Below are 144,179 nucleotides of genomic sequence, written 5' to 3' on the forward strand. Positions count from 1 at the left end.
ATCTCCAAGTTTCCTTCACTCTTTTTCACAGACCGGGTCATTTCGGCTCTCTTGGCGTCATATCGCAGCCTCAATTCGGCTGTTTAAGACGAAGCTATGTGTACCTGACAAGCTCATATGCGACGAGGGTTCTTGGTAAATAGTCATTCCCGAAAATTTTACATTAATTAAATAGCGATTTATGACAACTTCTCCTTTACATGACAAGCTTGTCTTTACGTACAACTGCGGGAGTTTGGAGTCTTTTTTTAGCATCAGGGTTTATTGAAAAGCAGAATTCAGCGCATGTTTAATGTACATTTGTGGATACTCCAAAGGGACGCACTTAAACGAGCAAACATGATAAAAGATAAACACTAAACCTGATCAATACTTTTCCCGCATTTTTTTTTCTTTGTTGTGCCAATTTGTTTCACAGTAAATTAAACAGAAGCCTTACCCCTATTTGAAGTCGCCATTTCTTCTTGGATATGTTGTTTTCATAGATCGTAATGGAAAAAGAGGTTGTTCCTACCCTCAAACTGAGGAGACCTTAATTTACGTCAGAGGGGCATTCAAGACTTCCAAAAGCCCTCATGTACTTTCACAATCTGCAAAAAAGAAAGGAGTTTTTTTTCTGGCCTGTAACTACATAACTATCAATTCGCCCAAAGAAATCGTAATAAAAATATTTTTTTTCTTGAACCTCTATGTACTGGTGGCTACCAACTTACTGAGGAGACCCTCGCAGCTCCGCATAATGCCTTCTGCAACAGGGCACTTCTGCGTCTCCACAATTGTTGTTGTCTCTACTTCAGCTTGCGGTCGTCAACTGATCTACAGGTGAACTATGTTTTAACAACACACCAGTTAGAACTTCAAAAAGGGGCCAATGGGAAGCTGGCATTTCAAACTGACGCGACATTTTCTCAAAGATACCGTGTCTTCAACTGCAATTTGGGGCTTCAGAAATATTTAGGTTAACATATATTGTCCCCAACACGGGGAAATTATTCGCAGGTGCGCAGCTCAGAAACCGCTGCCATGTAACCAGCAAGAATCCTGCACATGCAAACAGATATTTTTCTTGAAGTATCCATGTGTTATCCAAGAAAAGGTGAAAAGTTTATACGGGTCCCGCGTTACGCAAGACTGCAAAGTCCTTTATCCTTTTACCTTGTGCCGTTACACGAAACGTGACATGCTCGCCGCAAAAAAATAACTTATTCTCCGCAATACATTTGTTTCCACTATTCAAAGCGAGAGGGAAATGAGCTTCTTGTTCTTGAAATACTAGAAAGCCGCCAGTTCAATTTTGTTTCGTCTGTATGTCTTCTTAAATGATACCGACAGGGAGGCGTGCCCGGTTGGCAGCTAATTGCCTGTAATGACGCCTAAATCACGACAGCCGCTGCTGACTTTCCCTTCAAAGAGGCGTAATGACACTTGAAACAGCCACTCTGGGTGCAGGCAAAGCCTCTGGGCTGAAATTCTTGGTTTTCTATGCCCGCGTATTCTTGAGGCGAAAGCCTCTGGGCTGAAATTCTTGGTTATTCTATGCCCGCGTATTCTTGAGGCGAAAGCCTCTGGGCTGAAATTCTTGGTTATTCTATGCCCGCGTATTCTTGAGGCGAAAGCCTCTGGGCTGAAATTCTTGGTTTTCTATGCCCGCGTATTCTTGAGGCGAAAGCCTCTGGGCTGAAATTCTTGGTTATTCTATGCCCGCGTATTCTTGAGGCGAAACCCTTAAAGGGCCCAGTCTGCGAAAATGCGCCGCAATTGTTGTCGTTGTCCGACGAAGAGAATCGCCACCGTAGTACAGGGTAAATGAAAAAAACAAGCATCACCTGTTGTGCTTCGAGGCCGACTCTGGACAGTAGAAGTACAGTGCTCGACCCAGGGCGCTACCTGACACGTTTGCAGGGTAATCAAGTGCAGAACATCCTTCGCCGTTCGATTTCGCGCCTAGCGGCCTTCAATTCTCGCTCAGAGGCGACCAGCGAGACAAACCGCCGTTCACGACACAGAACATCCCATGCCGTTGAATTATGCACTTAGCGGTGCGCTTGGACAATAAATTTTTGCATTAACCACTCGTAAGACAAGTTAGAAAATGCACATAATTCTTTCTGTAAGATTGCGTTTTTGGGATCAACATGTAACACCACAAAGTCCCAAAATGCTTCTAAAGCATTTGACTGGCCAAGTTTTTAAAGCACAGATTTCTGCCTCTACCAGCCAACGGTTAGAAACTCCCAATGCGGTTGGGGAGGGCAAGGGTGGTTTTCACTCACGAGCACAGCGTAGATGGCGTGGTGAATGGTAACCATGCGCTCGCCGCGCGTAGGGGCCTGCTAACACAGGCGGCCGCGTCGACGGGATGGCTTTGTCATGTGCTTTACCCACGGTTGCTTTTTGGGCCTGTTTTGGCGCACCTTCACGTCCATTGCGTGCTTACTTCGCATGGCTTGATTAACTTGTTCGACCTCACCCCCTGGGTAACGCGGACTACACAGAATTAAGTGATCTTACGGCAAATATACGCTAAAGATTGGAGTGCAGGGCGGGAAAACAAAATTTAGAGACCCCATACAGACATATAGCAACTAGAGCAAGGGTACGTTTTGGGACTCCTTGCCACAAAAGGGAGTGTTTTCTTAATTGGCGATTACCAACTCAGTTGTGTTATAACAGGGACTACAAAAGACGAAACGAGCAACTAATTCTGATAAATACCGATGATAAAATTTCCCTCAGCTTTCTAGCTATTCTCAAACTTACTAAATTAAATGGTTTAAATGGGTATAAAGGAGAATCACTGAGATCACATTCCGAATTGTTTCGGTGTCTGCGCTTGTGTCGCACGGTGATGTAGCTCCGAGTAAACAAACACACCAGGATGGCTAGGTTTCGCTGTCCCATCCTTCGAAAGACGCTCCTCTCTGTTTTCTTTCCGCCGGCGCACGGCCGGGTTACAGCAGCGGCATGCGCCGCTCCAGCCCCGCCGTGGCCGACGCTGCTGCGTTCGGGGTACCGCCACCGCGAATACTATATAACGGCTGCTACGATATCTGGTTTCACCCTTTGTAAAGCCACGTGGGTGAATTAAAGTGACGTCTCATGGGCAGTTGTGGGTGTCGTTTAAAGCTTTGCCTTTCAACCACCTTCACCACGTGAATTGGAGCCAATTTTGTTTTGTCTTGCATAAGTGCACTGAACCTTGAATGAGACCATGTTACCACATGCGCGCGAATCTCGCTTTTGCCGAGCGAAATATCTAATTTTACAGAAGCCGCACTCTCCTTGCAGCCAAGCACGGAAAGAAGTCATGGAAAAAGTCTGCTTGATATATCAGTACGTTTAACAGGATTCTACAAATGAGCTGCCGATTCTGACCAAAAGGCAATCTGTGGAATACCTTCAAGACAACACGAAAGTACATATTCGGGACACTTTACGCAATGTTTGCAACTCCGTGAAAAGAAGTACTTAAAAATACTGACCTACGTGAATACCAGAGGGAGTGGAGCAGTTTCCGTAGAGCAGTTGGCTTGCACGCCTTTATTGTGAGAGTCACGAGAGGCTTATTTTTCAGCTGGTGTTTTGGAGATGTAAAACGGAACAGCGACCCCTTTAAAAGCCTGCGGCGGAAGCTTTTTAAAAAAATAATTTATAGCAAAACAGCGCACCTGCACCGAAATTCTCATGTGATCAGTTTTGCTACAGCGGCAACTGACATATAAGAGCAGCGTGCGAATCATGGCATTCGAATTTCAAATTTAGACTATTCATAACTGCCAGTATGACACTGTGAGAATTTATAAATTTCACAATATGAATTGATCCCTTTTTGCTGCCTTCTTTGACGGGGACTCGAGGGTTTATTATTTGGTCTTGTAAATTGGAACCCCATATTCAGACATGATATGGTTATTTAGGACATCACTGAGAGTTACGGGTAGTCAGGAGTTTGAAAAAGTGAAACCACACATTTGACTTTTGTATCCACGCTTACGTTGCCTTTGCGCAGTTTAAAGAGAGCACCGTTGTGCATTTCTTCTGTTGCGAATTGGTGCTTATTTTGTTCGTAGATTCGCTTATCATGTCGCCCTTCCTATGGCAGAAGATAAATATTCGCTCATTTTTGGAGGGTCTTTTGCAAACAGAAATGCTACGAATACTATGCGTCTGGCCGGGACTGCTTGGAGCAATGCGTTTCTTGTGACGCTGGAAGTATGAGCAGTACTTCGGTGCCAGAGAAATGCCATATATAAATGCGAGGAGTTCTTGTTGTGGCATGTTTCTCCGAAGTAAGGCAAGTAGCCGAACGAAGACTCTCGGGATACCGACAGACACGTGGACAAACGCAGTGAGGCACTCACACTCAATTCTTTGAAGACTTTATTGAAGATGCTTGTTTTGAGAGCTGTTGGCGAAACAATTTCTACTGCCTCGAATAAATTGTAAAACCCAGGGTCGTCGAGGAAACGCTTCCCTTTATCTACTTCCGGCTAACGGGGCGTTGTAGGTCAACACTTGCCATGGTAGCTTCCATACGCCAACGCAGCAGCCCCTTCACACACGATCTCGCCGTAGCCTACAACACGTGGCGCGCCAGCTGCAGTTTGATTACTGCAGCAATGCACACTTTGTTGCAGATTTTATGAGCTTTGCATTCGGAAACGAACCACATGCTTCTAAGCAGCGAAACTTGTACTTCAATTAAACTTCAGAATAGGGACTTCGCGAAACGCCGCCAATGAGGAGCTCTGAAACTGCCATCGCTTAAGCAATGGCCGAGGACGCTGGTCGAGTTTGATTTGTGATGAGGGGTAATATAATTTGGAACTCGCTCGGTTGATTAGAATCAGTTCAGAAATGTTTCTGATAAAAAGGCTTTCTCAACGCACAATAGCGGGAGGGCAAACTATCAGGTGTCAGACGACCTACCTTACGATTAACGTACCCAGCACACCACTGAGAAAGGGTGCACTGACAACATACGCTTCTTCACCCCGTTTACCAGTATTGTAGCGCAGCTAACCGCAAGTTACCCAAAACAAATGGCCAGGGCAACTTCATCTTTCTTGCTGCAGCTATCTCCTTGAACCCAAGATTCCCCTGACTGGGTACGGTATGCAGAGTGAAGAAGATTATGCGGGTATTCATTCTATTTATGACCGATCTTACTATGCCTACCTGGGTTATTTCAGCGGCCCTCACAGTTTTAAAGAAGATTGAGATTGTGCGTTCGGACTCTTGTACAGAAAACAACAGTAACAAAGGTAAGGGACCTTTCCTGGCTTCCGCGAGGCCCAGACGGCCGTTGCTCAAGACGCCAGAGGGCAGGGTTCCGAATGCTGGGAATGTATGCGGTAACTGGTGGGTATACAGAAAGACAGCGTAGCTTCATGTTCAATCGGGAGTGCCTTCGCTCATAAAGTAGTAATGTTATTTCGTTAAAGAAGGATGAAGCAACGTTGGAGAGGGGCTACAAAATATTGGCCACTACGATTAAGGACATCAGGGCATGTTGAATGCTTTGGCAATGAGTTCTTTATTTCTACACCAGGTAGCAGCTTCTGAGCCTGCAGCGTAGCGAAAAGACATGAATGCTCCAGACTAGTCTCCATTTTTGACTAGGTTCCTTCCGCAAAGCAACAATACCACGAGAGTGAGTAATAAAGAGGAGAAGAAAACTTTAATGAGGAGCCAGGCATCGCCAATTGGCCCGAGATGGGAGGTTGCTTCATTCCAGGAAATCATGGTCCTTCGCTGCTCGTCTTGCCCTGGTTACCAGCGTAAACTCTTCGTTGAGGGCTGGACTCACCAGCTGGGCGTTCCATTCCTATTCGGCTGGCGGGAGGCCAGGGAAGTCCTTGGTTATTTTTTTGCATCTTAGTACCATTTGGTGCAAAGCGGTTGAAACTTCCACGCAGTACTTGGGGTACCAATGCTCTCCGTTGGGGTACGTCGCATGTAGCAATGTGAAATAAAAGTAAGCTTATATTTGCAGTATGCTCCGGATCACTTCTTCTCTGTGTAGGGGTTTGTAAAAACCAGCATGGTATTTTCGTTTCTTCATGTTTTTTTTTTAATTCCGGCCACGCGCGCCAAATGGAGTGAACTCTTTCCGTTTTGATTCCGCTTTTGCAGTCGGAGTTAACAACCACTACTAACGGCGAAACCAATTTTATAGAATTCTCTTGAGCTTCAAGCAGACCACAGCGTTCGCATTCATTCGCCTTAGTAATAAAATTTACCGCCTATCATAAAACTGTCTATTGCCCTCACCAGAGCCAACCAATGACTCGCTTTCAGCACCATTTTGCTAGCCCTAAACATTAGTTCTGCATCATGTACTTGCCGTCAGTTCTGTACGTTTCCTATGCTGGTGCACTACGGCAGCTTTCTTTTCTTTGTAAGCGCGTTGATCGCAGGGCTGACAAAGTAGAAGCTTTTGCACGAACAGTGACAGTGTCATAATTCCCGGCATTACACATTTCTTAACGTGACAAATAAAGTAGACCACAAACCCACTGACAATAATGCCTCCCATTAAAACAAACATGAGGCAGTCAGCACTATCAGCCACGTTCGCCACTACAATAACTAAACTTCCGGCAAAGCTGAGTGCTACAAATAAATATGGGGCCTTTATAACCCTCCTAACGTTGGTCATCGTGAACCGAAGCCTTACCAAAGATAACAAGATGAAAAGGTTAAAGAAGGCCACGAAGAACATAATGCCGTTGATTGCGACTTCGACAGAGCCCACAAAGGTAAACATGGCAGCCGTGACACCCCTGAAAATAACAGAGGTGACTGGGACAGACGACGTTACAGAGATAGACGAGAGTACCGCCGGCAGGTGACCTCTTCTTGCGGCGGCAAAGGATAGTCGGCTGCTGCTGAAGATGCCAGCAGAGAGCGCTCCGAATACGCTGACTGATACTACAACTGGTATGATGACGGCTCCTGCTGCGCCCCAGCTCTCAATTGCGAAGGTCAGGGCAACGGCGTCGCTGGCGGCTATAGCGCTATGCTCGAGAACGATGAAGTAGGCGAAGTTGGTTAACATGTAGAGGAAGGCTACGGCAAGCATGCCCAAAATAAAAGCCCATGGGAGGTTGCGTGACGGATTCTTGACTTCTTCGGCGATGGCGCAGACAGCTGCCCTGTAAGGAGGGAAGAAGAAAGTAAAACGTGCATAAATCGCCGGTATTGGTTATTTATCATTCAAGGTGTCAGTTCTTTACAGTGGAGCAGTCTCTGACAGCAAATACTATTAGAATTTGCTGAATTATTATAGCCAATTCACAGGTTGTTATAAGATCAACAACATTTTCGTTCATAAAGATAAAATATATATACAAGGTCCCTGATAATTTTTCTATTCATTGATTCCGAAGAAATCCCATAAAAGTTTAGGCTGTGAACCTGTTTTTAACGCCCGCATTGACAAGGGCCACTTGTTTATACATCAGTCTTTGAAATGAGCTCACCCATTTATTAACTCAACTCATGCGCAAGAATTCGATGCCACACTCGGCCACACTCGCGACAATTATCTTCATGGCTTCGCTCAGTGCAGCCACACACGTTAAATTCTAAATTCTAAAACAAAAGACGCTACTATCACTTTCTCTCCCTGCCTTAGTTTATGGATTTGGGTCTAGCCGTTTCTCTTTTAATGCAAACAAGGTCAGCCTAATGAAATTCTTTACAACGTACTGTACATGAGAAAACGCCCACACCTGAACGGGCTACAAAATTCGTAAAATCACTGTTAACAGTTTTTTGCGAGACGTAACTGAATTGAAAAAAAAAACAGCAGACCAAAACGTTCCGACATACCTGTTTTCATAGCAGGGGAGTAATAATTAGTAGTCTAGTGTATCGATACCATGTTGATATCTTGGCAGTGTGACGCTCAGACATTGATACCGGCAGCCGACGGCGTACACTGAAACCCAGAAGAGCCGACGCGCGTCCGACCCCGCGTTCAAGCAGTGACCGCCCTCGGGAAACATCATCATGCTGACCCCTCAGCACCCGGTGGAGGCGTCGCCTATGCGCTCGGAGCGCGCTAAGACCGGCCAGCCACCAGTACCCTAATCCAGCACCCAGCTCTGCCATCCATCCATGCACTGGCGGAAGGGATAAGGAGGCCCACACACTTCTCGATCGCTATGCCAACACTTTCCGCCATCGGAGACGCCGTAGGAGACATCTGAAAGCGCCCCCGAATCCCGGCCTAGATCGAGACGACGATTATACCTCCTACCCATATACGCAGACCAGCGAGCCCTCAGCAGCACTTTGAATTTGCCCCCACGGCTCTGCAGCTTGCGTGGACATCACCGAGCCCCGGAACGAGAGTCCCGACTTCCCCGCGCCATCAGGGCAAGCGCACCCCGTGCACCCCAGCCACAGAGCGGGAGGCCCGTACCCGAGATCCAGCGCCAGCCCCTTTCCGAACCCGCTGCTACGAGTCACATCATCTCGCCGGGTAAGCGCGTCGAATCTAGCCCAACTTCACTGCTAATTAAATTGTTTCTATAGCCAAACCGGTGTTGCCTTTTTTCCCTCAACTACGTGTGAACCCGCCTAGTTGATAGCGTGAAAGACGCTGTCCCCTTATCGGGGGCGTTACAGCAGCAACCCTAAACAGGACGTTCCCTATTAGTGGACTACAAAGTAATAACCGGTCACTTCGAGCTATTCTTTGCTTAATTTCACAAGGATAGGACACCAAGAACCTGGCACCTCAACACGGGCAAAATATCCAAGCCAGTTTAAAATCAGACTTGAGGAAAGGAAGAACTTACCCTCCATCCATTGTTAAGGAGACAACGACGTACGCGTGAGCCAAGCCCCAAGCTGTAGTTTCCTCACTGAAAAATGGACCTTTGAGGTGATTCGCCCCTGAAAAATTCAATTTCGTAAATTAGGTACCAATCAAAAACACAAAAGCATCACGGTAATCGACTTTCTCAAGACATGGTGAGACATTTACACCAAAATATTCCCTTTAAACATGCGAGCATTTGGCACACACGCACATACATACACACACTATGTCCAATTATATTAAACTGTCATTAGGCGGGCTCTGTTCACCTGAATTTCAGCATAATCTGAACAGCTGGGGACGTTCGATTGTTTTTTATAAACTAACTGCCTAAGAAACTCCCCAGAAGGCAAGCAGCTTCAGCTCTACTATTCTGTTAAGACGAACTTTCGCGGTAACCGTTGGCATGGCCGATGCTGCTCAGTGAATATGGCGCTTGAAACGCCATCAACGTGATTAGAGGACCGTACAAAATTTTAAATTCTCATTCGCAGCGATAATGTCTGGCTTAACAAGATCTGTTCTCAGCAAATACAGGTGCCTAGAAGAGGTATCTTCTGACCATGCCAAGGAAGCTGGCAGAGATGTGCACTGATAAGGTGTGAAAGCAAATGGTTGCTTAGGCTTGTTATCTTGGTTTAACATCACTAGGGCAACGGACGCTTTCAAACCTCATTAAAGAATGGTAAGAGCATGGCGATTGCAACCGCAGTGATGAACAACTAACGAAGTAGTTGAAAACAAGCGATTCTGCTTGAAGGCACATATTTCTGACCGGACAGACTGAACCATACGACATCACCCATGAACCTGAGGTGGCTCAAGCATTCCCCTTTATTCGCGCAGCATATTGAGGAGCCGGAGCCCTAAAGGCACGTCGCTGAAGGTGAGGCGTACGGCCGGGGAGCGGCATAGTCAAATGCAATAACATGCTGTTTCAGAGCTTATTGTGGCATCAGAAAGAGGTGGGGAATGTAGGGTGCGACAAAATAACAGGGGACGACCAGGTTCGTGGCTACAATGATACAGCTTTCGCATGGTTGCCGATTCTGCAAGGAAGACGCCAAGGTGAAGCGCGACTCGTCACCGGACACTGCAAACTTGCCCGTCCCACGCCGCCCCGACTGGTCCTATGACTACAGCCACAGGTTCTGGCGGAGTGGCACAATATAAATACCAACACGAGTGTTGCCCTTACGGTGTTTCTGTATACTCACTTAAAAGAGATTAAAATTTGTTTTCTTGCGATTCGTAGAGTAAGGCAGGCACATATGCGCCTGTATCCTTACAGCCCCCCACACGTTTCACGCTTCTGTCCATCTTGTGCCCATTACCAAGGAGGAGTACTCACTGGCCATTTCCGCGACACCTGGAAACCTTCGACAATGCTGATACCGAATAGGACAACGGGTATGGGAAGCAGTGTTTTCTAATAGATCAACCATCATTGTGGACGTGACGTTACGTCTGTGCTTTCTCATGTGCGTGTTCGCACACACGAACCTGTTTCACTGCCCTCGTAATCGGCATCGTCAAAATTATTTGTACATCCCGACGATGCTGATGACCATATTCCGGGGTGCACGTATACGTGTTTAGGCGTGAGTAGTTAGCAATTTTGGCTCCGATCCAGCCACACCCGTACGTACCAAAAGAAGGATATTGCCAGCTCATATTTTCGCAAACGTCGTCACAAAGTTCGTGTTCAATGCCAATGGCTGCTGCAAACAATTTAAGTTGTTTGTGGTGTGCGCCTTTGCCAGCAAATTGTGAGATTATTTGTTTATCCGCCTTATATACATGCGTGACATTTTCGAAATAACAAATTTACTAACAGCGGCCGTCTGGTCTTGTCACCATCTTTGTTGCTGCGTGCTGCGCTAAAGCCTTCCTTATACGCACGACAATTAGGAATCAGGAGTGGCACATCTATTATCACGGCTCCAACAAAGGTGTCTGCAGTTTTATTTCAGGGAAGTTCCCATTCTTGGGTATTTCTTGTTTGTCGGAAGTGGTAGCGATTATTTTTGCTTTCAAATTCCGTTACGGCGTTTACCGCCTACGTATCGCAAGTTTTGCCCAGAGTAGTTTGTAGCTCATGGATTCCGGCTAATATTATCCCCTTTGGGGCACGAATGGGTGGTTATTGAAAGACAGTGACATATTACAATTTACTTTTATTCCTGACTTCTATTACAATGCTTTGCAACAAGCTAGGTTCTTCTTACCTGTCACCCAAGCCACCACAGCACTGCAAACAATGGAAAGTAGAAGCGCCACTTTAATAACTACAAGGACGTTTTGAAGCCTTGCTGACTTTCCCACGGAAGCCGCATTCAGAGCCGTCGCCAGCGCTGAAACAAAATTGCAGATATTAGGGAAATGCAGACTTCACAAATTTTTTTTCCAAGTAAACTATCTCTCACAGGAATTATTTTAACGTAGTAGCAGCGGCGAGCAACAAAATTATAACTTCTTTTCTAACTGTATAAAAATCTGCACGAAGGTTACAAAGGGTGCTTCAGAATACAACGATACTAAACAGGATGGTCACCTCTTCCTTGTCAGAATTTTTATTGATCCCTTCTATCAAAATACAATCCGATCCTTACACCACGTGCGGAAAATTTAAAAGCGGTAGCCGAATAGTTCACCCGTTTCAAAGGCGAACACAAGGAACAGTCGCTGGACCGCATCTTTTGCAAATAAACTCGGATTATGTGAAGGAAAGTTTGACATCCACCTAAATGCAGCCATACGGCTAAAACCAGGACGAATTTTTCTTCAACTGCGAAGTTTCCGAGAAAGCTGTATAGCTTTCCTTTGTAGCCGTGTGGCTGCATTTAGGTGGATGTCAAACTTTCCTTCACAGAAACTTACTCCACCTTGGGGATTTCCCCTAAATCTGGTCGATAAACTCGGATTATTTTTCGCAACCTCTTACACGCAAGAATGAGACTGCCGGGGTACATGGGTAACCCAGAAGCTGTAACTTTGCAATGACAGATGCAGTGGAAGAAGCAAAAGAGTACACAAAGATCAGAACGTTCAGGTTAAGCATGGCGTTTGGTTTAAAAATACTTCTTTGGGCAATTTTTGATGTGCTATGCGCGACGACGTCAGTGCCTCCGGTACCACAGTGGACGCATATCTGTCTGTCTCCCTTCTTTTCGTCCGCACACATAGAAAAGACAGGAGCAGGGGTGGGGGGCATATATGTGGTTAGATAAAGAAAAGAAAGATGTAAAAAGGATATACTGGTACTCAGGGGAGAGTGCTCCCGGCATTACACAGCTACTTAGTTACACAGTTACACAGATAACACGAAAGAATATGGTCGGACAGAAAGGCAGGACGAACGTCTGCAACTGGGAGAGTGTCCGCCGTGCATAGACACATTACACACGGGACTGGTGTTGTGCTGCGTTCCAGAGAATAATCTCCATAGAAGTGATGAAGCAATGAGACGAGCTCGAAATGCAGATAAAAAAGTCTACTGCGGGCCTTCCCACTTATAGCGTGCTAGACACAGACTCAAGTAAGCCAGCGCGAAGTGGCGAGCAGCAGCATCGACCTCGATGGCCCCGTGTGGCGTAGTGTTTAACGCAAAAAATGAAATGCCCCAGACTAGCAAACGTGTGGCCAGCGGAGTATCTATTTGAAGGCCCCTACCGGGAGAGAACGAACACATTAGTTCTGCCGCCATGCTCAGCTCAGACGACCCACTTGAGAAGTGCTACATTTAGGGACAATACAAAAGTTTCAGTCAAGTTACGAAAAAGAAATGACTTAGTCGAAAATAAAACTGGTGGTCATGAAGACGGCGCATCCGGCTTTTAAGGTTCTCATGAAAGTGGACAGAACAAATTCATCTTTCAACAGCGAAGCTTTTTAGCAAATCGTTAGAGTTCGGTGTTCGTAGTTAAAAATACCACGAAAATGCCGAGCGCACGTGAACGCGTGCCTTGAGGCGACCGCTGGGCTGTAAAAAACCCAGGAAAATGCATTGCGCTCGTGTGTGCATGCCTCCCGGTGACCGCCCAATGTCCCAGGCCCACTCCTGTTAAGCCAAGCATACCAACTTAAGGAGATTGGCCAATATTGGCCACAAAACCTCCAGCGTTCGCCCTAATCGTGGCAGCCCTTGCTTAGAACGAGAAAGAAACGTCATGGCGTACTCCCCTCAAAGATGATGTCCAATAATTATCACTTCAAAACAATGAAGGACGCTCAAGCTTATACAAACAACGATGGAGTAAAGGTCGTTGCCACAGGTAAGCAGAAGCAAATCGGCTGGCTGCATTCGTAGACTAAAACCATCGTGATGTTCGTCAAGGTTGTGTAGAGCTTCTCTACCTTCAGATCTTGCACGTTAGTGTGAGCTTCCTCCATTGCTTCATTGAATGGTTGCTGCTTGTGCATCCACGGATGTACTTACAGACGAAAGATACGGCGACGAGCACGGTCACTGCGTACGGTGGCTCGCACGAGGGGTATACCAGTCGCAAGGCGTAGCTCGCGAAGCCCAGCCCTTGCAATGCCGCTGACAATGGGTCTCCCATGAGGATTCGCACCCAGACGTACAGGAAGGACACAAAATCGCCTGGACGACCCAACGTATCGCCGGCGGCGCTGAGGAATTCGTATTCTCCACCTGACGCTGGTAGCAATGTGGTTAACTCCGCCATGCATACTGCCTCTGTGATAAAGCATGAAACAAAAACACAAATAAATTACAATCATAGCCAATGATTCGAGGGTTTTAAAAATGTGAAGTAGAAAGCCTATAAGCGCGCCCTGCTGATCCGATGTTAAACTTTCTGATGAACTATGCGGCTGCGCCACATACTCCACAGTACCAGGCCTTTGTACAGCACGATCCGAAGGCCGTTTTTCTCGCTCGTCATTGCCAGAGGACGCCTGTTTTTCCCGTATTTACCTATTTACCTTTAAGGGCGGTTCATTTTTCACGTGAGGCAGCGGTTTACCTTATGAATGAAAGAAAAACTTTTGGGCGGGTGCATGACATCTGGTGGCCCGCCTTCCAAAGCCAACCTTCTCTGACGCAGCATTCTCTTCCCCTCAGACTCCTCCGGAACACTGTATCCTGGGAATTCATCTACCCACCCACGGTGGCATTTAGTGGTTCTGGCGGACTACTAGTGGCCGTTTAGCGCCGTTTAGCGCCGTTTAGCAGAGAACATCTTGGCAGCAGATAAAGCCCGATGCCCACACATTCGTTCATACGATGCAGGTCTTTAGCGTCTCCCGCTTTAATATTCAGAGCAATGCGTCATTTTTTGTACGTCATATTGAGAGCTGCTTTTCACGTACCGGCCATGATTCACGCCATTGTTATCGTCGAGCATTAGAGAGCAGAGTTGTTCGGTGCGTGTGAATCCGAACCTGCATGCGTGCTTCGCCGTGCCCGCGCTAACAGACGTTTCGACATCTGTGAACAGCAAATGCACTGGCCTATTCCTTTTTTTTTTGCGAAAAGCTGTTTTGTCGAACAGTTCCATGTGCGGGTCACCAGTGGCGTAGGTTTAGCACTGAACATTCAGGCGGGAGAGTTGCGTCAACGCAGCCAAAAATTTGAGCTTGCAGGTGTGTTTCCCTCTGTTTTTTTTTTACATTTCGACGTCAGTAGATCGGAAACGCAAACAAAGGCTTTATTTTTCGTTCTCTCGCAGTGCTAATGCCGCATACCGGGCAACTACAACGCCGTGCTCGAACTAAATAAGAATGCTCCTTCTCTATAAATCTCTCTGTATGAATTCCTGACGTAACGCTTGTTGCACAATGCACCAATTGTAGTGCTCATATAAAACAGGTGAAAGAAACATCAAATAATCACGACAACTTGGGTACTTCTTTGCAATCTGTTGGCCTCATACAAGTGAAAGATACATCAAATGTTCATAACAAGCATAACTTATTAGTAGGTGCCCTATTAAGAGTTTCCAGATGAAAGAAAAAGTAGTGGCAGCAGTCAAGAGAGATGAGGGACAGTATTGACTGTCTGCAAGGCAAGGAAGGTATCTTCGAACCATTTCGTGTACACAAGAGCAGTGTCTTTATGTATGCTTTCGTGCTTTCCAGGAATGGATTAGAAAGTTTGAAGAGTCGCAAAGTTGGCGCTCAGCAAAGAACGGGCCCCTCCTAGTCCGTTCATAGCAGCCAGCAATTCCTTGCACTAATGAAGGGCGCATCGAATAATCACAAATAAAACTCGATGCACTAGCAAGCAGGCAGAGCTACGACTATTCGTTTTTTGTAACAAATCCTGCATTCGTTAGTTTCTGCTCGTCATCACTAGAGGCCGGATGTTTGGGCATTGAAAAGCTCTTTTTACGGGCCGAAAATAGACAGGCAAAACAACGTTTTACTCATCTGACTTAGTTATATATAGACGCCATAAATTTTTACATGAAAGCAAACAATTTCAAACGGAGGCGGGCGCGACCAGTATCTGCGACATGAAAACCGAAATTGTTATTGTTAATGATGGCACAAAGGCAAGAACAGCTGAACACGACCCTTCGGTCGTCCGATAAAACTGAAAACTAATGGCGATCTATTGGCCTGATTCAAAAAGCGCAGTGCTCACATTCATATGAAATGGCCACTGTCGCTGGCTCGAGAGTCGCATATAGTTAAACAGGTATCAAAAATACTTGAGAGCTGAGAATACTGACTAAAAAAGCACCAATTTGTGTCTGCCTGACAGAATTTCAATTACGACACAAAGCAAACAGACACAAATAATAAGCGGAAGAAAGAATACTATTTAACATTAAATTCACATGTTCTTACATGAGGGTGGTTAGGTACAACTCGGGAAATTTTCGCAGATATATACGATGATATTATCCGGGTTTTTCAAGCAAGACGCGTCGGCACAACAAAGGGCACTTTTCTCATATATATATACGATGATATTATCGGGGTTTTTCAGGCAAGACGCCTCAGCACTGGCAAATACACTTACCCGCAATTGAAGGGGGTTTTTTTCAAAGGGCGCTTAGCAGCAAAACACATTTTTGATGTACAAGCGCGTTTCAGAGCCCATCGGCAGTTTTAATTTTAAAGGGCAAAGAAATGCAGCTGCGCACTGATGTTCCGCCGTTGACTGTTCAACGTGGGAGTCATCTGCTAACAAATGCATGTTCGATGCTCAACCGTTAAGTTGGAAATAGAGTTGGATTTGAGTATCCTTCCAGAAACGACAACGCGACTGCTCATGTTTGAAAAAATATGTTTGAAGACCACGAGCAACGTAGTCTAAGAATCACTTTGAAAATTGTCGAAACAATAGCAACTACCAGCATCTTAAAATTTTTTATTCAAAGTTGTGTCTCTTGTCACTGACAACGAGCGTCTCATTCGACTGGAGCTAGCGGTTCTTTTCCGGGAGTTAGCACAACTGGAGGACTAGGTTGAACACTGTAGTGTGCTGAACAGTCGATGCTGCAGGATAACGTGAATAACGATCTCAAACTGCACCATAAAGTGAAACTTGAGGCTGAAAAGTGTTCATATAGGAGCGGATATTAAAAATGGGCACTGAAAATGGGCATTTTAAGCATTGATTGGCGTTTAGGCACGAACGTCAAAACTGACATCTAAAGGCACCATAAAAACCCCATAAAAGCCCTTTTTAACCTGGAATTCGCGCTCATATATGAAAATGGCGCAATAGGAGCGCAAGGAACAAAATTGGCATTTGCTAAAATTCGCTCTCTAGCCATCACAACCGAAGGTAATCCAGGCCGAAATCATACCATGTCGTAGGCCCTGTCAGTTGACGACCTCATCGAATAAAAGACCAGAATATGCTGCTCTTCTAACAAAGGAAGAGCAGCCAAGCTATTTTTCTACCCAGTTACGGGAAAGCAACTTTACGAGAACCGCATGTCATTATTACGCCGCGGCGGATGATAGCTGCTCTGGGTTTGCTGCCTTCTGGCTTCCTTGTCAAAGTGAAAGACTGCTGAAGCATGGGTGCGGAAGGATGGCAAGTTGGGCTAGTTGGTTCGTAGTGACCATATTGAACAGGCAGCGCAAAAAGGACGGGAGAAAAGAAGAATCAATGACGACACAGCGCTGAAATCAGCGCTGTTCGGGCGCTAATTCTCCTTTTTTCCCATCCTTTTGGTCTGCCTGTTCGATATGAGGTATGGGTACCCACAAAGAGAAAGGACAGCGCCTGGCACTTCAGCTGTCCCTGTTATCTGGTGAAAATGCGCTCAAAAATGACGCGTCAACTTATTTTCTGAGGAAAAAAGAAACTCAATAAAACGTATTTTCGGTGCTCATGTATTAGTGGTAGTATTCGCACAACGTTTTTTAATTTATTTTCACATACAACATTGCAGATACTGTACCTTCAGGTGTATAAAAACTGCGCCGTGAGTGCAGGCCACGACCGTTTTCAACCCAGCATAATAGCTTTTTACAGCGAAGCGTTTATTCAGATGGCCACCACCGCTTGAAATTCCAGGCCAAAACATTACACAAGACAAACGAAAGGGTCTTGTCTAAGAAAACTGGAAAGTTTCCGTTGATACCGAAAAGTGGCGTTACACTTAGTAACATGCTTACATATCTAGCGGTGGGAGATGCAGCTGCTAAGATCGGGTCGACCAGATAAGCCCTTCTGGATAGAAAGAGCTAGGCAACGTAGGATAGATCACCACGAAGAGGTCAAGACTCCTGTCGTGTGTGTGTGAAGGTTTGTGTGAGTGGTTGTGTGTGTGTGCGTGTGTGTGTGCGCGCGCGTTTTTGGGTGTTTTTTCGTGCTACATCAGCTGTTTGTTGTAGTTATGCCAAACGTTTTTGCAAGCAGTGCCTTCCATTGATTGATTTATTGTGGGGTTTAACCCGCCGATGCTTCACAGGTGATCAGGCGCGCCGTAGTAGAGGGCTCTGGACTAATTTTGACCGCCTGGGGATGTTTAACCTGCGCCAAATTCTGGAACACACGGGTGTTTTTACTTCTCACCTTCACCAGAAAAGTGGCAGCCGCGGCCGCTGTGCTCTGTTGACAGACCCCCAACTTATCCTCGTTTTACGGCAATGCATGAAACAGTGATATTGAAGTACATCCCACGTCATCGGCGGGGAGAGTTTTCCCCGCATACCAACTTACGTATTACAGCCATGACTCCTGCAGTAAGCCATACGAGGAGATCCGCCCCAACAGAGCCGGAATGCACGAACACCAAGCTGGGCGATACGAATATTCCGGAACCTAAGAAACAAAGTCGCGTGCTTCACAGCATTAACGATTGGACATTCACTTTTAAGCACAACCGTTTTCCTATCGGTGGGTATTATGACGTCGTGTTCAACAAGAAAACAGACAAGAAGACGGAAATACAAATTGAATGGTTTAAATTTGTTTTGTATTAAAATTATAAAGACAATCACGCAGTGCTGTAAATAATACAGTCATTACATGGCCGTTCTGGCCAGCATCACGAACCACGTTCTTCCAAACACTTCACCGGTAGCGAAAATTGGCGAAACGCGCCTGTGTTTCCTTCTGCTGTCACTCAATCAAAGTAACTAACACAGATGCAAAACATTTTTGGCGCAATCGGTATCCAACAGTACTCAGCACCTAATGCAAACTGAAGCACCTTGAAAATTGCTTTGATTAAGGTTACGGTAACAGGTGTGGTGGCAATCATTTCACGTAGTATTACTTGTGACATTTTACGCACTTCTTAGGTTCCCTTTAGCTGACCTTTTGCTTGTGCGAATTTGTGTTGTCTATTTCTAAGAATAAGGGTACATGCTTTACCCCGGCGATATGAAATATCAATATCCTCGTAATGAAATTTGTTCAGAAACCTGACATAATGCCAACAAAATCGGGGCGGGTGTTGCTATTTCGGACAGAGCTGGTTTTTGTTGTTTCGTCCTAAGTAAACTCATTCTGATATCGCTGCATGATCGTTGAGCAAAAAAAGGAAATCTACCACATTTAAAATAAAATATGCACATTTATTTTGCTTACCAATAACGCTGCTGATAACAACAGCAGTGGCGCTGAACAATCCTATTTTCCTCTTGAGTCTTGCGCCAGCGACCCTCCCATCTTCATGCGTGATAGGTGAGTCCATTTCAGACAACGTTGACCATCTTCTTGAAAGTTTAATTGGCATGTACTTATCTAAGGAAGGGAGAGAGTAATAGAAGCTGGAGCGATGTCGCTGGCGATTTCTCTCCTTCATGGCGCATGCTCTCCCCGCAATGTCGCTGCGGATATCTGGCTGTGATTCTGATGTCGCGACCTCATTTATTTATTTATTTATTTATTTATTTATTTATTTATTTATTTATTTATTTATTTATTTATTTATTTATTTATTTATTTATTTATTTATTGTTGGTTGGTTGGTTTGTTTGTTCGTTTGTTTGTTTGTTTGTTTGTTTGTTTGTTGGTTTGTTTGTTAAAATACCCACATTGGCCCTAACGAATTGTTGTAGGGGGTGTGTTATACATAAATAAACACGAATATTCTTCATAGTGAATTGCGCTAAGTATGCAGACAAATGGGACGCTAACAGAGTGCGGTGGCCGCTTTTCTGATGGAGGCGAAAAGCAAAAACGCCCTTGTGTACGAGATTTCGGCGCACGTTAAATATCGCCAGCTGGTCAAAATTAATCCGGAGCCCTCCACTACGGCGCGCCTCATCGCCTGCGTTGCGTCGGCGCGTTAAACCCAACAATCAATCAAATCAGGGACGCTAACAGTAGTGGGACGAGGCGCAAACTTGCGACTGTTTGTTAAAAAAGACGGCAGAGCCTGAGCTCACCTAAACATACACACAAGAGCGACACTCTGCGCTTGCACGGTAAAACCGATGAAACCTAAAACCAAAACATCAAGGTGTACCAACTTATCTACTCAGACGACAACAGTGCACGAGAACACTGGCAGGAAAATGTGGCAATGACTGCTTGCAATATGTTATCTTTCTTATCATGGTGGCTCTCTGGATAAATTTTCGCTCGTCACTAGTAAGCAGGATTGACGGAATGCTAACAAACCCCTCCGCTTCCGTGATTATGTGATATGCGTCCACGATCTCGCGCGTTATTCTGTCTTTAGAGCGTGCCAAAATGTTCATGTTCTGAAACTCCGGTGTGCACTCACGCGGTTTGCACGTTTTGCGATGGAGTGACAGATTTCTCGTTGCCTGTGTTTGCTGACCTGCGTATCGGTGTTCTCTGAGGCGTTCAATGACGCACCTTCCGCTTTGCCCGATGTAAGCTTTCCCACACGCCAGCGGTATTTTGTATACTACCGGCGTCTGACAATCAACACGTTTTCCCCTGTGTTTTACGCCGCATTCTTCTTTGCCTTCCTGTCCCCCATTCACTTTCCCCCACATGCCTTTTAGCTTAGACGGTGCACAGAAAACCGCTTTGACGTCATTCTTTTCTGCAAGCTTTTTCAACCTGTGTGATATTCCATGGATATGGGGCACTGCTATCGGTGTCTTGTTCTCTATTACCTCCCTTTCTTTTTCCTAGTTCCTCATGTGATAGACTGGAGCATCTTATAACTGACCGATGCCAGCAGGCTGTCTGGGTATCCCTGATTACTGCGCCTAGAAGTTTGTAGAGCGTGGCGTTCTTCGTTGAGGTGGTAGCATGTTTTTCTCATTGCCTGTGGCTAGCCCACGCACATTTTCCCACGCGCTAAAGGTAGGATAGCCCGCGAGATCATATAAGGATATTATATATTCACGGAAGCGGAAGGGTGTGTTGCACTCCGCCAATTTTGCTTACTGGTGAGGAACGAAAATTCATTCAGAGAAAGCCACCATTATGAGAAAGATAGCAAATTTCAAGCAGCCCTTCCACCATTTTCGGGTCAGTGTGCTAGTGCACTGTTGTCGTCTGAGTAGATCTGCTTGTACACCATGTTTTGGTTTTAGGTTTTATCGGTTTTACCACGAAAGCACAGAGTGCCGCTCTTGTGTGTATATATAGGTGTACCCCGTTTCTGCCGTCTTTTTTAATGAACAGCTGCAAGTTTACGCGTCTTCCCAGTCCCCTTACCGTACTATTTGTCTGTATACGTAGCCAAATTCAATATGAAGTATCACTAACTTGCCCCGTTCTATGTCCTTTTGAACAAATATTCTGAAACACAAAGTAATAATAAACAAGAAATCATGCATGACTAGCAGCGAAAACAGCACACTACAGCCGCACACGCAATGGAAACAGTTACAAGTCAGGTTGCACTCGTACGCAATTGGTGCCAGAGGGCAGAGGAAAACATATCATCAGAACGGAAGCAAAATCGTCGGGCAGGGCGTTCCTATCTTAAATCATTTTTAGAAAAAGACGCTTGCAATGCGGGTGTGGGCCATGAATATTGACCAATTTTCTTGCAGGGGGAAGGTGGTATTGATGTTGGTCCTTTGCTACCTCCTCTCGTACAATACATTTTAAGATTAATCAACAAGTTTTAGACAGTTGCATCAGACATTGCGTTTTCAAATCGCAGCGATGGTATCACATCTGTACGAGTTAGTGGCAAAGCGCACAGCCGGATTTATAATTGCCTCAAATTTATTCATTAAAATTTTAGTGTTCGGGTCCCAGACCAAGGTGGCATACTGAAGAATTCAGCGTACGCGCGCAGCACGGTGCTATTCTGTAAGTGTGGTACTTAAGAATTGTATACTTCACCCAAATGAGGCGCCCCTGAATAAATAGCGCTGGAAGATTTTTCGCTACGACAGCGTCTCAATCAATCCGGGGTGCCAGGTTGACGACTGCCGGTATGTAGTTTATGAAGACGAGCGTAGAAACTTTGGAGCGTCATTTGCAGCTGCGGCATCACAAGGTGTACGACAAAGAGTGCTTAAGTGTTCTCGGATTTTTTTGTGTGCAGGAGAGTGACTCAAGGGACATTTTTACGAAAAATATTAAGCATCATCGGATCTTGTTAACATACTTTTACAAGTCTCAATGTTTGAACATAACTTTAAAAATCTCATTATTTCTTCGCGCGAACACGAACCATTACGAGTCGTTAAGAACCATTATTTTTCGCTCCCGGAGCTGAAGTGCAACGGAACTTTTATTGATGAAACAAAACAGAAAACGGAAGGAAAAAATTAGCAGTGGCATAGCTTGGCTATGCCAAGATATACGTCGCGTGAGCTAAGTTTCAGCTGGTTATTCTTAGGTTTCCTGGTTGTCTAGGATTAGCTGATTATCATACTTTCCGCTGCTAAAACGATTTTCAATCCAATCTAATCCAATCCAGTCCAGTCCAGTCCAGTCGCTGCACCTCGCGCATGCGCACCATGGCTCTCCACGGGCCACGCGAAATGACTATCAAGCGGCTCTTGGCGCACCGTCGGGCTTCGCTACTCCGCAAAGGAGGCGCACAGCTGGGCACGTGCCGGCACCAGTGCGTCTGCCGCGGCTATGACGTCACTCTGGAATGCGCAGACCCAGACCCAAATGTGCAGACCCAATTCTCTACATACCCGTACTTCATTTGGATTGGATTCACAATCCAATTCAATACAATCCATTTTATTTGTAATCCAATCCAATGCAAGCCAAGCCAAGCCAATCCAATAAAATGCAATCCAATTCAATCCAATCCAATCCAATCAATTGCTCCTCGCGCTTGCACAACACGGCCCTTCTAGGTCCACGCGAAACTGATCAACCTCGGCCATTGTAGCTTACGCTACAAAACTTTCCCTCCGACACCCTGGCGGCCCCAAGTAAGAGAGACCGTAAGAGCGCGCGCGGTAGCGTAGAGTGAGCATTTCACAACGGAGATGAACAGTTGTGTGTCACTTGGAATGAAAGCAATGAACCCATGGTTCTTCACAGTATCAATGCGATTGCAGTACCAGAGGAAAACTGTAATTTGGTCTTCTTAACCAGTACTGATAGGAAAGTAGAGTACTCATTAATAAATAGGAGGAAGTGGTTAGTTCATTTCGTTTTTAAAACACATTATCTTCATTGCACTGGCAGAATGCTAGACGTTGTTCTCTCGGTTGAACCTTTAGATAAACGTCGCCCACTCTCCTAGCCGGAGCTAATTTTCTGCCGACTCTGCACTAAAATTCCCCCCCCCATAAAAAAATGTACTCCTATAGAAACAGAACGTTCATAAAACAAAGCAACCTGTAGTCGATTAATTTGATTGATTGTTGGGTTTAAAGCGCTGAAGCTTCACTTGCGCGATGAGGCACGCCGTACTGGAGGGCTCCGGATGAAGTTTTTGACCTCCTGGGGGCCTCCATCGTGAGTCAAAATCTTGACACGCAGGCGTTTTCACTTTTCACTCCCATGAGAAAAGCAGGCACCGACGTACGTATCGAACCGCGTCATTGGGCTCAGCAGCACAACACGTCAGTCATTGAGCCGCCGCGGCGGTTCAACCACCCCTTCGACTCACGACGCAGGTCACAGGACTCATTAAAGCGGGCACAAATGTGTCCTGTGATTTTCTGGCTGAATCAAAAAGCCTTAATGAAATATCGCAGTATTATTACAAACTGTAGTCACTTAAAATGTGGGATAAATAACTGGGATCACATTGAATATGTGTGTACTCGTGCGTGCGTTTGTAGCCGCGCGATATGGCGATTCCAATGAGAAGCGGTGGGGCGATCGTCATCCCAAGAACGTCCTAAACTAGGACTACTCAGGCTACTGCGCACAGGGCAGAATATCCGCGCTACTTCCCGTTCTATGAACTACAGCAAGCTCCGAAATTGCAATTTTAGATCGCGCCACTGGCTTGTGAGTGGGCCTGCACCGATCTCTATAAACTTAATACATCAACCTTTGCACACAAATAATTTATTACGACTCCCGACAGCACATAGCATCTTGCTGACCGCTGTAGGCTGGAGAATCCCCGGCCCTCTTGTAGAAAAAATAAGTAGAAATTTTCTTTAGGCTTTAAAGCCCCTTCCTCCTTCCGCTCCACTTGCCGCCTATTTCCCCGTAAAGAGTCACGGTGAAACCCGCCACTGCAGAAAGTGAGAAGTAGGTACTATCAAGATTACCGATAAGCGAGACTGGTGTCTTATCTTGCATTTTGCCGATGTGTATATGACACGTACAACAATAAAGTCACCTGTCCAGTCTTCTTTTTTATCTGCAACTTTCCCTACGCTTTGTTGTCCCCTATCCTGACCCTATCATTTTTCTCGGTGTCTATCTAGTGTGCTCAGCTCAGCATAAGTGGGAGGACGGTGTTTAGAACGAGGCGAAATATAACGACACGCCGGAGTGGCTCAGCATGGAATGCGTTGCGCTGCCGAGCCCAAGTTTGCAGATTTATTTCCGGCTTAGGTGGCGTTTTTTTAATAAAAACGAAAAGCAAAAATGCTGGTGTGTGAAATTTTAGAGCACGTTGCAAAACCCTCTAGAAGTAAAATATTTACGTAGACCTCCACAAATGCGGTCCCAATGGCCCATGTGTAGCTCCAGCGCTGCAAACCAAACGAAAAGTGATTCTTTTGTGACAACCGGACTGGAAGAAGCTTCGCTAACCTTGCATAACTCAATACGACTGAGAGTTTCCATACTCAATGCCCCTGAAAGTGGACTTTACAGCCGCGAATGTTTTTTTCCTAAATAGAGATTTATAATACACTCTCTTCAATATATGCAAAGCATATCTTTATGACTTTTGGTAGTTTTGGATCTGTTTGTTGAGGCAGAATTCGGTGAATACGTTTTTGGACACACAGTAGCAAAAATAAAAAATGGCGCCTAAAGAATAAAACAAGTTAAAAGGGCCATTAATACTTACACAGCTGTTTTCTATTTGCAAGAACTGTAGTTTTTTACCAAAAAAATGCGAGAAATATTGAACAACTTTAAAATTTTGCGCGAAAGTGACGTGCTATGCACCGACACTAGAAGCACTTTAGTCACTGTGTTGACTGTGCGATAGCGTTCAATTCATACGGTCAAACGAAACTAGAGGGCCAGTACAACCTCCCAGCCATGGTTTTGGCGTTTGCTATAATCGGCTGTCGCCAATCGCACAAGCAGGTTTCTTTGAAGCTATCAAAAAGGGGCTAGAGAATCGCCACTGTTGAATATGGTTTCTTTAATATCTCGAATATGGGTTTGAAGTTGGCGACAAAGTTGGTATTGTTGTTATTAGGACAAAAAGCATTTTTATTGAACCCAATCTGTATTTTGTCTTTTCGGCGCCTTTAATCAAATTACGAAGGTTTCTCATCTCTTTGACTGTCTTTGTTGCACACATACGTTGTCTAATAAGCCAAACAGGATGTCTTACCGTTGCTCGAAGAGGCCATTTCTTGTAAATTATGTTTTTAGTCTCGATGCTAAGTTTGACAACGTGAGTTCTTAAACTCCCAGTACAAGGCACTTATTGTCTCGTCAGAAGTGCGGCCTCCATTCGCGAAGCTTGGCCATGTTTTTTTGCGTTCTTATTCTGCAAGAAGACAGTTTTTTCTCGTTACACGTTTGCAATAAATGTCGCTATGCTTTTCGACAAAGTAAACACATCGGAGCCTTTCTCGCTAAGCATTTACTCATAAGTAATATCGGACAATGACATCCTAATTATGTGCATTAGACTCCTCCACGAGATGCAACATTATGTTTCAAGATAGGTACAAGCAAGGCCCTTTCTGTGCACGTCCAACATCACGTACGTGATAACTTCGAACGGTCCTTGTATTCTTGTAATCAACTGCTAAAGCAACCCACCGTTAGGCGTGTGTAGCCCAGGGGTATAATCTGAGGTTACAAACAACACATCGTTAAGTAGCGCTTAACGGGACGTAAGCAGAGAAGACACACATGAATGCGCATCGTAATCCTGTCACCTTTGTGATTATCAACTTCGCACTTTCGAGGGTTTTGCTGACCTGGGCACGTGTTTATTCAGAGTATATATTTGTGTTTGTACGTAATAAAATCTGTTGCGAGTTAGCACCGTCATGTGTGTCTTCTCTGCTGTCGTGCCGTTTCAAGCTCTACCAACGATGTATCATCACCAACTAGCCTAACTGTGGATTTTACTAAACTAGAAACAATAGTTGCACTCCTAACAGTAAAATCGTAATTTGCCGTAACAAATCGGACAGAACGTTTCTGGACGCGCTCTAACTTGTCAATTGTTGTAGTAAACGGACCCCACGCTTGGAAAGCATATTCAAGCACTGGCCTGATGTTAGTCATGTACAGGCGGGGACTTAATATTCCGGACCACGCGAGCGCGTGGCAAAAGCCACCCATGCGCACTCTGGAGGCCTGGCGCCTCCTGTCGAAAACGGCGCGGCGCGCATGCGCGTCCTTGTTTACACGCAGGCACGCTGATTTTCTCGCTTCCTGCAGCGGTACTGCGATGGTCACTGAAGCACCGAAGAGCGAAGCCTTTGTAGCATTCTCCTCATCACGATGACACATTTGCGGCCTAATGTGAAGATGGCGCCGGCTTCGGCGCAAATGCACCTCGCAACCTGAAAAAGGCTTATGCGGAATATTTTGTTTGGTACTTGTATGATTCGTGCTTTATCGTTTATACACGATGAGACTGGCGGCTTCCGAACTGCTTCGCCGAATGAAGCGAGTATGAAGCACAATCGCAGGGTGCCGTGCTATCGACAACGAAATGCCCGCAAGATTATTCGCGAGCCTTTATTCATAGTCTTTATTTTCTATGCGACTTGACCACTGAAGAGCGTGCGACGTCCGGTACAGAACCCTTTTTATCTAAGAGGAAAAAAAATGCGCCTTGTTAAACGCACTTGTGGCTCGTAATAAGCAGGCACCTTTGAGCCAAATGGTAACACGCTAGAAGTGCGCCACTAAATCCAGCTAACGCTCCCGCTGCCACAGAGTGTTATCTGTAAAGAATGCTCCTCAGGTGTGTCAGCAGGCAGCTAGAGGTAGTGGGGCTATATTTTCTAGATTAGGGGCTTGGATTTACCCGCCGGAAACGTACAGCCGGTACAGACGTGTACCGTCTGCAAAAGTCGCAGCATAGACAACGTAATCCCATGCAAAAAGCATCAAACAGCGGAACAAAATTCCGTGGCTTGCGAGGAGTACTATAACTAAAATTCTACAGACAGTTTCGTTTTCACTGTGGTCTTGTTTGGCACCTAACTAGTGCAGGTGGATTACGGCTGGTTCCAAAAAAAAGTGTAAAACGAATGCGTTTTTTTTTTTAACTCAATTTCGCCCGTATGACGCCCTCCTTCTGGAGTGGAACTCTTTACCAAAACCTGCAAAGGTGTAGCTATTTTGGCGTGTTTAATTGAAATGACATCTCGATGGGAACCAGCACGATAAAGCGAAGACACAGAGGAGAAAACACGAGGACAGCCGCTGGTCTTACAATAAAACCTTGTTCGACAGAAATTAAATATAAATATAAGCAGAAGCAGAAGCAGAAAAATCGCAACATCACAAAAGCGATAAGGCATTGAAGCACCGCGCAGGGGTGAGTTAAAAGACAAGATGAGGAGGAGACTCGGCACAAACCCGAAACAATCAAGACTCCCGCAGATAGGCTATCTCCTTTGAGTGCAGCAACACACTAGCGTGGCTTACGCACGCATTCTACTTTGCCTACAGGAAAGAGACGTCCCTAACATACAAAGTCCTAGTGTACGTAAAGCACATGGGCAGAATGACGGGTCGATCCGTCCTCGTCAAACCGTTTTTTGCATTGAGCAACTACCCTACCTATACTTACCCGATCCGACTAAAATATCTTCTATACTCAGCATTCCGACTAAATGACTGTGATCAGGGGCACAAATTGTCATTAACGTTTATAACCGTTCTCACTGGACAAATCCGCATGTGTTGTCAGAAAATGTCATTCTTTGAGGAATACGCCAGATCTGAAATCAAAGTGGTGCTATGTGTTTCTGAACTTCTAAAAAAGCTACCCTTGCAAAATATGCATAATCAGTCCAGAGAGGAGAAACACACGATATTGAAATACCGTAATAGACTGGACAGGCTGGATCCCTAGAGGAGGCAAGCGTGGCAGGGGGCGGCAGAAAGTTAGATGGACAGATTAGATCAACAAGTTTGGGGAGAATTAATTGGTCGCAGTTAGCACATGACCGCGGTATTTGGAGATGAATGGGAGAGGCCTTTCCCTGCAGTGGGCGTAATTGGGCTGGTGATGATGATGATGATGAATGGACTGGAAATTCAGCACTGAATTGCAACTGTAAAGGTACAGAGATATAATTCGCCGCCTGTATTGACACACGCCACATCGTTCAAACGCAGTACAAAACACCTGCTTCGCACTTACAAGGCGCACAAGAAAATATAACTGGGTACTTAGAAGATCCGTTCCAAAAGTCCCACACATTCCGCTTCTACGGACACTCCCCTATTGAGGTTACAATTTCAATGATATCGATTTTTTTAAATAGCTTCATCACCGCTACACACTGCAGCTCAAAATTGTGATATCCTTTTAAAGCGTATGCCTGGTTAGCTACCGCCGCAAGTTCGAGAGTACTCCACCGGCAGTTACACACGTTCCCTTGATCTTGCTATCTCAACAGAAAATATGTATTTGTAAGGAAAATCTAGCTCATCTTAAGACCATGAGGGGAAAACTGACATGTGAAAAAGCATGGTAAAAAGTGTACCTGAGTTAGCCTATCATTGTTTGCTACATGTTGTTCGGATCCTACACAAAAAAATATCTGCGTACAATCTGCGACACCCAAAAACTTTGTAGCGCTTTAAACCATTTTTGTTGCACAGAAAAAGGCACATACGTGAACAAACTGACCAATAAGCAGATTCCAAGAGGCGTAGCAGTTCTTCAGATCAGTTCGTATGAAGGCAGTTAACGTATGAACACCGCAGATAGGCCTATCCTCACAATTGCATTTTGTACAGTACACGATAAGGCAATGACACCTCTGGAGGCCTGCGCCGGAAGCCGTGCAAAATATTCAAAAGCAACGAGGCGCACCTGCGCTAAAGTCCACATGTGGGGAGCTTAGGGGATCCAGGTAGTACGGCTGCAACTGTAAACACATTTACGGCAACCACTTTGCGAGAAAAAAAACGACTTGACGGACTGGAAAGCACTTCTGCGCGTGAGTTTGGTAGTTTTTTTTTTGCGAGGCCAAGACGTTACTTAAAGAAACCCTGAAACACTTTCGATAAGCGCTTTCACTGTCTCTTGCGCGTCGGGAACCACTGCGAAAGTTATAGTTATCGCCAGCACGGAGCGGCACTGCGTGATTTGTTCTTCGCACCAAATACGCCTCCCATTTCTGTTTTGTTTTCATGTCGTTTTTTTAGGTTGCTATTGAAAAGCGTTCTTTCCTGGAACTGAAGGAAAACCGGCCAACAGCCGCTACATGGCCTTAGTGACGTAATTCGATCCGTCGAAAAATGTCAATAATGAGAAAGAGAGAAAAATACTTTGATTGAGTTCACAAGTTATCTCATAGACATAGAGCAGTAATTTTTGGGTGAGGTACTTTGCGACCCCTTAATATAAGTACTGGGTGTGTTGGGTGACTACGTTCTGCAAGCAATTAAGGTCTCAAAAAAAGTTGAAAAAAGAGTTGCATGGTCCCTTTAAATGTTTTTGGTCATGTATAAAGACGATAGTTTTTCTTGAGCAACTTACACCCCAAAGCTTTGGTCTGTCTGTCTGTCTGTCTGTCTGTCTGTCTGTCTGTTCCTTGGTTGAGCTACCACGCCAAATGTTAAAAAATTTTTGAACAGACGTTTGTATAGGGTCAGCCTTTCCGGACGGTTGAACCTGGAAACAGGTTTCATAATTATCAATATTGTTGGGCCAAAACAAAACAATGGGCATATTTGGAGGAGGCATGGTTGCACAACTGGCACTCGCAGCGTTCTTTTATTTGAAACTAACTGTTCGGCTGATAGTTGCGACGGTAAAATGAAACCACGCATTTCAAACCAATATTTAGACGCAAGAACACAAACAGAGCACGCGAGAGCCTAGACCTCGTGGCAGTGTTCAAGTACAACAGTAGCAAAAAGTTCCAGTAGAGGGCGCGACAAGTGGAAAGCATGAAATTTGAATTGACTTTAGGAAACCACGAGCGTGTTTAACGTGGGAGGAGCGAGACGAGAGAGGAGGAGCATAAGAGGTGGGAGAGGACGAGAAGACAGGCATTTACGTGGCAGAGGCGGCAGAAAGCTATCGTCTTTCGCCGACATTTCCAGAGGAGTGAGCAGATATACGCGGCCACTTCTTAGTGTCACACATTCGAGGTGCCACCTGTACATAATTTCACCTAATACAGCTCTCTTGGCACTATATACAGCTCTGTGTTGGCGCACCACGACGTTGCGTCCTCTGCTGCCGCAAACAGACATTCCCAAAGTGTGATAGTGCTCGGGCTGAGTTACCGCCGATGAGTTGTGGACACGCGCGGAGAGTGCAGTGTCAACCACGAAGCGAATATAAACGGAGACAGCAGGTTTGGATTCACGGTGCGGTGACGTTCACACGTGCCGAGTGTCACCTCTTCTTGACAATCGCGACAGTCCTCCTTCTTGGAATGGATGCCGCACAAAACTTTAAAAATAGAAGTATTGTACCTGTTTCGAGCTGCAGGGGAGTATCTCACCAACTGCCTGCGTGCCAATCGGGCGTCATCTTAGAATTCATTCGGGTCGGAACACAAACAAAGGGTGTGTATCGCTGCCAGTGCAGAAGACGGCCTTAAATCACAAACTACCACCGCAACTGCGCAGGCAGAAAGCGCTGAAAACAACTGTGCGCGTAAATATCCACCAGCTGTCACGCCGAGTCGCCACCGAACCGCCCCTAGGCTTCTAGGCTCTGCAGATGCGTAGCAATGCATGTTGTGGAAATTTCCCACTCTCTCGCTGGGTGCTAAAACTTTGTGCCCGGTTTTTGGCCCGACAACCGCGCAGACCCGACGCCCGCGCATTCGTGAACCTGGGAGGGTTGGGGTACCCTCCAGCCGAGTGACGACCTGCAGCGTGCTGGTGGTGAGGGTGACTCACCGCGAGCTGCTGTACTCGGCGGTGGTTATTGTCCGGCCACACACAATGTTGCCCACCGAGCCTGGTGGGGCCACCGAACTTAGCGGCCAACTAATATCAGGGTTGGGGGAACCACACACTTGTCACACAGATGTGGTATGTTTCCTTCGGTGTTCTCTCTTAATCCTGAAACTATGCCAATCTAACCGAGACTTTAGTGATTTAAATGTTTTTTATTGTACACACGAAGTGTCATTTCAGTATGAGCCGCTACGCTAACATACATCAAAAATAGTGAGAGAGTGCAAATCAGTTGACCTGTGTGTGGAATTTAGAATGTCCGCACAATCTTACAGCAGTGCGCAGATATTGAAAATTTTGAATAGAAATTAAATATATTAGTTGAGTTTTTGTCGGACTCGATTAATTGATATTCCGTATTCCTTTCTTGCTACTAAATACAGTAGAACCCGCTCTTACGTTCCTCAGTTCTGCGCTTTCCCGGCTGCCAGGTTGTTTTTGTTTAGTCCCGGCGCAGCTCCCATAGAGCCCCATGTATTAAAATCCTCACTGTTACGACGTTGCTCAAAGTACGTTCCGGGATCGTTCGTCTCAAACTGACATTATGAACCCACCCGGGCAACATGCACAGATCGTTATTTCGAAGTTTGACGAGCCTTGAACAGGCTTCGCTACGGAACCGACTGTATGAGGCCGCACGCAGGTGCGATTAGTCACCACTAGATGGCCCTATGTTACTCTGCGCTATCACCATCATCAGTGCGGTTACAACGGACGCTTCACTTTGTTATGCGAGAAATGCGTGTTTGCCATATAAGCACCACCTCAAGAATAGCACGCGCTGTCGTCCTCATCGTGCGGTGATGAAGATGATTGATGATTGCTATTGGTTTCCCTTTGTATCGGGGTGATGACGTGTCACCTTAACAAAAAGGGCTAATATACCTATGTTTGATACTCTTGGTTTCATACTAGCTCTGCTTAGGGCATGTCCAAAAAAAAACTTATTAGGCATAAAATACTTTTTTTTCCTGTTACAGGTGGTAACTGTCCTAGGCAATATTCCCCTCTCTCCTTTTCGTCCACCAGCATTCTAATCTTCTTTTCGTCACCTCAACAGCCTTGAACTTAACTTCATCTGTGCTACCCTTAAATCCTAGGGCTTCTGGAAGCCGAATATTTTCCTCATGTAGATTTGAATGGATGGCCTCACATTCTAACACTATGTGCCGCATAGTTTCTGTTCCTTTTCCGCTGACCACGCATACCCCATCATTTTGTGAATACTTCCCCACAAAGCTCTTAGTTCGTTTTAGCTTCAATTTTTTCTCTCCATTTATCCGTTTCCCTCTGCCTTGCCTCTTTTTTGGTTACCTTCGGTGTTTTGGATTCTCCACTGTTCTTTCCGTATTTCATCGTTAGCCTTCTAGTCTTCCTCAACCATTGCGTGTCCACGCTTTTCAAGTATAAGTACCTAAACACCTCAGCTGCCAACCTACGTTGATCCATTGCTCTCAACCTCCTCTCAAAACCTATTTTACTCTGCGCTCCTCGAACGTCAAACGACGCCCACCCCATATCTCCCTGCACTGCTTCGTTAGTTGTTTTTGCATGCGCGCCTAAGGCTAAACGGCCTACGGTTCTCTGGTACACTTCAAGGTCTCATGGAACGTCTGATTTTAAGCACCGTACAGTATTCGCCAATCTGAGACCCGGAACCTTTACTCCTTTCCCAATTCCTCTCACTATTTCATATGTTATACCCCCACAGAGCTCTGTGCTTCATTATATCTGCGTTTCGCTTTCCCTTATCCTTCTTACACCCTTCGTTTATTCACATTCCCAAATATTTATATTCCTTCACTCTGGGCAATTCGTCATGCTGGATAGACACAGCGTCAGTGGTAATTGCAATGAAAAAAATTATTCCCTATTTTTCTGTGCTAACATTTAACCCGAGATCAGTGGCTTTCTGGCCGCTAATATTTACGAGCCGTTGCATATCGTTCTGGTTTAAGAACCCCGTCGAACTTGCAACCGCGAACTATGTCGTGCCTTCATGGCGTCGCGAAAACTGGAGGCGATTTCCCTTCAGGAAAAGCTTGATGTAATAAACGCAGTTGACAAGCAGCCAGAGCGGAAGATTGTCGACATCGCTAGGGAGCTTGCATTGCCATGCCTGGTGTTTTCCAGCGGTCGCAAAAAGCTGCAATGCTACATTCTAGAGTTTTTTAACGTTAGAAAGCCAAATTTGTATAAATACAGGATTGCAAGTAAATGCTATACTGTCTTCGTTCATGTTGGAAGGTTTCCTCACTGCTGCGTTTTCCAGGTTGCTACGTTTTGTTTTCCCTGTCCAGTGAAAAACCTATGAACGGGGTTCCACCGTATAGAGAAATGCAGAGTTAGCTAGCAAAACAACAACAGTCTCCGGTAGCAATGGCTGCGACAAACTCAAAGCACATGTTCTAATTGTCTATATTATTGTTGGGTATTGACTAGCCCATTTAAACAGGATGTAGCCCCAATGTTTCCTTCTGGTATGCAACATTGAAACTATTTTTCTGCACATACATGCATGAAATGGAGATCAATTTCTGCCTGCATATCGATGATTCTACGCTTTTGTGCAAGGTTGTGCAACGTTCTCGAGCAAGTGGAAATCGAGCAGTAATTCTGCGCCCAGCCTGAAAGATTCGCAATCGACGCTCAAATCATTCCAGTGTGTTCCAGGACGTCAAACAACGTCGTACTTTATTGCTGGGAGCCGTGGCGTGTCCTCCTGAAATTAAGTAACATGAACAGTGGGATGATGGCATTTCGGATGGAGAACCACACGCATATGAACACTGTTGGGATCTCGCACACTGAATTCCTAACGAAGACTTCAGTAAAGCTTTTGACGTTACAAACTCTAGGTGAAATCTAATTGTCCCTACCAAAAATAAAATGCGAAATGACAGAGTCATCTACGCAACCTAGTCGTTATCCCAGCCTACAAATTGGGGAATTTCAGGCAAACGGTGTCATGGAAGTGTTTTATACGCCAACGTCACATGTCTCTCACCCAAGGCCGTTCAGTGGCCAACCGAAGCGTCTCCTCAGGATACCTTGGAATTAGAACAGGTGACTGACACTGGCTAGACAGCTCGCGCCGTCCTTGGATTGCGCTGCAGCGGATGGTAATTGACTCAACATTTGTCTAGCATTGCGGCGTTCAAAACAAACCACATAATTTTGAGATGCTGGGTGTGCCGTACAATTCAGCTCCTGCACGTTTGCCGCTGTGCATTTTCACAATCAGTCATTTGCAACTAGAAATGTGTCCCAACACAGCCGGGTCGTTGCCTAGTTTTGTCATTCGGTGAGACAGGAGCTGTAGTTAGACCAACAGTGGCCACGGATGGCCGCTGTGTCTTGTAACTGATGCGGGGTCTCATAACTTGAAACTCGCTCTTTTGGCTAGGCTCACAGAAGAAAAGTTTCTGCACAAACGCTGTCGTGGTCGACGACAACGGCAGGGCGAGCTTCCAGATGTGAAAAACGACGTAGACCACCATTCCCGTCCCTAGCACGCTGCCGAGGACGGTTAAAAGGACGAAGTCCGCACCCTGCGCCACGTTCATAGCTATCATAGCGAGGCTAACTGTAAAGTTCAGAAAAACAAGTGTGTAAGGCACCCTTATCGTTCTCGCTGCATCCTTCATCGTGAACCGGAGCCTGACCAGGCCGCCCATGGTAAAGAGGGTAAAGAAGATAGACAGCATAGCCATGCTGTTTACTACGGGTCCAACTGACCCGACAAGGGTGAAAGCAACAGCCATCACAGTTCGAAGAAGCAGTGAGATTATGGGAACTGACGACTTTGCAGAGATGAAGGAGAGGACCGAAGGTAAGTGACCTTTCCGGGCTGCCGCGAAGCCAAGCCGGCTGTTGCTGAAGAATCCAGAGGACAGGGTCCCGAAAGTGGCGATGGATGCTACAACTGGTATAATCACTGCCCCTGCAGTCCCCCAGCTCTCTATGCCAAATTTGAGCGCGGTGGCATCGGAAGCAGCGATTGTGCTTGGTTCGAGGACGATGAAGTAAGCAACATTGGTCAGGAGGAACAGAACATTGACCACTACGACGCCGATGATCAGGGCTCGGGGTATCGTTTGCGATGGGTTCTTGATTTCTTCTCCTAGGTAGCAGATGGCGGTGCTGCAAGGGAGCAGCAAAGCATAAACATTAGAAACACCTCTACGCTTTCGTGCAACTTCCGTTCCGCAAAGCTACAATATCCTAACCGCTCAGACTTTGTGCATGCAAGTTAAAGGCAGTTTTCGTATTTGCAACTATGAGTTATTTGTATTAATTGAAATGAGGAATTTTGTTTGCGGATAATTTTTTACCCCGAAATTAAATGAAATACTCTGAATCTAAATTTTACCTCGTCTGTACCTGTGAAATCTCCGATCTTGCAGGCTAAAAAGCGGAAGGCTCTTCTTAAGGCTCATTCCCACTGGCGATTTGCCTCATCGCGCAAGGCGTGTCGCGTGATGATGCGGTGTTCGCACCTGCGATGAGCGATGATGCGTCTGCGTTTAGCGGAGCTGTTGCCCGACTTTTACGACTCTCGAGTGCATCAACAATTCGCAGTCAAAGGAAATTATGTTACGCGAGTGCGACAAAAACACGTAAAAATCACTATGATACTAATCTGTAACAATGCCGAAAGCATGGTGGGTTGCAGGAGGAGCAGAAAGTAACGAACTCAAGAAGGCTCTTTTAAACATATTATTGCACGAAGAAATACACACCCCTGCTTTCACGCCACAGCATTCGCATCACGGACCATAAATTTCGCTTTTCACAGGCACAAAGTTCTCACGCCTCCGAACTCTACGCACTCGCTGATAAAAGTACGAAAAGGCTGCAAGTTGACCTAGCGTCCGGCTATCCACCTAGCTATATACGAGGACTACTTGCTTTTACAATTCATGCACGTTTCTTCCCACTGATGAGTTCCACGCTGTTCGTTGATTACTACAAGCGTACGCAGAAGCGATTGACCAAAGAACCGAAGCGCACGGGAAGTTGCTTGCGGGCCCGACCCGACGGGCCCGGCTGCAGTGGAGCAAGCGGGCCCAGCCGCCGCCGTCTGCATTGCCGGATGTAAGCAAACGTTTTGTTTCCGAGTACGTCAGCCTACTCCATGGCCATGATTGGCTATCCGGTTATGCGGGGCCGTCGCGCGACGAGGAAATTCGGTCCGAGAGCGATCTGCTCCACCGTCGCCGAGCGATGCAAAGTGACGGCCGGCTCATCCCTTTGCGACGTCGCGCGACGTCGCGTGGCCAGGCGAATCGCCAGTGAGAACGTGCCTTTAGAAGCGCTCAGTTTCGCCAAACACTTCATACACAGTTCACTACTGATAGCAAGAAGAACGCTGGTTTAGAGTGTCACAATTCCTGCTACAATTCTATTTAACATTTACTCCATTGCTGTTTAGCAAGTCAATCCGTATATAAACTATATTTATAATCCATGGTCTCGCAAACTAATAACCGTAGATACCAGAATGGGTGCATCGGCCGTTCGCTGACTTACCCTCCATCCATTGTCATAAGGGCAGCAAAGTAGGCGACAGCCAGGCCACCGGGACTGACTTCACTGCTGAAATACGGTCCTTCGAGGTTATTTGTCCCTGAAACGAATTTTTCCGGCACTCTGGTTAAGCAGTTGAGCACCACGACCTCACTGCTTATTTCATCAGTTAAAGGGACCCTGCAACACTTTTCTCAATATTTTGAAAAATCATCAATACAATCAAAACAAATCGAAGCAAACTTTATTTTCCTTCAGCATAGAAGGAGGGGGCAGTCGCAAAAAGCTGCACTACATGACAGCTTGATGAGGCAACTGTCCCTACATTCGACAGCAGCAGGCGACACGAGTTTGCCGTGCGAAACAAAGAACGCTTTGAATGTCGATGCGCAGGTCGCAATTGAAACATACAATAGTAATTGGCAGTGTAAAAAATAAAAAAAAAAAGTGTAGGAAAAGAGGGAAAAAACGAAACAAAGAAAGACACACGTACGGTCTATAACCACAATCGTAAAGTCTGAATAGTAAATCACCATAACGTGTTAACAGGACAATCGACGTGTACGTATACATTACGGGGCGAGCGTAATGAACAACAATAACAGGCTTCATGTTTTCCTAATTATGAAAAACACATCCCATATAAACAACATCGACCTTAAAAGCCTAATGGGCATTTAAAAGAATACAACCATAAAACGAGAAAGATGCACAAATTTAAATAAAGCTCTCACTGTTATCACAGGACGTAAAGAAGACAAATTACGGGGTACACAGAAACCGCAACCGAGAATAGTTATAAAAAAACTAAAAATAAAACAAAAACTAGACGGATAAAATTGAAGCCCGAATTTCATTTTCAGAAGGAATAAAGGAATAGTGGAATAAATCATTTTCAGAACGAATAAAGAAATAATGCTTTCATAAAGCACACAACAAGCACATCCAGTACCTGTATAGGGGGTCATAAACTACCTAAGGCAGAAATTTCTGCTCTATGCCCATCAGATAACTTTGAAACTTTTTTAAAAGATTTTTCTATTTTTTCCGATCTATGCCTTCTTCGAGCGCTCGAATGACGTCATTAGAGCAAATTTTTTTCTAGCTTCCTTTCACTTGCAAAAATAAACGTTTTCGGTAGTCACTTGAAAAAATCGCCACCATAGCAAAGCAGAAACGGAAGGCGTATCTGCTGCGACTGGCGCATCACGCAGTGCCGCTCCGTGCCGGCAATAACTATATCTTCCACAGTGCTTTCAGACGCGAAGGAATTGATGAAAGTATTTATCGGATGTGTTGCAGAGTCCCTTTATGTGAGCTGTGCTTGCTAAACGTGACAAATCACTAGCGGCTCACTGGTGTGATTCTTTAGTCCTGGTTTTTGGGCCCCATCTCTCATCTTCGCACAATATATTTGGCGCATTGAAATGCCATGCGTTTGCAGTTGAACATTGAGGTGATACGATAAGCCAAAGACAGGGGTTCAGAGTGAAGGGCTCGTTTCGTTAACCATGCAGAAAGATGTGATGTGAGGAATGCTAATTTTCCACATTTGCGCCACAAAGTGGTCTAAATGGATCCATTGTTGTCTTTAGCGTACATCCATCAGATTCGTCACGTACGATTCTATTTGTACTACTTTTGGAGTTCTTTTGCGCACCCGCAGCGGTGGCTCAATGGCTCAGGCATTTTGGTCATAAGAGCAAGGACGCGGCTTGATACCAGCCGCTGTGTGGCTGCTTTTCAGGCTCGTTTTCGCGAAAAGCGAATACGCCCGTGTGTCGATGTTTCAGCACAAGTAAAGTTCCCCAGGCGGCCAAAATTAATCCCGAGTCCTCGGCTACGGCGAGCTTCTTAGGCCAGGCGTAGGTTTGGCGCGTTAAACACCCAAAATGTGAACGTTCAGTGTTAATTTTTCAGGCTCTCTCCTAATAAAATACTTCGGTGCGACTTTGTACGTGCCGCGCCCATTACGCACTATGCAGGTTCGCCTACTACTCCTCTCTGCGGTCTTAAATAAAATGGTTCTCTCTCTCTCTCTCTCTCTCTCTCTCTCTCTCTCTCTCTCTCTCTCTCTCTCTCTCTCTCTCTCTCTCTCTCTCTCTCTCTCTCTCTCTCTCTCTTTCTCTCTCTTATTTCTGCGTTTATTGCCCTTTCCTTGCATCGGCGTGCCTCATCTTCGCTCGCGCCGTTCCTCGTCACGGAGCCCGTGCACGCATACATGCAACGAAGCACCCGCGTAAAGAGCCACGCATCACTACTCTCTCCCGCTACCCCAGTGGACAGGAGTGGCGCCAGCTCATATCAGCCGTCCTCTTATCTACGGTGCTATATTTGCGCTTCCTTCTTGGTCCTCCCGCTGTACTATTTTCTGTTCCTGATACATTTTGTGACCTCAGGCGTTTCTTCAAGATTATTTATAGCACGCGCACAAGCATCAGACTCTTTCGACGCTTCGGAAAAACCCTCAATTTTATCGCGAGTTGCTGTACCTGAAAATGGGACAGCTACGTTCAGGCGCGAGAAGTCAATATGTGGCTCAAGTAGACCCTGCATTCAAGAAATACCGCAAGCATGATGGTTATGACATCTTAGGCTATGTTTCTAACCCCGCGAGTCCACTTTTAATTAGCAAGGCTTATGGGTGTGAGCGGGTCCCTCGACCTGTCGTGTATTTTTGCTGAGCTTGTTTACTGCGCAAATATTTGGAGGATTGACCACCCCCAATAATGCTGTGAGCTTGTATTGCGTTCCTTTGCGTTATGCGAGTGGAGTGGATGTGAGATTGAGTATGGCAAGCGCCTACCTTCTGGCACGTCATACTTCTATACTATTGGGAGAAATGATGGAATAAAGAAAATGACTGTTCTTTCAGTGCTGCTTCCGATAAATACTTCCGTTGCCAGGCACGTTTCGCAAGCGCCCCCATGGTACGCGATTCAGAGTAAATCAGACACAAATGCACAGTGCCACGTGGGAGAGCATGTCCTCCCTGTTGGTCCCGGTTATGTTGTCGTCACAGCCAAATGGGAATCGGCCAATCATCCCCGAGCTTTCGACGACAGCTGTCAACGTCACTGGCAAATACGCTTGAGTGGGTAACTATGCTGACATTGTGGGTGGGTGGGCTCTGCTCAGCCAATGGGACTTTTACTACCACTGTACGCAAGCATGACGCCGCAAAATGGACCATATGAGACTTTCGACTAACAAATCTGTTTTGACATAAGACGCACCATTTAAATCTGCATTTAAACGAGGACTGGTATTTTCAGGAGTAAAACATTTTACGCACATTTTACTAAAGCTACGCCTACTAGTAGACCTTGAATCGCTGGCAACCTTCGCTATTTTTGCTTACTCAACTGGTTTAAGGACTGCCCGCAACTGCTAACAGTGACCGAAGCAATGAGAGGTAGCAGCTACCATGGAGGAAAATACTTTCGCACTTGATGTCTCTAACACTGTACACTGTACACGCACCGAGGTACTCGCAAGAGAGCATCTCTTGTAATTTTCGGGCCCCTGAATCACCTACAGCTCGCTGACCAGCCGGATCCACTCGTAATAAAATAAGGCCTAAAGCAAAGAACGCTATAGTAATTAACAGACACTGTGGCAAGTCGGCGATAGCGGTAGATGCTGGCCGGTTGGGTACCCAAAAAGCCGACTGCTGTCTTGCAAAATGCGTGGCGCTGCCCAGAAAGCAGCGAATAACAAATGAGAAAAAACATCTTCATCAAACAAAAGGAGAAAAGTAACTTTTCGCACAGCATTAGCTGCCACCTCACATTCTGTGACGTTGACGCTGCCCGAACGTCGTGTTTATCTGCTAGGGCGAGATTTTGCAGCCACATTAGAGACCACCGACTTCAAATGTAATGCTGAAGAATGGATGAAAATGCCCTCGTACATGTAATCGTGCCAACTGGCATTAGCTCCAATACAGCGCTAGAACGCGCTTGGTGTTAGATAACGCACAGTTAGCAGCCGTGCTTTTATCTTTTCTGGGAATGGAAATAACAGTCGCTGGCGCAAGGTGCGTCCCCATGGACGAGTGTTTTCACTACATGGGGATGCTCTCTGTTCCCTTTTAAAGGGACACTTGAGGTGATTTGTAAACATTGCGGGTTACTAACGCAAATGGTAATCCGGAGTCGATAGGCCATGTTTCGACCACTCTGAGTGCGTTTACGCGAATTTATTTAGTAGAAAAATCAATTCGAAACTGCTGTCTTCCTCTCTGCATCTTCGCCCATTTTCTGTGGCGTTTTTGTGTGACGTGAGGAGGAAATGACTTGGCTTGACTGCGCTGCTGCACGGCTCACCGACCTTCCGACAGAGTCAGTCGGCCCAGCGTTTTGTCCGCCGGCCGCCGACGAGTCGTCGCAATTCGTTCGCTCAGTTGAAACTAAGCCATGACACATTTGTGGATGGAAGAATGTGCGTTTTTTTTAGTTTGTTAGTTTGTACACAGTATCAAGCTCCAAGTCCAGATTGCTCCTCACAAGCGCTGCAAAAGCGCACATGCGACGCTTCGCTGACTGGCACGCTAGTAGGAAAATCTAAGGCCACTTGAAGGCGGCAGAAGTCAGCGAAGTCAGTATAGGTACTAAGGTATTAAAATCAACTGACACTTTTACCGTACAGCGCAAAACTAGGGAGCAGGAAGCACTTTTTTCTGCTGGGTGAACACGCACAGCGGTAAGCAGCACAGCTACACATATGCGAACGTTTTGCTAAGACATGCATTTGCTATACGTGAGATACTGTGGAAATTTGGGGGACTTTTACTGCACAGGCGCTATACAACAAATCGTCACCTAAGCTGTTCGAAATGATAAAACTAAATAAAAGTGTAAACTGGTTATATAGGTTATATATTATATACCTCATATTTCCGACGCCGCCAGCGCTGGTCCGTGGCCGGGTGGTCTGGAGCGCTATGCTTGTTATTTTGCAAGTTGTAAGTTCGAATCCCCGAGGATACATTTTTTTGTAACTTGATTTTTTTGTTTTCGGCTGATGTTTTCGATACTCGGTTCACCATTTTTGGGCTGTAGCGTTAACTGCTCCACGAACGAGTTCGCAGAACGCGCGCAGACTGACACTGACGCGCTAGCGAGTTCTCGTTGGCGTGCTGTTGCCATAAGCACCGACTGTTAGCGGGCAGTGGGCACCGGCCAGAATCAGCAGACCCTTGGCCTGGTGCGAACACACTTTTTACGATACAGTCATGAGTGAGTGAATCTCCAAATATGGGGGAAAAGCGCATGATATTTGAGCGTCTGCGGTGACGCGGAGGGCGTTCATCCACACCGTAGGCCTCGGCTAGTGATTGCTACAATTCCAATCTGTCCTTGGAGGAGTATCTTAGGCATTTTACAGCCGAGAACATGGCAGAAGCGCGGTATGATGATTATTGAGGTATCGCGAATGCCCATCCAACAATAACGTCGGATGTCAAGCATGTTATTTTACAGAACCAAAACCGAAACTTGCTTGAGTGCTAATCTTGGACATCGTCCAATTACGGTGCACCTCCTTCCGACGCCACAGCGTTTAGTTGGTGCGGCTTTAAGGCCTTATAAAATATTGACCGACTTATCAGCCGGATAAACGATGAAAAGTGTGTATATTACAGCCAGTCTACGCAGTGCAAGCAAAAACGGGAGCTTGACAAATTCACTTCAATACCCGCCGCGGTGGCTCAGTGGCTAAGGCGTGGCGCTGCTGAGCACGAGGTCGCGGGTTCGATTCCCGGCCGCGGCGGCCGCTTTTCTGATGGAGGCGAAAAGCAAAAACGCCCGTGTGTACGAGATTTCGGCGCACGATAAAGATCCCCAGGTGGTCAAAATTAATCCGGAGCCCTCCACTACGGCGCGCCTCATCGCCTGCGTTGCGTCGGCGCGTTAAACCCCACAATCAATCAATCAATCAAATTCACTTCAGTGTCCCTTTAAGTGCAGCGCACTTTAGGGGCTCTCCTTATCGTCGTAGCTTGCTGTAACGATCGATGTCAAACAACTGGCGGATTCCGGCGGTCCCGCGAGATAACTGGTTCAAGTAGAGCCCGGCGTTCCGTCGTAGGGCCTCCCGCAGAAGCTTCGAAAACCCGGCGGTTTAAATAGTCATAACCAATCTAACCTTGCAAAACGCTGGCGCTTGTCATACATGTCCTCGTTTTTAGCGCAACAAAAACTGCAGGTACATTTGTCACGAAATATATGTAATTAACCTGCAGCATCCGCATTCATTGAGTCGGAACGCTCGTTTGAAAGGTTTTTGCAATAGTAAGCGAAGAAAAGTCGCAGTGCAACGCCGGCACGTGCGGGAGGAAAAGAAAGCAGAAAAAGAACAGAACTCCCGCTGGCGCTGTTTCAGGCAGGGGGGCGCGCGAGCACTACGGTGGCGGAAAATTTGAATTTCTTTGGGTGGTAGCAGTTAGCGGATAAGAGCGCTACAGCCCGTTATGGCGAATCACTTTTTCTACACTTCCGTCAGCTTTCACGTTGAGTGGAACTGGTTTAACTGTTTTTCGTCTTTACTCTCTATCCTTTCACAATCCATGCGAGTCGTTACGGTACATAGTTGACGCCAATAGCCATTTTAGCTGGCCACGTCTTAGGATCCGGGGTAGTTCCTGCTCGGAAGACTCGGAAGGCCATACCAAGATAACTCATAGTACATTTCACCTGCCCGGCTCTTGAGTGGACACGCCAGGTGGGACGTCCTTAATGATTTTCACTACCATACAACGCACCTTTGTAGCCACAACCCCAATGCAAATACCATTCACACAGATTGGTCTCAGAAGTTGACTGCAGAATCCGACATATTAAAAAGTTTGCTTAAACTCGCTTTCAGAAAAATTTCACATTTTAATAGGTGTCACATCGATGTCGCACATATATGGTTGTTATTGCACTAAGGAATGAATCATGAAAGTCAGTGATAGCTATACATGAAAGTAACTTGACACGCGCTGTTTTTTGAGGCATTGTGAAATGTTAGCATAATTAGAGCCAGTAGCGAAGCAATGATATAAACCTCCTCAAGGGCTAGTGGTGGTCCTTCCAACGCGAATAAAATCTCAGGCCTCACCTAACAATGACAATGTTTTACCCGTCTGGCGTGACTCAGTCCTATGCCCCTTCAAAAGGTATCATGTCGCAAACACATTTTTACTTAGGCGTGGCCTACAGTCGAGTCAATGATAAAGACCAGAGGCTATATTGCTCGGCGTACCTGTGCTTGCCGCCACAATCCCTGTGAAGATGATCGATACGAGCATGGTCAACTTGATCACTACGAGGACGTTCTGCACTTTTGTCGACACTCCAACCGAGAAGGCATTGAGAGCAGACGCCAGTGCTGCAACGAAACATACATAGAGATTTGAAATTGTGCCATAGATCCAAAGAAGTGATTCTTGCATCCAACATTTGAAGTTTAAGCTGTGTGAGTGGCTGCCTCAGCACCATAGAAAAATACGGTGTTAATGTCAACCTGCTGATGAGTGAGCTTGGTAGCGACATATATAAACGTTTGTTTATTTCAAAGGCTATGAACTATTAAAGATTATCGACTAATATCGCACGAGCAATATGTATTCCACGTCGGCATAAATTTGTGCCGTCCATCCGCAGACACAAAGCGGTAACAGAACAAATAACAATAGAACATCTGCGCAAGGGTTGAAACGTGCGCTGATAATTAGATGCGTTGCCGCTACTGCCGACCTTACTAAGGGTTACGTGAGATCAAAACGATGGCCGACGGGCAGTTTGCACAGCGTGTGAACGCGCCCATCACCACTTGTAAGCGTCGAAAAGGAGAGTCGGAACGAGTGGAGAGCAGAGTAGTCGTCCCGAGAGGGTGTAACGTAAATAACGGCGACGAAATGTCGATACTGGTGGACACAAGGGGCGGTATTCTCGTGTTTTGTTCATTTTGTGTCCGTTTCAAAAGTGTCCGTTTTGAGAAAGCCCTAAGTAGCTAAAAGCCAACACCCGGATGTGATGCAATGCAAGCACGGCGCAGCTGTGAGCCGCGGCTTCTCGGAACCACTCCGAGCAGACGATTTTGAGCAGACGATTTTTCGTCGCGTTGTTGTTCGTTCGCTGGCGGAAGAATAAACACATAAATGATACCTTAGATACCTTAAGAAGAGTTGCGCAAAAGTCAACCCAAAGCCCGCCTACAACTGGAAGTACGTCATAATAAAACGGATGCAGAACGAACGTTTTAAAAAAAAACAGGCAATTACGAGAATACCACCCCAGAAGAATCTACAGGCAGCCAGGGTTGATGCTAAAATCACGAAACGTGATCACTGAGATTCCTACAACGCAATTCACGGTTGGCGTGCTGTGTGATGGTGATTATGATGATGCTGTAATGGTGTGGTGTTTCACAGCGACCTTATTGCTAACGCCACTCGGCAGTCACGTGTGACCCCCACGTGAGCAACGCTGTGCGGCGGATTTAAAGAGGGAACAACACGTGAACATCTCGTACAGACTCAAGCAATGACATCGGAGGATAAGAGGGCCACGCATTCATAAAGATCCACGAATAGATCTTCCATTCGCTTTTTAGAGGGTTGTTTCTGCCACAGTAGACACAGAATATCAGGGCAACTTTCTTAAATAGGCCATCTGCCACAGCGTCAACTTACTGGTAAATGCTACTGCCACTAGCGAGGTCACCAAATAAGGTGGCGTGCAGTCAGGGTAGACGAGTCGTAAGATGTAGCTTGCAAAGGTGAGACCCTGAAGGGCCGAGTTCATGGGATCTGCTATGAGTATGCGACCCCACGCGTACATAAACGCCACGAGGTCACCCGGTCGGCCGAGGGTGTCTCCTGCAGCACAGAGGTACGCGTACTCGCCACCAGACGCCGGAAGAAGCGCTCCTAATTCGGCCATGCACAACGCACCTGCAAATGAAACAAGTGCACAACATTTGTGAAGCACCCTCGCTGCAGCAATTTCCCCGTGCGCAGAGTGGCATGAAAGGACATTCGTATTATAGCATTCCGTGTATAAATAAGTCAAAAACGCAGTGTCAGGTTCCTTCCATGTGTAAGTATTGGTATTTTACCTAAGTGCAGGGTGGGTGTCAGTGCGTGCACAGTAATGTGCCACCTCTAGTAACTTCTGAGTGAGTGAGTGAGTGAGTGAGTGAGTGAGTGAGTGAGTGAGTGAGTGAGTGAGTGAGTGAGTGAGTGAGTGAGTGAGTGAGTGAGTGAGTGAGTGAGTGAGTGAGTGAGTGAGTGAGTGAGTGAGTGAGTGAGTGAGTGAGTGAGTGAGTGATGAGTGAGTGAGTGAGTGAGTGAGTGAGTAAGTGAGTGAGTGAGTGAGTGAGTGAGTGAGTGAGTGAGCTTGCGAGGGGGCACTGAGTAGCTTCGCGGCTACGGGCTGGAAGCAGGATGCCGTGAAATTAGGCCAATAAGCATAATCGCTCGAAGCGTCATAAATACAAACGAACGGTTCGAGTGCATATCATACAACTCAGTCACTTTTTGATTGCCACAATTGAGGCGTGGTTGCCACGACACCTATTAGCTACAAAATACAACCGAGTTCATACAGCGTACAGCGTAGCATTAGGGAGACAAAGGGATATGGCGGAGCAACTTTGATTACCAATTCTATTAGGAACGAAGAGCTACATATTTAAATGCCTACGGGAGTGTTCTGCACTCATCTCTCCTTCATGTGCCGGCAGTAATGTTAGGCGCGATCGATAGGCCTCTAGGAAGCCCGGTTCAATATTTACCTCCTAAGGGAACTCAAGTCTCCTCGCAGGTTTTGAAAGCAAAAGCATTATATCATCCTGTTTCAATCCTATCAAAAACATCTTTACAAGTTGGTACATCATGTTTCTGTCCTTTTTTTGCCGATCGCTTCATTTTCTTTTTGCGGGAATTACCTCGGGAGGCCAACTGGCTACACCTCATGCCACACCTTCCCCAGAATCACATTTATGAGTTACTGCGGTGCAGCTAGTCCACTTGCGTGGCGTCACGTTCCTTTCTCACGTGACATTACGGAAGCACCGCGTTCACTTGGCCAAATCGCTTTCCTTCCCTGGGAACGTCCTCATACAATGGGGTGGTGATGCGTGTGGCTCCTTCTCTAGACAGCCGGGTTCGATTACCATACAAACCGCCATTCATGCAACCTTCTCGGGGGAAGCAATTGATTTCATATTATCAAAATTATTTTATATGCACGTTACGGCACCAGCTCTTATATGTGTGTAAGTGTTTTGCTGTTTATACAGCCATATTATGTTCCGCACAAGAACGCATTTTTACGGCACAATAGCGCACTGGAGGCCCTCGCCTTCAAATATTACATGGTTCATGCGGGAGGAGACAGTCCCGCTCGTTAATTACGGAGCAAACAAAGTGAACATCCTTCTTGCCCAATTTCAGAAAAGGGGAACTGTGACGGATGTACAATGCGAAGCGCAGAAATAGAAACAGAGAAATAGAAAAAGAAAAGCACCCTCCAGCAAAGAGATAAGGATATTCAGGGGACAAAATGATACGCCAGATGATCAATGGAAGAATGTATAATTATTTTAGGTGGCTTTGTCGTGTTACGAGCAAGTAGAACGTCATTTCAATGCCCATGATTATTCCGCTGATAAGCATAATTATAATGATGCAATAGTAGTGGTATTAGCAGCGGCAGCGGTAGCAGGTATTGCCAATTGCTGTTTTACGAACGAGAAATTCTGTTTTATCAGCCATGGCCAATTCATGTTGCGCCTAGAGTAGACACAGTCGTTTGCTTCAAGTTAAGTCTGTGCAAATGACAACAACTTGCATTATTTCAACACAAGAACAGCTTGGCTTTGCCAATTGCTCATACCCTTCACAATCTTTGAATGTAACACACATGAATCCAAACAAGGTAGTTCCGCTGCGTTTTGTCGCCATAACAAACTGTATGTGGCAGTGCTTGTTTAAAACACTCCAATATACTTACGAATTATAGTCATGAGTCCAGCACAAACCCATATCACCAGATCAACGCCGACAGAGCCGGCGTGCCGGTACACCAGGCTTGGCGAGACAAATATTCCCGATCCTAAAAAGTAAACAGGAGTAATTTTACCAATCGGGGAGTTATCTTGGTGTCGGGTACATAAGCGGGGTTTTTAAAACACAAGTGAATACTATTACAGGGACGTGAAGGAAAACGTGAAGCGAAGAGGCAGCCACGTAGTGTATTTACAAGCCTGAGACTAACGCGCGGGCAAAGCGCAAGATCCTTTTCTACTTCTACTTCTAGCTCTGATCCTGAGTCCGAGCGTGCTAGCGTTAGCTTCTTTCGGCTACTACCCGTCCTAATGTTATACATAGGCTACGAACTAGGTATTGTGGTTCTCACGCATAGAGAGGGAGAGAGAATAAGCGTTTATTTAAATCAACAGGTGGGATTTTACTTAAGCTTAAAGGAAGCGTCCTCAGTCCAAGATTCCCTTTGAGCGGGCAGGATCGACAGCCCTGTGAGCCAGCCGAAGCTTGTCGTCCAGGCCTGTTCTCACCAACGCCCTCTCCCAAAGCTCGGCAGTAGAAAGTTTCAGGTTGGGGGGAATCAGTGGGTATTGGTCACACCCGCCTACCATATGTCGTAAAGTTCCGGGTTCTCCGCAAAATCGACAAAGCTGAGGCACTGCAGCATAACCCCCGCGGCCGAACGGGCCGACTCGGGGCTAATCATAGCGAAGCCCGGTGGGGGACGCGGTACGGTTCCTGGAGGGTAACAAGAGCAATGTCCATGGTTAAACGGTGGGGAGTGGTCGATGTTACGGCAGGCGATGTTTCGTACGTGACATCTGTCGCTTGATGGATGGCACGGTAAGGTCCATGATAGGGGAAGATGGGTTTTTTTTTCAGAAAGTCCCACACGATGCGACGGCGAACACACCAGCACAAGTGATCCCCGCGAAAACTGAAGGTTTTTGTGTCGGCAGTCGTAACGCGCCTTCTGGTAGGCCTGTGGTGAGAGGAGGCTAGAACGGGCAACTTGACGAGCCTGGTCGGCCCGAGCGATGGCTGCTACGGCATATTCAGTTGCGGGCTGAGAATCCGGTAGAAGGGTGTCAAGCGGCAAAGCTGGCTTGCGGCCGTAGAGCAAGTAGAACCTGGATGAGCCTGCAGTGTCGTCACGGGAAGAATGGTAAGCGAACGTGACGTAAGGTAACGCCCCGTTCCAGTGGCCTTGGTCGTGGAAGACGTACATTGACAACATGTCTGTAAGCGTCTTTTTTAGTCTCTCTGTGAGGCCATTAGTCTGCACATTTGAAGCAGTTGCGACCTTTTGTTGTGTTGCACACGCACGGGGAACGTCTTCAACAACTAGAGGCAAGAAATAGCGGCCCCGATCAGTCAGAAGCTTGCGAGGTGCTCCATGACATCGCGTAGAAGGAAGTCACTAATGTTGGGTGCGCCGTGGTGGGAAGAGCATGAGTAATGGCGTACTGTGTAAGGGTCAAGAGATCGACTGATTACCAAATAGGGAAGGAACGAAGGACATCGACACAAACACGAAAAAATTAGCAATGGCTTAGCTCGGCTATGGAAGGATATACGTAGCGTGAGCTAAGGTTCATCTGGTTATTCTTAGGTTTCGTGGCTGTCTAGGATTAGCTGATTATCATCCTTACTGCTGCAAGACGACTTCCAATCCAATCTAATGCAGTCCAGTCCAGTCCAGTCGAATCCAATCCAATTCAGTCCAGTCCAGTCCAGTCCAGTCCAGTCCAGTCCAGTCCACTCCAGTGCAGTACAGTCCAGTCCAGTCCAGTCCAGTTACTGCTCGCGCGTGCGGAGCATGGCTCTCCAGGAGCCACGCGAAACTGATATCAAGCGGCTCCGGCGCACCGTCAGACTTGGTAACTACACACCGGAAGCGCGCAGCTGGGCATGCGCCGGCACCAGTGCGTCTGCCGCGGCTATGACGTCACTCCTCTGGTACGCGCAGACCCAATTCTCTAAACACCCACACTCCAATTGTATTGCATGTCCAATCCAATTCAATACAATCCAATTTATTCCAATCCAATACAATACGATAAAAATCAATCCAATCCAATGCTCCTCGCGCTTGCACAGCACGGCCCATCAAGGTCCACGCGAAACTGCTCAACCTCGGGCAGTGTAGCTTACGCTACACAAATGGTTCCGTGGGGATGTCTAACGGTTGTACGATACCTGGCGGTGTCGCAGTACGCACAGGTCGCAGTACGCACACATGGCCACATAACCTTGGACAGAACGGTAAACGCAAGGCCATAAATGATGACTCACATGGTCGTAAGTGCGGGAAACACCGAGGTGACAAGCGGTAGGTGGGTCGTGAAGCTGTTTGAGGATGTCTAAACGGAGATGGTCAGGAACAACAAAGCGGAGCCCAGAGCCATCTGGACGGAAATTACGGCGGTAAAGGATGTCATCCTGTAGTCGAAGCAGCTGCGTGGTAGGTGCCGGGGAGTCGGTAGTAAGGCTATAGATAATGGATTTCAAAGAGGGGTTGCGACTCCGCTCAACAGGGGAGTTTGGCCTCGGTCGTCGTGGGGTGCGGATGTGTTTTTCGTTCGCTCCTGCGTGGCCGAAGCGGTATCGCGATTATGCAGGCCACGCGTCGCGAGCCATGGGTGATTTTTTCCGTCGACGCGCGCGCTCTGCTGCGTGGGGCCGTCGAGCGCCTGCTCCCGCTCGCCAGTAATCGCTCGTCTGCCTGTATCTTCACCCAGCAAACTCCCCTCACTTCGGACCGCCGTGCACGACTCATCGCAGCACAGCCTCGCCTCTACGCTTCACCGCTCCCGTAGAAAACTTCTCCCGGACGCAGCATGACGCCAGGACCTGTGTTTGTGGTGTGTACAATGCTCGGCGGCCCCCAGTGACTGTGGAAACGCTTCTTTTCTTCGTGACGCCTTAACTTTTTCATTTTTCTCTCTTTACCTATCTCCTTTTTCTCTACCCTATCCTATTCACCCCCTTCTATATTCCCTACCCCCCGGACTGGGTTGTATGCCGGTGAGCCCCCAGATGGGGTCAAAATTATCCCCAGTCCATTTCTTTTCCTTTTCCAACGAACCACTACCTACCTACCTACCTCCGCTCAACACCGATGTGGAGCAACCTTGATATGAAGAGCAAACAGGATTCGGCAAGAGGTTCGGTAGGGTCCACCGGATAAAGTTAGAGACAGTCGGCGTCATGATGACGGCAACCACACTTGTAGACGACAGAGAAAGAATAGTCTTGAAATATAGTACCCAGCGACCCAAGCGTCCAGTAGGATCTTTCGACTCAAAAAACCATCATAACGAACGATGATAAGCGACAACAGTCAACAGCCGTCCATATAAGTAGGGGAGAAACTTTCCAACGGCCCACACAAGTTCAAGGCATTCCCGCTCGGTGATGGAGTAGGTGATGGAGTATTACATGTCCCAGTGGTTGTCTCCCATAAATCTTTCAACTACGTTCTTATTCACTTTAATGAACGTTTGTGGTTTAACCAAATTCTATGATTGATAACTGAAGTGCCCGCACTATTTTTTATTTTTTCTTTGTATTAAGCTTTCACAAAGTTAATTGTGACTGTCGATTTTCAGTCTACATTTTCTGCCGGGATGTCGTAGGAAGGAGACGGTATTATAGGCAGCATAAAAAGATGAACGTGTACCAAAGCATTACCAGCCACAGTTCCACATTACAAGCTACAGACCCACATTCCTCACTAATCCTGCGGACTACATTGTTCGGGCACTGTCCAGGCAGTAGGTCTCATTGGGCACAATAATATGTATCCTGCGTGTACTTTGTTGCTTTATCCACAAGATTTTGTACAAAAACCTGGATGCAGAACAAGATTATAGTGGGTGCTGCGTGTATAAGTGCTTCACCAGAGCTACGCCGGGTAGGGTTGTCTAGCCAGGGCTCCATGATATGTTGGCATAGCTACTGCTATTTAACGGACTGACAATTTTATGGGCTCGGGTGTTTGTACTTGTGTTCCAGCAGGTAAGCGAGAGCCCTCGCTTCACTCAACCCTACGCCGTCAGGTTTAAGCGCCTTAGTGTTAAACTTAAACTTCACTGACTTCCTCGTGTAGCGCGTTGTTCCTAAAGCAGCTGTACAGCAACAATTGTGTACGGGAGTCTCTTCCCAGGATGAGGTGTTTCCCATAAACGCCGCCTTTTGATCTTAGAATAACTGTTTTCTATCGCGTAATACTGACTTACTTGTGCGGAGCATATTTACACCAATTCCACGCTCCCTCCCTTCCCCCAAAAAAAGAAGAAAAAATGTGGGGAACGTGACCTGCTGTAGCTAGGCTATGACAGGTTGTTGAAGAGTGGGGTTGAAACTGATTGACAGTTCTGCTTTACACTCTTTTGTTTCGAAGCGCTGAAAGCCTAGTGTGCAAGTGCCGATTTCTCAACAGCCCCTTAACTTTTGTCCTCACTGTGACACAAATATGTCAGCAAGCCAGTATTTGTCGAGTAGCGGCAGATGAGTGAAACGACACGCCCGCGGTTAACGCCGTTCTCGCAAGTATAGGAGCTGTGCATGCGAGAAGGGCGTTTGCCGCGGGCGTGTTCTTCATCGTGTTCTCTTCTCTTTATCTCTAACTTAACACGTTCACTGCGTCGTGGGTCACCGGTGGGTCATGGCCTGTGCTCCACCTGTGCGGCTGCGAAGTTGCGTGCATCTGTCTGCTTGCGGCTGCGATATTTTTATGACACTTGAACGCAGACGTGTGATTTTTGTGCATGAGGATACACACGCCCAAAAGAATACTTGTCCGATGTTAAAAGCTATGACCCACCGCTGACCCACGACGCACTCGATAGAAATGTTTTTGTGCTGTGTGCGGCGTGACCCACCATTGACCCACGCTTGAGCGCTCTCCATCTTGTGCTGCTGTCTGAAGTTCGAAATTACAACTAATATATGCATTGTCTATTGCAATGGACGTGAGGTGGCGCGATCGTTTCTAAATAAAAATGTTTTTGTGCTGTGTGCGCGTGCCCCACCGGGGACCCAACCGCGAGAGCTCTCCACCTTCCGCGGTCGTCTGAAGTTCGAAATTGCAACTAATATGTACATTTTCTATTGCAATGGGCGTGAGGTGACGCGATTGTTTCTAAGGAGCCTAGTGCCGGAACGTTCCTCCATCGTGTTGCTTGCAAATTTTTCCCGCAGTTTGTGAAATACGTGCCGTTGGACTAAGTGCATGAGTTTTTCCTGCTGCTGCAAAACTTTTCAGCGCGCCCTAATGGAGCCTCGTGACAAACATACTGAGTGGCGCAAATACACAACACACAAGAAAGAAGACACGGACAAGCGCCTTCCCGTGTCTTCTTTCTTGTGTGTTGTGTATTTGCGCCACTCAGTATGTTTGTAGATCTCAACCAACACGCCCAGCAACACGTCCTCTTGGGGCCTCGTGACTTTCACGGGTGCAACAGAAAGCGCATCACCGAGGAAAAAAACTTCAGAACATGGCTAATATTCCTACTCAATTTTACCTTTCATCTACCTAATAGATATTTATATCACAGAAACTGACTTTATGCCTTTTCTTGTTGGAAGCATTTTGTATTAAACATAGATTTACGCGAAAAAAGCGGAAAACAGCTTTGAATCTTTCAAATAAACGCTCCAAACGCCCGCGGCAACGGTGGCTGCGCCATCTCGTTGGAGAGAAAAAAGAGGCATAGGCGCGTGTCCCACTGGTGTGTCACGGCGCACCTGGGGGATATACATAATGGACCACTGGTGGGTCACTGGGCACCTAAAACCACACCCAAAAACATTATGCCGCAGTGAAGGTGTTCTCTATCGTGTAATACTGATTCACCTTTACAGAGCATATTTATTTTCAACACAGAGCTCTTTAAATGCCCAGTAACCGCACTCTATGCTTATTCCTCAAAAACATCATTCTCTATGGGTACTAATTATTTGATCCTATGATAACATTCTTAGAAGTTATAACGGTCACGCATGTATTCCGCCGCAATCTTCCTCCTACCACTTCTGACCTCACACGCCGCCAAGGCACTTACTTCCGCCAGGCTCAGACTCTCTCCCTTCCTTGTGACCTCGTTCTCTCCTATATAATAACCCGAGATTTCACGCCCCACTGTCAGGTGTGTGGTGCCTATCCCGACGTTAAACACACCTGCTGGAGTTGCCCTCGCTCCAGGCGATCACCTCACTTTCTTCATCCACACCTTTTACCATCCCGCATTCTATACTCATGGGAAAGCTGGGCCGCTCCTCCGCAGATCTTCGCCCCATGCTTTGGCCTCACCTCGCCCGGCACATTACCCACGTGCGGGGCCCTGACACCTGCGGAATTCCCGCCTGAACGCATTCCAGGCCCACCAGAACCACATTTTCGGCAGCCCGGACATGGGCAGCTTTAAATAAAGTTTGATCTCTCTCACTCCCGACATGGCATAGCAGCTTCCGATCACTCTAGAAAACGCGAGCGGGTTTGCCAAAATAGGCTTCCCTGTGTCTCGTACGTCCATGGCTCGCAATCCTATTTAGATAACTGTACAACTACGATTCCGTGAACAAACAAAGCCTTACTGTTATAATTGGTACATTGTTGAGTAACTCTGCCTGATAGCATACATAGATTGCGTGCTCTAGCACATAGTAACGAATTTAACGAAAATTATAGTGATTTGTTGTTCATCGAAAGAGTATTACATGGTGTGGAGGTAAATAAAGAGGCTTTTCTGCCGTTCGAATGACTTACCAATGATACTGGTAATCACAACAGCTATCGCGCTGAGTAGGCCAACTTTCCTCTTGAGCTTGCCGCGGGTATTTGCGTTGGCTTCACGGCACTCTCTTGAAAGTTTTGCTGGCGATATAAACTGATCGCTTCTAGAGCGTGCAGACACGTGACAGCCTTTTAAAGAAGAAAAAAAACAGGATCTGCAATGCTCAACAAATGGAACTAATTTATTCAACAAGCAATCAGTTTTAAACTAGGCTAAGACCAGTATTTCATTTGCCACAACATTGCTTGCTTGAATGCAATGACATATACAAAACGTGATCATGTTTGGTGTGCACTACAAAGCACCAGGCAGCCAACGTCATTCCGACGGCATCATAAAAATTCATGCGGCTGATGTCGTACGGGAAACACCAATTCGATTCCCTTTTTTCGAAGCACTACAAGCATCTCGCCGTCCACAATAGCTTTCAATATGCAGGGGAGCAGAAAGGCAGCAAAAATGTTCACTTCTCACTAGCAGACAAACATTTTGGTCATTACACAATGAACGTGTACGGGAAGGTGCATCGTATATGGGCAGTGAAAATTAACCATACCGTTTCCGTCCATATCCTTGTTCTAGATGACAGCTTCGTAACTTGTGAATGCCCAGCGACATCGTGTGCGCTCTCAGGCATCTGGAGCTGCAATATTGTATGTTCGGCAGCACCCAAACACGTGCCACTTGCTCACCTCTATTGTCTTCCAACCTATTTGTAAGCTGAGCGATAAAGTAAGTACAGATAAACAGCCAGCCCTACCCACAGCATGCCCCGACCCGGCCAGCGAGTATTTTCTTGCGATAAGGGGTGACGGGAAAGGTATTTTATCCTAAAGCAAAGCATTAAGAATCTAAAAAGTTTGCATCAAACAAATTAGCATCACTATAAAAGTAGGCCTGCTCCACTTCCATTAAGTATGGAAAAATGTTCCAACTCAGGTTGTTTTCGTATTGCCCGGTGGGAATGCAGTGCGATCTCAAACAATTGCCTGCCTCTTGAGGACACTACTAAAGCAGTTCCCGGATGCTATTGGCGTGTGAACTTGCACAACATGCAAACGTAATCGACGTGCCGGGCGCAAGACCCATCTCGCCAGACAACACACCAATACTTTTAGTAACTCAAATAAAACTTTCGTGAAAAAATTCAATTACTCCCTCACTACGGCAATAAGATGGAAATGATATCAACGTTTGTTTTGGGACCAGAGTTGCGTTATATAGATCCATTTCTCTTTATCTCGCTTTCGTCATCAACGCCTGTCTCATGCTTGGAACGTAAGTTGTATTTACTACGAAAAAGCGAAGTGTTTCTTCACTAACAACTGAACCCAGACCACCAAGGAAGATTTATTAGCTAAGCTAGGGCTGTACACGGCAATTAAGCGTGCGACAATAAAAAGAAGACTCCATCCTAAGAACCCTTACGAGCTGCCTCAGTTGACTTGCGTCCAGGCATTGGTTGGTTTCCCTACCTGGAATCAAGTTGACGTCGAGCCAGTGTATAGAGTGACAAGCGCAAAGCAAGAACACAGGCTGTCGACGAGATGCGATGAATAAGTCGACGCTGGGAGATGAGATTTATACGTTTTGTTGTGGCTGGCCGGGCTCAGGTGTACGAAAGCTGATTGCTTCGCACAGTAGAATGGCGGGTACACAGGACACGGCACAGGTTGTGCTTGTAGGCTTACCTGGAGCAGCAACTCAGAGTCTGCACGATGGGACCAGGAATAGTGTCAGCCTCATGATGCGGCTGTCAGTAATTCCCTCTGTCGAATTCGTACAGGACGGGTCGCTTCGGATGAGATGGAGTATTAGGGCAGGAGTTACAGTAAAATATGCGTGGCTCAACTTCAAGGTATGCTCTGAATCTCTTTAAACTGGAGCGCTAGCTCAAAATGGGCAGATTGAGGGCCTTTAGCAGAAGAAGGGATCATTGCTGAATCAAACCGACATGCCCAGCGGCACGAAGAGAAAAACCCATCTCCGAAAAACGTGTTGAATCTCGTCTGGCTAGAATTTTCCATCTTGGATTTCGGTTAAACATTATTTAGACCGGCACTTCTGTACTTCGTTTTCTGTTCACCGGCTGTTCCCTGGTTGCGAATCAACGGAGAACAATTTTTCCTAAGTGGTCTGCTTCTCACGTAATAATAATACCGCCCGTCCAATCCACCAGTGGATCGGTCTGATAGCCAGTCAGCCATCCAGTGAGTCGTAGCCACTTCCTTCTGGAGAAACATCAATCTGATGGGCATTGCGGTATTACCCACTTGTCAAACCCATGGTTACGGTTTCTAAAGTAAACAGCAATGTCGTTGTGCTCGGGACTCAGTAACGCACAAGGCACGATTGAATGCAAAAAAATTCTTCCCTAAAATTGTGCCAGGACTTTTTCGAATCTGTGCATAGAAGAAGCCTTTGCCTGAGGCGGTGCGGTAACTCCCAACATGGGGTAATTTCCTATTTCTTTTTTTTTTTGCTTTGCAAGGTCGCCCGGGGACATATATTGTTCAAATATGTAAGTGTCAGTCAAACTAAGCTAAGCGTGTAAAAAATAAATACTGATAAGGTATATGCAGCCAACTGTCAAGTCTGGTGGGTTTCGCAGCAACCGCCCCAGCATAGCCTACGGGTGACGACGTTTGAATGTTAGAATTCTCTCACGATGGAACCAAACAAAACCGCTCGAGGTGTTACGCAACGCTAGCAGACTTAAATATTGCGGAACAACACTGGATGGCTCTAGCAAGTGTTCAAACCGACTTGTTAAGCAACGAAAAAATAACAATATAGTCATGCTTCGTTATTAATATAATTTTATAAGGGCGTCATCAAATCACGCAGAGTTTCCTAGGAGCAACATTAAAATGAAAGCTCATCTCATCATTCTCATCATTCTTTAAACTTGTGGTTCGAAATATGTACCCATTAACATCGCTCTTGTGGGTCTATGTATTTTTTTCTGGCTAACAAAAACAGCCCGCATTGCATGAACGCAAAATCAATAAAGACGTTCTTGTTCGCCGAAAACCTTATAGCAGTCCCGCAGCAGTTCAACGCCCCATCGTCTAGAGTATTTGTTCCCTAGTTTCCATTCTTTCACGTGTATTTGAAAATGAAATAATTTAACTACACCCATTTTGGTATTTAAGAGATAGACAGCAAGGTAGAATGGTTTATCGAAAGAGAAAGAGGTCGAGCTTAGACACAAGGCGTAGACCTGAAACTTCCGACTAGGGCTAGTGCAGGAGGGTGAAAAAAAAAAATAAGGATAATTAAAAGACATCAAGAATAACAACGAATGCAAGCGATTAACTATAGTACACTCAACTCAGGCCCAACGATCAACGTGTAAAAAAGCGGCTGCCACTGTCCACTAAACAATCGTGAGCGGCTTCAATATTAATTAAATAAAATAAACAATTATCCTCACTATCTATGCCCTTGACTCAGAGCCTGCAACGCCATCAAGTTTTTCTGGGATGATCTAGTACCGCCTTTAATGCACAATTTTGCTTCCGAGCGTCATTGGTGAAACTAGAGGAGCCAAGAGTTTCTTCGCTTCCAATCGCACCCACACCATCAACGAGGATTATGGCATGATTGTGACAAAGTGATGGGGAACCCTGCTTTGAAGCCGACCAGTGTAGGGGTTATCAGCGCAAATGGACCTTGCGGAGATATTCCGGACAATTTTTTTTAACTGCGCATTTCCCAAGAAAGCTGTATAGCTTTCCTTTCCAGTTGTACGGTTGCAATTCAGTGTGGCGGTGTAGATGTCTAACATTACTTCACAAAAACTCATTCCACGATGGGAATTTCTCCTATATATGGTCAAATATGCCGAACAGGTGCCGAATTCGTGAAACACTTGCCTTGCGCACTCATTACCTTAGCAACGTGCCTACTCAACATCTTAGTGCCCGTGCCGATAAAAGCTAGTTGTGGGACCTAGTTTTGTTTTTCATTCATTGTTTTTCAGTTTATTTTGGGGTATTGTTTTCGTTTGTTTACAGCGTAAATAAAGATCACTGGTACGTAAGTGCTTTGTTCGTCCTATTTATTTCGCCAGGGTCTCAGTAACTTGTACTGTGATTCAATTCACTCATTATCCGTCGCTAATCTCGTGCTGAACGGGTTGAGCACTCAAATGGGCTCCTTACTCGGGCGTTGAAGAAGGCGGTATTGGCGGCTGCTACAGCGATGAGCAAAATTGTCGCTTTTACAGCTTCCGTCAGCAAAGGTTTCGATGACATCACAGAGCAGCCCATCGAGTAAACGCTATGGAGGAAGTTGTGGTATTCATAAGACTCCCGCTAGCATTCTGGAACCAAATAATTTTCCTCGCTTTTCATGCTTATAAAAAACCTTTTACTCCCCACTTTTAACAATGTGATCACGTGACCATTCCTTCAATGACGAACAGATCAGGCCATTGACTCTCTGATTATTTGGAATCCTACTGGCCTAAGTTTAGCTCTGATGCCAAATCACAAACGAGAAAAAAACCGCTGTTTCGGAAACGAGTTGTTTTCAGTCAGTGAACCATCAGGATACGTTGGCACCTAAATGGTGGCCGTTTTGAGCACACACTGCTTAGCTGTGGTAACGCAACACTTTTCAAGCACTGCCAAGGAACCCAATTGAAGGTTTCCGTGAATTTAGGCTGCAGCGCTGAGGCTTCATTCACAGTGGGCACAAATGAATCAGTGCATTATACACCAACACTTTCGATTCTTTTCTCCAGAAATCCCTGATCCTGTAGTAAAACGCCAAACCCCCCAAGAATTGGCGCTTAAAAAAACTAGCAGGCAACAACAATCGTTATTTCTTCGCGATGCAAATATGTGTTGTCCTGCCACCAAAGCAGGTCGCTGTCCAGTTCAAGTTGGTTTCAAAAACCACGTGTTTAATGAAAGCAAGCGAAATGTTTTTAAGCTTTCCGCATACGCACCACTATAATGTGAAATATTCAACTAAGCAGACATCTTACATTTCCAATAATAACACCTATTCACGGTGGTGAAGCATGAAAAAAAACTTATGGTGCCTAATAAACCAACAGGTAATATTTCATGGCTTCTGAAAATAAGGATAAATACCTAAATTAAAGTTCCCCTTAATGTATGTCCGCATTTTACACCACCGCCATATTGTTGAGCTACAATTTATTTGTTAATATTGGGAGGTATTTGAGGCCACCTTTATGAATTCGAACAGTTATGGTGCCAAGGGCGTTTATAAAATAAAACGACTAGTACGAACTCACCAACACCGCACCTTTCTAAACGTTCTGGAGATCTCCCGCCTTACTAATACCTACACATCTCTGACTGCCAGCGTACGTTCTCGCGTGTATACAATAAATCGATACATAACAAACTGCGGTTTTGTATCTAAAGCCGTCCGGTTTAAAAGGATTTATAAAATGGGGTGTTTTATTTGACAGTGTTTCTTCTTGGTATGAGTTTCCAGTTGATAGTTGCATTTTAAACGCTTAGACTTACCATGTTGAGTTAGTAAAGTAAAGTAGCCTTATGCTGACCAACTATGTTTTCTAAAACAGAGAGGCAAGGACACGTGACGATTAAACAACATAATTTATTCTTCAAAACGTCAATGTGGGTGTTCATTGGTAAGGCATTTTAGTGCCCTACATAGGAAATATTTTCATGTGAAGGGTTGTTCACTTTATATATCCCAACAAGAACGAGGAGCGCGTAAGCTATAGCTTAATAACTTAGATGGTGTGGTTTACATCTCACTTCCGCGGTGCAAGTGGGGCTTTCTTGGCAACCACTGGAAGCTTGTCGCCCTGAAGGTATGGGTTCTCTGCCTGCAATGAGAAGAAAAATTCAAGGCATTTATTAAGCGTTTGTGCGACAAGCGATAATTGCATTTCGTCTAAGCACGTCTTGCCTAAATCTAAATGTGTTATTAGTATAGACATATACATCATCCAAATTTCTAATTACAGCAGTATGGTTAATCTTAGCGGGCGCATAGCTCGTGTCCTGTTTTACTTTTGAGACTAGGTACCAATTTTTTTAATATCAGCAGCTGCTAAGTGGTACTCTTAAATATTCGAATAGCTTGGCAATCCCCCGCTTGTTTCATGTCATTTTTCGTGTAACTTTTTCGAGTCTTTTCACTGTAGCCAATTTTCCCCCATGAGGACTACTGCATTTCCGAAAGCACTTCTACCATAACAATGAGCATGAGCCCAAAGGCTCTATATGCAACGGTCTTCCCGTAACTATTAACCCTGGCGGCATAGTTAGTTAGGCATCATGCACAGAAGGAAAACCTCGGGAACGTATGCGGCAAAACGTATGCATACATCACTGAAGAAAGTAGTCTTTTTTGTTTAAAATATGCGCTAACATGGCTTTTTCACCGCATATAGTAGAAAACTGCGGCGAAAATGAGTAAACATTACCACAGAAAATCTGGCCACACAGAAACTGCGTGCCACCTGTAGCTGGCACAGCCGATGCCATTACTACGATGTTCAAGTAAATACGGCTTTTTGCATACCGACACTTCCAATTGATGGTTAGGTGTGCTAAAAGGAGATATCCTCTCCCACGCTCGCCGTATCAGTCCCTCCCACCTAACTTTTTTCTCGCGCCTATGGCTGTTTTCTGCTTCCCGTGCGTTATTATTCCCTTCGAGCGGTTGCACAGGCGTAATTTGACACTCGTACTAACATTCTTTCTAGCGGTTATACAGAGCCGTTTTAACAAACAAGATTAAAAATCTTTTACAGCGAGTCTCTTTACGCTATTGATTAGATATGGGCATCATATCAGCTGAGCAAACCTTGATTGATTGATTGATTGTGGGGTTTAACGCGCCGACGCAACGCAGGCGATGAGGCGCGCCGTAGTGGAGGGCTCCGGATTAATTTTGACCACCTGGGGATCTTTATCGTGCGCCGAAATCTCGTACACACGGGCGTTTTTGCTTTTCGCCTCCATCAGAAAAGCGGCCGCCGCGGCCGGGAATCGAACCCGCGACCTCGTGCTCAGCAGCGCAACGCCTTAGCCACTGAGCCACCGCGGCGGGTGAGCAAACCTTGAGGGGAACTTTTTATTATCATTGCGCTTGATCATAAGCCAAGGATGCCACATGTCAGAGGTTTGAACAAATGATTGACTTTTCACTATCACCATTTCTTTGTTGCATGCATTGGTAACAATATCACATTTTAACACAAAACACATCAAAATCTGAATGCATGGTCTAATCGTTAATATCAGGAGGAAAAGTAATTATTGTATTTGTATTCACTTATACCCAATTGTATTCACCGATCTTTTAAACAGCTTAAATTTCCTGGTCGTTTCTTTGCCTAGTTACAAATAACCGATGTCGGTATTATAAAGCGATAAAATGTCTCCACCACGCCTTTGTTGACATTTATTAATTGAACAGGGCATTTGTTCGTATCTACCGTTTTAAACTCAGGGTAACACACAGTATACACCAGCCGAGCTACGCCGACAAAGTGTAGTAGCACTGCTGCACCTTTGTAGCATGCATTCCTCCATGTGCACACAAATTGTGCATACTTCATTGTTCAACTATAATATCACCTTATGTTTTGCTTTGAGTTGCAACATAGGCTCCTTTATAGCGACCATTTTTTATTTGTTAGTATTACAAAGACCAGTGTATCAAAGACGAACCATCTGCGAAATATTTATGTTGTCTAGTAAAGACTGAAATAGAAAGGAGTATGAACAAATCCCCGTCAAAGCAACTGAAATAGCAGCCCTTTTATCACTACCGGCATAGAGTAGATGCTTAACACAAACGCCAGGCATCGAAGATGGTTATCAGCTAAATTGTTTCTTGGTTGACACATTTTTTACGGGTACTCTTGTACGCAGCTGATTAAGGTTAATCAAGTAAGTCGTGATCCATTTTTGTAAAGAGGGCTTACGGGTGTAGTCTTCGGCTTCTTCACCGACTTCTTGGACTTTCCATGGAACCTTTTTGCATAGGATGCTTGATTCTGGAAAGCAGAAGGCAAAACAGTTGATAATTCACTTTAAACGCACAAGTGTGGACCATGTAACCAGAACAGCAAAGTAGACCAGAAGCAGTGGTCAAATAATAGCAAACAACAAAAGCGAATCCGTGTGACACGAGATCGTCACTATAGACTTGTGAGTAGCACATATTCCTCAACATTGTGGAGGGATAAAACATGACAATAAAGAGTATAAAACACAACTAATCATAAAAACCGTTAATTTCAGGGAACGCGAAAAATTAGCGTAACAATTTAAAACACAAAATGCTCCAGCACATTTGTCAAGCGTGGAAGCATTTCAAGCCTCAATAACATCTGCGGAAATCAGAAAACCCGACAAGAGGGCTGCTGACGCTCGCAGTCCCCAGTCTACGCTTTCGTCTCCACCTCTATCAATTATCGAGTCTGTTTGTCCTCGTTCATCTCAATGGTGAAGTACTTTCGAAATACTGGCCTGCAGCTCACATCCTATAAACTCGAGCCGTAAAACCATTTTGTCAATTTCTGACACTGCATACGTGTTTTCGGAGTGCGTCCAACGTACTGTTTTTCAGACGGGATAAGGTTATATCTTCTCCGTACAAGGAATGTAGGAAGGTGTGCTTTGTTGCTTGCACGCAGTTTTCCTTCGTTTCTGCGCAGGTAATATTTTTTTCTTCAGGGCAGACAAGAATACTTTCCCTCTGCTACCCTCGTCCATATTTACCAGTTATTTACTCAAGGTATTTCTTCCGGTATTTCCAAACTGTGCAGAAAAAATTATATTTCTTCCCATAAACAGCCTCGTTTGTGAAGCATATTTACTAAATTCTCTACCACTGACTTTTCTTCGTGCAATGGCTAACTGGCCGTCAAAGCAGCTAAGATATTTTTTAGAATCCAGCGGTCATTAGGTGGAGGCGGTGTTTGGTAACGCATTACGGATGCGATGATAAAAATGCCCACCTTTATGAGTTGATAGAAAGCAGAGTGTTTTTGAAGAAGAGGTTTATTGTCTGCTTTTTGGGAGACCCAGTACGTCCGTTCGCGGAGGAAAGAGAAACCAATGCCTACAAATTTTAGTCCATTGTAAATGGGCAACTCGTGTGCCAGAGAACGGGTTTCTCAAAAGCGGGTGATTTTGTGTCAACATGGTCTTCTCTGCTCCCCTCAAACTTTCTGGTCTGCGCCCCCAAATCTGTGGTGGGAAGAAGCAAGCTGACACTTGCAAAACTAGCCACCAGACGAGGTTCACCATGTGCGCAGTGGGGGTGGTTTATTCTATCCCGTTGTCCTGTGGAAAAATATACATTGGGCAGACTGACGGGTGCCTAAATGAACGCCTGAGGCAGCACCGAGGAACCTTAGGATCGGGCACGGGAAGCAATTTAGCTTTGCATGTAAAAGATTGCCAGAATTGTACCCCATGGTTTCACCTCGCTAGCACTACCGGTCGTGGGAAAACGAGACGTGAGCGCGAACTGCTAGAAGCGTATTTAATAAGAAAAAATAAACAGAGTTGCGTTAGTGATCCTTCGGTTGTTATCACGGAAAAGGAACTTGAATTCTTATCTTTATAGTTCAGCTCTTCACGTTGTTCAAAAGTGTGCACGCGAGCAGGTTTTGGCATATAAATGTGATGTGTTTCTGCCGAATAAACCAGTTGTTAGTCCAGCGGTGTTGTGTGTGTGCCTCCTCCTCTTGTCCTGCGTTCTGCTCGCTAGTTTCCCCTTTTCTGAACATTATGAACCAACTAGACGAGCAATTCACTCTCTTGTGGAGCAACATTTACAGTCTGAAAACATTATATTGTTGTCTAAAGACCTAAACCTTCCCATCACATTCATGTCAATTGGACTATGGGAAATATTTTTCCAATGCTTAGCCAAGAATGCTACATTAAAAAAATGGAAACGTATGAATTGCGTCATCCGACCTTCTTTTAAAGCTACGGTTTTTAGTTCCATAACATGAACGTCTCTCTCAAGTAAACAGGATAACGTCCTACGACAGTACCGGCTGATAGGTAGGCCCAAGTTTGAAAGCAATTCAGTGCAGCACGTATTTTTGTTCTTCAAGGAAGCTAAAACGCAAACGAGACAGACGGGACAATTTTGTGACTGTGATTGATTCCACTGTGAGCCAAATATTTGACATTTCTTCACCATTGCCAAGAACAAAAAACGGGTTAAGTGGAAAATTATCTATGTGACGATATGAAGAATGGGGCGTGCATGTGTCGGCAACCTTTCGGCAGGGCTTTCTGATAAGCAGCTCGAAATGTGGAGAGCACTTGAGGGCATGAATGTGTTCACCATTCTTGAGCTAATGTTGTGTCCATCCTCTTGTTTTGTCATTTTTTTGGTTGCGGAGCACCTTAGGACCTCACAGTGTCCGTCCGCGTCCGTGGGCATAGAATTTACAATCTCAAAGTATCACGCAGGCACCGGCAAAATTCGAGCCTCTCTCTGGTAGACCAGACAGAGTTAGTGCCAGTCGTCTTACCCACTGGGTTACAACCGTGAGTTAGTAACAGAGTCAAACGGCTTATTTCCTCGCCTGTAACGGCGCGGGGTACATTAGGACCTGCCAATTTTTGTCCGCGTCCATCCGTGAAAAGACCACCCGATTTGCGTCCCAACCATCATTTCATTTGAGCCGTGAGTTGCAGTTTTATATAAGGAATAATCAAGCTGCAACTCACGGCTCAAACCGAGTGACGGTTGGGGCGCAAATCGGATGACACTCGGGGCGCAACTAAGATGTCACTTCGAGTCCCCGTACTCCGCACCCTCGCCATTATTCACGGAGTGGAGATGCTGCCACTTTTTGTTTTATGCCTGTGATTTTAAATTAGTTTACCATGAACCGTGAAGCAGTTGGCACTGAAGCATAGCTACAAGAAGCCATAACTTACGTAAAAAGCCCGGACACATCAAACAAGTTCGCAGTAATTGCTATTACTTCTCACTGAGTGTGGTGCTCTACGCACACACGAAAATTGTTAGGTCTAGGAGAAATAAAAATTTGCATCGAAATTTGACAAAAGGCACCATTACAGTAATGAAATAGTGCACCTTTTTTGTTTGAAAAATGTTATGTCGTCTTTCGTGAGAATTCATGCCATCAAGTGTTTAGGCACTCATTTTTAAACTATGATTGTACGTGCCTCTTCATCAATTTCGTGCATGACAAAAATCGTACCATCCTGAAGTCCCCAGGTAAAAATGTCGCAGCAAATTCTGTGGAGCTGCTGGTAAATCCAACCATTTCCCTGACGAACAACGAAATTATTCAAATCAATACATACCTTCGCAGTCATGACGCTGTATTTAAAAAGCCACGACATTTTAAGTAAACCACTGACGTGCGATAAGACAAGATTGCAAAATGCTTGCATTTTTCTACAAGCTTAGTCGCCTGCCCATGGCAAGCGGTGAGTGCTACTTTGAATCGGTTAATTACAAGGATATCTTTTAACTCGCTTGCTTGCATGATGCACCGTTTCCTAGCCCACCTCAGCAATAAAAACATTAATATAAGTTCGACCACAACCGCAGTGTACCTCCCAATCTTAGTTAAAATTTCCGCCAGAAGTAACACAATTTCGGCGCTCCTTGTCGCGCACTTTTCGAAATCGACCTGAGGTAAGCATAGCACAGCCGGTGTGAAAGTTATTTGTCATAGAGATGTATGTGCAGTGAAGCGACGTATATTAAGAAAAGATCTTTCCCATCTACCAGCAGATCTGGGCCGGTTCATACGCGTCAGGGTTGTTAAATGCAAACAATAAAGCGGGCAAATCGTATGCAAAACAAACGTACACAATTGCACTAAGCTGTTTATAGCCAATGAACTGCAGCGGCCTTGTTTTAAGCATAGAAATTAAAATCTTGCGTCTAGGTTAAAGAAATGTCGCAAAACGCCACATAACTCTCCAGAACTGGGAAAGAAGGCACTACCAAAATCTCGTCCTGCCCAGAACTATGCAAAAATGAAAAAGCGCTGCCATACCGCCCTTGAGGATGTGGCGTGGGTGCAGTTCTATTTTCCCACTGATTATTTCATGACAAATCCACTCAACCCCGAGACAACTTTCAGGGGTTTCAGACACATGGCCTCCGGTTCCCTCCACCCACTTGACCGTTTTTCTACTTGCCCACTATGTTAATTTTTTTGTCCCATGATGCCACAACGCAAATTGGCGCTCTTTTCTTCACCATTGGATAGAACAAAAATAGGCTCAGGCAGAAAATTATCTATGTGAAGATATGAAGAATGGGCCCTGCCTGCGTCGGCAACCGTTCCATAGGGATTTCTGATAAACCGCTGAAAATGTGAAGAACACTTGAGGCCGTGATTCTGATTTTTTTATAAAAGAGGTAAAACCATCATCCATTTCGTGCATCTAAGTGAGGTCAAGAAAGTAATGTGCACGGCTACTGGGCATCCATCGCTAATATCTCTTCCTTAATCACGAAATCCTTCCATAACTAAAAGACTACCGCTATCGCAAGTTTTCAAAACCCCATACTAAACACCACGTCACGGTACTTGATTAGGGGAAATACTTTTCAAACTACATGTGAAATTTTTCCTCCTAGACAAGGTGACGTAGAGCTCCAGTTCTTTGTGCAATTTATGAAAATAGCATGCTCGACTTTATGGGGAAAAAAGTATACTATGAAGCTTCTTCCAGTATGAGCTTCGAAGAGCAGTGTACAGCACACAAATGGAGCATGCCATTGTATCAAAGGTTGAGTGAGGACTTACTCGTGCAAGTTATTCACAGCGTTCCCTGGTTTGCTTCCTCACGTGAAGTATACACTATTTTTATTCTTTTTCTTTTATTTTCATGAATATTTTACACATAGCATGCGTCACTGACAAGCAATTCCACGTGATTCCTTCTTGCCGTTTAACATTGCTTACAATCGTTCTCGCTTAGATGTCTGCTTATCGACGCTTACAAAGGATGTCTGTAGGAACTATTGCTTTCCGTATTGTCTGGCCGAGGAATTTTCACTGGCACGCTTATTGCGATTTTAAAGTGTTAAATATGCCCAGCATTTATCGATATGAGTTTTCCCTACCTAACAAGAACGTAATCTCGTTGTCTGTAATGCAATAATTCTTGCACTGAAATACACACCTCCTTCTTGAAGAACTTCTTCGCCATCACAGTCTTGTGCTGTCCCTCGACCTGTAAACAATAGGGTTCATCACCATCAAAGAAAACGTAGCAAACTGTTTCAAACAACGTGGTATGTATTTGCCGTTTAACACCTGAAATCTCGCACAATCGGCAATTTTTCTCCTTAAAAAAATGCGTACACTGAGCAGAAAAATTCATTAAACTAATTAGTCCAGTCTGAGAAACACGCACTTTATTCTGTATCCGCTCACCCAATGAATCAAACTATTCGTATCAAATCTCTTGTCTTTAAGCTTCAGAAACGACTCTAGCGGCGACACTTATAGACAGTTAAATTAGGTTGTCCATGTATGGCTCAAGGTTACGCTCACCTACGTATCGGAACCATGCTGAATGATCTTACGGGAGCTTTCGCGTGATCCAGAGTTGGGACACAGACTTTCTCTTTTTTAGTTGCCTACCTTCATTGAAAGGGGGCCTTGATGAAAGCATAAAACGTACAAAATGCTCGTTGGTGTCACCATTTGCTGTCCTTCCGTAGAAAGCCTGACCAAAACCGTAAAATGGCAAATTTCGCACGCATGCACGTGTAGTTGTCATTGTGTGTTCCAGGTATAAATATATACACCAAAGACCACATGAGAAATCCTTATGAGCGCTACCGGGAAAACGGTTTGGAATTTTTCAGTTTGTGTTCATTTTATTTGTACTGCATATTTTACTGGCATGCGTTTAGAGACTATGCTTATGCACTATTCAACTACTGGACTACAACATCCGGGATGCAAGAGGATGCGGGCCTATGGCGTACCGGCACGGTGGGATCGATGTGCTGCACGATCCGATCGAGCGTAGACTCCATCAGACCCTCGTTCTGAATGGAACGTGCCAGGGCGTCGATCTCGTTCTCCTGTGTGGCCCCCGGGCAGTCGAACATGTGCTCCGAGTCGCACATGCAGTCTTGAGCCGCTTGGTAGTCGCGGCTGAACGCAGCAGTGTTTTCGAACTCCTCCAGGCAACCATCTTCAGCTGCAAGCGACATTACCGAGATGGGCAGGTCTAACTTGCACGCATTGACACGTAACTGCTCGTCAATCACACGGACCAAACCACATAGATTAAATTGTAACCTTAGGTTTCCTTAAATGCGCCGGCATTTAAATAATCCCTAATTTAGCATCTTATTTGTTCCAATATCGTTCTATTCGTTCCCATTACGAAACAAGAAATACTTACCAGAATGTAAATACTTGTTCGGTATTATGTTTTCATGCATTGAGTAGTGCTAATAGGTGCTTTCGTTTCAGTTGTGTGATATTTGTAAATATTAGGCATATCACGTGAAACAGCAGGTCAAGAAACAAATTCTTGTAAATTACGAAAGCTTGCTACAGCATCAAGACATCAGCTTTCACGCTCTCTTGCCTTTATGCATTTTGGCATAAATTCTTCTCTTTGCACTGTCAAAAGTGCCCCGCTGTCGCAACAAGCGATAGAGTGAGTCACCCCACGACGCGAGCATGTACCATTTGTATCGCGCCTCCCACAGGTGGCGGCACGAGAGCCGCCGCTTCAGAAGGATTTCCTGCGCGTGTTGGCCGGCACAACCACCAACATAAAAACATGGCGGTTACAAAGTTCCTCCAGCTTACCAGTGTATCCCTTGGGACAGGGGTTGGGCGGATTGCAGTAGGCCGGAAGAACGGCGTCGGTTTTAACTACTTGAACGTTTTTGCCGCTCCCGTCGGGCTTCAGTCGCTGGTAACCCTCGCCGGCACCTCCTGCAATTTGATGATTCCTCTCCTGAGTTTGCTCAGAATAGCGACATGCAGGTTAAACCGCCGAAACCACTTTAGTTCAAATGACTCCGCACTCACCTAGTAACACCATCATAAATCATTCATTAGGCTAATAAGAACTTATACGAGGACTAACAATTCAAGTGTGAAGCATGTTAGCTTTCTCACTGTAGTCCCAGTATCAATAAACCAACATGAGGTGCAAATGGGCGGATTAGTACGCGCCATTCGCAAGAAATTGCGACAACTTTAAAAAGACAAGTGGGTACAGGTGCATCATAGTGTATGATTTCGCAAGAGCTGCTTGGGTGACGCCTTTGAACAAAAATGTTGGTACTGTATAATAAAAAATAAACGTCTCTTTTCTAAATCAAAACGTAAAACACGCCAAGCTTGGTGGTAAACCCGCAATGCAAAACGACAAATGAGGCTGAGCTTCACCCAAGGCACCTTATAGCCACACCTATGTTCGATGTTGCTTCTGTACAGGGTGTTTCAGGGAAGACTTTCAGTAGCTTTATAAAATAGGCTATCACAGGTGCAATTATTTTGTCATAACGGGTTCCAAGTGCTATTTAAAGGAATAAATAACTAGAATTGGCTAAATTACTTTAATTATTTCAGTTTGAGGCTGGGTTGCAATGTGGAAATTGTAGAACATCATTAGTCCAACCTGCATTGGTTATTACATTGTCGAAATCGTAATTGCGTGCAGAGCTACAGCACGCCACGCCTCAGCGCTCCAGATGAGCGCAACCGGCTCCGTGCGGCAGCTGAGCGCCGCAAAGCCACGACCACGCGTTCATGTCTCTCGGAGCTGTATACGTGACGCGCACGCCACGATTTATCTGAAAAGGCGAAAGGCATCTGATATCTGGATTTGTAGATTAAAAAGTTTTCAGTTTCTTTTATTTTTATTTTCTTTTATTTTACATTTATTTTACATTATTTTCGCGTGCATCGTGGCCACCAGGTCGCGGCCTCACTCGGCAGTCTTGATGACAACCCGCATTTTGGCGGTCGGAGATGTTTCAGCGGATGATAAACACGACGCCGCTTGCCTCAATTCGGGCCGATGATAAAGCGCGGAATGCGTGTGTGGGGTACAGCTACAAGTGACATGAAGGCGTGGGCGTAACTTTGCGACGCTCAACTGCCGCACGAAGCCCCTTGTGCTCAACTGGAAAGCTGAGGCTTTATTTCATTTTATTTCTTTTATTTGTCAAATCATATAACGCTAAGCGCTGTAGCTCTTCATGCCACTACAATTTCGCAAATCTAATAATCGATACGGGTAGTACTCGTGCTCCTCTACAATTTGCTCATCACAACTAAGAACATTTATAATTGAAAGATAATTTTCATTTTTTTATTTTAAATTCAATCTAAATATATATTGTTGCTTCCAACAATACAACCTTCCTTTTGTATTTTTTACTTTTTGTCTTTTTGTTTTTATTTTTATTTCTGCTCATGATCACGTCGCCGCATAACTGCCTGCTCATCGATCCAGCGATTCACACGTGGCCTACCCATACGCCACACCATCGTCATCAACAACAGTCGACGCCGGTCTACTGGAGGGCGAAGGCCTCTCCCGTTGACCTCCAACAGCTTTTGTCCGGCGCTGCTCGAGTACGTTCTATTTCCCGGAATTTCCGTATTTCGTCTCTCCATTCAGTTAATAGCCTTGTCCTTCTTGTAAACCTATCTCAAGGTATCCACTCTTTTACACTGGTACGTGCTCCGTCGGTCGTCATATCCTCTTACTACAAGGCCAGCCCAAGTTCATTCCTTTTTCTTTACTTGAAGTGTGACATCACCTATCCCAGTTTGCTTTCGGATTCACGAAGTTCGTTTCCTGTTTCTAATTGTTACTCCAATCACTATTCGCTCTATGGCTCGTTAAGCCGACATAAGTTTGTTTTCTATTTTTTTAGTGAGGCCTCACTTTTCCGTTCGATATGTCATCACAGGCAGGATGCATTTGTTGCATATTTTTTTAGTGATCGAGGTACGTTACTTTTCATTACTTGGGAGACTTTCCCGAAAGCACTTCAGCCCATACGTATTGTGTTGCAAATTTCTCTGTCGTGATTGGGGTCAGCTCTAGATATACCCTTTATATGTTCTAGCGTTTTGTTACATAGGCTTTTGGCATGTTTATTCATCATAACTTTAGATTTATTCATACTTATCCTTAGTCCCACGGCCTTGGTTTCTGATTGTATTTCCTCAAGAATTTGGGCAGGTGGTGTTCCGCAGACTCACATAGCAAGACGATGTCGTCTGTGCACGTCAAATGGCTCAAGTATTCTCGGTTTATTCGTAATCGTGTGTTTTCCCAGTCAAGGTTCCTGAATACAATCTCCAGACATGCTGTGAACAGTTTTCGCGAGACGTCGTACGCCCTTTTAAATCGGGAATTGGTCGCTTTGTCAAGAATATTTCGGGCCGTGGATCCTTTATATATGTCGTTAAATGTCTTATGTACAGCCGGTAAAAGGCTTGTCTATAACACAGCGTTCTTACTCTCAGCCCTATCCTGCCCCGCCGGAGCGGGATTTGAATAAAACTACTGCGGAATTCTGAAGTCTTAGCCCTTCGCTTTTGCCTCCGACATGTTAGGAACGAGTATGTTTTGGCAGTTTTCGGATGTAGCTGGTTAAAGTTGAAATAGCTGTTATAGACAAGCGTTTTACCGGCTGTTCGTTCTATCCCTTGTATCTTTACTGCTTCGAGAACTGCTGCTCTGTGTACTGAATGAAACGCTTTTCCATGGTCTGTGAGTGCTATGCAAAGGGGTTTGTTATACACTGCGGATATTGCCATTACTTTATAGACGAGATGGATGGGATCCATTTATGAGTATCGTTTCGCAAGCCCAACCTGCTCTCATCTACGCTGTGACTTATGCGGTTAACTATTAATTTGGTAAACAGCTTTCATGCAACTTGAAGTAGTCTGATGGGTCTGTAATTCTCGATGTCTTTGTTATATTATTTCTTGGAAATGACAGCTATTTTGGCGTTTGCTGAGGCTGTGGGCACCTTTACAGTCCATAAGCACTCTGAAAATAGCGCAGCAAGCTTTTCTATTACATTATCTCATCCCTCCTTTAAACGATCCACGGTTATCCTACCGCCACCTCCAGCTTTTACTCTTTTCATGCTCCTGAGAGCTTTTTATACTTCCCCTTTAACTCTTCAAGCTAAGGTTTTGCGCTCAGTAGTTTGCCATGGCCTTGCGTCGCTGTCGTATAGCCTGGTGTATAATCACTCTCCTACTTTTGTTGACTCATCCATGTTGTGCGTTGTTACCCTGCTCGTCTATGAGCGCCCACATTCTGTCTTTGCCGATAGCTAGCTTCTTCTTGGTTGCTATAAAGCTTCCTCCTGCGAAGGAAAGTTTGACATACACCTAAATGCAGCCATACGGATACAAAGGAAAGCTATACAGCTTTCTCAGAAACCTCGCAGATGAAAACAAATTCGCCCGGTCGACCTGATTTAGAGACGAATCGTCTCTAAATCCGGTCGATTAAGCTTCCTCCTATTCCCAGCGTTTCCTCGATAACGGCCATGTTTTATGTACAAAAATCCTTTGATTTTGTTCTGTTAATTTATATAGCTTTGCTAATTCGATTTGATCCGCCATACTCGATACTTTCATGATCGTGCGTGTCACAATTAGTGCCTTTGTTTTCTGATTTAGTTTTAGTTTGATTTTTGCATATTTCTTCTCCTGCGGATACTGCTGATTCTGTGATTTCAGTTGTTAGGTTGTCATTTAGCCTGCCAACACTATTCTCGTTTTGCTCATTTACAAGCTTTAACATCTCTTCTTTATTATTACATGACAAAAAAACCAAGAGGTTGACGCCATATGGGAGCGCCGGCTAGCCTTCTTCCGTTAGAGTAATGTTTCTTATAAAGTCATTGCAATGCGCTCATTTTTTTAAATTGAGCGTGCATTTGTTATCAATGGTTACTTTGTGTTCCAGCGTCCTGTTACTGATTGACTTCAAGCTGTGTTTCTTACTTCTCATCAGTTTCTTTTTTTTCTTTTTTGAGATGAAGCCTTTCTTTGCTTCTAACCATCTTATCATCGCTGCTCTTAATCTTGCCTAGCACCTACACGTCCTGCACAAACCAGGGTTGTCAGTTAAATCAATTCAATTTTATTTTTAGTGGAACAGCTGGGACTTTTTCATTTCCAGTTCCTATTTTTTCGCTTGCGGAAGGACGTGTTCATTATCCTCAGGTAATTCCTCTATGCGAATCGCACCATCGTATGTCCTCGACTGTTGCGACTGCCTATTTCTCGCGGTCTTTAATGCGTAATCTTAGGAACAGCAATTAAACGTTGCAGTTCGATATCTGTGAGTATGGATGCGCTAGGAGAATTCTGCCAAATGAAACAGTGTAGAAACACGCTTGCATCCAAATTTTAATACAAAACATGCCTGATTGCTACAACCACAAAACAGTGAATTATTCAATTTTAAATAATTAGGCCACCTACATCAACAATTACCGCCTCATTATGTGTCCTCAAGGGGGCATAACCTTACTGTAGGGGTAGCCTTTATGTAGCTCTAACCGCATAATTTTTAAAAAACCTGTTAACTTAGATCTCCCTGTATATCCAAATTGCTTCGATTCCTGAGATTGATTCCATGGCAAATTTTCCGGTAAATTTCATCGCATGTTTTCCCGAGCAAAGCATTTATAAATCCACCCTACCATTTTAGAGAGAAAGGGGGCAGCGACCAAGTAATAAAAAAAACTTGAAAGACGTTTCGGCTCCCGTGCCGAAGCCAAAACGTCTTTAAGTTTTTTTTTTTATTATTATTACGTGGTCCGTGCCCTCTTTCTCTCTCAAATATACCCTGCCAACCAGACGGGCGTCCGTCAAGCCCCTGACTTCATCCACCCGATAAGTTGACTTATTTTTGTGCCAGAAAGCAATCAGCCGACACTTTCACTTGCCGTCAGCTCAACACCCACCAGCGACATACTGATGACCCCAAAGCGAGCTATGCTGCAGATACTCCTGGTCCCGGATGGACGGCCCTCCGAGAATGTCGACCTGGGGCTGGGGTGGCTGGCCCTCCTTTCTGTATCGCCCCAGGTGGCGAGCGCTGAAGCTGGGATCTCGCTGATACACGTCCGGGAGCGGCGACTCCTGCTTGGCACGTTGGTCGGCGGCGTACTCGAGCGAGCTGTCCGACAGGTCCAGTCCCGCACCCTGGATCCTGGACATAACCTGCAATCAAGTGTCAGTGTCCGATGTACGCGCGGAAATGTGGCTGCTCTGGGGAGTGCACTTTCTGAGGACAAAAACATAAAATCAAATGCCTTTATTTAAGAGAGATATAGTTAACACGCGAAGCTGTATCCCATAAAACCTGAACGATACTCAAAACCCAAAATCTAAACTCCTTTTATCGCGTCGGAATAGCTCATTCGGTTAAAATTCGGCTTCATGGCGCGAGGTACCTAGGTACTATTGCGACCATGGAAAGCATTTTATTCCTTTGGGGCGCTTCGAGCACACTTGTGGAAACCCATATCCATCATATGTCCTCCCATTGTTTAGACTTGGCTTTCCTGCAGTCCTTTCTTGCGTACGGTCGCCATTAGTGAGGCAAAAAAAGCTCCTCTCTAAAAATTAGCTAGCCATTCGGGCCTGCTCAGATGGGTGACCGACGAAGAATTTTAGCACACGGCAAAGAGGTGACACAGAATTCGGGTGACACGTTCGAGAAAATTTCGTTTCTTCTTGGAGTTGACTGCTGTCATCTCTAAAAAGACCTACTACCATGCTACGCATTTTCTTACTGAACTGACATTACAAATTGGGCCTATTAATAACACGTAATCCCTTCTGACATCCCTAGCAAAGTGTTAAGGCGTATAAGCTTGAGGCCCACAGCATATTTTGCATGACGTGAGACTTTGGTGGTCATTACGTTCTAAAATAGCACTTACCGGGACGTTCGTTTACCAATGCCGCGGGCTTGGTCGCCTTATCCAGCGCATACTACGCCACGCACTGCATCATACGTGCATCGAGACTCAGCTCCGTCGTGATTGGTACATGCATTGGCTTTTGTTGTTGGCTCTTTCACTCTGACTACTTAAGGGACGGTTTCTTCTCCGACATGAACTTTATAGAGAAGCTGAGTTTTTGTAAGCTGACTTTTCCGCATTGGTCTTTGTATTTTGGCTTTACCACATAATAGTTTTCCATATAAGCGAGCGGAAACCATTAAAGGGACCCTGCAACAACTTTGATAATGGCTTTTACTCTTTCCTTCGCGCATGGAACCACTGCGAAAGCTATAGTTATCACCAGCACGGAGCGGCACTGCGTGATTTGCTCGCCGCACCAGATACGGCTTCCATTTCTGCTTCGTTTTTGTGGCTTTTTTTTAAGTTTCTGTCGAAAAGCGTTCATTGCTGCAACTGAAGGAAAACCGCCCAACAGCCGCTACATGGCCTTAGTGACGTAATTCGAGCCGTCGCAGAACGTCAAGACCAGGAAAGACAGAAAAATCTTTTGAGCGAGTTTCCAAGTTATCTGATGGGCACATAGTAATTTTTGGCTGAGGTACTTTGCGACCCCTAATCCAAGTACTGGGTGGGGTGGGTGACTACTCTCTTCAAGTACTTCAGATTTTAAAGAAAGTTGAAAAAGGTGTTGAGGGTCCCTTTAAACATCGAACCTAACAATAGAAATTTCGCACAAACTTTTAACAAAAGTAAATTACAAAGGAAGATGGCGACGTGAAATGGTCGAAAGTGCTAATGAAGCCAGCGCAACAGACGTATGAAAGTCACGTTACTGGGAATTCTATTGGGAACTTTAAGGGGCAGCTCCTCGACCGAAGGGCTATGCTTCGAGCATGTAGCTATAGCGATCGGCGACGTACAAAAAGTGACGCTACAGTGTCAAATGCTTCATTGAGGGCAGTTTCTGAAGAAAATGCCTTATTAGGATAGGTAGGTTTTTATTGGGCTAGGAAAATACTAAAATTTGGTCTGTCTGTCTATCTGTCTGTCTGTCTGTCTGTCTGTCCGTCCGTCCGTCCGTCCGTCCGTCCGTCCGTCCGTCTGCCTGTCTGCCTGTCTGTCTGTCTGTCTGTCCGTCTGTCCGTCTGTCTGTCTGTCTGTCTGTCTGTCTGCCTGTCTGTCTGTCTGTCCGTCCGTCCGTCCGTCCGTCCGTCCGTCTGTCTGTCTGTCTGTCTGTCTGTCTGTCTGTCTGTCTGTCTGTCTGTCTGTCTGTCTGTCTGTCTGTCTGTCCATCTGTCTGTGTCTGTCTGTCGCAGAAATTAAAAACAAATTTACCAGTGAGAATAAAATTTTAGCAAAGTGACTTCTCAAATATACAGTTTATTCCTGGATTAAAAGCCCCTGCCGATTGGTCCACGCACAGTAGATAACTGTGAGGCATTCGGACCCTGCACAAAGGCTTGTGTTGGACACCAAAACGCTGAAAAGGTCCAAGAAATGGGGCGGAAAGTAGTGTCTCTTATCATTTATCTGCAGTTGATGACCCATTCAGGCAATAAAGAAATGCGCAACTATCCCGTGCACTCGGGGAAAACAATGCCCCTGGGCCAGCTTAAGCATATTCGTGGGTCACATTCAAAACCCCGCTCTTGGAACTTCTTGTAAGATAGTCGAAAGCGTTAATGAAGCCAGTGCAAGAGACGTATTAAGGTCTCGTTACCTTGCTTTGAGCATGTCACTATAGCCCCTTACCTGTTCAAGAGGCGTTTGGTGCGATAGATGGCAACACATGCAAGCACTCGGCGACGCTGTATTTCTTACCTGCTTGAGGAAGCCATCTGTGAGTCCCTCGAGCTCATGGTCGTACGACACCGGGTTGAAAGTGAAACTTCGCGTTGCCGCGTTTAGCAGAACGGCAGTGAAGAATAGCCTGCCGTTGATCATGGCTGCTGTTTCTGAAATACAAATGGCATCAATATTGGCTTTTTATCAATGGCTGAATAGACACATTTCCTGACAACTGCCGTTAGTGTGACCTGGGTGACTTCTTGCTAGAACCTTGACCCGGCATAGGGCTACACTAGTGGAAATCGCTTATCAAAAGGTCATGTTTTTTGTTAGAAACCAATATGTAGAGCAGTAATTATTCACTCATCCGTATCTCTCCCTACCGGCAGTTACATGTTGGTGACTAAGGCCAGAAAGCATGCATAGCAACAGCGCAACTTCGCAGCAGTCGTGAAAGCTTTCAACCAAAACGGGATTACACGAACTGCTTAATCATTCGAAAGATGCACGATTATCCGCTTATTCTAGCCGTCTAACCCCCTTAGTCTGCCTACTACATGACCTACATCACAAATGCGAGTGACTGCATCAAATTACTGTTAGTGTTGCAAAGCTACACGCGGCCTATCAGGCCCCCAATAAAGCAACGGTGCAGATTAATTTGGAAAAACGGGGATAATTACTCTGAACCAACATCATGGGACACCGGCGTTTTCATTTTCGCCTTCATGCGGAAAACAGCACCGCGGCCGCAATCCATCCCAGCCCTCGCGCTAAAGTAAAACGCACACTGAGCAGCCACGACGGGTAGAGTGGCTAAATGGCCTCGGAAGACAGGGACTGTCTTTATATTTGTGGTCGTTTTTCTACTTTATTAAAAAGATATTCCCGAGCGTGCTTGTGCATTAAGGTATGCCAGTTTTACAGTTTAGCCAAGCTTGTTTTTCGCGTTTAGTTTTCCTCCGTACGTTGTCTGCTTCGTCGGAGGAAAAATGAAAAACAGGATATTTTGTAGCCGAAAGAATATTACAGCGTTCATTGATTTCAAACGATAGACTGTGCGCGAGTTCAGTACAATCCCAAAGTGAATTGACCTTCACTGAACAAAAAGTTTCGTCTTTCTGTTCAGGCAACAGTCATTCCAAATAATGCAAGGTAATTGGTAGCAATAAAGAATACGCACGTAAGTATTTAGAACTTCCCTATCAATGACATCTAATGGTCGTTTTTGTACAAGGACCTGCTCGGTGATGCCAATTTCTGAAATATTCGGACAGAATTCGGGACAAAAATTGTCCAGTGCTTAATTTTTTTCGCATTCTTTGATACCACAAGCCTAACATCTCTGTAAATCTGGCGATGTTCGCTCTCCACTAAATTAATGTTTGCCCATTAGGCTACACTCATCGCAGAGCAGTATTAGTTTTAATTTGACCTGTCTGGTAGTATTTCCTTGTACAGCATGTGGCACCTGTATACTCCAGCATACCAGCTCATCTTTCAGCTGTTGCCTCATCCGGCAGCCATTTTTATGTCTTGAAGATTGAGAGATTCTATGCCATGACAACAACGTTGTCTTTAACGTCTCGCTTGCTTTTATCGCTGGCGGTGCTTCGCAACACACCTAGAAGCAAATTATTGTCTGCGAGGGCTATTACGTAAGGCTGTAGATGTTTTGTCGAAGTTCGTGCTCCAGCATATTGGCCGTCCAAGGATCTCGTTTATGTTCCCTCTCGCATTCAACTAAATTTTTCCGCCGTAAATTCATGCAAACGTCAGGAGAACAGGAATACGACTTACATTAGTGGCGTCTTCTTCAAACAGTGTAATGCGTATTAGTGTTTGATGCTGAAAGCGGGCTTCAGAGAGTTGTCCAGCCGAGCCCGTGTCTTTGTCACCCCCCGTCGATCAGAGCTTCGGCGTTCAAGATGGCGACGCAGCAGACGGGAGCAATCCCGGCGTGCCCCGCAGCAGCCGCCAACTCCTCTCTCTCCGTCTCGATGCCGGCGAAAAATCGATATGGCGATTCGCTAGCAGACAGATGGCGTGGCGGGTCCTCTTTCGAAGAGGCTCTCTCGTTCTGATTTCAAGCCTCCGCACAAGCAGTTAATGCTACTCGATAAGGTGGCAAACGGGATTGCCGTACACCGTTTTCACAATTTCAGAAGTTTAGCCTGTACAAGCCGCTTAAAAAGCCGTGAGGCAGCCATTGAATCAAGTGTCATCTTGACAAACCATGCATGCAAGCGCGCGATTAGTGCAGGGATGTTTTTGAACTGTCGGTTCAGTAGTGCTCGCTGCTGTTCAAACACCTTCTTTGGAAGGCCAGGCTAGTTCGCTTGTTACTTAGAGCCGTCGCGGTTCGGAACACCTGTGCAAAGCAAAAGTAGCCTAACTAGCGTGGCAGAATTGATGCTGCACCATAGAATTGTTCGTAAAATAAATGAGATAGCGCTGCTCTTTTTTACGAAACACCTTTGGTATAAAACTTTGCGTTCGCCAATTGGAAGAGAAAATAAAAATGAGATTGTCGATAAAGTAAAAACTGTACGAGTACTACAGTTCAAATTAGACTCTGGAAATTGCATCTTTTGATTTTGGTCACTCAGAAAAAATTCCTAAACAATTACGTGTGTCTGTATGTGTGTGCGTGCGTGTGTGTATATATATATATATATATAAACATATATATATATATATATATATATATATATAAACATATATATATATATAGATATATATATATATATATATATATATACACAGTAGAATCTCGATAAACGGAAATCGCTTAAACGGAATGGCCGCTTAAACGGAACAGTTGCCTGGAATTTGGTTGGTTTTGTATTCAGATAACGTAAAAAAACTCTCGGTAATTGGAACTAAAATTTCCACATCACCGTGTAAACGGAACCAGAAATAGAAAAATCCACTGTCATGAGAATCAGCTTTTTACGGTTCCGGTGGTTTCGTTCTTGTTTTTTTTTTTTTTGTTCCTCAATGCTTTTTTAGCCTTGTTGGTCTCGTAAGCCTCGTCTCGTAAGTGGTTAGCCATGTTAGCGCAACGAATGCAACATCGCAGTTCTTGTTCCAGCCGTTCGGTCTCGATTCTAGACGCCGAGGCTACAGGGCTCACCTCCTGTCACCTCGTTCGTGCCATCGGTGTGCTATTCGTCCTTTATTACCACGTTGCCGTCTTCTAAATTCGGTGGCTCGTAAGCACTCGCGAAGTTGAGGCCTCTGGCCTCCGTGAAGACGCAGTTGCAAGGACTCAAACAAAAATAATTGGCGCATTTTGTAGTGCACAGCGACTCATTGTTGCCAAATCAACTTTGTGAATGCTGTGCCTACGCTTCTTGTAGTTTTCTTGCTTTCTGAAAACTATCAGCTACAGTCACTTTCCAGTGGTTAGAGTTCCATGAAATGCCCTTAGAAATGTGTACGCACATAAATTTGCACCTTAGAACATCTCTCTCAGTAAACGGAACTCCTGTTAAACGGAACTAATTTTCCCTGTCCCTTGAAGTTCCGTTTATCGAGAGTCTACTGTATATATAACTAATCTTTTCAACGCAAAGGGGAGGGCGTGGGTGAGGCAAGTGCACCCAAATGTCACCAACTTAGTTTTTGTAACTTTTCTTTGCGAACATTATTTTGTAACTGAAAACAGCAAATCACCTGTCATTGCGCAAAACAAGATATAACCCACACTTACCAACACAAACTTGATGCTGCGCAACCTAATCTTTGTTCACAGAAATACAATCACAGCTCGTACACAGCTTAGCGAAAACTTTTTTTGTTCCGAAAGTACATCAAATTTGGTATGGTAAAAAGACGCGTTCTGTGTGGGTAAACAAGCCAAAGCGTTAAAAGAATAATATATACCAGGTTCCTACATCCTTTAGCCGGAAGCACCAGTGGAAAATGCGGCCGTACTCCAATTTCTCTTATGAGTAAGGGCCCCAGGGTCTTCACCTGTTACCCACCCTTTCGAAATCCCGAGTCGCAAGAGCATTTTGTTGGACGTGTGCAGAAAACAGGTAGTCGTGGTGATTGCAGCTGACGCAAAGGTTACCTTCTCTAGAATTCCGAAAATACTCATGCAGTTTCGCTTAGTTGAATGAAAGGCGAAACTTGGCCGCACCTGTTCTTCCGAAACATCAATTGGGCGGTAAGGTCAAGGACGCATAACGCTCGCGAGAAGCCCGCATGAATTTTGTAGAAATATTATTTCAGAGAAATGAGACGAACGGCGTTTTCTTGGAGGCACCGGGTATTAAAATTTCATTTCCCGCAGATGCCACCCAAAGTAAACATGAAGCGCAGCCAGAAAGAGTTCTTCAATTTACCGCAACTGTACTTAGACATTATTTTTAATGTTCGTAGGGGACGTTGCAGAAAGAGTACTTGTTGAAAACTTTAACATTTTAGAATAATGTCAGCCCGCAGGAGAGTTAGAAAAAAAATGTTTAAAATTCTGGAGCAATAAAAAGTTATAAAGGAAAGATGTACTTGGCAAGCCATCGCCAGTCTGAAATACCGCAACCCAGCTGTGACACCCTAAGTAATTCATAACAGCTGAACAGCTTTCCAACCCCAGTCCTGCTTAAAGCCGCAGCTTCTGGGAAGATGCAAATATTTTGTGGAAAGACGACTTGCATGCAGGTCCCAGTATACTTATACATGCAACCACAAAATACTTCTTTAAAGAAAAGCAAAATGCTGTATGGCGTGAGGGCTGAAAACCTTTGGCAACCTCAAATGAGCCCTTCTTACAAGAGATGTAAATATATGTCGTTTCGGAACTCTAGAATAACTTGCCAGATCCGCAGTGGTGATGCTGTTGGTACAACACCTTATTATTGCGTACATGTCGTAGAATGTAATACTGAAGTGATTTTTTTGGTGTTGACTTCGCTCTGAACGACGGAGTAGATTCTAAAACCTACGCAGTCATTCCACACGAACTCAACGTTTGAAGGATGTCTTGTGGCCCTAAGTAGATAAATGCTTTTTTTGCTTTTATGTACACTTGTTTGTTTCTTACCCTGGACGTTTTGTGGCTTCAGTGAAGTCATTTTCAACTTTTTTTGTCTGACTGCTTGTTTCAATGATTCAACGGCGTCAAATGAAGCTCTAACATTAAAATATGAATCATAACGCGCAAATAGCGTGATTTCTTTCGGTACAAGTCAAAATGACGCGCGGCTTAGTTGCAAAAACAATGTCCGGAAATATGGCTTTCCAAATACGGCAATAGCGCGCCGTTATTAGACCTCAACGAACAGTATTTTTCAATTTTGCGTATTCTCATTGATATTTTCGTGTTCGCGTTTCATTTGACGCCGATAGAACGTAGGTGTCCTCAGCAATTTAGCTCACATGGTATATTTAGCATTGTTTCTTACATGTACGGCCCTAAGGGCCGTGAAGACCCGGGTCGGCTCTCTTGCTTGCTTGCTTCCTTTTTTTTGCGTTTTGTTTGCTTGTTCGTTTGTTTGTTTGTTTGTTTGTTTGTTTGTTTTTTTGTTTGTTTGTTGTTTGTTGGTTTGTTTGTTTGTTTTTTAAGAGTAGTACTCCCTTTCTTGTTAACTACAGAGTGGCTAGTTCTCCTCAAAATACTAGCTGCTGCGGACTGCGCTGGAGCAAGGCAATTACGCAGAGCGACCAGCTCTCTTTTTCTTTGGCCAAACCACTGTCTATTTTATTTGTTGTACGATGACTCACGAATGCCTTTTTGTACTGGATGGCTTTGCGAGGGAATCGTTGCGGGGCCGGACCTTTTTACATCCGTTATCTGTGCAAGCTACCGTTGCTGGATTTGAAACTTATGCCAGATATCACCCTGTGTCTAAAGCAACTTGAACCATAGCCAACGACTGCTATTTATAAAAATATGGTCGCATGCATTGACTTAGAACATTTGTACCAAAAATCTACTCGACCTAAAAAGCACGTGAGATCGCCGGGACTTAGACAGGGGCTGTTACAGTGATAATCGTGGGCGCTAACTCAAAGTCACAAAGTTTGAGCAGCGTGACCCTTTAGCAGATGGTCAAAAAAGGACACTAGTGTTGAGCTCGAAGTAGTACATGGCGCTAGGTGCTTTGACGTGTGTATCGTACACGTTATATTCAAGTATTTGTGTATGTAATTTATATGTATGGAATATAATGCATTTATTGTATCTATGTATGTAATGATATTCGTCTATTTGTGTATACCCCCTGCTGTAATACCTTGTCGGTGCTACAGGTAATGTGTATAAAAATAAATAAAATAAGTAAAATGGACTAACGTGACCATGTCAAGCAAAAAGAACCACTTTCGCACACAGTCCCCATGATGACCAACAGCACACAAACTCGACAGTCCGAGAACACCTAAAACGACCCAATAAGCGCTATTAGTTTTGTCTATTGCAACCCTCTGAACTCTTTACGCTTTACAATTAGTCTGGTCATGAACCTTTGTCAGAGCATTCAGGCTAAGCAGAGACGTGGACATCGCAGGGTTGTGCAGTAATGCTAACAAGAGCAACAACTGAAGACTGAATCCCAGTTCTTGCGACATCTACCAAATACCAAATCAAAAACAGGATTGTGCAACTGAACCAATGCCTGGCATCTAGAACAGTGCTATTGTCTTCCGCCCTAATTTCCTAAGCAGCAAATTGAGGGCCATTTTTTCCTCCTGAAATAAACTCTAAAGATTCAGAACTTGAGCCAGCTTCAACTGTTTCAGCAGAATCATAGCTACCTGACCAAGCCCATTTACTTTAAAAAAAAACCGCTACTTGTAACGTTGCTTACCAAAAATTATCCCACTTCAATACTTATCGTACGGCAAATGTGCTTTCTTTTAAACATATGTCTGGCTTTGAGTATCACGCTTTTATGGGCATAGGCTTATTTTTCCAAGCGTAGTACAAGCCCTTAGCAGCGTATTGGCAACTTGAATTGTCCTTTTGAAGATTTCATCTCCAGCCAGAGGCAAGCATTCACTTCGCAAGGTTGATTTGACAGGGTCTATAGAAATTCAACAAAGAAATTTCAAATGACCCCACGCTGAGTGACCACCACTTCAGAAAACAGAGGGGCGGCAGACCTATCTAGCAGTATTGTGTACTCCGCATTCGGTACATAGAACAATCGAGACGAGAAAGTATTTTTGCCTACACGTATTACAACTCAGCAAAGCCTTTGAAAACCAAATACTCCCTCTTGAAATTCCCTTAAATCACCGACGTAGACGACACGAGTACCAACTGTTGGTAACTTCAAGCAATAATGCGACGTTTGTCTAATCTCGCTAATCCTACGTTGCACGTTATTTCAAGCCATCGAAAACAGGTTTCAGGCCAAGTGTGGCTACTCGCTTCACCAACCTGAACTGCGAAAGCTAACCCATGGCCTCTATGTGACGAAGGCATAGAACGATTTTTTTAAAGCAAAGCTTTTTACCTCCTCCACCCCCCCCCCCCCCCCCCACCAATGGTTCTTTCGCGACCGTTGGTGTCAACAGAAAACTCCCGCGAACAAATAAAAGACTTCACTGGCACCGCCAGGAATCGAACCTGAAACTAATAGAGTAACAACGCCAGAGCCACTTGTCTTACCGATTTAGCTACGAACCTACGCGGAGACGGAGAAGACAAGTGGTGCACTCACCAAGCACATCTACGGGTTTAACCCCTGCATTCTCGCTGAATGCCACGCGACAGCGATTAAGGGAAGCTCACACCAACCCATGGCATCTCACTTCTAGTACGCCAGTGTGCTAAAGCCTGTGGCTTCCACTGTTCACGTAAAAAATTTCAGCTCCTTGTCGTCCGCCCTCACGCCAAACGACACCCCAAGGAACACATTCAAGTACTCCTTGATGGCCAGGCCATCACTCCAAGCCCCAGCATCAAGATCGTGGGCCTACTTCTTCAGGCCAACACCAAGAGTGACGTATCCTTACAGCACCTCAAACACAGCATCAATAAAATCATACACATGATCAGGCGAGTTGCCACCAAGAAGCGAGGCCTCAAAGAATCCAATACATTTCGATTAGTTGAAGATTTTGTCCTGTCGAGAATCACTTACGTCAACTTCCTGTCTTCTTCTCGGCAAGGAGTACATAAAGCTGCTCTATATTATGATTAGAAAAGAGGTTGAGCAAGCCATTGTTCTTCCCATGAGTGCGTCCACAGCGAGGCTGCTTAGCACGGGGCTCTACAACACGGTGGAAGATCTGATAGTGGGCCATCTTTCTATCCAGAAGCTCCGACAGAAAAGTACTGGACTACACTTTAACGGCAACTGAACACAATGACAAATATTGAGTAATTCCGAGGACAACCAAGCACCTCTTAAGGGTTGTGAATTCAAAAGCATCAATGTCAGTTCAACGCCTTAAAAGACTTGGTTCTGCCTTGCTTTGTCGAAAGGCTTTCTAATCTTGCCGCTTGGGACGCTTTGCTTTGCGATCCGCCAAAATGCCTTAAAGGCCAACTGCACTCAAATTTCACCTCGGCCAAATTTGTTTTTAATGCGTAGTAAGTACCCCCAAATAAGCTGAGACACAAGTGGTAGCCCCGTGAAACGCCTCGTTAATCAGTCAGAAGCGTTTAAAAAGGCTCCGCCGCAGACCACTCTGCACCTGCCGGCGGATCGCGTAAACAGCCATGACGCGTCTGTGACGTTCCAGCCGACGGTGGCTTTTTCCTCTGGCCAGCCACGCAGCGGGAGAACCGGTCGAGCTCTGCTGCCCCGTGCGCGCGTAGAGCTTGCGCGCAGACATTCTCCCGAACTGGTGACCGTCCGGCCGCTTGCTGGACGGCTGCAACGTCACTGCAATGGCCGCGCTCTCCTCGGTTTCGGTTTCAAAATCGCCGATTTTTGCTGGCCGCTTGCGGCGTCCACGTGCGTATTTCAGCTGTTGTATTTTGCATGTTGCTTTCTTTTTAGCAGACTATACGGAAATAGGGTTTTCAAGAAGTCGAAATTTTGAGTGCAGTTGGCCTTTAAAATGCCTTTGAGCTGTCTCGTACGCGTTGCGCCGCTGCTCGATCCTGCAGGTTGCAATGACACAACTGAAGGCAACGGTAAATTTCGCTGCGTGTCTCTGAGCTGACTTGGCCAGTTTTATAGCGAAAGCTTTATTAGTGGTACCAACGCATTCCTGTCTAAAAACTAATGTATTTGCCCATAGACCTGTTGGTCGACCGAAAGGCTCTGATAAGATTTTGAGACACACAGGGTGTGCGGGAAACCGGACTTCCATGGCCTCATAACGGCTACTCGAAAATCACGAAAAGAAGTTGTTCTAGGTAAGACAAATCGCGCGTCGATAAGGAAAAACGAGTACCATAGAACACCTTTATCTCATAAACCACGTTTCGGCTTATATTTAAATCGTTCGTAGATGCGTTTACTTAGTGCGCCAACAATCGTCGCATGGATTCGTACTTTGCGGTTTGAGATATTGAAGGTTTGACCATCGATTGGACGCACTTTCAGTGAAGGTTGCACGCACTTTGAGCTTTAGGGCTTCTGCCAAATTTCTTTACGAAGGATGGTAATTTTTTTCAATCCCTCTCTTCAGCTGCCGGGAACTGGCGTAAGCGGTATCCTCTTGCTACTGGCCAGCCTAAGCTCGCAATTTCGAATGTCTTGCGTTATGAGACGCCTCGTTGTATGGAATGCTTCCGAGAGGACGTGTTTACCTCGTTAGCGTTAATGGGCTCATTTTGCGATTTTTCCGTGGGTGCTAGCGATTCGCTATCAGCCCTATCAGCACGCACGTAATCGCTGCCAGCCGGAAAGTAAGACTGCGACAGACACATTAGAAGGCTCTACTGAATATTAAATCCGCCAACTGGAGTGTGGAAAGGATGAAAATGGTGCTACAATAGAAACAAAACAAAGGATACCTGGTTCCAGCTGGTACCGTGCCTCCGCGGGGAAGTTCGTTCTACGCCCCGCCGGCAGTCGCGTGGTCACAACCTATGCAAGGCCCGCCACCTATGCAGCCACACAAAAGCGCCTCTCCCACTGAAAACGGTGCCAGCGCAAACACTGGGTCACTTAACTGAACAGGGGGCGCCATGTAGTAACGCCAGGCCCCCAAAATATTACGAAGGCCTAAATTATGACCATAAACGAACTAAAATGTGTCATAATGAGAAACGAAAACAAATACATCGCGTCTAGTTACACACATATATAAATTTATTTTCCCATTTTTCGAGGGCCTGTCACCGCCGCAACCGCTGTCTTCAAAACTACGAATGACCTCACGCAGCCACGTTAAACATAAGACCAAAAATTGGTTAGGACCTAATTCAAAGAAATGATACCGAACATTTCTTTGGCATGGCATTACAGACAGGCGGCAGAGTCAATTTCTCATTCGCCAAAATGCACAACAGTTTTTCTCTATATAGACGGCATGAAGAGGCCTGACTCGGATAAGATCAGGAATTACAGAAGAAACGACCAGACTTGTGCAGACACTGATCCTGATTCGGTTATTGTACAACCTTCCCTACCACATACTTACCCACCCTGAAGAAAACCAAGTAAACATCATCGTTGAGACAGAATATTTTCACGAAAAACCAAAATGTCCTAAAATTTTGTCCTGAACAATCACAATGAACAAATCAGACAGACCAATCCCCCAAGACCAAAGGGCCACTTCTAAAAAATGGCCGCGTATCTGCTCCTTTCGTTGCAAATGTACACGCAAGACAATAGTCGACTGGCGCACCTGGCAAGTAAATGCATCCCTTCTCTTTCCCGCTCACCTCTCACGTTTTTCCTCTCCTGTCTCCTTCCTTCCAAGATTACACGCTAGAAGTTTGCTCAAGTGAATTTAAATTTACCGCGTTCCACTGCTCACAGACGGGTGCCTCCATGCCAGCACTGCCGAACGCCGGAGGTGCGCGTGAATCAATGCACCCTTCTAAACATTTACCAAACCACGTTGCCTCACTCCACGATCGTTCCAAGCGGAACACGGAACTTATCTAGGGGAACCGTTCGTTGCTGTTGCCGGTTGATTTTTTAGGATTCCGCAGGGTAACGCGGGCAACAGCAGGCAACCGTTTTCTGCAGTTGATGCAGTATTTTATCTGCTATCGTAAAAAGCAAGCATCCGTAATTTTTGAAATAAAGGAATACTGCAAATAACACTCAGGTGTTCATTTTCGGGCTTATACTTTCTTAATGTCTTGTTCTTGTTCAGCAATGTTGACAAGTACGAAAATTAACACCGGACTTAGACGCTTACATTTGGCGGTGAGTATATAAGACTATTGCGCAGATAACGTTTCACTTCGGCCGGCTGGCTGAATCGAGTGACAGACGGACAGACTGACATACAGACAGACAGACCAAAATTTTCCCGTTCAAGTAGCCCAAGAAAGACATCGTCTTTAAAAAAAATCTGGATTGGCCATTCTATAAAAGGTCTACCCCTAAGGAGAACGAACGACTGGACGCCATGATAGAAATGAAAGAGATATAGTGAATGTCCATAAAATTGGGTAATATTTAACATTTGTAACCCTAGCTATAACGAGCAAAAGGTCTGTTTGGGGTGGTTTTTCAGCGATGGTGCACGCAGTGTTTTGTGAAGCCTGGGCTTCCTACATATGTTCAACTTTCGGATACTCTGCTAAACTGAGCCTGCCGATGCGCTGGTGGTGTGGTGAAGGCGTTTCATCCGGCCTGCAGTACAGTGACTGGCTCCGACTCCCAGAAATATCCTTCTTGTTCGTTCCAGGCATGTTTAAGAAACTCGTTCTGTCCGCTACACTTTGACGGCAACTGAACACAATGACATGACTTGATTCAGCCTGTCATGATCTGCCTGTCATGATCAATGACATGACTTGATTCAGCCTGCCTCCTGCGCTTAAGTGGGCGCACATATGGTCCAGCCGGCGTGCCATCTCTTGCGAGACTGAGCGACAAAGCGCTGGCCGAGCAATCGTTAAACTGTCGCCTGGTCACATCGTACCGCAACGACGAGGCTCCAAGTGACTGCAGCTGCGAGATTTCTCCACAGCAGATCACGTGGCGTGACGTCACACCTGCCACACTTTCGCTCCTCAGGTTCATTGCGACGCAACGAGCAATCTTGCCAGACATGAAGTATCACAGCTTCCGGAATCTCTCCCTCAACAAACTTAGATCCAAACCTACAAAACGGCAGGTGGCAAGTCAGAACCAAATTTCTTCGGGGAAAGATGTAATCATATAAACACAGTCCGCACCGACGCCGCAAAGTTCAAAAGTGCAAAAGTAACCATTGTGGTAGTGAACTACCGCGGAAACTGTTGTTACGTCCTGACCGTTTTACACACAGGAACCGAAGAAGAGGAAATTGTCGTCATCTTTTTTTGCGATCCGCCTGTTAAAACTTAAACGTAAATACCCACACTCAAAATCCCATTGGAATGGTGGCTGTATGCTGATCATCTAAATGGTTGAGAAAGTTTCCCCTATCCCCAATTGTACACGGTCATTGGTTGGTTGGTTGGTGGTGGTAAACGTTGGTTGGGGGTACTAAAGGATAATGTACTATTAAAAACCTATCAAACGACGTTAACTTGGCGTGTAGGCTGCAAGCGGTACCTTGTGTTTTTCCTTGTGCCGCCACCGTGGAATACACCCAAAAATACTAATTCATCGAATTTGCTTCTGTGCTCTTTAATTTTAAGACCCTTCTGGTGGTTTTATTGTATACGCTGGAATTGCTCTGCCGCGGTTATGGTCGGAACCGTGTTCCATTGCACTAAGATCTACCTCCGTTCAACATGTTATACAAAACGTGAATATGGGCAACTACTAACTGTGCAGGCTAGAATGTACACTCCATTGTCACGACCACACCTGTTACCACTTTTAAAAATCTCTTGAGGCTTGATTAAAAAATACATGTGGTTACATTTGGGAGGTGCGGTGCACCATTGCAAAGGGCGCGTTCTAAAATGTATCAGAATATTTTGTAGGTGTAGCCGATGGCCAGCTGGACCCCGTTGACGCCGCCTGCAGCATTTCTCGTGAAATGAGCAATATATTGTACCAGCGGAAATTTTCTCAAGGTGGGCACACCCACTTACAACGGGAGTTTCTGAAAGCAATAACAGCAAAAACGTTTTACTCTACTTAGCCAGGATTCTCAAAGGAAAAGGTGGATAAAACCGAATGCACATCATTGCGCAGTTTCAAAAGACCATGCCATGAAACGTCTTCTGTGAAGAAACATCTCCCCGCTTTGCAGCTGACCACGTAAAAAAAAAGTTTATTTCAATTAGGACACTTATAAGCAAAAAAACAAGCCGATAAATCCAAAGATACAAGGGACAATATAAGTTGCCAGAACATGTCCAGCCCTTTTACTGCACATAGGTGTACGACTTCAAATAAAATATATGCTTACAAAGTCAGTGCAACCCTGGAGGAATGCACTCTCTGAATTCCAAGCTTCGGTGTAGAGCAGTGCGGGTTGGACGTTGGTTATACCTTACAAAGGGCTTCAAAGTTTAGATGTTTTCAAATTTGATTTTAATCATTCGCATGGCGCATGGATTGCCTGACACGCGAACGATACGTTTCCCTTTCTGGCGTTACAGATATTGTAGTATCTTTTAGATGGGTTAAGCGGAATATGCCCACGCAAAGCATATAAAGTGAATTCGGGGGCTATCTAATTGCACGTATTTGTTCGAAACACTACTTGCTCCCTCAGACACCCTTAAAAATATTTTGTTACATTTCAAGTTAAAATTACGAGACAAGCATCCTGAATACAGCGCAGCATTCATTTCCTAATTTCCCTCTGAGCCCAATTCAATCTGAATCCGGAACCCCCGTATAGAGACCAGTAACACAGTTTTTAATTTTGCATCCTTCTTAAGCCGTGGAAAACGCTCAGGACTAGGATATCACCTTTAAAACTTCTCTAGCGCTTCGCATTTGACAGTCTTCCGCCAACGGAAGAGGGCACGCAGAATTTCAATTATCGCATGCTATAAACCGCATGCTATAAACCGCATGCTATAAATTACCGCATGCTATAAAGCCAACAAAATATTGCTTGCTTCTTGCGGTGCAGCTTTACAAAAAAGGTCTTACGAAATGCTTTTTCTCCATAAATACGCCCAACCAACCATAAGTACGGATATTCATTTTCGCGTGCGCTCCCATGCGCGCTGACTGATGAAATCTTTCAGACAAGTAATAAGATCATGCGCCTTCGTAGGCCCAAGTGCACAGAACGTTTTGCAGCATGCATTTTACTTCGCGGAAACCTTCCAGTCTCACAACCAATCTCATGGCAATCAACAAGAAAAATGCTTCGTGTAATGATTGTTGCAACACACATTTTCGCAACATTGGCTTTTATTGGTTAATCTTTTTATTTTTCTTTGCGGGTACGCTTGATGTCGGCGAAAGCAATTAATCTTGGGAAGAAATGCTACCCGGTTTTCATTCCATTTCTCTTTTTTTGTTGTTAATGCCAATACATTTAAATAATGAAAACGTCCAGAGGGATTTTTAAAAATCATCGCATAGTATTTTGAGGGTTTATGCAAAAAAAGCGAAGTTGCGGCACTCACGGCTTCAGTTTAAAAAGCTCGAGAGACGGAAAATAAAATCACATAACTTCAAATCAAAGCGGCTGTGTAAGTGACGACGAACTTTAAAACTGTATAGCACGGCAGCACAAATTTTTAAGAAGGAATAGAAGAACTCGCGTTTGCCTGCAAATTCTGGGATATGCAGTTGCGACACACGGCTGTCCAATATTAAGCTGTTGGGTAGAATGTATGGTATTGATGCGCTGTAGTGACTGCCAGAATAATAAGCCCTGAACCTTGGCAGTGAAAATGTAAGTTACACGTCACTGGCAGTCTTTTTGTCGGAGTTTGAATTTTTGCCAAAGACGATGTACCCCAGATGTTTCGTTGTGACACTTTTACAGAACAAATGCTGGGGATTTGCGGGTGTGTTCGAGGATGTTACCCTGAAATAAAATAACTTGAATCGCCAGTCTCGATCGCCTTTTTTCTGCGTGCTGTCTGTTCAGCACAAATTTATTTTAGGTTAAATGGGAACTAACCACCCCAACAGCAAGTTTTATAAAAACAGTTGTATATTCGTAGTATACATCTTCGGTACCGAAACCAGATCCTAATGAACAAATAAACAAACAAGAACAATATCGAAATAAAACAAGTTAGCGCCGAAACGGCACTGCCTACGTACACGAACAATTACGGGCCCGTAGGAATTACGTAACCATTCGCCCGGACGTAGACACCTTGCCTGTACTAACCTTTCGCACAGTAATTAAATGGTTTTACTTACGTCTGGTGATGCTCTTATCTACGATGATACCTCGGATACCTCGAATATCACTGCCATCTCAACAAGCCGAGCATAACAAACTCCGTGGAAGCAACAGTTGAGTGCAAGACAAGTAGGCTTGACCGATTACTATCGTTCATCATCGGGTCATTCATTGAAGCCTGCGTTTGTACTGCACTGCTTCCACAGATGGCATGCGAAGAGTTCGAGTGTTTGAAAAATGAATTGAATTCAAGTGGTTAAACTTCATTGCAAAAATAATTTTCTGTACCCAAAGGCTCTCAAGGGACAGTGGGATCAGAGTGTGTATGCCCATGGAGGAGTAAAAAGGCGCCACGAAAAAATGATGGTAGTTTCTTGGGCCTGTTAAATGCGAATATTTAGGTCTCTCTGTCTATCTTTCCATCCTTCCGTCCATCCGTCCGTCCGTCCGTCCGTCTGTGTGTCTGTCTGTCCCTCAATTCAGAATTCGGACCAAAAGTGAAAGAATTCACCAAAGATAAGTTTATATAAGCAGAACCGTTCTTAACTACTCAAACTTCTGGCGTAACTCATACATCTCCCTAGTATGTAGCGCAAAGAAAAACCTCAGGAATATTTACGGCAAAATGTAAGTACATGACGAGCAGTACTGGCGTTTTTTAAGGTAAGAGGACACGTTGGGTTGGTTTAACGATAACACGTGCGAACCAACAACGGATTAAAAAAATGCCATGAAAAGACTTCAGATTTTGGGATACAAAAACAAGAACAAAAAGAACAGAATCCCCGCTGGTGCTATTCCAGACAGAACAAGAAACAAAAGAGAAACAAAAAGATGCATGCTCTCTCAACAGATGGCGTGTGAGCAGTGTTGAGGCGGGAAAACTTAATTACATTGAGCAGATGAGGCGAACTATTGTCATTTGCTGCGACAAAACCTCCATTAAAGTAACCACGAGAGAAGTGGGAGGAAAGGGGAAGAGCGGGATTGCTGGGAGAGGACAGCGGATAAGGAGTGAAGCAAGCAGATCCACTGGCAATCTGGCATCCCTCACAAGCTTATCTCGCTGGTGGTTTGGAAGCCGTTCAAAACTGCGCAGCTCGTTTCATTACGTCAGAATATTCAATACGCATCAGTGTAACCCTACTAAAACACACTCTGTCACTCGCATGGCTCGCTTCACGTCGCATAACTTCTTGTGTCTGCCTCCTTCACACTTTCGTTTACTTCAGCAGATCGGGACACCCTCTCCGAAAACGCCCCTTAAGAGCATCATCTCGCCTGTCTCATACACACCCCTTGGTGGCCATAAAATGCCCGACGACGGCGATGAGCAGCTCATTTTGCCTCCATGCCATCATACTTTGCAATGCACTGCCAGATAATATTGTTTCTTTCAGAGACCGCAAAACATATCGCGAATATTAACCCGTTTCCAAAATCCAAATGAAAGGTCCTAACAACGTATTTACCTCTTGCGTTTATAGTTGTGTTTCTACTGTACTCGCAGAATTTATTTATCACACGTCATGTATGTTTATGTTTTGTTATGCGTGTTCTTTTAGTTTGTTTTCTTTATTTATAATTTTCTTGTAATCAGTGTGTACCTTCATATTGTTACATTGCCCCGCTACATTGCTTCTTGTTACATTCCAACTTCGATGCAATGCCTTCGGGCCCTTAAATGTGAACAAATTAAATCAAATGAAATTATTTGGTTGTAGTTTAGTTGACTTTGAGAGTCGGGATGGTGAGCTAATTTCTTACCCGCGATAAATGTTGTTGCCATTCTAGCTGCCATCTACTAACGCGTAGTCTTGTTAAGCGTTCCGCTAAATATATCAAAACCATCGTGTCCCAAATTTCCCTATGTCCATGTGTGCTTTCTCATAGAAAGCTCACTGTGAACCTTTCGAATTAGGTTCCTGGGAAATGCTTAACACACACATAATAATCTCAGCTTCACTTACTTAATCTTCTATTTTCTTTAAGCAGTTGCCCTCAAAAGGGTTCTACAGGCCAGCTCTTAACTAACATGCCCGAACAAAATTCGATACCTTGACGGTTGTATAGTGGCTCTTTTTTATATTTGCCTCGCTCCGTCTCTTCAAAGACATGCTGAGCTTAATATGACAATGACTAACAGCACTCCATCTACGCTGCCTTGCACTTAGCTCTGAACGACCAGCCGTCAACCTCATTCGCAGAGAACGCGCTCTATCATTTCCATGCAACACTAGCAAGCAAAAGTCCCGCTGGCTTGCTTGTTTTATACGCGGTAAAGTTCGCGAAACTCAATACGTGAACCCCCAGGCAAGGCTTCTTCATCTCACTAAATTATAAACAGAAGGCTTTTAAAGTAACGCGCTTGAGACGTGAAATATAGTGGCCGATTGAACGAAGTAGGAGAAATCCACCGTTGAGGTAATTTGTATAGACAATTGAGGTGTCGCTTTCTCTAATTGACATCCTTAACTTTGTCGCTACATTACCCTGAGTTCAAATACCACCAACCGTCACCCTGACAGCCACACTTACTTACAGAACTAGGTTATGTGAAGCGTTAGGCCCTTTCGCAATAATTTACACGAAACAAATTTCTGTTCTGGCCAGCTCGTTTTTTTATTATTTTCGCGGATTTAACTTTATCGGCTTAGATGCCGCACCATGATCCAACGCCGCTCATTTGTAATTCTCTCAGGGACAAACTGTGCAAGTAACTGCCCTAGTTCCATGCTTTTTTAGGGATTTTGTATCCGATGAAACTGTTCAAAGTGTCAGCACTCATCAAGGCGCTGAAAGGACGGTGATTGTTTCAATAGTGGGTGCTATAAAGCAGCAATAAAAGGTCAGTCGTGCTTTGAAACGCGACTCACCGACGGTACCGTTCGATTTCGGCAACCGTTGACATCATCTGTTTCCCACTAACGCACCGTATTTCAAGTTACTCATCACTACGGCAACTACGAAAAAAAATCTTTTGAGGGAGCTTTTTTTACGTTTCGTTTCCTAGAAAGTAAACCGTGGGACGATTGGTAAAATGGCAAAGTACACTAAATAACTTGTCACCGTCATCCGACAAAGAATCGATGAACCCCGCTTTCTCGCTAAAGTGTCTCTTCCAGGAAATTGGTCAATGCGCTTCCTACGCTCGCGAACTGGCCCCTGCTGCCCCAACCTCGATTCGGTGAAGTCAACATTTCGCTGGCTCCGTGTTACTACTCTTCCACAGCATGAGTAAAGCGTCTCCACTTGTATTCGCAGCGGGGCGTTGTTGGTGTTCACAGATTAGGTTCTATGACCGTTGGGTACACGGAGGAAAGAATACTCAGGAGAGGCCCCTAGCATTCCAAGGCATTGCAAGAAGTGTGAAGGAAGTGACGTCATTTTTAATGAGCCAACAGACAGTGTTGCCTAGTTTTTTACGGCTGCGGCGGTTAATTCTGGCCAAATGCCACGTATAATTTTTTACGGCGCTTTGACTGTGGCTGCCTCGCTACGCTGGAAACACAGCGCAGTCGCTACGGCAAACGTTTTTATATTATGTTAGTTTGAAAACTCCGCCGTCGGAGGCGGCCCCAACTCGTATCCCGGCCGCAGCGGCGCTGACGCCGTGTTGAGATCGGCAAAGCAAGCAGCCGCCGCCGCCGGCTGCAGCCGGCCAAAACCTCCCCACTCAGCGTTGGCGAGATCCACATTCACTGCTTTGCTCGCTGTGCGTTTCTTCATTGTCAAGTGAAGTGAAATTCATCGCAGATGAGACGTAGCGCACAAAGACCGCCGTGCGGTACGGAACGAAACAGTGCTCCCATCGTCTGCGTTGCCTTTCACGTACCGCCCATACCGGGAACCTGTTATCAAACCGGAAACAGCACAGCAGAATGGGGAAGAGTGCTGGGCTCAGTGGGCTCATCGACATGGCGGATGCGGCTTCACAAACGTGATGTCAAAGCCTCTTCTAACCTTTTCTTTCCTCCATGGTTGGATATGACCTGGTGTACACATACATACATGCATACGTACATACATACATACATACATACATACATACATACATACATACATACATACATACATACATACATACATACATACATACATACATACATACATACATACATACATACATACATACATACGTACATACATCATTATCATCATCAACCCATCTAAGAACACTGCCGGGCAAAGGCCTCTCAGATAGGTCTCCATTTATCCCGATGCTGTTCTAACTGCGACCAATTTATCCACGCAAACTTCTTGATCTCATCTGCCCATCTAACTTTCTACCGGCCCCTGCATGCTTGCCTTCTCCAGGGATCCACTCTGTTACCCTTAATGACCAACGGTTACCTTGCCTTCGCATTACATGCCCAGCCCCCGTTCATTTCTTCTTAATTTCTACTAATATGTCCTTAACACGCATTTTCTCCATGTCCTACTCCGCTCTCTCCTTGTCTGTTAATGTTACACCTATCATCTTCCCGTTCCATCGCTCGCTGAGTCGTCCTCAATATAAGTTGAACCCTTTTAGTGAGCCTCCAAGTTTCTGCCCCGTAGGTGAGTACCGGTAATATGCAGCTGTCATATAATTTCTTCTTCGGGGACAATGGCAAGCTGTCATTCATTATCTGAGAATTCAATTTTCATATTCAAATTTATTCAGAAAAGTACAAGAGTGAATTAACATTGGGGGAATTCACAGGAGGAGGTCCCAAGGTTTCAGAACCGCAGGCGGGACCTCCTATTCTAGATGTTTTGAAGATAACAAGTTGTGAGCCCAATACAACCAGTATGTATTGCATACGTTATACAAATCTTATAAAACATCGTGTACGAATGGGATATTAAAGAAAATACAACACATTGTGGAAAAAAAGAAAAATTGTAATCAATTGTACATGTCACACAAGAAAGATATCACACAAGAAAATATTTCTAGGGGTTACTGGTGAGTATCTAAGAACATTTTCAATTTTCTTTTAAAGGGTTGAAGCGAGCTATCTTTATTTCAAGTGGTACGTCATTCCAAAAAGAAACAGCAGAAAAAAGTAGACTAAATTTGCCATAATTAGTTCTTACCTTGGGCAATAACAAGTTCTGACGGGAGGAAAATCTAGTGCAATTAGAGTTGGTTAACATGTGGCGAAGAAAAATGTCAAGATCTAGGAGGATATGCAGCACTTCAAAAAACAGAAACTCCAACGCTATACAAATACATCTTTGGCAAAGTTAATATATTAAGTTGAGTAAAGATAGGAAGAGATGGTGACATTTTTGGGGAAAACGTTATTATACGCATTGCTTGTTTTTGAAGTTTTTCTAATGTTGAAAGGTAATTTTTATACGATCGACCCCACAATGTGATGCAGTAGTTCAAGTGGCTATGAATAAATGCATAATATAAATCCAACATAGTTTTCGTACTGAAGTACAGTCTAGCTCTAAGAAGCGCTCGAATGCCAAATGATATCTTTTTGCAAATGGAGGAGATATGGCATTGGAACCTTAGGTGAGTGTAAACAATAACATTTAAAAAGGGTGTTTGGTTCCGCAGTAGAATGGGATTGTGACCTATATGGAGGCAAGGATTTATTTGCAACTTTTTATTCAGGGAGTGAAATACCATTAGGGACGATTTGGTCGTGTTAATAGATAGTTTGTTATTAGCACACCAAGTTTCAAGGGAACATAAGTCTTTTTGCAAATCAGAAATTAATATTTGTGCATCAGGATTGTCTGAAAAGATGGCGGTATCGTCGGCGTATAGAATGCATTTCGAGCGCGTGAGGCACTCCGGTAAATCATTTACGTAAGTAAGGAATAAAAGCGGCCCTAAAACAGAGCCCTGGGGGACGCCTTTCCAGTTAAAAGCAGAGGAAGAAAAAGTGCCATCGACGCAAACAATTTGTTGCCTATCTGACAAGAAGCTTTTCAACAGTTGAAGGGGCGGTCCAGCTATTCCGTATAACTGAAGTTTAGTGAGGAGGATATCATGATCAATAATGTCGAATGCCTTTGATAAGTCAACGAATACCGAGCCAGCGTAATTCCCTTTGTCAATGAATAATTTAATGCTATCTACAAAACATGCCGAAGCTTTATCTGTTGAAAGGCCAGGTCGAAAGCCGAATTGACTATGATTTTGTATGTTAAACTTTTTAAAGTAGTTAGACAGCCTCTTTTCGATTATTTTTCAAGCACTTTGGCAAGAAATGGAAGGACTGAAATTCGGATCGCCTTTTTTGAAGACCGTAACAACTTCAGCCAATTTAAATACGCTTGGGAAGACGTCGGTTTTGAAGACAAGATTGAAAACAGAACTTAAGATTGGGAGAATGAATGGACAAATCAATTTGATGTGTTTCCCCTGAATTCTATCTACGCCAGGACCAGTCGCTTTCAGCCCTGAAATGACGGCTTCAATTTCCGGATGGTTGGTAGGAATAAGAAAGAATAATTGTGGTTGGCGAGTAAATGTGGACGTATACACCAAAGAAGAAGGGCCAGAAGATTCTGTAGAAAAATGTTGATTAAAACCGTTCCCGATATCACGCGGTGCTGTGACGAGCGAGTCGTTCATTTTAATTGATGTGACCGAGTCACGTTGAAGCGGTGTGTTAAGGAATTCGCGAATCAGCTGCCATTTTCTTTTTGTATTGCTTCCGCTCTCCCGAATTTGGTTTTCATAATAGCTTCGTTTGGCCTTTTTTTAGCAATACGGATAACATATTGCCATGTCGTGTATACCTTGTTTTTATGCGCGTGTTAAATGGTTGGCGCTTAGTTTTTTTATACAAGTTGTCTTTTTTTCGTAAAGAACATAACAAGCCGTTCAACAGCCAAGGACAACGAGGGGCGTGGTAACGTCGATTGGACACCTGAACAGTAGTGGACGAATCAATGGCTGAGGTAACTGTTTCACAAAGCATTTGAACGGAAATTTCAGGATCTGGTGTATCGAGTATCGCAGACCAGATCTGATAAAATCCGTGTGTATTCATCCGCATCAAAAATAGTTCTAAAGCATGGCTTGAGGATAGCAGGAACCGACAGGTTAGTGGTCATAAAGACAGGGTAATGATCAGTAATTTCAGTTTCAATTACGCCTGCTTCAGAGATGCAATTGGAATTTGTCAGGATGTGGTCAATCAAGGATTGAGTGCCATGATTAGGACATCTGGTAGGAACGATAATAAGACACGGAAACCCATAGCTGTACATGCACGTGAGGTATTCCAGGGTATCAAGGTTTGAATCATCGAGAAGATTAATGTTAATGTCACCGAAAATAAAGGCGGTTTTTTTTTTACAAGAAAGTTGGTGAAGTATGTCCGAGAGCATGCTTAAAAAAATTGCAGGATCAGAGGAGGGAGATCGATATATAGCGCCACAGACTACATTAGAATCATCATCATCATCATCATCATCATCATCATCATTTATTGTACCCTTAAAGGCCCCTTGCGGGGTATTACATAAGGGGGGGGGGGCGAAATAATAGTACACACATAGCAAGAATACAGACAGTAATACAGGAATAATTCCGACATACATTCGTGTAAAGAAAGTGAAGACCTACAGGCATAAAAAGAGATTTGTGTACCAGGGCCTTCCCATTTCACCACGGATGCAAACGAGGGGTACGTAATTACTAATTAGGCAGAGTAGTTTTTGCTTGTACAAACGCCAGTTTTCGTCTACAGACCTTGTATAAGCAGTTTCTTTTAGATATTCAAAGAAGGTGTTAAGTTCACTGTTAATTCTAGAAGTGTCAGCTTTACTGTAGTCTCGAATTAATTTTATTGAACGCTGTCTAATTAAGCGGAAATATTCAAATTAAATAGAATGATTATCCTTTAAAGATGACGCTTCAAATTTGACCCATGCAGATTCACAAGAAGGTACATTGAAATTTATATCAAAACGCCGTTTATATGACATGCCATTCAAAACGTAAATAGCTGAGCCTCCGTACGCGCTACCATCACGATGACCGTATTCACTTTTGTAGCATGGAAAATTAAAAATATCGTTATCATGGACAGAAAGCCAAGTTTCGGAGAAGCAGATAACAGAAAATCGCGGATCAAACGAGTGGACGAAAGTTGAAATGTTGTCGTAGTTCCTGCGCAGGCTTCGGGCGTTGAAGTGAATTCCGGAAAAGCAAGACGTATTGTTCAAATTGGTGTTGACGTCACTCATTAAAACGGAAGCCATGGGCATGGACGAAAGGAAAGCCGCTTAGCTCATGTTATTTTTATGCCTACCGAATGCACTCCACCTCATTCTTATCCTTCTAATTTTCTCTGACTCACGGTCTCTAATTCTAATTATCTCTAACGGTCTCTAACGGTCTGACTCTTCTAATTAGCTCTGACTTAGCCTAAGTAGATATATTCGTTTACCACTTCAACTGCATCGCCACCTATCTCAAAAAGCTGTGCTTTCCCGAGGTTTTTAAGAATTACTTTATTTTCTGCATATTAAGTTTCAGGCCCACGATTTTACTCTGGTTGTCTAGTGCGGTAATCATGCTTTGGAATTCGTCCCACCAATGTACTTCATTGCATTGTAGAATGTAATGCAGTATTATCCATTACAATGGAGAATGCTCCAGGTATTCTCCATTAACCCTTATGCCCACCTGATCCCAATCTAATGTTCTAAATACTTCTTGTAAACATGCTGTGAATAACATTGAAAGATTTATCTCCTTATCTGACGCACCTCCTTATAGGTATTTTACTGATCTCCTTATGTAGGACGATGATAGCAGTAGACCCATTGTAGATATCCTCTAGTATTCTTACGTAATGCTCGTCTACACCCTGATTCCGCATGCCTGAATGAGTGCTGAAGTGTCGACCAAGTCAAATGCTTCCTCACAATCTACGAAGGCTATATATACGGGTTGAGTATACTCCGCGCGTTTCTCTATCAATGGATTGATCATGTGAATATGGTACATTGTTAAATAGCCTTTACGAAACCCTGCTTGTTCATTAGGTTTACTGAAATCTAAGTTGGAAAAAATTCTGTTAGCGATTACCTTGGTAAGTACCTTGTACACGACTGACTGTAAGCTGATCGGCCTGTAATTTTTCAAGTCCTTCATGTCCCCTTTCTTATGGGTTAGGATGATGTTCGCGCTCTTCCAAGAATCCGGTACACTCGCGGTAATTAGACATTGCGTATTATGTTTGCCAGTTTTTCTAGTACAATTTGCCCGCCATCCTTCAAGTGGTCCGCTGTTACCTGATCCTCACCAGATACTTCGCTCCTGGCATTTCTTTCAAAGCCTTCTTTACCTCTTCTGCCGTTACTGCTGGGATGAACTACTTCCTCGCTAGGTATTATCCGCGATGTTCCGGCCACTGTACAAATCTCTATAGAACTCCTACGCTACTATAACTATGTTATCCCTATTTGTCATGACATTGCCTTGCTGGTCTTTACGCGCATGCATCTGAATTTCCCCCCGCCTAGACGTCTCTTCGCTACTTTCAGGCTGTCTCCGTTATTTACAGGGTGCTGAATCCTCTCCGTTAAACAATACACAGCTCCGATCAGACACACCCACATCACGGACTGGGACAAATGTTGCAGAATCAGAGATCAGGAAACATCCGAAGACCCCTCAGAGCAGATGGATTTAGAGAGCTGGACGCAACAGTTAATTAAGGATGCTAAAGCAGCCATTAGTAAAATTGATCCCGAAGTACCGTCAGAAAGAATGGACTCTCGCCTGCAGCATCTATGGATGGCCTACCGCAGCATGCAAAAGAGATGGCGGCGAAACAAACGCAACAGAATCATCGCCGAAAGATCGCTGAATTGGAAATTACCATACAAAATTACATTAAACAGTTGGCCAGAGAGCAATGGCAACACATCTGTGACCAGCTCAAGGGCGCGCTAAGTATGAGGAAAACATGGACTTTCCTGCGACACCTCCTCAACCCCCAAAACAATAAAACAGATCAGACCCACAACATACAAAAACTCGTCCATCAAACCCCCGGCACAATCTCTCAACTCATGGATCGCCTTAGGTCAATCTACATCCCAGATGGTGCACGAGTGGTTCTCCCGGACTACAAGGGATATGAAAACGAAGCCCTAGATGCGGACATAACCGAAGCGGAAGGCAGAAGCGCCCTACAAAATGTCAAAACAGGCTCGGCCCCCGGTCCAGATTCTGTCACTAACAAAATGCTGAGGAACCTAGACGATAAATCCGTCACCAAATTAACTGAGTATTACAATCACTATTGGCGAATGGGCACCCTACCTAAGCAGTGGCGCACAGCCAAAATACCGTTCATTCCCAAGCCGGGTAAGCCCATGGCTCTAGGACATCTCAGACCAATATCCCTTACGTCCTGCGTTGGCAAAGTCCTCGAACATATCATTCTAGCTCGGCTTACCCGGCACATCAACAAGACGGATGCAATACCATGTGAAATGGTAGGTTTTCGCCCTAAGTTGTCGACGCAAGACCTGTTGCTGCAATTCTCGAATGAAGTCATACAGGCAACCAGTCAAGTTGATAGCACAGCACTGCTTGCACTAGACTTACAAAAGGCCTTTGATACGGTAGACCACACGGCCATTATGATCGGTCTAACCTCCATCAACCCGGGTCGCAGGGTCTACAATTATGTAAGGGCGTTTCTGACCGACCGCACCACTACTATCCGAATGGGCCAAAATGAGGGTGGACCGTATGACTTGGCTAGTAGGGGCACTCCTCAAGGGGCGGTCATTTCCCCCCTTCTCTTTAAAGGAGCCATGAAGAGAAAACACAAGTTTGGTTCATTCGAAAGATTGCCTCGTTAGAACCATAACGACACCACTTATAACGCAAACTTCGCTCAAATAAGCTACATAATTAGGAAAAAAGGAAATGACCATGCAACCCACCAGCTCATTTTCCGCAACAGAACCTGTGATGTCACTTGGGAATGCTCTGCGATTGGCGGAGGCCGGCAAAAGCAAACGCATGTTAGGCAGGGCTTACAGTTTGCATAGCGAGCTAAATGCCCGTGAAACATACTGCACATTCTTTTTATGACAAAGAACGGTGGAGTAAACGGTTGAAGTTCCGAACGAACACGCAAGCGTGTGCGCCAATGCGTACGAAACAACCGCCTGACCGAGCTCGACATCTCGCCGTCGCGCAGACGAATTTTCGGGTTCGAGGCGCTCTGACCTTGGGGGAAAAATGCCGTAAACACCGCGCATTGACGCTCGTATCTTTCTGGTCGAAGCAGAGAGCTCGCGCGAACGGCTTTCCATACACGACACCGGCCAACTGGAATAAGCGATACTGCTACTGAAGTTCAACTATTATTAACCGTAATAAAAATACGGCACATACGTACCAGTCTGTATTCGTCCGTCGCGACGGGGCTGACGAGGCAGCGGTGCCGACGGCAGGGCGTTCGTCTGTTGTGGCTATCGCGGAATGGTCGCTTTCCCGTCCACCGCGTATCCCACAACTCTTGCCGCTCGTGCACTTAGAAGCATTGAGCGTTCAAGTGGTGTGAGGTTGTTAAATGCAAGCCCGAGCTCCTCGGCGAGAGTTTTGTTCTCCGGATCAGGCGATTCCATGACTAGGGCTGCGGGTGCACTAGGTTTTACTAGCATTTTTAAAATGGCTGCCGTCTCGGTCGACTCCCGCGTGTGGGTGCTATATGGAGTCGACATACTAAGTATCTGTTTCATGGACCGGCCCGTGTGACGCCATTGCTCACGTCACCAAATGTGCAATTTTAGCGGGAGATTTAAAATTTTGGCTTAAATTGCCTTATTTCTCAGTGAATAAAGCATCATTTGCTTCCAGGAAAGCGCTTGGGGTACAATAAAACACCTAATCTTTCGAATAAAACAAACTTTTGTTTTCTCTTCATGGCTCCTTTAATTTGGCCCTCCTGCCGGTCGCGCATGCACTAAGGCGGATCCCGCATCTCCGTTTTGGTATATACGCGGACGACATCACCCTATGGGTGGCTGGGGGAAGCGATGGACACATTGAGAGCACCCTCCAAGCAGGAGCAGATGTGGTATCACAACAGGCAGCCCTGGCTGGCCTTAAGTGCTCACCCACCAAATCCGAGTTACTGGTGCTTCCACCAAAGAAAAGAACGGCTACGACACCCCAAATCACCATCCAGGTGCAGGGCCAGATGGTCCCGCAGGTCCCCAAAATTAAAGTCTTGGACCTTACCATGCAGCAGAACAGGTCTAACTCGGAGCTCATTAAGCAGCTGAGCTCCCACGTGGACCAGCTCATTGCTCTCCTCAAAAGGATCACAAATCGAAATCGTGGGATGGACGAAAGTGACCGACTTCGGCTTATCCAAGCCTTCTTTATTAGCCGACTTCTCTACACTTTACCTTACATTAGAGCCAGTAAAAGTGAACTGGATAAAATTAATGGCCTCATTAGGAAAGCATACAGGGCTGCCCTTCAACTTCCCCCCAACGCGTCCACCGACAAGCTTAACAAACTCGGAGTGTATAATACCGCTGAAGAGCTCATTGAAGCTCACCTGTGCTCTCAGAGAACACGCTTAGAGCTCGACCGGGACAACAGATTCTCTCGCGGCAAAGCATTGCGGTCTCGCAACAGACTCAGGAGTCATTACCTATCCCTGCTGATATAATCCAGCAAATATTCGTAAAGCCTCTACCTAGGCACATGCATCCTATTCACAATTCGGCACGACGCAAAGCAAGAGCCCGGTCTCTCGCCAGGCAGCTCAGAAATATTTTGAAAGTAGTATACTCTGACGCAGCGGAGTACAGGCATCACGGGGCATACGCTATAGCGATCACCGGTCAAGAAAGCACTGCTCCACTCGACGCCCTCACAGTCATAACCACCTCCCCTACTGTGGCGGAAGAGGCGGCAGTTGCCTTAGCCCTCACACATAGGCCACATCCGGTAATTATAATCACAGATTCAAAAATGGCCGTTAAAAATTTTGCCCGGGGACATATCTCTCCCACGGCGCTCAAAATTCTCAAGCAAAATCCACCAGAAGACTCAGTGGAGCTCATATGGACCCCAGCCCACACTGGCATGGAGGGGAATGAAACCATGCTATGTCTCGCGAACTCACACACCGAGCCGACATGAGTATCGTTCCGCCAGAGACCGACTGATCACACTTAATGACATAACAGAGCACTACCGCCTCTCGCGTCGACAATTTTCCCCGCCTCATCCATCCCTTACGATAAGCCAGGCGCGTATTTGGCGGCTCTTGCAAACGGACACCTTCCCAAGCAGAGCTCGCCTCCACCACATCCATCCGACAGAATTCCCTTCGTCAGCATGCCCCCTGTGCGGGGAGCACGCCTCACTAAGTCATTCCATATGGCAGTGCCCCCAAGACCCCTTCCCCTCTAATCACCAGCAGCGAGCAGTGGAGGGAGGCGTTGGGTAGCTCCGACCGGGCTACACAAGAAGTCCTGGTCAAAAGAGCCACCGAAGTCGCTACCAGTCTTAGGCCGGTGGCCACCGCGCTTCTCTGACCACTTGCTGCAATAAAGTTTTCTCCTCCTCCTCCTCCTCTCCATACTATACTTCCGTATGTCAGCTGTCTTACGCTTATTGATCAACTTCGAAAGCTCCGCTAGTTTAATTCTGTCAGCTGCGGTCGATATTTTCATGATTTCATAGTAATGAAACCAAGCGATTACAGTCAATCACAAAAACTCGGAACACCAGTTGCAAATAAATCAGTTTTATTCAGCCAACACTTTCGAAACGGTTCACCAGACGCCGAGACGCACGCATCTGTAATCTTCCCTTAAATATATCCACAGGATAGAACACACCACACAGGTGAACTAGACAAGTTTGAGGGAACAGACATCAAACAAATGCGCTAAATTTGCTAATTTAACCAACAGAGAGAGAGAAATATTTAATGGACACTGAAGAGGTTAGCCCCACAAACGGCGAGGCTTGCTACTTCAGATGGGGGTGAACATAGTGAAGCCAAAGAATAAAAAAAAACAGGAGGAGAAGTACACAGCACCAATGAATAATGGGGAGAAGAAAATAAGATCAGTTCGGAACGTAGAAAAACTTACAGCACTAGGAGATAAAAGCTGAAGATCCCAAGGTGAAAGAACCTCGATTATTCCCGAGTCATACAAGACAGTTAACAGAGCCTTTGTCCCTCGCTCTGCGTCAGCGTCATTGTGCCACGGACCAAGAAAGTGATGCAGCTCTAAAGATTTTCCGCGTAGCAGCCGCACAATAGTTCTTTTCGCTGTTTCGCGATGAGTTGTATGCTGCGGGCAGTAACACAAGGCGTCCCGTATGTCTTCCCTCACAGAACACACAGAGCACAATGGCGAGTCCACCCAGCCTATTTTAAAAAGAAAGCTACCAGTGAAGGCAACATTCAGGCATAGTCGGTGAAGAACACCCTCTGTTTGCTTTTGCAGGCCTCGCGGAAACTGGAAATTTCGCTGAGGGCCAATTGCGTGCAGAGGCAACAGTATACTAAGAGGGTCCTGCGAAGCTGGCAACTGCAGTTTCTGTCCCAATGCGTTCACGGCCGTACTTCCGTTTTGTCTGGAATACGGGATTCCAATAGACACAAGCAGACTGTGGGCCTCTTTCGCTGCTGCGTCAGAGACGACACTCCCCTTGATGGCGGAATGACCTGACAGCCATTGAAGGGAGATGCAGTGCCCGTCTCGTAGTCCAAGTGTGTGCAATGCGTGAAGATTACGCACAAGTTGGCTGCAGTGGTGGGATGGCTTCATCAGTGCTTGCAGGGCAGGCCGCGAGTCGGTGAAGATCCCCCATTGCCGAGCGGGACTATTGGTGATGTGAACGAGCGCTGCCCTGATGCAGTCAACTCAGTGAAGGTGGACGACGTCTTGTGACTGAGTTTCTCTTTCACTGTTAGTTTCACCGGCGGAATCCACACTACTATAGCTGATGACTCCGTCCTCATGGGCCCGTCTGCATACACGTGAACGTGGCCAAGATAACGGGAGCTGATATGCTCTAGCGTGAAGTATCGCAAGGCTGGCTCAGGTAGAGATGATTTCTTGGCTATACCTGGTATGTTGAGGCATATATTCCATGCTGCAACTTTCCATGGCGGAAAGGCAGGCTTGCTTGGGCGTTAGAAGTTGGCCGGTAGGTCGCTCCGCACATGAGGGGAAGATACCTGTGTTAGAGGATGGTCAGCACACCGGGTTACGTGACAGAGGCTGGTGCGAAGAAACTCTTGAGCTTGGAGTGTCTGGGCTGACATGCACCTCGCCTGAGAGCAACACCAAGACAAGCTCATCCGTAATTTACCCAAAATTTAAATCTAGCTGACGCTGAAATTCACAAAGCTTCTTTTTTACCGTCCCTCATTTCTTCATTTCTCTTCCCCTCACCAGGTGCACTATTCACAAGTAATGTGGTAGTTGATATTACCTTAACAGAGTCTTGGAATGCATAAAATGTAAACTAAACTACGTTACTTAAAGGGACCCCGAATTTTTTAAATATTAAATGCTTGCAGAACGTGGTCAACCAACACATCCAGAATTTAGATTAGGGGGTCGCCGAGTACCTAAGCCAAAAACCACGACTGTATGTCCATCAGATACCTTCCGAACTTGCTCAAAAAATTTCCCTGTTTCCCATGTCTTGGCCTTCTTCGACCGATTACAGCGGTGTAGTGGAAATTGGGCGGCTTTCGTTCAGGGGCAGCAAAGAACGAATTAGATTGCCACTTTAAAAAGAAAGCCAGAAAAGCAAAACAGAATGTGAAGGCGTATCTGCTGGGACGAAAACATCACGCAGTGCCGTTCCGGATTGGCGATAAATACAGCTTTGGCAGTGCTTCCAGCCCCAAAGGAAACCGTAAAAGCGTTTATCTGAAGTGTTGCGGAGTCCCTTAAAAATTCAACCAAGTTATATACCACAAATCAAGCAGGCACTCCTGGCAATGCCCGTGGTGCCTTTACAGATTCTTGGCCGACCCCCTCCGTGAATATTGCGCGAACCGTGCATTGGATTTGTTTTTGCATTTACGGCCCGGCTGCACCGGCCTGTGTTATCTATGTCCCGAGTGAACCACCTTTTCCATTCTTTCTTTCTTATGCCGCACGGATTATCTCATTTGATAGCGAGAATGTTTAGGGCTAACGCCACTAGCCTATAATAGTCTTCTTTTATATACAGTGTTTTTCGATGCAATTCGACGGTTCGAGAAACACCCGTGCCGAAAGATAAATGCCCGAAGAGCAAACTCAGCGGCATTCTATTCCCCGACACTCGCCTGCGCACGTCACTTTGTTGACTACTGCTTCGCCGCCTGTGTATATTTGAGTTGTTAGGGGAGCACAAGTTCACTCCAATAAACTTGTTTTTCCTTCAATCCAACTGCGTCATATTTGGCTTCTTGACAACACATCGGCCATGTTTGGTAAGAAGGAGCCTCGCTTTTTCACTGCAGACGGCACCGTTAATTCGTAAAATGACCGGACACAAGTTTCTCCACTTTGCCGCTTAAGTGGAGAGCCTTAGACCCTCAGACACATAGTGGGTGGCTGCGACTAATGTATACCGTAGGCATCCTCAACCCCCATCTTTCCATATAGCTTTGGGAGAGAGCATTGGCCAGCTTCGGCTTTGACGATCCGCTATGCTTCAGAGGAAGGGCTGTGGACGCGGTCCGAGCTTAAGGTGTCTTGGAATGAGGAAGCCTCTGTAAAGCCTCTCCTCGATTTTATTAACATTTAATCTCTCTCTCTCTCTCTCTCTCTCTCTCTCTCTCTCTCTCTCTCTCTCTCTCTCTCTCTCTCTCTGACCAGTCCCCAGCATATTAAACGTCAAGCGGCGTTCCCGCGTTGGTAAATGCCTGAGGTAGTTGGTTTCGTTCAGCATAAATTATCCTCCATCTGGAAGCCAATTTACCTATACGTTTGTGAGTAAGCACAACCATGGCATAACCCTGCGGGACTCAGGAATTTACGTTTGCCTATAAGGTCTGCTCTCCAAACAGTAGGCAATATTTCGCCAGGGGCTCACAACCATCCGGTCGTAGCCGAAGCTACTTTACAAAGACATATGTGACGACTGGATGCAGATTTCATCTGTGCAAGTAACCCTCACTCAGCTTATTTCTTTGATTAGGCCGATGGATTCTAAACCTTGCTTTTTGTGAATAGGGTGTGTGTCCAACTGAGAACCAATCCTTTTTTACAAACCGTTTTCTAACAAACTTGTGATGGATACGGACTATTCTGGGTAGATAGCTCTGCGCTAGCCTTCAAAATATGCACACATATGGTTTTCCAAGCTATTTCACAAGCCGTAGGCTGACAACCACTACCTTCAGGTTACCATCAGGGGATTCGTGCCCACTGTATCAATTGTGACATGCCCCCAAGCAGGCAAATGAATAAATTGTCTCTTAGGTCGAGCGTACAGGTACATCCTGTCGATGTTTGTTCCTCATCTGGCTCAGCCCCCCCCCCTTTCCCTATCATTTGCCGTCCTCGCTTCCATCGTGCCACTGCGCAAACTTCCGAGAAAAGCAAAGCGCGAGTTTCGAACCCTGGGGCTACTTTTATCGTGGGGTTCGGGTTCTCGGAAAGAAGACATTATCTCTTTGCCGCCCCCAGGCGTAACAACAAGCAGTGGCCGCGCCGCCATCAAACTAGGGCTCCCTGGGTACTTTCAGCGTCGGATTACACCAATTCACAGCCTGTCGCCCGACCCACTTTCTCCGGTCGACCCAGTTTCGAAGGACGACCTGCTTTTCTGTTTCTTCTCCTTTCGTGTTTGTACGTGGGGAGCCACCCCGGGTGCCAGGAGCGGCGCTCCAACACCCGACCATTGTTTGCGGAACGAGCGAAACACAGTCTGGCTCATTCTCGTGGCTTGTAAACAACTTTCCTCTCTCCGGATGGGCGAGAGAGAAAAAAGCGGGCCACCGGGAACGGGCCTGAGTAAAAGCAGCGAGGAATCGTTATTGTATTCTTCTTTTTGCGTGTGTGTGCGCGTGGCAAGAATGCAGGAGATTGGAAATAGTTAAACTTTCTGTAGAATAAAAGAGCGGAGCGTGGGGCGCATAATTGTTTTCTCGTGCATCCCACATATTTTCGTGCTCCGTGCATGATATTGCAGCCCAAGTGACGACAAGTAAGGGCTGGTTTTTTTATCATCGGTTTTTTTGTTTACCACCCGCTCATTTTTTCAACCAACGCCATGTAGGGGAACTAATTTCCGCATTCCACTGCACAGGAACGGCGAAAACTGCAATCCACCTAGTTATTCCACCAAGTGAAAACTAACCGAATAACGAAGGAGCACAAAATTCACGTATTTTATTCATTGCAAATACAGACAAAAACTAATGCACTTTGTGTTTTTACCAAGTGAAGACCAACCAACCAATAACGAGCAAGAAATTTCCATATTACATCAAGTGCAGGTTAACAACGGAAACTTTAATCAACTTATCAATTCTACCAAGTGAAGAGCATCGTCAAAGTTCAGGGGTCGTATATATATCAACGCTTTTCGACTGACACTAACCCGGGTAGTCGACAACTATCCTCCACTCGAGGAGATCATTGAAATCGATTTTTGCATGTAAAAGCATTGCGAGGCGAGTCGCGGCAACACATGGAGTCGAGGAAAGACTGAGAATGCGGCCACATTAACATATTACAATAGAATTAGCCACTTTATATGGAAATAAGAATTAGGTAAAGACGCCCTGAGGAGCAACGACCACTGCAAACAATTGCATGCGCCACTCAGTACTCCTATCCGCATATTTTTTAAATGCTTAATGTTTAATTAAATGCTCTGTGGACTCGACGAGAAAGTCCGTCTAAGCGTGTGTAACGCTTTTTTTTTGTCCTGCTTTTGGCGTATATTAAAGGGCTATTAATGAAAGCCCCAGGGAAGCTCTCATACTTTGAATTCAGACTCCTTATATTGCATTCGGAAAGGCGGCTTTCTAGCTTTGCATCTGTGTGTACTAATGAAACCAATTTTAATCCAATTTTGTATGAGTTCTGTGTATGACGACGTGTAGGGGTACACGAAATTCATGGGGATATTTTTATCCGCTACTATGGCTTTCATATTTTCATATAGAGCCTCTTAAACTCCCCTTGAAGCAAATTTCTCCCCTGCAAAACATCATACAGCGCTTCATAGCGATGCACAGGTTCTTACGAAAGAGGTTTAATAAAAAATTAGCAGTGGCTTAGCTCGGCTATGCCACCATATGCGTAGCGTGAGTTAAGGTTTAGCTGGTTATTCTTAGGTTTCCTGGTTGTCTAGTATTAGCGTATACTGCTGCTGCAATGAAACACGCACGGTATCCGCATTATGTGACACGTGTATATTATCAAGCGGCTCCGGCGCAGCCTCACCAATCGCCCCAGAGCTAAGCTGGTTCTACAGGCGCACGCCGGTGTTGCTGCGACGCACGAGCCATCGGTTGCACACCCGGCCACCCCTCGCATGATCATCAAGTGAACCAGGCCGCCACGTGCAGAACGAAGGTCGGCGAAGACGCTGGGCGCAGTAGGGGGGGGGGGGCGGGGGGGGGGGTGAGAGGCGCAGAGAAGCGAGCAACGTGCTGTGCGCCGTGTGACGTCACTGGTCCTCGCGCATGCGCCGTACGGATCTCCAGGAGCCACGCCAAACTGCTCAACCTCGGCCAGTGTAGCTCACGCTACAAAAACCTTCGGGCACTTCTTACTTATGTATCAGACTAGTTATATAGGAGCTGAAAAAATCTTTTGCCGAAAATGCACCTGTGTAAAGTAGTGAAAGTAACTTTAAAGGAGATCGGTGTATAGCAGATGGGCTTAAGTATTTATTGGCATCACCCGCTGCGGATCTTATCTAGTCATTTTTATTTTCTTTTTTGCAGTAATCCACAAGGACATGGAGATTCAAATTAACCGATGTAAATTTGGTAGCCTTCGAAATTTACGCGTGTTGAAAATTAGAGCATTTATAGACAGTATTTTTTACATTAAAGCGCGAAACATGTATTTCTTTGTTACAAAAGGTGTTTAGCGCGTCCCGATCTTTATGTAGCCAAGTGCAACAGAAGCGTCATCTCGATAAGCTCAGTTCTTACTGAAAGAAATATCATCATCCCTCTTCGCCTTGTACTCCCCATTTATGCCAGGAGCGAGACATTGATTGATTGATTGATTGATTGATTGATTGATTGATTGATTGATTGATTGATTGATTGATTGATTGATTGATTGATTGATTGATTGATTGATTGATTGATTGATTGATTGATTGATTGATTGATTGATTGATTGATTGATTGATTGATTGTAGGGTTTAACGCGCCGACGCAACACAGGCGATGAGGCGCGCCGTAGTGGAGGGCTCCGGATTAATTTTGGCCACCTGGGGATCATTAAAGTGCGCCGAAATCTCGCGCACACGGGCGTTTTTGCTTTTCGCCTCCATCAGAAAAGCGGGCGCCGCGGCCGGGAATCAAGCCCGCGTCCTCGTGCTCAGCAGCACAACGCCTTAGTCACTGGGCCGCTGCGGCGGATAGAAATTGTTTGCTCGCATCCAGGCGAATTTCCTTGATCTATGTACTGTTTGCTTGCCAGCTGGCCCTCCGTGTTCTGTCGTTTTTGAAGCTTACGAGCCGCTCTTTCGCAGCGAAAGCACTCTTGCCCAAAGTTTGTTCTGCCATTTGTAAAACCTTCCCAAAAATAACGCTCAAGAGTTTATCTTGTTGTTGTGGTTGGTGCTGCATCTTTGAAGTATAAGACAGCGCGAAAAAGTCCAGACTAATATTAGGATTGCACCCCTCTTGTCTCTTTCGTCTTGGCCCTGTCTTGTGGGTGCACTTTTTCTGATTAAATCACCTTTGCAGAAATATCCTTTTCCTGTTCCTGACGGAGGAGCCCCGTCAATAAGGCCTCCTCCAATCGGCTTCCCGACGGAAGGGAACCGGTTTTGAGGACTTTCAAGCAAACCAGGAGTAAGTAGGAATACAGCGCATGCTTTAAAAACTTCCAAATACGATTGCGATGATAATAGCGTAAGGTTAGAAGATTTTCAGCGCGCATGCGCGTTTCTTAGCGGCAACTTTCTTCGCAATGCTGTGCCTCCGTAACATGGGTGAAGTGGTCAGCAATACCAACAAATTCTTGCCCTCTTTAAAACAAGTGTGTAATAGGGAAGAAACTGCGGTGTCTGTTATAGATGTCGGTTTCTAGGGGTTCTCTAAAGCTCTCGCTGTGATTACGTTTGGTTTAGAAAAAATCCCGGGCCACCTCCACTAACGTGAAACTTAAGGAGGGGCGAAGCATGCAGTGTATAAGTGGGTTCTTAGCACCTTGGCGTTTTTGCCAACGCAGATGAAACCGTTACGACGTACAGGTATACAGCTTTTCTGTAGAAGTATCTTGTCTTTGAAGCACGAAGCGCTCCATTGGTAGGCGTAAGCGAGTGTCCTGGTGTTTTTTTTAGCATGCGTTACGTTCTAGCGCTATGCGTAAACGAGTTTCCCGGCGTTTTATTGCCGTGACTACGTGAAACGATCAGTATGATGACGACGAAAGGAGATGCCAACAGCCCCAGCCCCTAAAGGGCTTCTCCCCTAAAACAGAGTTAATAAGGAAAAACGCTAATAATGAATAAACGTGCACCCCCAAGCTCCTGATCGGAACCACTTCACCTAATCATTCCAAAAACGTTATGCATACTAACTAAGAAAACATGAGCGAAAACAGAAAAGCCGTGCTCGAAATAACAAAAAATACTGATCCCTAACTCATTTATGCGGCTTCTCTAGCGAAAATTCCTGCCATATAAAACTGCTAAAATAATAGCCGCTGTGCCTTACGTCACGCTTTATTTACATTTTGCTTATAGCGGGAGATTGACAAAACGTTAACCTTAACAGTGCATGGTCAGGTTACTGCGCATCTTTATTCCATTTATTCCTACTACAGTGGATTCCCAAAGCCACTCGAAGCCTTCAGGAGCTCTTAGCATCAAAGGAAACCAGCCGCCTACTATACTACGTGAATAAAAAGTAAGAATATACTAGAAACTGCAAGCCAAATTGCAGGGACTCAGGCCATTGATCTTCGGGTTCTTTCTCCTTTTTTTCTGTATTGTAGAATATAATTCTCAAGCGTGAAGCTGCTACCACCGAACGTTAAATCGATTCACTACCCCACGGACCGAAATACTCCCGTGACCTCATCTCGCCAGCGCTTGCATTTCAAAGTTCTTTAAAAGCGTGGAGCTGCTTTTCGATTAACCGCATATTGATGGCTTCTTCTGTGGAGTGGACCGAACTTCCAAAAAAAAAGGGGGGGAAGGATGGTGAATTGATCCATATTACACGACCTTATACGTCCTTTTCATTTATCGACTTCAAAGAGGATAAGATCACTGCCCTGAATATTTCCCTGCACTCTAAATACCTCTATTGGCCTTTTCTTCGGCTGACAGCTCGTGAATAGGTCATACGTCTTAATCCGAGTTGCCTGTGAGGTCGCCATGCTGTCATAGCCTAGAAGAGTAATTCTTGCTCTGTAGGTTACGAAAAAGTTCCTCGCTTTTGAGTGGGGTGCTCCAGAAAAACTTTCGAAGGCCGTCAATCCCTTGCGCCCGTTCAAGATCGGTATAATTACCGTAGGGAATTTAGAGTTGGGAAGCGTAACAAAGTAAATAGAGGACCACACCAAAGTTTCGGTCGGCGCAAAGAATAATTAAACACCCATTTTTATCGCTTTGTAGCTTGCCTCCACCCGACTAGACATCTATATTTAGTAGAGCAGCATCCTTTTTTTTTTGCTAGACTTCTTTGTTAAGGCGTTGTCTTCTACGGGCAGATCAAGAAAACTAAATGAATGTCTTCGCTTCGAAGTTGCGTGCTCAAAATAGCAAACTATACCGTGTTCCCTGGCAGGTTTAACTCCTCTAATTGTGGAATTAACTCCTAACATATACAGTGAGTACCGCCCGTTAAAATCTCAGCGCATCAAGTTTCAAATCACTGTTTTTATTTGAAAGTAGTACGGTGTCTTTAACTTAGCATGCGAAAAATTGAATCGCAATTTCAGAATTTCACCTCTACTTAGCTTGACTTTTCTTCCCTACATACCCGCTTTGAGTAGTTAAGTAGTTCGTAATTATCTGATCAATAATACGCGGGGGTTCGTGAAGAGTGCATTGAGTAAAAACATCATAATTGACGGGTTACATCTTTAGTTTTTTGCTATAGTTAATCATTCCCAAACCATTACAAAACAGAGCAACACTCGAGTACTCGTCTGGTGTACCAGCATCAAAAAAACTTTTTACTCGTCAGTTTTTTTTTTTTTTTTCATTTATACATTACCTCAATTTTTCGTCTGCCTCTGGTTCTTCTCCCGGGCCTCGCAATCTCGTGTTGAATTTTTCTTCCTCTTATTGCCCGTTCTAATTACCTCAAGTTATGCCCAACCGCCCTTTTTGCATTAAAAACGAAGCTAATGGCGAACGTCCTAAATTTCGCTAGCTTCCAGAATGGCTCCACCGTTCCTTGCTTCAGGCATGCTCGTAACTTTTATTTTTATGTTTCTTCTGATTATTGTCAATTTCCGTTAATGCTTCATATGGCCTTCAAGAGGCCATGAAGACAAAATACAATTTTTTTCAGTTTGAAAGAACAAGCATGTGATGACTTACTCTGCTTCACTCTACGCACAAATTACGTTTTCTTAACCGAAAAACACAAGAAATATCAAAATACTTTTAAATTTCGCCACACAGTGAAAAGATTTTGGAGCGTCATCAACCCTACCAGGTGCCAATCACTAGCGTTGTTTGATAATCGTAACCTCTAGATCCCCGTCAATGAAGCAATCGAAAACATTACTCATTTTTTCTATTCCATGTTCACCATTCAACCTCACGACAACTTACCTTCCTTGCATCATCGCCATTATGACATAATGCCCGACACCACATTTTCTCCAAACGAACTTGCCAAATTCACTCATTAAAGCTTACATTTTCCTGTGGAGCCGATGGCATCAACGCTAAATTAGTAAAAAACACAAAACCCATCGTCAGTGCGATATTATGCCATATTTTTCAGCAGTCACTATCGTCAGGACTGGTGCCGGAAGACTACAAAGTTGGTAAGATTGTTCCAGTCCCTAAGAAGGGCCCTCCATCCCTGCGTAGCAGCTATTGTCCAATCTCATTTGCTAGCATTTGCTCTAAACTAATGAAACATGTCATTTACTCTAACTTCGTCGAGTTCTTAAACCGTATCAACTTCTTTCGCCATATAGTCAGCCTGGCTTTAGCAGGATTAGCAGTCGACACGCGAAAGTTTTATCCTTGACTTACATATACCCAAGTATGCCCTTTTTTTAGGCTTCGGAACAGCATTTGACAAAGTTCCGCATCAAGATACTCCTCAAACTTTTTTGCTAAACATTAATACATCGACTTTCAATTGGATTCCTAGTTTTCTCACGTATCGGCAACAATTTGTACAGGCTAACAACCATTCATCTAACGACCCTCCTGTAATCTCTAGTATGCCACAAGGCACAGTACTCGGGCCTGTGCACTTCCTCATGTGGATAAATTACCTTCCAGAATATATCACCTAATAATCGCCTGTTCGAAGGTTATTACGTCGCGTATCCTCCTATTAAAAATGTCAATGATATCAGTATACTTCAAGCGTAAATGAAACATCGTAATACCTTACCATGGAGGGCTACTTACATCATTTCTGGCTTCTGTGGAATCCTAGAAATGCCTCAGTGTAAAATTCTTAAGCAACCTGACCTGAACAACGTAGCATCCTCCGCTAATAGTGCGCTGGGTTTAGTTCGTAGGAATTTAACACATGCGTCCTCGTAAGCAAAGCTATTAGCTTATACCACATTTTTTTGCCCTAAATAAGAGTACGCATGCTCGGTTTGGAATCCCCATCAATCTTACCTAAACTTATTCGAATCTGTTCAGAATAGCGTGGCCCCGTTCATCTGCTCTGAGTACTCTTATCATTCTATCGCTTTCGAACATAAAGGTCCTGGTTCACAAATTTTATCACGCTCCTTTTAACGTTCCAGCTATGGTGCCTGTTAATCGACTGCCAAGCAGTACAAATCATCACCGAGCCCTTCGCGCACCACTGATTGATTGATGGGTTGATTGGTTGATTGATTGGGTAATTAATTTATTATGAATTATAATTATTAATTTATAGTTCATCGTTGTTAATTAATAATTAATTATTAATACTAATAATTACTAATTAATTGTTGTGATTGATTGATTGATTGATTGATTGATTGATTGATTGATTGATTGATTGATTGATTGATTGATTGATTGATTGATTGATTGATTGATTGATTGATTGATTGATTGATTGATTGATTGATTGATTGTCGGGTTTAACGCGCCGATGCAACGCAAGACGATGAGGCACGCCGTAGTGGAGGGCTCGTGAATAATTTTGACCACCTGGGGATCTTTAAAGGGACGGACAACCGATTTTTGTCACGTATATGTTCTCTAGCTCATATGAAAGCCAGCGTTTTATATAGCCCGATAACCACAAGCAATTTCTAAACAAACTGGCGGAAATAATTTTAATTTGGCAGCAAACTTCCTGAAAACGGAAGGGTGGCGGTTCGTAGTGTCGAAACTTGGCACTGCAATATGTGTCCCTGTCACGTGACCTGCAAACCTAGCAGCTACTGTAACTGCCTAAATGTTTATTTACTTATTGGAAACCTTTTAACACATGTATTTGTACAAACTTAAATTGTATATGTATTTTTTAGTATTATTTTGAAACTTTTTTAGACACGCCGCCCACCGCCGCTGGGTTGCTCTCAGTGTGGCTAACTGAGCCTCCATGCCCAGAATCAACGGCAGCGTTCAGTAAACAAACCAAGTGAAGGAGCTTTGACGATTCTGCCTGGGGCAGAGGCGTTTGTTCTGCCAAAATATTTGATTTCAGTTTCCAAATACGCCAACGGCAGCTTTAAAAAAAAAAAAAAACGTCGCGCCCGCGGAGAATCGAACTTCCCGCCTCCACAACGTGAAGCCAGATTCTACCTATCGTCTATCCCAACAGATGGCGCATTCGTGCAAAATAGACTTTTGTATTAAAAAAACACATAAAGGAACAGGAAAGCCTGCGATTCAAACTTTTTTAGCTGGGGACAAGTTTTTAAATATTGTTTTTTATTTCGCATACAGACAGAAGTATGCTGCCGAGCTACTCTATGTCATCGTTGCCAGCATTAGTTTTGGGAGGGACACATACGGCTCGTGGATCAAAAAATTCGATTTAAAAAGTTCTAGGGTGTTATCAGCAAAACCGTTTCTCGTCAAGGTGCTTTAAGTGATGCCCTTTCATTTGGCATAGAGAATATATACTCGACAAAAATCGGTTGTCTGTCCCTTTAACGTTCGCCGAAATCTCGTACACACGGGCGTATTGCTTTTCACCTCCATTAGTAAAACGGCCGCCGCGGCCTGGAATCTAACCTGCGTCCTCGTACTCAGCAGCACAAGTTCACCCACCACTAGAACAAGCTACTGCTCATATTCGCTTCTTTTTTTCTTGCAACCGCACGGGACTAAAACAACTTGCCTGCATTTGCAGTGCACCACTCCGACCCACATCAATTCAAGACTATCGTTTATTGTTTATGAGTTCCTATTTATGCCCATACCTCATGTAATACTCATGCTGGGGCCTTTGTGGTAACATACATTAATTAAATAAATAATTAATATAATTAATATTAGGCAGGAGTGACGTAATATGACCCAACACTAAAGCATAGATATCAGTACGTTAAACGGACTCTGCAACACTTTCGATAAATGCTTTCACTCTTTCCATTGCGTCTGGAAGCCCTGCGAAAGCTACAGTTATCGCCAGCACGGAGCGGCACTGCGTGATTTGCTCGTCACAACCGATACGCCTTCCGTATTGCTTTGTTTTTGTGGCCTTATTTTTAAAGTTTTTATCGAAAAGCTTTTATTTCTGCAACTGAAGGAAAACCGGGAACACCTGCTCCATGGCCTTAGTGACGTAATTCGAGCCGCCGTAGAAGAACGCCCAGACAGGGAAAGAGAGAAAAATCTTTTGAGAGAGTTTACAAGTTATCTGATGGGGTGAGAGCAGTACTTTTTGCCTGAGGTACTTTGCGACCCCCTAGTCAAAGTACTGGGTCTCTTGGGTGACTACGTTCTACAAGGATTAATTATTTAAAAAGAATTTTAAGAAAGTGCTGCAGGGTCCCTTACACTGCACGCTAGCGGCTCAATGGAACACATTCGTCATGCTATATGCGTGTTCCCAAAGTACACCGCGCACAGACAGAAACTATAATCTTTTTGTGTAGGCAGCTTTGTGCGGGATTTGAAATGAGGATGGTTTTGGGACCTTGGTCGGGTCTCAGGAAGTCTGCACGTGCAAACAAAGCTCTCTTGCAGTTTCTTCGGAGCACAGAACTGTGCAGAGTTTTGTGATTGAAGATTTTGGGCACGTCAAATGACATCTTTTCATTTTTATAGGGTTTTTGTTTTTGTTTTGTTTCTTTCTTTCTTTTTTTTGCTTTCTTTCTATTTCTGCAATTATCCAGCGTAGCAAGCCAGCGCAACGGCTCGGCTAACCTCGCTGGTTTTCATTAATTTTCTCTCTCTCTCTCTCTCTCTCTCTCTCTCTCTCTCTCTCTCTCTCTCAACTGATAGTACCAGATGAAAATGAAGGCCCCACTACAATCGCCCAGTTGTGTAATTCTTCACGGTTGCTTAGATCGGCGGCCGCCACTACAACAAAGCGAATTCTGTGACATCAAATAGAAATCGCCAGAAAGTGTCCGGGGAGTCACCAGCGGGATGAACAATACGGCAGCTCACTCACCACGTTTGCCATTGAGGCGTGTTTAAGAATCAAATTGCTGTTGCGATAAATTTTTATTTCAAAATGATTTTTTGGTTATCTTTTCTTGCCGCCATTATTGCGTTCTAGCCAATAAATGTGAGGGAGAGTGAGAATAATTTTAATGAAGACTAGGGATGTTAGCCGAGCTTCCGGGCTCACTTGCTACGCTAGATGAGAAAAGCAAAACAAAAAGAAAAGAAGAAAAATATACTAAAACGAAAAGATGTCATTTGATGCGCCCAAAATTCTCAATTACAAAACTCTGTCTAGTTCTGTGCTCCGAAGAAACTCCACGAGAGCCTTAATTGTTCGTATAGCCTGACTGGGACCCACCCAAGGACCCAGAACAGCCCTCAGCTCAAGTCCCGCACCACGCTGCCTGTACAAAGATAATATAAGTTTCTGTCTGTGAACGGTGTACTTTGGACACACGCATATAACATGGCGAATGTCCTCTCTTGAGTCACATGTGGAACAAAGAGGTGAGTATGCCTGCTTAATTTTGTACAGGTCATGTCCCGTGTAGGCCACATTCAAGCGCAGCCTATGCAGAATGGCTTCCTCGCGCTTGCTAAATCCAGGTGGCATTCCGACGGTGCACTTGGGATAAACCGCAAGAAGATGCGGCTATTGCTGCCTTGCATCAGTTCAGATAGACATGTGCGATTTCCATGCGGTTGATGAGGCGAGTACTGCCGCATCCTCGCTTCTCAATGGGATCAGCAGAGCTTGATGGCAGAGACTGTTGGCAGATGAGGCGGCTTTGTTAGCTGCGTCGTTGCCGGCAACTCCGCAGTGGGCAGGAAGCCACTGCAGACCTACGCTGTTTCCCATTTGTATGGCTTGTAAGTGCAAAACATTTGATTTCCGAAGCTAGCTGTTCTTTTGGAAACGACTTTAAGCTCTCGAGTGCTGACCTGGAGTGTGTAAAAACAGCCCATTGATTGGCTGGCAGCGTCAACCACTGACACGCCGCTTTTAGCGGTCGCCGTGGGAACTCTGTTTTGAGCAGACGATCAGAGGCGTCAGTAATTTGACAATGCGTAAATAAATTTATTCAGACCCGACCACGCTGAAAAGATGTAATAATGACCGAAATACCCATCAAAACAACTATAACGTTTTAGGGAGATGTGTCAGTAGCGAAAAGGGACAGTACTGAGGGGGCGCTGCAGTCGGCCAGTGTGCCGTCGTCCCGACGCCTTTATCACCAAAAGAATCCCGCTGAAGGCCTCGGACAGCGCAGACAAGCCAAATTTTCAGAGACTAAACCACCACCCTCAAGCAGAGACAACGTGATACACGCATGAACTGGAGCTTCCCGGCCACCAGTCCTTTCCTGGCCCCGTGGGCTCCGCACGTAGATGTCAGCGTTATCTAGTGTGAGACGAAACTGAGGGCGCACCCGCACTGAATGCAGCAGAAGCAGCAGCAGCATCAGCCCCCTATAAAACTGGGAGAGTTGACGAAGAAAGCTTCGCTTTGAAACCAATTTCAACCTCGCAGCGTTGCGCGAAACAGCCTATCTTCTTCCGCGACAATTCACGGAGCCCTGAAAATGCTCTTGAGCTCTTCCCTTAGCGCTCGAGCAGGGTTGCCAAGTCCTCAGAAGGAAAAATCACGCCCAAAATTTCCTAAAGTAGCCAGAAAAGTCCCCAAGTTAAAGTGAATGTTTCAAAAGGAGTCAGAAAAGTCACCATTTTCATCAAGCCGATACTAGTAAGTAGATTTTGGTTACCTTCGCGGAAAAAAATCAGCAATTTCGAGGAGTAGAAAACCTTATTTTAATTTTTATTCGTTTGCTGGGCAGCAGGAAAGCGACCCAAGTTGACTACTCCCCCGAAAAAAGTTAAAATCTGCATTTCTAGGCAAAGCATTCTAGGAGTGCGGATGGCTTCAAATGGAAGTTTGCTACACGCAATATTTTACCACTTTCGCTGCCTATTTACATACCCGGTCCTACACACTTCCCACCACTCTGCATGACATCTCAATCTCCCGTAACCTACTCAAGTAATACACTTTAGATCGACGGCGTTACTTAAAGTGCTTCATATGACATCAGGTGCAGGATATTAAAAAGAGCAAGATAAACATCAATTTTTGGCGGTAAGTAGCGCCGTACGGTGGCCCTCACTACGAAGGCCTCCTATCAATTCAGGAATCAATTATTTCCATCGTTTTATTTTTATTTTACTCTATTTTGTTTTCAAACCAAAGGCTTAGCATTTACACTTGGTCGAAGATCTTAACGACGTCTTATGGAGCCCATAAAACCTCCTCGCTCGCTGAAATGCCCCCTTTTTTGTAGATATTACAGCGTGTAATATCTAGATTTACGGCGCTTTAGATATTTACAGCGTCTAAAGAGTCCTCATCGGCCTCGTAACAATATCTTTACATTAAGAAACACAATTAACAAACTCAAAAAAGATGTTGATGTTCGTTCCGTTTTACAAATTTATACGGTCGTTTTCTGGAAAAAGCATTACTTTTTGTGCGACCAACGCTTACCAAGGGTTTTAAGTAGTGCCAGTTTGCCCTTTCTTTCCTACTACGTTTCATTCTTTAGTTGCCTATTTTTATAGTCTACATTTCATGCCAGAGATTACTAGAAGGAACGCATAATTAAGCATCCCAGCATCATCACCATGTTGACTGGGTTTCGCTGTCCAAAATTTAGAAAAAATGTTTGCTAACGAGAAAAAGAAAGGACCCAGAAATAGTGGTGGGAATCCCAACTAACGACTTCAAAGCGTGCGCTGACTTACACTAAAACGGCGAGTAAACCGCTAAAGCCTTCTAGTTCCGATGGGAATTCTTCCAAGGCAGTAAAGTGAGTTCACGCGTAAAACTTCTTCCTCCTGGCTGCACCGCGGATCCTATCGTTCTCCTTAGCCTCAAGTCAGCCTGCGCGACGATGTCCAAGAGCTGCAGCCATAAACATCCTGAGCTTCTTTTTGTTTAGCTACTGAAAGCACCCGAAGCGTAAGGGTACACCACGGGCACTTGGGGTAAGCCAGTGCTGCAGCCAAGTCGGCGTCCGCTTTTACGGTTGTTGGGCGCTTCAAAGAGCCTAACCTTTGAATATATAGATGTATATATATATATATATATATATATATATATATATATATATATATATATATATATATATATATATATATATATATATATATATATATATATATATATATATATATATATATATATATATATATATATATATATATATATATATATACATATATATATATATATATATATATATATATATATATATATATATATAAAGGTGAAACTCACAACGTGGGCGTGGAAACAGAATAGGTAAAATACTAGACACACGGCAAGAATAATAACAAGGACGTTTACTCACGTATCGGCAAAGGCACTTGCCTTCATGAGAGTGAGGTTTGAATCAAATTACTGCCATAAAGACTTAGATTACATTCATTATATACCTTCACGTCAAACGGGGAGAAATAACAATTTTTCGAAATTTAGGTAAATGCACACACCCGCCTTATAGCGGGGGGGGGAGGGCAATATTAGGTCAAGGTTCACAGGTACAAGTCATTGCACCACAGAGCACGCCGTGTTCATGTAGTTTTTCTCAGCTTTCACTGCAGATTGGAGGTCTCCCTCTGGGAAGTTGACGTCAATGCCTCGAAAAAACACAAGAAACTGTGGCTCCAAGGAAGGGAAGGATGGTCACCGGTGGGCGTTTGACATTTGGCAAGCGACGCCGCGAACGAAACACCGGCTCTTACGCAACCAACTTGACCCTGTGCACCTTGAAAAAAGTGTGGCACGTGCCTTTCTAGTCTGCTTGCCTGTTGGGTATAAATAGGGGCATGGGAATGAGGATTCCTGAGAAGGGCCTCGGGACATTCATCTATGAAATGCGAGACGAGATTACGAGGGCGATATCTCGAACCCAGCTTTTGATTCGCGTTCGCATTGTCCAATAGCGCAAGATCAATTACATTCCTTTTAGGTCGGATGCCTAAGATCTGTATTTCTCAGACAAGGGCGATATGAAGTAGCAAAACCGACAGCCCAAAAAACTTTGGCTCAGGTTTAACACCTGCAAACCCACTTAGCAAGGGCGAAGGAAGATTATGCACACCGTGTTTGGTGAAAGCTTGGTTTGCTTCAGCATTAGCAGCCTGCTGTCCATCTGTATCAACTGGATAATTTTGCTCATCTTTTCACTAATAGTTTCACTTATTCTTGCACCGCCAGCTCATCCGGCACGCCATTTATGGCAAAAGAAGGAATTAAACGTTTATTTTCTGCAAAAATTACTAAGGACTTTGTCCTTGCCGGTCTGACATGATAGGTCTCCTCAATCCAGGAAGCCTCTGGCTGAGGCTGCCGTCTTCGTCCGGTTCATCAGATTTGTTAGGTTTTCCGGGTCCTCGTTGACTAGCAGCGCCTCACAGTTTTCAGCGGTGACGTGTTCACCGATTGTATGAGCGCCTGACAGCTGTTGTTCTTTCAATTAGAGGCATTATCGCGAGACCGAACCTAATCGCCGGCGAAGAAGCCGTTTCACCCTCGCCTACTCACATGATACAACAGCAGCGGAGCTCCGAGCGAGAGAAGCCATTACAAAGAAAGGCACAGATTGCACGCAGGCGGCTGAAGGTCACTTGCCATGCTATGAATGACCTCGAAAGATGTACCGTAATAGAGCTCTCGCTCGAAAAATTTCACATGGTGTCGCAGCGAGGGTGAACCGGTGAACACGCGCCGGGAAACAAACGCAGAAGCGCCTAAGGAAGATCGGAGGAAGTCTGGTAAGAAAAGACATAGAGTTTGCCAGAAAAAGGAAACAGCTGCACCAAATAAGTGTAGGTAGCTTCCGCGTGTGCAGTATGAGCCGCCTTGAGGGGCGTAGGTACCGATGGGGGCGAAGAAGAAGCCCCTGATGGCTAGAGAGCGGAACAATCTTCTGAGGGGGCTGTCCGAGGGGCTGGCCAAGTGGTGACGGGTGCGGCAGCGAAGTTCAGCAGAAACTTCTACAGCCGATACACAGAACGTTCAACAAGGCTTTAACCTTCACATTCTGAAGTGGTTCTAAGTATCCCCGTTGTTTTTTTATGTCTCTGATGCCTTGCGTTTTGTGTAACTGACCAAAAACCTGTGTGGAAAACTGGTCGCTTTCATGGTGACAAGGGCGCAACAGACGACGAAAAAATATATAAATGGGGTGAACTGAAACACGGTGTGCTTGTATGCAAGTCCTATTAGCGGCGCCCTTTTACCCAAGCGCCCTGACAAACTTACATGAGGGATCATTTAGGCTCATGCCATTACCAAGCGACCAGATCAGTGCATTACTGTCACTTCTGTCGCTCTGTCTCCGCATACGCGTGCTGAGTCTCGTATAACGTAGGATTTTGCGTACTGAAGTTTTGTTTTTTGATATGCTCAGTTTATCTTGACCCACCAGTATGACTATACGCTTATTCATAACTATAAAAATTAGTTTCGGTGAAGGCCATTTGTGTTTCCACCCCCTTTTTTGTTTAGGTCTTGTCTTCGGCTGTGCTGTTGTTAGTATGAAATGAGAAAGCACCCACCTTGGTGCTGCCATCTTCTAAGGCGGTCTACCCGTGCTTTTTACAGCTTCATAAAGTTCAAAGCTAACGACTTCATTCAAACAAAGATGTTCCCCAAATATATTACATGATAGAATAAGCAAATTACAAACTGAACGAGTATACATGAAATGCGACAGCCTAGCCGGCGTACCGGCATTATCTTGAACCCCGAAGCAGGAATCTTGGCGCTGCAGCAAAAGGAATGTGTAATGTATTGCATTATGCTGACTACATCACGCATCATGTGCGCGCCCTTACGTCATGGCACATGAGGAAGGTCACTCAGCGCACCTAAGTGCTTTTGACGTGTCTTTTAACAAATCTCGCGAGCAGACTTGGTAGGATAACAGTTTAAGCAGCAGTGTGCCGCGACGTTTAACGCAGTGCACTCAAGGACTCTTCTTCAATAGTTCCTCGCTGGAGCCAGCAGTTTCTGAGACCGACAAAGAGTCCAGGAGCTTCCTGTTGGCCAGAAAATAAGATATTTCGTGCAATTTACAAATACAAACGATTTCTCCACTTCCATGGCGTGAAATTCTTCGGTTACACTCGGTAGGTGACGTTGTGTCCGGAATTGCTGTGTCCTTATTTCCGCTTGTCGATACTTCGGCATTTTAACAAAAGCTACAAGATTCGTTTTTTTTTCTTTCTTTCGTCTTGCAATTTTGCACGTACGTGCCAGCACAGGGGCACCTGGACGCACAAAACAATTTCTTGATCAATGAATCTTTCGCTCACGTGTTTCCCCCTCATCTTGAACCCCCTTTTTTAGAGTTTCAAGTGCGGTGAAAGAACATGACCGGTCCCTTATCATAGCGTCTTGGTTGTTCATATTTATAACATCAACTTCCAGAATCCAGGAGTATGCGATTTGTTAGCAGGAATCGCGGGAAGGGAATGGACGATGGGGAGGGCATAAGGTGAGGGCATATTGAAAGGTAGAAATGCAAGAGAAAGAGAAGTAAAGGAGTAGATAGGGAGGGGAAAGCAGGAATGGGAGCAAAAGAGAGGGAGAAAGAAGGGATTGCCCGTTGGGGAAATGGGTGAGTGAGGAAAGGTGTAGGTTTAGAAAATAGGGGTGGAGAAGGGATCGGAGCCGGAGAAAATGCAGGAATACGGCTGAGCAAGGAAGAAAGGCCGCATAGGAAGGTCGCGTACCCGTTGGGCCGCTTAACTGTTGTGGAGATGGGGGAGCGAGGACAGGTGTTGGATTAGAGAATAGGGGTGGAGAGGGAATTGGGACCAGAGACAATGCAGAAATGAGATAAGGCTGAGCAAGGGAGAAAGGCCGCATAGGAAGGCCGCGTACCCGTTTGGCCGCATAACTGTTGTGGAGATGGGGGAGCGAGGAAAGGTGTAGGATTAGAGAATAGGGGTGGAGAGGGAATTGGGACCAGAGACAATGCAGAAATGAGATAAGGTTGAGCAAGGGAGAAAGGCCGCATAGGAAGGCCGCGTACCCGTTTGGCCGCATAACTGTTGGGGAGATAGGGGAGCGAGGAAATTTGTAGGATTAAAGAATCGGGGTAGAAAGAGGGGGAAAAGAGACAGTGAAGAAATGAGATAAGGCTGAGCAAGGGAGAAAGGTCACATAGGAAGACAATAAGAGGGGAAAGACAGATGGAGGGGAGTGGGCACACGGAGAAAGGGAACAAGAAAAAGAAAAGGCATAGTTGAGTCACATGTAGCAAAGGCAGCAGGAGAGAGCGACTGACGGGAGGTGGATCATATGGAGAGAAAGGCAGGGGGAGGAGCGTGAGGATTATGAGGTAGAGAGCAGGAGGCAGTACGTGGCAGTGGCGCCGAAATTGTAACGTCTTTGCACATCGTTTGCAGAGAAGCAAACTTACACGCGGCCGACTTTTAATTTTTTTATGAACACTACAGGCTAGCGTGCACATTTGTTTGCGAAATATACCTGCTTGTGCATGAATGCTTACATGTGCGTTTTGTGAAGCCTTTAGAATGCTTTAAGCATATTTATTGTCGTATTTCCGAGGTTCAAGTAGGTCTGTTTCTTATTTTGAAAGGAGGGTACAGGAAAATCTCTAATCAATGCTGGCACCTTTCGGTCTCTAAAATGAATGCGATATGGCTTGCCTTATTACATGCACATAGTGTAATGTTCAGCCAAGGCAGTTTGTGAAACTTCGAAAACGCGATGAGAACAATTCTGAGATGTTCTCTCATTATTCACCTGAACAATGCACCCACCGCCGACCTCGAAATAGTCGCAATTCTACAAATTCTACACTACGCATTTTAAATTGTCCTTCTACTTTTTTTATGGTTTTGGGGCGCAGTAAACTACCAATAATTGCAAATAAATAAAAAAACCCTCTGTAATGCAATTTGGCCCTGAGGGTATTCCAAATAAATAAATAATAATAAATGACTTTCCGAGCACGAGACGAGGCTGATAAACCTCCAGGCTCGTAAATTATGTGCGGATTATAACTAACAACGCGTTACAAAATGAGTTATTTTCTCACCACCTCACTTTATTCCCAGATAAAAAAACTAGTGTTATGAGACATGGTGTAATGGCAGAAGCCGTCTCCAACCTGCCCAGCTATAAGTTATTTAATATAGAGGTAAAACGAATGCGTGGATCGAAGCTTTTCAAAACGTTTTTACTTAAATTTCTGCAATGAAACGTTTTATCTCGCCCTCCACGTTTTCTAAATAGGTGCACTTAATTTATGTCAAATTTTATGGACTTCGTTAAGGTATTTAAAAATAATGTGGTGCAAATAATCACTTCAGGGGGGGCACTGAAACTTTTTGTCTCGCACTCCAAGCTCTCTTAACAGTTGTTGTTTATCTAAGCCAGATTCTATAGACTTTGTTAAGGTTTTTTATCAACTTGATTAGTGTACATAAAACATAATTGAGTAATGAGTAAGGTAAATATTCAATTTACAATTAATTGTGATAACATATTTTTGATGTATTTTAGTATTAATTATTTTAAGCATCCGGTCTTGTTTTTCTGGCTGCCAAACTTTCGTAGACCTACCCTTCCAACTGAGCAAGCCGGGTAGCGTACTGTTGGCATGGTTTAGCTCACGCGTGATTCGTTTCGGTACCCAGAATAGCGAGTTAGCAAGGCGAGATGGGCATACTCGGTGACAACTTATGAACGGCACCAGAAGTTGCCGCTGTGCCTTATCACCGTAGCCGGATGTTTCTCCGCGCGGCGCAAGTAGGGCGTTACTGGGAATATTTTGAACATGGCGTGAGCCGTTCCCGTGATTTTTTGGACTTAATATGCTTATAAACGACTCCAGTGACGACAAACAAACTGCGTGAGACAAGGCAGACCTTATCACGCATGCATAGCAAACCCCTCTTAAAACGCGCGCGCACTGACGTCACGGGCCCGGCGCTTTTGCGAAGTGATACACTACATGAGGTGGTGCCGTTCTTGAGTTGTAACCGAGTATAGTTGGTGCATTTGCATCTTGGGGTACAGTGCTAAATAACGGGGACGCACAGAAGGAAGTGAACAGGACGAGCGATGACTTTCAACTTATTTTAATGGAAGGACTTCCAACTACATATACATACACATAATATCCCTCCCCCCCACCAAGCGCCCACATCACCCAATGACGTACCAGCACTACCGAAATACTCCACACTTAACAACGCACCCTTCTTGTCCCTAGAACACCTTATCGCAACGACTGCTCCAAAAAAACGTATTCGTTCTCATGCAAGACCACTGACGATTCACTCATGCAAGCGCTCCCCCAATTCCTCATATAGAACGATTCCAACAACTTTGTAGTGGGCCTTTCTTCATTCCAATACAGGATATCCGTCTCGCGAAATAACGGATAACACCTGTGCTCACACGTGCGACAATGCTCGGTTAGACGTCTGTATTTTTCTTTGTTAACCGTGTCCCGATGCTCCATTAGTCGAATGTTTACGCAGCGACCCGTCTGACCAACATACCCTTTTATGCGAGCTAAAAAAATCTTATAAACAACCGTAACAGAGCACGGTACAAACGGTGATACATGTTTTTACTATGCACCCTCCCTTCTTTTTCTTCTTTTCTTTTTTTCTATTGCTTTTTATAGTGGACTGCGCTGACGTCAGCCCAAACGCTGACGGAGCTGAAGAGACACGCATGCCCAGTAGAGTGCGGACGGCGCAAAACAACAATGCAGGGAGGGACACAGCCCCGAGCATGAGATGCTTCGCATCTAAAAACTCTATCGGCGGGCGACGCCACTCACGACCTTCGCGCTATAGCTTTAGCAAAAAGAAATACCGACCGAGTGCACGTGGGCGTGAACCCTGTGAGGAGTTCCAGGCGTCGTCCAGGCATGCGCGTGGGCTTTCGCCACGTGAGGAGCTCCCGCCTTCGTCGTCGTCGTCTTCCGCGCGGCGCAGCAGGGGCGTGCCGGTCGCTCTAGGGCTCCCCCCACAGAGCCAGAGGCCGTTGTGTTGCAAACGGGACGTTTTTTTTTTTTTTTTTTTTTTTGTCGGTTGAGCTAGGGAATTCCGAGGCGGGGTTGTTTAGGCGGTTAAGCCCTGGTTGGGTCCGAGGGAGGAGACGTAAGCGAGCTGTTTGACTCGGTCGGCCGCGGTGACCTCTTGGCAGCCGTTAATACAGTTTTAGCATAGCGGCTAGCGGAGGCTCACGCTGCGGCGGTGGGTTACCGGAACACGACTGCGCATGCGCGTGCGGGGAGGGCGAGGAAGTCGCCCCTAAGCAGAACAAATGTGCGGTAATGGCGAGGGCCGGCCCACGGAACTAATACTTCCTACCCGAACGAATCCGCAAGTGCCCTGTCAAGTCCTGGCACCCGCCGCCGTAGCGTTATCGGACGCTATCCGTTATGCTAAGACTCTCTAATGTCGATGCTGACAATCTTCCGTTGCCGCTCACCGTACGAGGAACGTACATAGACTTGCTCTGTATACTCCCTCTCTCCCGGGATCAGCTGTCAGTATTGGGAGAAGCTGGCTCGACCTCCAGCTCTTCTGTTTTTCTAGCTTGCACCACTGGGGCAAGCCGCACCAATTTTTCGTTACCGCTTTCGTGGCTGTGCGTTAGCATATTTATACACTGTCAGTAAATTTAAATGTGATTCGCAAAAACAAAATTTCTCTCAGGAACACCACTCAGTTTTCACCGGCACTCTACACAAATCCGGCGCTTATGACAGAAAGCGAGCTTTAGTTTAGATCTAAGCAACGGGAAAAATCACCCGTCAGATTTTGCCAACGCTTAAGAGTCTCAGAATACAAGCATGCGTTGAATTACAATATATTCTGTTAGAACTTATTATCTGCCCACATACAATCTTTGTCTGCGGCATCAAGCTCCCACGCCTGCTCGTGAACAACTACTTAAATGATCGCCTTAGGAGAGAGCAACTACTGCGGTGTTAAGCGCTTCGAAAGGGTCTGTGCCCTTAACGCCTGAGCGACAAGCAAGCAAGTAACCGCTCTTTGCAGCTTGGCAAGATTAGGGGCGATGCACCTTGGGACCTTGCTCTTTCCGGGGCTTGGCGTCCGTGAAAAGCAGTGTTCGCATGCGCGGGGAGCATTGGATTCGAGGGGAATGGATTGGATTGAAAGAAATTGGTTTGGATTAATTTGAATTGAATTGGATTGGATTGGATTGGATTGGATTGGATTGGAATTGTATATACTGTACACACGCGTTGTCACTCATTTACATGCGCAAGTGGGCAATGCGGCGGGTGATTTACGGTAAGAACAATCCCGAGTGTTTCGCCCACTTGTCATGATTCACTTCATGGAGATGCGTGAATTTTTCTTTTTTGAATTGCTTTGCGAAATGTAAATCAAAGATTAGCTGAAAATTGAACCACTTGTCATCTTCTCAAATCATCACCATCACCAGCCTATCTACGCCCACTGCAGGGCAAAGGCCTCTCCCTTTATTCTCCAATTACCTCGGTCCTGTGCCAACTGTGACCAATTTATCCCCGCAAACTTCTTGATCTCATCTGCCCATCTAACTTTCTGCCGCCCCCTGCAAATACTTCGCCTCTATTTGAACCTGCGGCCCAGACTCGCTTGCCCTCGGTTGAGCTCTTCAAAACGATCCGCGTCTGAAATGCAAATTCTCTTGCGAAACCAATCTGCTTGAGCAGAGCGATGAAAAACATGTTTAGATCTTTATCGTTCCTATCCGTCGCTTGGCTTCTACAAATCCTCCTAAATGTCCCTTATTGCTTTTAGTCGTAGAGTACAAAATACTTATACCCAGACATTACCGCCATACTTACATTTCTGTAAGTAGAATAATTTTTGTCGTTTCTAGATAGGAGAAACATCGTTTTTTGTTGTTCATTTTTATTATTTGCCATTTTCTTTCTTAATTTTTATAGTCTCTGTATAACTTTGTACGAAAATGGTCCGAATTATGGTCCAAAAAATTGTCCGAAAATAGTACGAAATGGTCCGACAATGGTCCGAAATAATGTTTAGAAATTTTATAGTCACCGTATAAGAAAATGGGCCGAAATATCGCCAATATTTGGTATTTCTCATCAACACAAAATGCTTTCCCAAAGCATAACATTATCGAAGTAAACTACTTGTACAAGTTTCGTATTTGTACTTGTACTTCTACTTGTACTTCTACATGTACGTATTCGCAATTGTACACGTTTCTGCGTCAAACTCACTAAAAAAAATTACACCATCTTCCGGTGGGGGAACCCTGAGGAGTATGCGAAGCAGCCTTGGGGTCGATTCAAGTGCCCATTAGTTTTCAGTTCGTCGTTTCCGTTAGGTTGAGGTACGTAGCTGCCGTTATATTTACAGTTTGGTTTTCATGGTAACTACCACACTTTTCACTTACCGGAACTACGAAATGGGAAATTGCGTTGAGCCCATGGCTGCTTCCCATACTACTCAGGGTTCCCCTACGGTAAGATGGTGTAATTTTATTAGATGCGACGGGGCTATGTCCCTCCCTTGTCGTTGCGCCGTCCACACCCTCACTGCGCATGCTCGGCTTGCTGAACGCCCGGTGGTGTCTTACCCTTTAATGGCTCCTGGAGCGACACTGTTACCGGTGTCTTCTTGGGCCGGCCCGAGATGAGCCGAGCATGCGCAGTGGGGGTATGGACGGCGCCACAACAAGAGAGGGACATAGCCCCGACCATGAGATGCTGGAGCGACAGTGTTGCCGGTGTCTTCCTGCGTCGGCACGAGACGAGCACGCTACCCCTTAAAGGGCTCCTGGAGCGGCATTGTTGCCGGTGTCTTCCTCGGCCGGTGGATGGATGTACGACGGACGACGGACGACAGAGCCGAGAGCAAGAGATGCTTTGCATCTAAAACGTTTTAGTATCACTCTCATTTTAACAGCAAGGGGTGCTGATTCACGTACGCGCAGCACAGGACAATGGGTGGTGCCGCGATTCCGCACTAATTATAAATATCAGGCTCTACCCAACACCATTCCCACCAGCCTAAACGAACACAGACATACAAGTTACTTTTCCCACAAACCGTTGCGGCAGTACTTCGTAAACGTGTAGTTTCTATCACTGTTGCAATAATTTGCTGGTATTTTGTATTAATGTGGTATTCCTGTTGTTTCATGTCTTCCAGAACTATCCTTTTCTGTTAATTTGTACCAACTGTGAATTTCGAATCGGGAATTCTTGTATAACGTTTCCACTTCAGCTTATAGTTTTTTGTTACTACGTGTCAAGGATGTACTCTTTCATTTTCTTTTGCTATGAGTGATGTTTTTTTATTTGTTCTCGAACCCTGCCAAGTGAGGGTTTCCGAGCTATTGCCAAGCTGTCTTGAGCAGCTTTTAGCCCGGAGGACCTTGCCGTTTTTGTGGAGAGACTAAAGATTACCTCATCTTTATTTTCAGCAATTACATCGGCTCTAACAATTTTCAATTTCAGTGATTTTTCGTTTCAATTTTTATCAAAGATTTCTTGAAATTGTGTTTATGCTTACAGCCTCACTTTGCCTAAATTTGCTACCGAGTATGCAAGGGTCCTGTGCTACTCATACAATGTTGAACACAAAATCATCTCCGCCCCCCCCCCTTCCCTGCCACCTATTCAACCAAAAAAATACCGAACGATTTTCGCGATGGACCACGGAAAAATCGCCTTTCATAATGGTATGGCGTTTTGTCCACCAAGCGAAATTGAAAAACCCTAAAGCTACCTGTGTAAACAAATCCAATTCCATTTGGCGTTCTTGTCTCTAAGCAATTTGAAGCGTCCACTTCCGGGAAAACCAAAGCTGTTTTTTCGAGTTGAACCGAGCTTCCTGTAAACAGACTTTTCATTCTCTTTGTCTAAGCTTGCGTCACTTTTTTCGCAGTTGTGAAAGGATAAGACGTCATCAAAAGCTTCGGTACTTCCCAAGAAATGTTGGAATGATGTTGTTTCCTTTAATCTGTCATATTCGTTCTGCTGTTGTGGCTCCTCCTGGATGATTTCCGAGATAAATCGGCCTTGTTTTTTTTTTAATTTCATCTTCACTTTTTAGTGGAGCTTCGTGTTTGTTTCTTGCAATTATTTTCATTGTTCTGCTTTTTCAATATTTTTTGTCCTGGCTTGTTTTTACGTGCTAAAGTTATTATTGCTTAGTTTCTAAGCTTTTTGTTTTTGTGATCCTTTTTGTTGTCCGGTAAATGTGCTTTTTGTCTGCTTTACTTTATTGTTTGCTGTATATTTGAAGGTTCGATCGTTCGTTTTTCCATCCAGTGTTTAGGGCCTCCTCTCTCGCAGAACCTGGCGCCATTGTTGGCATTGACCGTAAAAGAAAAATCAGCGTGAGGTAAAAATTTCCGCAGCGCCACTTTACAGCGTCCACTGGAACCCCTGGGGTCGTAAGGTGCTGCCTCAACCGACGGCGCCTGGGCAGGAGCGGAAACTTATCACCGCTCAGAAAGTTGCATGCGATTAGGACGGGACTCTATAACGCCATCGCATTCCACGCTACAACGCGAAGCCTACGTGTCATCCAAATTTTTATTGCGTTATTTTTTTACGTATGCCTCCTTCTCCCCTTTTTTGTTTATTTATTTATTTATTTATTTATTTATTTATTTATTTATTTATTTATTTATTTATTTATTTATTTATTTATTTATTTATTTATTTATTTATTTATTTATTGGTGGAATGCGCCAAAGCTACACCTGGACTATAAGCTGCAATGTAGTGGAGGGCTCCGGATTAATTTTCACCACCTGGGGAGCAGCTTACTTCTTCCTTCGTAGCTGCATCGCTTTCTGCTTGTTTGTCTTCCACATGTCTTCTTAATTTGTTCCGTCGTGCAGAAATCGATCTAAGCTATTTGACGCTGTGGTAATTGTGTCATTTTTGTGAAAAATTGTAAAAGTACAAACATCAACACAGCCAAACATCAACACAGTGTAATTCTATATAGCGTGACCTTTCGGCCGCAGTTACAAACATCGGCTTTAAACTCTGCTTACCAACACGACAAAGCAGAGCTCCTGTTACCGTAATTCCTTCGTTCACTGTACAGAAATAAAACGATAACCCCGCTCCCCAAAAGCAAACGGTTGCCATGCCGAACGTGTTGCCAGGGAGGAAAACCTGGAGCGACGTTTGCTTGGAAACTGTCCACGGCGGTGCGCAGCGACCGGCCAATGCGTGGGTGGACGCGTGGGTTTGGGCTAAGCCATTGGAAGAAGCTGTTCTCATCGCAAATGGACAGCCGGAGAGTAGAGTGCAGATAGGGCGAACGAGGTAAATAAAGTGCTCTCCTTGGCGAAATGTCAAGGTTCAGTGGGTCTTGAAATGTTAGCGTTTTTTTTTTCTGTCTCCTTGTCTTCTCCTGTTTGGACGACCGCGCACAGCGTAGGTGTTTGTGCTTCCGCCGGCACTTATAAACCGTTTTTTTTGCCGGCTTCACCAGAGCCGGTTGTTCCTTGATGGAATTTTTATCCTTCTGCTGCTGCTGCGTGTATTGTTGTCATACACAATTGCGTATACGTGTGCTGTGTGGGTGGTGTGTGTATGTGTGTGTGTGTGTGTGTTGTTGTCGTTGTTGTTCTAGTTGTTGCTTCTGTCTGCGCATTTGCATGCATATTTATACACGCCCGCCCGCATGTGCCAAGCACATGGGATTATTGGATAGCCTGTTAGGCAGCACGACCAATTTCCGAGCGCAAATGTTTGATTCTCAGTTATCCTTCGATTTTTTTTTCTTTTTAGTAACGATCTGTGGGTCAGCCTATGCTAGCACAAGCGAATTAGCCTATTTTCACGTCAAAAAAAGTTCGTATTTTACAAACCAATTCAATATTCAGATAGAAAAAGCATGTCTTGGCCAACCACGGCAGGTCTTCTAGACGATCTATATAATCATTTTTGTAACACGTTTAGTGCGGAAGCTTTACTACTCTACATCTTTCAAGGTCACCCATCGCGTTGCCAGTGTCCTTCAGCGGTCGGAGCTCAAACCACGAGCTTTTCTTTCTCATGGCTTCGCTCACTCGGAGCCTCACCGCTGCGGTACCACGGGACTGGGCAATGGTGCAACGACTGCTTCGCCTGCGCTTGATCGCTCAACGAGGTGATTAGGTGACAGTTTCACAGCTGCTTCCCGGCGCTTGGTCCCTCAGTCGGAACGCCCATCGATGGCGTGTCAGCTGAGCTGTCGGTACCTGCCTTTCAGCGCAAACAAAAGAATGAATCCTATCATCCAGTACATTTACTTAGATGGCAGGACGCTAAATATCAAGCGAAGTCAAATTCACAAATCCCTTGTTATCGCTCCTCAAAACTAGTTTCGGGTGTGTTAAACGCTGAGCCGTTTGTTTTCAATAAGTTCCATCTCTTCTCTAGTCCGTCTTTTTCTCTTTTCAAGTAGACGAGGGCCCAACCCACGCAGATTATCGTAGTACACTATATAAAAAAACATCAACAGCTAAATCTGGCAGAAAACATGGGACCTATCGGTTCATTCCAGACACGCCCTCACTGCCGCGCACACCCGCGCACCCCTTGTTGTAGCCCGCCTTCCTCTTTCCCACTCTCGTAACCGTCAGACTTGTATTAGCCTGGTGAAGAAAGGTTAATGCGGTGTGGGAATGCGACGCATTTCGTCGGGGATTGCGCTGTCTCGTACTTCTCTTTCTATGCGCGCAGTCGCCCACGCCTCGCATTTCAGTGGATTTCTTTCAGGGGCGCCGAGCCAGGCCGCCTGATTCGACAGTGGTTTGAATAGCCCGCGTGGGCAGGCTTCCCCAGAAGAACGCACGTGAATGAGCGTAGGGCTAGAGTGACGACAGCTGATATCTTCGCCATGCAGGACTTGCGAAACGTGGTTGGAGTAGGGCGAGTTTGGCTGAGAACTACGAAGAGGAATGGAGTTTGGCGGCAACTGAGGGAGATATTTGCAAAGCACTCGCAAATAACGAACAGCAGCTGAACTCTTACCCTGACAGGGAAATTAAGCCATATTTATTCAACGCAGTCGTCCAATATGCGGCAGAAAGTTGGCAGTTTTGGAAGTCACTTTAATAAAACACTTATATTAGCTCAATACTGAAAAAAACGAGGTTCTTGGCTTGCCACTTACATTTAAAGCGTATGGTAAGACTTGTAAGCAGCAAAACTGTCTGGAGCTTCACCTTTGTATATGAATGGGGTTATTTTAACTGTAAATACGACATAAGCAATGAGTCACAAGCTAATTATAGAAGCAACTTCCTAAGCCTAGAGAATCACGCATCGGAGACAAGCATAACAAATGCAAAAAACAGTAGCACAGGCGCGAAGTGATGTTTCTTGGGCGGAAGAAAGGAGTGCACGAAGGAAAGGTAAATTATTGTTTTCCAAAAAATATATTGTAGAACATCGAAAACGTCTGGTTAAAAACTGCGCCTAGCAATGTCAACTAAAGCTCGTTCGGGCGTCCGCCTGTGTTGGGAAATCTTTATTTACTAATTTATTTATTTATTTATTTTTATTTATTTATTTATTTTTATATTTTTTCAACACCTTCAATGCCCGGATGGGGATACAGAAGGGAGGGGTTGTGTTGCAAATACAAAAAAAAATTGTACATGGAGAGATTATTTAAGTTACACAAGAAATGCGGTTTAGATAAAGCAAACAATAAGGTTTCCAGAAGTTATACAGTCCTAGCAGTAATATACAGGTTCAAACAAAGAAGTACATACAAAGCGAGCATATGAACCAATGCAATTAAATCCACCTATCAAAAAATCTGCATGGAAGACCGAAAGAAAGTACAATTGAAAGTACAAGCAAAAGATGATGCAAGGCGAACATAAGAACACATGAAAAATAATATTCTCTTTCTCTTCATTTACTTTGAACTAAGCACAACTTCACACTTGAATTCCGAAGCTATTGAAAACTTTTCTTCGTGTTGGTAAAATTAAGTTCCACTGGTTCCTTCCCTCCTTCAGCGTTCCATCCGTACATAGCTGCTGACGATGACGCAGATTATTATTACTAGGGCAGTGATGATCCCGAGGTCGAAGGATGTGCAAATGAGTCTGGCAGCACTTTAGTCAAAGCACTTAAATTACATTAAGCTCACTTAGCTTAGTAAGCGTGCTGCAGTAGAAAGTCATGTAAAATTAAAATAGAATCATCATGAGACGTAAAATAACCATGAATTATAAACATCAGATATTGTAAAGAGGACACTAGAACACTTTTTCAAACATTTGCCACACTTGAAACGGTTTCAGAACATACCCAATAGGCGTGTCGAGTCCTTAGATTAGATGTTACGAAATATCCGATTCAAACATTGCTGCTTTTGCGCATGGGATAACTTCAAACTGGCTCAAAACGTTTATTTTTCTTTCCAACGTTATTCAGTCTCTGGGACCTCTTGCGTGTTGATAGGGTGTCGCACAACCAGTATCGAAACTATTTATCAACTTCGTTTCATTTGCAGCAACAGGAGCTTCCACTGAATGATTTATTGAAAATAACCAAGAAAGCAGATCAGATACTGAACACAGGGGTCTGCTGCTGCGAGCAAATCGTCGAGTTCCAATGCTTCCACAATATAGACTGAATATGATATGGTCTGACTTGATTAGAAGTTTGATTCTCTGTTATAAATGGAGGTTATTTTTGTGGTGGTTTCATGCACGAGCAAGGTAATGATAGGGTCAGGGCCTCAAGAAACAGCAGGGCCTCGTCAAACAACTAAAAAGGCGAAATGCAAGTTTGGTTGATTTCAAAGATGCATGCCAGAAGAGCAATTAGGCCACTTTAAAGAAAATTTTGGAACAGCTTACTAAGGTGTTTGCAAACATGCGTGGAAAAGGGGCGACCACGCATCCGCTTTCGTTCATTGATCTTATGACGTCACAGGGCACGATTGGTCGCCGCGAACAAAAGGTGCGGTAAGTAACACAAACTTGAGAATGTAGTACTAGTCCACCTGGTTTTGTTTGATGCTACTAGTTGAGCGCTAGCGTAGAGTTAACCCACCGCTTATTCTTTTAGAGCGAAGCTGCCTATTTGTAGCGTCCTGGTGACACAAGCCACACGCTGGAAGACTTCCTGTTCCTCACGGGATCGCACGCCTTACGACGGGAGGTCTTCCAGCACCTCCTCAACTTCTTAGTTGTGACAGGACTAGTGCAGCGTTTGTAGCCGTCGAGCCTTGAACGAGACGAACGCTGCATAGACTGTGGCCCACTCTCTTTCCTCTTTCTCTCCTCCTATCCTTTGAACCCCCCCCCTTCCCTTCCCTGGACTGGGTTGTATGAGGGTAAACTCCCCGACTGAGTTCAACAATACCCCCAGTTATTTTCTCTTCCCTGCTTCCTTAATAAATCACCACCATCACAACCCCGGTCCAAGGCGGCTAGGGCAACGCATGGATTCCCGGACTAAAGTTCCACTCTCAAATTTCAGCTCACTAAAATGTTCTCTCTCTCTCTCTCTCTCTCTCTCTCTCTCTCTCTCTCTCTCTCTCTCTCTCTCTCTCTCTCTCTCTCTCTCTCTCTCTCTCTCTCGAGCCGATCGTATCGGGCAAGAGACCGAGCACAGTCCAACAATTTTCAGCGCATGGAAAGGAATTTATGAAAATGTTGAGGTCCTAGAGCCTCCATATTTCGACACTAGGGTACACAGCCACTGAAAAATGCTTTCCCTTAATGCCTTTTTGTTTAAAGGTGAAGCCGACTTTATGGTGGTCAATGTGTGCTTGGCCTTCGTAACCTGGCGTTCCCCCATTGTGTGTCGCACAGCAAAGCATGGCCATCTACAGAGCGAGTATGGATACAGCGCCGCCTTACGTGAGTCCTTTCCGTAGCCGCCTCTTCCCCGAGTCAGGTATACATCTCGCCACGCGTGAGTATCTTCCCCTCTGACATTGCCCAATGAACCTTCATGAACCTTCTGCAGTTTTATTGTTGCTTTTTTGCAGCCAGAGCCAACTTTTCAGCCTGTTCATGAGCCATGCCAAGGACAAAAGGAACGTGCCTGCCCGGTACATAATGGAATGCTCGCTAAAGCGCGTCTCCCCTCGACAGTGGCGCTAGATTTCCCTTTAGTATATATTAGTATGAAACTTTATGCCCAATATATCTCAACACCAACATAGCAAATCTCACCTGGGCGCCACCTTCAATGAACTCCCCTCTGCACTGTGTGGAAGGTATCTTATTTATTTTCTAGGTACCCAGTCACGTCACTGCAGATGAGCATAAAGAAATTTGTAACATTTACATGATTTCTGGTTTATTTTAGGTGAGAAACAACATAATTGTTGCATGTTGTAAATAAGAATTTCAATTTCGTATTCGCACTGCAGACGTTACTGTACCCCTCACGGCAGAACCCCAAACTCCTCTTCCACGAGGACAATGTAGCTACCTAGCAGCCTAGTGACATGGAAATAGCAGTATCGTAGACATCCGCATTGGAAGTTGAGTGGTTTTCCACTACTCAGCGGGCGACCTGAACTTCAGCTGTTAGAGAAACAAACCATGCTATAGCCACAAAATGGCGCCATGCCTTGAATGGGCCCCACTCTCCCAACAGGGGCGACTCGAGTGATGATGTAAAGGGCGCCGCAACGCCCCCGCACCGCTCCGCAGAAAGGCGAGCGGCAAAAAAGGCGGGCGAATCAATCGAAGGCTGCTTTTACTCCGGCCGCCCACGCAGGTCCGCGGTAACCTACTGTGCTGAGCACATACTCCGCGTTGTCGGCAGCAGTGCCTGCGTTTCTTCACCAAACCCACCCACGCGGCGCCCGCGTACTGTTACAGCGCTGCTCTTTTGTGTAAACAATTCTGTGCACAATGAACTCCCACCGTACGCTTCCAAAACCGTACCTTTGAGTGAATTGGGCCTACGGTTATGGGCTGCCGGAAGCGCCACTCTTGCTCCCTTTCTATTTGTCAAATCCTTTGTTTGGGGACACAGTTGGTGGCGCTGACACCGCCATGTGCCTCTGTGAAATCAAAGTGGCTTTGGACAGTTCTAGTGACCCGGTTGCCAATTCGTTTTAGCCCATGGCAGCTTTTTATCCATAAAAACGTATTTTAGTCAGTTCAATCATCTCTGTTGAATAGGTTGTAATCCTTTAGCAGGAGCTGGAAGCTATCTTTAGCCTAAGACTCTATTTTTGTCGAACAGCTCATCTCTCACAAACGTTTTCTGTATATTAGGTTCTGATATGCCCTTATCATCTCTATTGAATAGGTTGTAATTCTTCTGCAGGAGCTGGAAGCTTACTTTTGCCTAAGACTTTATTTTTGTCGAAAGGCTCATCTCTCTCGGACGTTATGTGTACATAGGTTCTTATATGTCCTAATCTCTATTTATTAGGTTGTAATTCTCTTGAAGGAGCTGTAAGCTTCCTTTTTCCTAAGACTTTATTTTTGTCGAAAAGCACATCTCTGTCACACTCTTTTCGTATATAGGTTCTGATATGTCCTTATCATCTCTATTGAATAGGTTGTAATTCTCCTGCAGGAGCTGTAAGCTTTCTTTTGCCCAAGACTGTTTTTGTGGAAGAGCCCATCTCTCTTAAACCTTTTGTGTTTATAGGTTCTGAAATGTCCTAGTGATGAAGCGTACACATACGTCCAGTTCCTTAGTCTTTATTGCACGGAAGATAACCATCCTTGCGGCACTTCTTCCTGCATTAGCTATTGGTGATTGTAGGCCCAAAACTTTCTCCGCTAGGTACTTGCAAATCCGCTTGCCTACAAGACCACTTTCTCCCACAACAACACTGCTAGCGCGAAAGTGACCCATTTTTTGACTCTACAAAGAACTATGGACTGATAACCGGCGTCACCATGTCACGTTCCAGCTTTTTGAGTACCCCTTTGCTCTTTCTATGCTACTTTCTTTGTGTTCCCCAGCTACCACAAATAGACAGTCACTCGTTCTTGGAGCAGAACAGAACTACGCCTCATTTACCCACATCGTACTCAAACGCCACACCAGTCGGTCACAGGAAGTGGGTTTTGATTTCATCTTGATTCCAATTTCGCTTTCCAAGACTCCTGAGCAATGAAATACACGTTCTGTACAGCGTCCCACTTGGGACGCTGTACTTGCCTTGGGCACGTTTTAAGACACGCAGTGAGGGAAATAGTTAGGAACAAGAGTAAAATGGAACCATGGGAGATGCCTACGCCCTGCAGTGGACCTGAAGGTTGACGACGACGATGATGATTATGATGACGACGACGATGATGACGATGATGATGACGATGATGACAAGATCCAGCTGGACAGTCCTTCCCGCTTCTCGCCGTCGCGGTGCGCATTCTTCGCCGAACTCCTTCACAAACATGGAGAGGGCATTCTGTAATCACGTGGTTACTGACGTCTGAAACAGTAGGAGCACACTGTTCAGCATTTGTACGCCCGTCTCTGCATCTGTTCAGTTCGTTAAAGTGAAGCAATGCACCACATGAAAAGTTAGTGAGCAGGCCCACTACCTTGTGATCTCCCGACAAAGAGGAGCATCTTGTTTTTAAAAAGTGATGAGTCTTCTATGCTATTCGTACAGTGAGTTTGATAAAATTCACTAATGATAAGATGATAATGAATATCTATGATGTCGGCCAATCCCCTCCGTCGGCGAGTAAGATGACCACAATGGCAGTGTCTTATTCAGTTCACAGACTAAGCTAGTGAGCGAGGTACGCTGTTATCTTTCGACAACGCGGGCGGCGTAAGCGGCTGCGCTTGGGTATTCGCTTATCTTTGTCGGCTTCGTTCGAGTAGCAATTTGCTTTCAACCATGTATCAGCGTTGAAAGTACACATTTCGAAACAACGTCATTTCTATCATCGTTATCTCGACCATTCCCTACTTACGTTGCACCCTCACACAATCCGATAAGGACAGCTATACACTATGCGTAGCGGTTCTGCGTGGGCGAGTAGGCGCGTTACTCAACCCTTTAAAAGCCCCGCAAATATTCAAAGCTTCTTGTTTCTATGGTGGTACATGCACTGGAAAGTTCTTCCTACCTACGCAACAATTTCCACATCCACACATAATGGCTGTCTTTTTTTCTCTTCTCTTTTCTAACTTCGCGTATATGAGCAAAGCGAGGTTTCCTTTCCTCTCGTTCTTTTTTCTGTTTCTCGTTCCTGTTTCGGAAGCCCCACTAATGCCTTGCACTTTTATCTTTTCGGTCATTAGATACTACCTTTGGAAATCCATGCAAGATATTCAAATTAAAAAACCCTTCGGATAGGGCAATAAGCGCCATAGTAACCCATCAATCTACCCTTCTTGTGAAAAAAATTCTCAGAATAGTGTTGACAGGCGTCCGCTTTCTGACATGCTGTAGAAACACTCACTTGAAAAACGTCCGTAAAGGGCCCATTGGGACCGCTTACAGCCTTGCTTTTGTTAGTGCCCTTTTTATAACACTCTAAACTCAAATTCCGGCTTCGAATGGCATCTTTTTGCAAAAAAGGATATCGCAAATATGATAACACTTTCAAATATTGCACTGCACAGCGTCCTTCCCAATGATTCAATAGTTTACAGGAATGCGGCATGAATAACAGCCCCGTCGACACCTAAGTATTTTGCAATACTTGCGATTTTGAAATCCTTCATGTCCAGTCAGCAAGTCAAGAGGCCACTATT

At 45.1% G+C, this 144,179-nt stretch overlaps 3 protein-coding genes across 3 annotated transcripts; all 3 read right to left on the reverse strand.

Moving 5' to 3' along the window:
- Nucleotides 1-5,526: 5,526 nt before the first annotated feature.
- LOC144142560 (Y+L amino acid transporter 2-like) lies at nt 5,527-29,383 on the reverse strand. The gene is made up of 8 exons (XM_077674151.1): nt 28,646-29,383; nt 25,159-25,317; nt 18,858-19,013; nt 17,985-18,086; nt 13,272-13,532; nt 11,062-11,187; nt 8,811-8,907; nt 5,527-7,157 (listed from the first exon to the last, which is right to left on the reverse strand). Exons 2-8 carry the CDS (start codon nt 25,175-25,177, stop codon nt 6,335-6,337), a joined length of 1,584 nt encoding a protein of 527 aa, XP_077530277.1. The 5' UTR covers nt 25,178-25,317; nt 28,646-29,383; the 3' UTR covers nt 5,527-6,334.
- A 211-nt stretch (nt 29,384-29,594) lies between these two features.
- On the reverse strand, nt 29,595-55,016 carry LOC144142558 (Y+L amino acid transporter 2-like). The gene is made up of 7 exons (XM_077674150.1): nt 54,877-55,016; nt 54,293-54,448; nt 47,486-47,587; nt 45,163-45,423; nt 43,731-43,856; nt 36,486-36,582; nt 29,595-35,096 (listed from the first exon to the last, which is right to left on the reverse strand). The coding sequence occupies exons 1-7, from the start codon at nt 54,887-54,889 to the stop codon at nt 34,208-34,210; spliced, it is 1,644 nt and encodes a 547-aa protein (XP_077530276.1). The 5' UTR covers nt 54,890-55,016; the 3' UTR covers nt 29,595-34,207.
- Nucleotides 55,017-59,908: 4,892 nt separating this feature from the next.
- Nucleotides 59,909-79,060, reverse strand: 7b2 (Secretogranin_V domain-containing protein 7B2). The gene is made up of 8 exons (XM_077674152.1): nt 78,903-79,060; nt 77,136-77,269; nt 74,307-74,565; nt 69,151-69,279; nt 68,310-68,527; nt 67,496-67,546; nt 62,272-62,343; nt 59,909-60,159 (listed from the first exon to the last, which is right to left on the reverse strand). The coding sequence occupies exons 2-8, from the start codon at nt 77,256-77,258 to the stop codon at nt 60,085-60,087; spliced, it is 927 nt and encodes a 308-aa protein (XP_077530278.1). The 5' UTR covers nt 77,259-77,269; nt 78,903-79,060; the 3' UTR covers nt 59,909-60,084.
- Nucleotides 79,061-144,179: the final 65,119 nt, after the last annotated feature.

This window comes from Haemaphysalis longicornis, unplaced genomic scaffold (assembly GCF_048455015.1).
Source record: "Haemaphysalis longicornis isolate Haplotype H1 unplaced genomic scaffold, Haemaphysalis longicornis Haplotype H1 scaffold_6, whole genome shotgun sequence".
Lineage (NCBI taxonomy): Eukaryota > Metazoa > Arthropoda > Arachnida > Ixodida > Ixodidae > Haemaphysalis > Haemaphysalis longicornis.

What these genes read in the sequence shown, in the direction of transcription:
- LOC144142560 (XM_077674151.1), bottom strand. An exon ending in AGGAGTCATGGCTGTAATAC is followed by an intron (nt 13,533 to 17,984) that starts GTAAGTTGGTAT and finishes GCTTTATCACAG; the next exon opens with AGGCAGTATGCATGGCGGAG. An exon ending in TCCTTAACAATGGATGGAGG is followed by an intron (nt 7,158 to 8,810) that starts GTAAGTTCTTCC and finishes CCCTCCTTACAG; the next exon opens with GGCAGCTGTCTGCGCCATCG.
- LOC144142558 (XM_077674150.1), bottom strand. An exon ending in TGTGATTACCAGTATCATTG is followed by an intron (nt 47,588 to 54,292) that starts GTAAGTCATTCG and finishes TTTACTTTTTAG; the next exon opens with GATCGGGAATATTTGTCTCG. An exon ending in CTTATGACAATGGATGGAGG is followed by an intron (nt 35,097 to 36,485) that starts GTAAGTCAGCGA and finishes GCTCCCTTGCAG; the next exon opens with CACCGCCATCTGCTACCTAG.
- 7b2 (XM_077674152.1), bottom strand. Translation starts at nt 77,258, where the DNA reads ATGATCAACGGCAGGCTATTCTTCACTGCCGTTCTGCTAAACGCGGCA. An exon ending in GGGTCATCAGTATGTCGCTG is followed by an intron (nt 69,280 to 74,306) that starts GTGGGTGTTGAG and finishes ATCAAATTGCAG; the next exon opens with GAGGTGCCGGCGAGGGTTAC. An exon ending in ACATCGATCCCACCGTGCCG is followed by an intron (nt 67,547 to 68,309) that starts GTACGCCATAGG and finishes TATTGTTTACAG; the next exon opens with GTCGAGGGACAGCACAAGAC.